The sequence below is a fragment of the Hemiscyllium ocellatum genome, chromosome 5 (genome assembly GCF_020745735.1).
Source record: "Hemiscyllium ocellatum isolate sHemOce1 chromosome 5, sHemOce1.pat.X.cur, whole genome shotgun sequence".
Taxonomy (NCBI): Eukaryota; Metazoa; Chordata; class Chondrichthyes; order Orectolobiformes; family Hemiscylliidae; genus Hemiscyllium; species Hemiscyllium ocellatum.
The window spans coordinates 6,951,668-7,095,846 of record NC_083405.1 but is presented as its reverse complement, the minus strand read 5'-3'; positions in this window follow the sequence as shown (position 1 = coordinate 7,095,846).

The following is a 144,179-nucleotide window of genomic DNA, read 5'->3' as shown; positions in this document are numbered from 1 at the left end:
TCAGGAACGTAGTATTTGTGGATCCTCCTCCTCCAGAGAGTTGTTTGATTGACCTCACAATTCATGCTGACAGCATGTGACAGGATTGCGGAGATTAGGTCTGATTTGTTGGCTAGATCAGTCTGTCACGAGCTGTTTTGGCTATTTGGTGAGTAAGTGGTCCTGTTTGGTAATGTCACCTTATTTTGATTTCTACCCTGTGCTGCCCTTGGCAGGCCCTCCTGTAGTCTACATTGAGCAAGGGCTAATCTCCTGGCCTGATGGTCAGTGTAAAGTGTACCATATGCCAGGCAATGGCAGTGAAAATTGTGCTGGAATACAATTCTGCTGTTGTTGGTAATCACACAGGCCAGTGCGAGAAATACTGTGTGCGGTGTCACCGTTCCAATATGGTCATCAATCGATGTGTGTGCCGCCAGCAGGTTTCTCCCTCTGTTGCCCCCCCATTACCCCACCCCCCTCCTCGCAGACCCAGTGCAGACCCAGTCTCGCAGCTATGTCCTTTTTTTAACCCAACCATCTTTATCAGCAATACTGTTGCTGAACCCGTCTTGGTGGTTGTTATGAAATGGCCTACCCAGTATACATTCTCCAGCTCTGTCAGTCTCTCAGAGCTTCCTCCAAGTGTTGTTTAATGGTGAGGGACACTGATCCATCAGCTGAGGGAGGGGAGTTAGCAGGAGGTTTCTGTGTCAGTGTTTAATCTGACCCCGTGAGGGTGAGGGAGGGGAGTTAGCAGGAGGCTTCTGTGTCAGTGTTTGATCTGAAAGCATGAGGCTGAGGGAGGGGAGTCAGCAGGAGGTTTCTGTGTCATTGTTTGATGTGACACCGTGAGGCTGAGGGAGGGGAGTCAGCAGGAGGTTTCCGTGTCAGTGTTTGATCTGACCCCGTGAGGCTGAGGGAGGGGACTCAGCAGGAGGTTTGTGTGTCAGTGTTTGATCTGACACCGTGACGCTGAGGGAGGGGACTCAGCAGGAGGTTTGTGTGTCAGTGTTTGATCTGACACCGTGAGGCTGAGGAAGGGCGGTCAGCAGGAGGTTTCCGTGTCAGTGTTTGATGTGACACCGTGAGGCTGAGGGAGGGGAGTCAGCAGGAGGTTTCTGTGTCAGTGTTTGATCTGACACTGTCTGGTTTTATTATGTCATATTGTTGCTTGAGCACCTCTCCCAAATCTTGCCCTATCCCCCAGATATTACAAAAGACGGGTTTCCAGTGTCTGCAGGACTTTTGTTTTTGTCACTGTCAATTGAAGGGCCTCTTCTGTCTGTATGACACTCTATAACTCTTGTCATTGGACACTCCAAGGTCTCACTCCTGTTCCTCCCAGTGCCTTGTTTATTCCACAGATTTCTACAATGTTTTCTCTGTTACGTCATTGCACAATACCGTTATTAAACTATCTACGCGTATCTCTGTATCTTTCCATGTCATCTCCACCAGCCGCTGCATCCATCTGTATCTCAGTAACCCTCCGTATCTCCACAATCCTTATCTCATATTGCAGCCCCATCTATCAGTCTAAATTCCGCCAGCCGCTACACCCCTCCCTATCTCTCTAATCTCCAGCGGCTACACCTCTCCCTTTGTCCTGTGAATGATTTTAAAAATATCTCACGAACATCATCTCGCATGCACAAGCCACGCTATCTCTTGTCTACCTCCAGCCCTGCTTTCCCATCTCTGTTATATCTCCAGCCTTGCTTTCCTATCTCTGTAACATCAGCTGCCTTGCTTTCCTCTCTGTAACATCTCCAGCCTTGCTTTCCTATCTCTGCAACAACTCCAGCCTTGCTTTCCTATCTCTGTAACACCTCCAACCTTGCTGTCCTATCGCTGTAACTTATTCAGCCTTGCTTCCCCAACCCTGTAACATTTCAAGCCTTGCTTTCCTATCTCTGTGACATCTTCAGCCTTGCTTTGATATCTCTGTAAGTTTTCCAACCTTGCGTTCCTATCTCTGCAACATCTCCAGCCGTGCTTTCCTATCTCTGTAACATTTCCAACCTTACTGTCCTCTCTCTGTAACTTATTCAGCCTTGCTTTGCTATCTCTGTAACATTTCCAACCTTGCTTTCCTATCTCTGCAACATCTCCAGCCTTGCTTTCCTATCTCTGTAACATCTCCAGCCTTGCTTTCCTATCTCTGAAACATCTCCAGCCTTGCTTTCCTATTTCTGTAACATCTACAGCCTTACTGTCCTCTCTCTGTAACTTATTCATCCTTGCTTTGCTATCTCTGTAACATTTCCAACCTTGCTTTCCTATCTCTGTAGTATGTCCAGCCTTGCTTTCCTCTCTGTAACATCACCAGCCTTGCTTTCCTATCTCTGTAACACCTCCAACCTTGCTGTCCTCTCGCTGTAACTTATTCAGCCTTGCTTCCCCCTCCCTGTAACATTTCCAGCCTTGCTTTCCTATCTCTGTGACAACTTCAGCCTTGCTTTCCTCTCTCTGTCACATCTCCAGCCTTGCTTTCCTATCTCTGTAACATCTACAGCCTTGCTTTCCTCTCTCTGTAATATCTCCAGCCTTGTTTTCCTATCACTGTAACATCTCCAACCTTGCTTTCCTATCTCTGTAACATCTCCAGCCTTGCTTTCTTATTTCTGTAACATCTGCAGCCTTGCTGTCCTCTCTCTGTAACTTATTCATCCTTGCTTTGCTATCTCTGGAACATTTCTAACCTTGCATTTCTATCTCTGTAGTATCTCCAGCCTTGCTTTCCTCTTTGTAACATCACCAGCCTTGCTTTCCTATCTCTGTAACACCTCCAACCTTGCTGTCCTATCGCTGTAACTTATTCAGCCTTTCTTCCCCAACCCTGTAACATTTCCAGCCTTGCTTTCCTATCTCTGTGACATCTTCAGCCTTGCTTTGATATCTCTGTAAGATTTCCAATCTTGCTTTGCTATCTCTGCAACATTTCCAGCCTTGCTTTCCTATCTCTGTAACATCTCCAGACTTGCTTTCCTATCACTGTAACATCTCCAACCTTGCTTTCCTATCTCTGCAACATTTCCAACCTTACTTTCCTATCTCTGTAACATCACCAGCCTTGCTTTCCTATCTCTGTAACATCTCCAGCCTTGCTTTCCTATCACTGTAACTTCTCCAATCTTGCTTTCCTATCTCTGCAACATTTCCAACCTTACTTTCCTATCTCTGTAACATCACCAGCCTTGCTTTCCTATCTCTGTAACGTCTCCAGCCTTGCTTTCCTATCTCTCTAACACATCCAACCTTGCTGTCCTCTCTCTGTAACTTATTCAGCCTTGCTTTGCTATCTCTGTAACATTTCCAACCTTGCTTTCCTATCTCTGCAACATCCCCAGCCTTGCTTTCCTATCTCTGTAACATCTCCAGCCTTGCTTTCCTATTTCTGTAACATCTACAGCCTTGCTGTCCTCTCTCTGTAACTTATTCATCCTTGCTTTGCTATCTCTGTAACATTTCGAACCTTCCTTTCCTATCTCTGTAGTATCTCCAGCCTTGCTTTCCTATCACTGTAACATCTCCAACCTTGCTTTCCTATCTCTGTGACATCTCCAGCCTTGCTTTCTTATTTCTGTAACATCTACAGCCTTGCTGTCCTCTCTCTGTAACTTATTCATCCTTGCTTTGCTATCTCTGGAACATTTCTAACCTTGCATTCCTATCTCTGTAGTATCTCCAGCCTTGCTTTCCTCTTTGTAACATCACCAGCCTTGCTTTCCTATCTCTGTAACACCTCAAACCTTGCTGTCCTATCGCTGTAACTTATTCAGCCTTGCTTCCCCAACCCTGTAACATTTCCAGCCTTGCTTTCCTATCTCTGTGACATCTTCAGCCTTGCTTTGATATCTCTGTAAGATTTCCAATCTTGCTTTGCTATCTCTGCAACATTTCCAGCCTTGCTTTCCTATCTCTGTAACATCTCCAGACTTGCTTTCCTATCACTGTAACATCTCCAACCTTGCTTTCCTATCTCTGCAACATTTCCAACCTTGCTTTCCTATCTCTGTAACATCACCAGCCTTGCTTTCCTATCTCTGTAACATCTCCAGCCTTGCTTTCCTATCACTGTAACTTCTCCAATCTTGCTTTCCTATCTCTGCAACATTTCCAACCTTACTTTCCTATCTCTGTAACATCACCAGCCTTGCTTTCCTATCTCTGTAACATCTCCAGTCTTGCTTTCCTATCTCTGTAACATCTCCAGCCTTTCTTTCTTGTCTCTGTATCACCAGCGTTGCTTTCCTACACATCTCAGTGAATGGGTTATATTTCTGCTCCTGTTTTGTCATCGTTTTGTGGGCAGCATGGTTCCACAGTGGTTAGCATTGCTGCCTCACAGTGCCAGAGGCCCGGGTTCAATTCCCGCTTCAATCAACTCCCTATATGGAGTTTGCACATTATCCTTATGTCTGCATGGGTTTCCTTCGGCTACTCCCATTTCCACCCGCAATCCGAAGGTTAGGTGAATTGGCCATGCTTAATTTCCCGTACTGTTAAATGTAGAATAATGGGTCTGTGTGGGTTGCTCTTCGGAGTGTCGGTGTGCACCTGTTGGGCTGAAAGCCCTGTTTCCACGCTGTAAACAAAAAGCTCTGTGTCTGTCATCGTTTTGATTCGAAACTCGACCCACAAAGCCTCATTTGAAGACCCTTCAAAGATATTGTCCATCCTTTCAGCAATAATTGGCTTGTTAATTAATAATGCAACACCACTTCCTCTTTAACACCCTGCCCTGTCCTGCCTATAGTTCCAATACAACAGAGTATTGAGTTGTTAGCCCTGACCTCCCCCAAATGCGACTCTGTGACGGCAAAAATGTCACAACTCCACATGTCAACTCATTCCCTTATCACATCTGTCAGACTGTCTGATAATACTCCCAGCATTAACGTAAGCTGGAATATAATACCTGGAATACCCTGTACCTCGGAGTTCTTCAGTCATTTCCTGTTTGTTATCAAACCACTCAAACCATGAACCACAACTCTAACTCTGGCTCTGAATGAATATCTGTGGAATTGTAATTTCCTTCTTTTAAAAAAAATGTAGTCATCAAGTGCAACTTTCCAGAACTGAGCAGTCAGCTCCACGTACAATGAGTTTCTGATGGTAAATTCCCCCCTCAGTGTGCAGAGGGGACAGCACTCAGTAATGGAGAAAGTGACGACTGCAGTTGATGGAGATCAAAAAGTGTGGTGCTGGAAAAGCACAGAAGGTCAGGCAGCATCCGAGGGGTAGGAGAGTCGATGTTTCGGCCACAATCTCTTCATCAGGAAGGCATTGGTGCATTCCTTTTTTTTTTTCATTCCATGATTCACAGAATGTTGTGAACTGTACTTACCCAGCAAGGCAGCACTGTATATTGCACTGAAATGGGAAGCAGTCAATCAGTTGGTTGGGCAGGGAGTAGAAAAGTTGAAGCAAGTATACACTAAATGAATGAATTACAAACATAATGATAGGTAAATCCCCTGGTCCAGATGGGGTTACCCTAGGTTACTCCAGGAAGTCACGGGAGAGATTGGCGTGTCTTTGGCGATGATCTTTGCGTTCTCACTGTCCACTGGAGCAGTTGCCAGCCAGATGATTGGAGGGTGACAAATGTTATTCCCTTGTTCGGGAAAGGAAATAGGTACAACTCTGGGAATGACCGAACAGTCAGTCTTACATCAGTGGTGGGCAAAGTATTGCAGCTTTTCTTGAGAGAGCGTATTTACAATTATTTAGAAAACGATAGATAATTACAAATAGTCAGCATGGCTTTGTAAGGAGCAGGCCATCCCTCAGAACCCTTACTGAGTTATTTGAAGATATAAAAAACACGTTGATGATAGTAGACCAGTAGATGTGGTGAACAAGAATTTTAGCAAGGCGTTCCCATTGTAGGCTCATTCAGAAGGTACGGAAGCATGGGAAGCAGATACATTTGGCCATCTGGATACGGGCGTGGCTAGCCCATAGAAGACAGAAGATGGTTGCAGATGGAAAGTATACAGTCTGGAGCTCAGTGACCAGTGGTGTTTCTTAGGGATGAGCTCTGAGACCTGTGCTCTTTGTGATTTATATAAATGACTTTGACGAGGAAGTGAACAAATAGATTAGTAAGTTTGCCGATGGCACGAAGGTTGGTGGGGTTGTGGATAGTGTGGAGGGCATTGTAGGTTGCAACACGATGTTGACAGGATGCAGAGCTGTTCTGATAAGTGACAGAAAGAGTTCAACCTTAAAAGGTGTGAAGCAATTTATTTTGGAAGATTGCATTTGCATGACGAATACAGGGTTAAAAGTAGAATTTTTGGCTGTGTGGAGTGACAGAGGGATCTTGGGGTCATTTTCCATAGATCTCTCAAAGTTCCGACCCAAGTTGATAGAGTTGTTCAGAAGCAATACGCTGTGTTGTCTTTCATTACCAGGGAGATTGAGTTAAAGGGCAGAAAGGTTATTTCTTCACTCTATAAAGCTGTGGTGCAACCACACTTGGAATATTGTGTTCAGTTCTGCTTGCCTCATTATCGGAAACACTTGGAAGCCTCAGAGAGTGTGCAGAGGAGACTTACCAGGGTGCTGCCTGTACTGCAGGGCATGTCTTACAAAGAAAAGTTGAGCGGCTAGGGTTTTCCTCCAGCGGTGGTAGTAGAGTCCGATACATTAGGAATATTTAAGAAGACTCTTGGACAGGCACACAAAAGTTAGTGCATTGAAGTTTATGTAGGCTAGTCTGACCTTAGAGTCGTATAGAAGGCTGGCAAAACATTGAGGGCTGAAGTGTCTGTACTGTGCTATACCGCCCAAAGTTCCAAGTTTCACTCAGCTTGTGGATTCTCATCAGTTGGTGAATTTGTGAGGAAGTGAGGTGTGTGAGGGAGTGAGGCAATGGAGTGTGTGAGGGAGTGAGGTATGTGAGGTCAGGAAGGTGGGAGGGGCGTTAGACCAAGTTTTGATGTAATTGTTGCATTCACCTGAGTGTCAGCACAATATGTATAGTTACCAAGACCAGACAAAATCCAGAAGTTCACTTATTAAAATGATTTTTGGCTTGCCGTTTGCTCCTGGTTTCTTCAGATACATTCTGCTGGGTGACTTATGAATTAGTATCTGAGCATCCACAGACATGTATAATTTTATTTTAATACTGTTGTATGTGAAGGTACATTTATTGGATATAGTTTCAGAGGGTTCACTGTGAGACACAAAATGCTGCAATAGACTGTCAATTGTGAACGTTTTCACCCAGTGTCTGGTCCAGGGGCAGATGTACGGAGTCTGGGGGACATGCCAGATGTCATCACCGTAGGTAACTTGTGCGATGTGAATCTGACACTCCATGTCCATACATCTGCTCCCGGGGCCTGGCTCTGACTGAGGGTAAATTTGAAAGGCATGGTTCCTGGTCAGTCATTAGTATCTAATTTACACAGCATTTATACCTACACTGAGAGTAGTGATAGCCTGTTGGCTAGTTTCGTCTTGCTCAAGGTGTATTCCAAATGATTCTCTGTGAGGGAATGTTTGTATGACTGCCCTGACCCAGTTTGGAAACTCTCTTCACAGATTCAGGACCAGGCCAGTGTCTCTCTGAGTGCTACATGCAGCTGTGAGGTAAAGTAGCACTGTACCCGAATAAACTATTTTGGAATCCACTTTTAATGTTGGTCATGATACAACATGATGGGTTTAGGGACCTCACGATAATCAGGAGTTTGCCATGTTTCTGAATTGCGCAATAATAAGGTAAGAGCTACAGTTATTCAACTGAACAATAACTGCATCATCTCTGAAGTCAATAAAATTGATTCTATATTGATGGAATTAAAATATAAACACCGAACAACCTTTTATGATACAAAAGTAAAGAATGCACATTTTGTTTTGTATTGAGAAAGAACATGTTGTCTGACTATGCTGGTGGTCACAATTACACATTGACTCTCAGTATTCACATGCATACATTGTCGCTCTATCATTTGCAAAACAGTTGACATCTGACAGATTGCATATTCAGAGTGAGCATTTGATTGAACAATCAAATAGAATTATAGCATTTAAATATAATCAATCGATTTAATTTCTCACCTGTAATGTGTGAGCTTCAGTTATTTGCCAACAATTCTATTAGTTTTAAAATAATGATGGAAAAGGACAGACTAGATCTAAATGTTGAAGTTCTAAATTGGAGAAAGGTCAATTTTGACGGTATTTGGCAAGATATTTCAAAAGCTGTTGGCGGCAAATATTCGTAGGTAAGTAAATGGCTCGAAAATGGGAAGCCTTCAGAAGTCAGCCGGAGTCCAAAGACTGTACACCTTTGTTAGGGTGAAAGGAAAGACTGGCAGGGATAGAGAGTGCTGAATGACTAAAGAAGGGCTGATTAAGAAAAAGAAGGAAGGATATGACAGGTACAGACAGGATAGATCGAGTGAATCCTTAGAAGAGTATAAAGGCAAGAGGAGTATACTAAAGAGGGAAATCAGGAAGGTAAAAAGGGGGCATGAGATAGCTTTGGCCAATAAAATTAAGGAGAATCCAAAAGGATTTTACAAATACATTGAGAACAAACTGGTAAACAGGGAGAGAAAAGAGCCCAAAGATCAGCAAGGCGGCCTTTGTGTGGAGCCGCAGGAGACGGGAGAGATACTAGATGAGTATTTTGTATCAGTGTTTATTCAGGAGAAGGACATGGGAGATGTAGATATACAGAGAAATAGATGGTGATACCATGAAAAAAATGTCCATATTCCAGAGGAAGAAGTGCTGGATGTCTTGAAACGCATGAAGGTGCAAAAATCCCCAGGACCTGATCGATCAGGTGAACCTTGAAAGGGTTCAGAAAAGATTTACATGCATGTTGCCAAGGTTGGAGGGTTTGAGCTATAGCTGGAGGTTAAACAAGCTGGGGCTGTTTTCCCTGGAATTTTGGAGATTGAGGGGTGACATTATAGAGTTTTAAATAATCATGAGGGTCATGGATAGGGTAAATAGAGAAGATCTTTTCCCTGGGGTGGGGGAGTCCAGAACTAGAGGGCATAGGTTTCGATTAGGAAGGAAAAAATGTGCAACAGATGTAAGAGGCATTTTTTTAAACTGACCATAGAGTTAGGTACATTACTCAGGAGGCATGGGAATGGGTGGGTTATTCTTCAGAGGGTCGATATGGACTTGTTGGGACGAAGGGCCTGTTTCCATACTGTAGGGAATCTAATCTTATTTAGATTAGATATTATGTGACAAGAATAGATTGGTGGATGTGCTTTGCCTTGGAAGGGGTAACCACAACTTGCTGGAATTTCGCATTCAGATTGAAAGAGTGAAGGCTGAGTCATACATGAGAGTTTTAGTATTAGGCAATGATAATTAATCTGACCTAAGGAAGGATTTGGCCTGGGTGGACTGGGGGAAAAAAAGAACAGTCAAAGGCAGGACAGCTGAAGAAATTGGCAATTATTAGCGAGATATTAAACACTAAAGAGAAATTGCATAACGGAGAAAAATCATTCATATCTTGTTAAGGAAGTCAACGATAACATGAAGGGAAATCCCAGTGCATATCATGCTGCACACGTGAGTCACACTGTGGAGGATTGCACAAGTCAGTGACCTTGTGGTGTTATCATTGAAGTCTCACGTGATAAACCCAGAAAATGTTTGAGTGACCTCGGTTCAAATCCTGCCACAAGTGGTGGAGTTTAAATTCAAATCTGGAAATAAGAGACTGATGGTGGTTATGAATCGATTGCTGAGAAAAACTTACCTGGTTCACTGAAGTCGTTTAGGGAAGGAAACTACCATTCTACCATAGATTCACCACTCTCAGGCTGAAGATGTATCTTCTTATCTCCATTCTAAAGTTTTCTCTTGACTCTCAGGCTATGTCCTTGAATCCTTTGTCTGTGGAAGCACCTTCCCAACATCTACTCTGACCAGGCAACCAGTATTATGTATGCTTCTATTAGAGCCCGCTTAATCCTTATATACTCCAGCGAGTACAGACCCAGAGACTTCATACGTTGAGCTTTTCATTCCTAGGACCATTTCTTATGAAGCTCCTCTGAACACACGCGGGGGTGGTACATCCTTCCTGAGTTATGGTGCCCAAAACGGTATACAATACTCCAATGTGGTCTGACCAGAGTCTTTCAGAGCAGTTGAAATCCATCCATTCAAGTCATCGCAAAAGAAATGTCATCACTGTATTTGCCTTTCTGACCAGACGGGCCACCTGAAATAATAATCTTAAAATGGACTATCGTCAATTGTTAAAAAAATGAACAATGATTGAAGCATGCTGGGAAGTAGAAACCAGCCTTGACCAAACTCTCTGTGCTCATCCACATGCAGCAGAATGCAGCCTGGCTGCAACTACCCACAGATAGTTTGCGAACAAGCCTGACAGCGGCAGACTCGGTAATACATATCTGAAGTTGGACCTGAATGTGACAATGGAATGTCACCTTCGGGCCATAAATGTGACAACCCTAGGTTGGATCTGATTGATCAGGGTAAATGAACCTGATCATTCCTTTGGCTGATCCTCCACACCTTCCCGAAAGATGTGAAGACTTGCAAGGATAAGAATCACCATAAAACCGCTCGGAGAGTGGTAACTCGATAATAACCACTGTAAGAGACGACGCATACAGGACCATCAGAAGAACAAGAGGACTTCATCAGGTGGAAGCCGGTCAACTTCTGGTGGGGTGGCATGTGATCATCCAAAGTTAAGTGAAACCATAAGATATATTATAGTGTTTTTCATTATGTTATAATACATTTTATTGTTCTCAAATTAATTATTTTCAATAAACAAATATCATTGTTTATAAGAGTTGACTCAATTCGTTTGCTGAATATAAGATTTCAAACACACTGTGCGGCACATACAGCACATTCCTAACTACTGTCACAAACCTCGCATTTACCTTGAGACAATCCTGACTGGAACTTGCAACACTCTGTACTTCAGACTTCTGAATTTTCTCCCCAATTTTAAAATAGTCCATGCCTCTCTTCTATCTCCTGAAGTGCATCACCTCGCACTTGCCCAAGTTATACTCTCTCTGCCACGTCTTTACTCACTCTCATACCCTGTCTGAATCCTTCTGCAGCCTCCCTGCCATCTCAATGATACCTGTCTCTATGTCTACCTTTGCGTCATCTAAACACCTCGCTGAATTTCCCTCAATTCCGTCATCTCGATTGTTAATATACAAAGTAAAAAGTTATGGGTCCCTTGCGGAACACGAGTTGTCATTGGCTGCTATCCTGAGAAGGACTCTTTTATTCCCACTCTCTACCTTCTGCCAGACAGTCAAGCTTCTGTACACAATAGTACCTTGTCTCTGACACCATGGGCCCTTATCTTACTCAGCAGCCTCCTGTGAAGCACCTTGTCAACGTCCTTCTAAAAGTCCAGATACATAGTATCCATTAGCTCTCCTTGGTCTAAACTGTTTGTTATATCCTCAAAGCGTTCTAACAGATTCATTAGCATAACCTCCCTAATGAAACCATACTGACTTCGCCCTACTTTACTGTGGACTGCAATTAATCAGAAATCTCATTCTTCAAAATGGATACCATGAACGTTCCCACGACCGGGGTAGGCTAATCAGTTTGTAATTTTCTGTCTTTTGCCTTATTCCCCTTTTAAACAGGGTGTCAGTGAGATCCAAAGTGGCGGCGACCCACTACCCAGTGCAACAGAGATGGGGGCGTGACCTGTTGGGGCGAGCCTCATCTCCGAGCTTGTTAAACTCAGAGAGATGATTGATGCTTCCATTGAAGAGACCAGTCTAGGTCGGAGTCGAACTCGGTCACGCTGAAGAAACATAACGGAGAGATTAAGGAACTCGGGCAGCGTGTCGGGATGGGGTGGGGCAACGGGCCGCGGCCTCCGAGACCACCGCAGAGTCATTCATGGGTCAGGTCTGGGCTCTGGAACATCGACCTGACCTCTGGACATCGACCTCAGCTCTGGAACATATTGACGACCTCGAAAATCGAGGTCATCGGAAAAAATTATTCGGTTGCTGGTTCTTCCCGAACGGGAGGATGAAGGGCAGCTTTTTAGTTTCCTGGAGCAATGGCTCCCACAGCTGCTGAAACTAGAGTCAGAACTGGGCCGGTCGTGGGTTGAACGGGCACATTGGGTTACTGTGCGCCGGCTCGGATTGGACCAGCGACCCCGCCAGGTCCTAGTTCAACTTCAAGATTCGAGGGAAAAACAGATGCTGCTGGAGTTCACCAGAGTGATGGGGACGGATCCCCAATCAAAGATATACAAGGGCTCCAGGATAATATTGTTCTCTGCCTGTGGTCCGCAAGAGGAAGGCATTTGATGAGGCGAAGAAGCGTCTCTGGAATTTAAATATTCAATATTCTATGCGACATCTGACAATGCTATGCTGCAGTCATGGAGGATCTGTATATGACTTCAGCTCACCGGAAAGAAGTAAAACAATTCCTGAATGCTCTCAAATAGACTGCAGGATTTGAACTATATGGATAATGACATTATTTTGCCCCTCTTTTCGTTTCTTTCCTTCTCCTTTCTTCCTTTGTTTCCTCTTCTCTATCTTTCCATGGTGGTGGGGGAGGGGGAGTGTTCATTCCTGATCCTTTCTATGGACTCTTTTCTATAGCTCGTGCAATTTATTTGATCACTGGGAGACGTTTCTGAGTGTTTTTTTTATTTGGTTGCTTATTACTTGCTGGGATTGTAATTTTGTAATTTTGTATATTTTCATCTTGTTGTTTTGCTAAGTGTATCGAGGTGTTGGTGTGGGGTGGTCGCCCACCTTTAACTTCTGTCTTATAAGATGTTGGAATTTATTTATTCTAATTTGTAATGCCTGGGACGAGGGCATGCCTCTGGCTGGGAGATGCTGTAGTAAAATTATTGGAAGGTAGTAGTGTCCCTTGTGAACAATGGGGAAAGTCTCCTTTTAAGTATGTTTTATGTTATTTGCTTTTTGGAACAGTTCTTATTTGTTTTGATTTAGCTATTTTAAAGAGTGTTCTATGTATGAATGATTTTTGGTTTTTATTTAATGTCTTTTCGGTGGGGTTCTTCCTCCTGGGGGGTCTCGGGCTTGATTGGACTATCATGGGTAGTCATTCGTTTAGGTGGTGCACCTGGAATGTCACTCATTAATTGAAAGGAAAACTATATTATCAAGTCTTAAATAAAGAAAGGGTGGATGTAGCCCTCTTCTACAGGAGACACATCTACTTGATAAGAGCATTCAAAGCTGCAACAGGGCAGATTTGGCCAGGTGTTCTTTTCATCTTTCAGCTCAAAAAGTAGGGGAGTTGCCAGTCTTACTGGGAAGAATCTTCCTTTCCAAATGCGAAGTCAGCTAAAAGAAGAGTCTGGATATATATGAATTAAAGCCCTAATATATGGAGAGGAATATGCGATTTTGAATCTCTATTGCCCGCTGGTGCACCATTTAAATTTGTAATGGAAGTGATCACCAAGTTGGTGGCTCTTGGGGTGCGCCACACAACTATAGGGGGAGATTTAATTGTATCATCGACCCACGGGTGGACAGAATACCTAAGATCTCTGCGTGCATATCTTTGAGATCTAGGCAGTTTGCAGATCTGAGTAGGCAGTTGGGGCTGTTAGATGTGTGGAGGCGTCTTCACCCTCAGGGTAGAGACTTTACTTTTTATTCTACCCCACACAAGTGCCATACAAGAAGCAATATGCTTGTGTCCCCTCGACACATTTGAACTCAATATTGTTTTGTAAAGTAGGTAATATAACTATTTCCGAACGTGTCACAGTATATATGGAGGTTAAGAGTAGCGATGACGAGATAGCTTCCCGACATTGGCATATGGACCCTTTTCGACTGAAGGATAGTACGTTCATAAAATATTTCTCGCAGGAATTTAAAACTTTCTGGGATATCGACTCAAACACGGCCAGTAACCGTTTGGTGATGAGGGAGACCGGTAAGGCATACGTGCAAGGCTTAGGTATCTCATATTCTGAGACCCGGAAAAGACAAAGGAGAGGACAGCATCTGCTCGAGGCTCGCCTGAAGGCGGCCGAGACAACGTATGTGGATACACCCTCCATTCCTAAACTACAGCGGATCACAGCCCTTAGGGCAACTTTGAATTCCACGCTTACTCAAATGGCAAAGAGGGAGATACTACTTGTGAAGCAGAGATTATTTGAATACGGTGACACACCTGGCAGGTATCCAGCATACCTTGCCAGGAAGAAAAATGCTCCCCAAGCCATTACGTCTATTAGAAAGAGTGATGGAACCCTGACTTGTGATCGTGAAATGAGCAATGCAGCCTTTAGATAGTTCTGTTTGAAATTGCATAGGTCAAGGGGGTGTGAGGATAGAAAGAGGAAGATAGAGTTTTTTTTTTTAAAAAGCCCGACCCTCCCGGGCCTAACCTTGGAGCAGGTGTTGTTCTTGAATGCACCCCCGGCAACCCAGGAAGTGTAGGAGGAGGTAAGGCACTCTAGGGTGGCAAAGCGCCTGGACCAGATGGATTCCAGGCTGAGTTCTATAAAGAATTTATTGGGGAATTGGCCAGGCCACTTATAAATATGTACAATTATTCACACAGTCAGGGCTGCCTCTCGCCTTCTCTGAGAGAAGCAAATATTTTTCTCATTCTTAAGAAGGGAAAGGACCCAGGTGACTGCTCTTCACATAGACCTATGTCCTTATTGAATGTGGATTTTTAAGTTCTCACAAAAATGTTGGCAGTAAGAATGAAGAGGGTTTTACCATTCGGTATAAAAGAGGACCAGACGGAGTTTATACAGGGTCGCAGATCAACTAATGGCATTAGAAGAGTCTTAAATATGCTATACGCTTACCAGCAGGGAGTGTTACTAGAATTGAAGCAGAGAAGGCATTCGATCGGTTAGAATGGCCATATCTCTTTCATGCACTGGAACAGTTTGGTGTTGGAGAGGTCTTTACTGAATGGGTAACAGTATTAATTAATGATCCCAAAGCAGCGGTTTAAGTTCGGATAGTGTTAGTGTTAGGAGGCGTTGTCGTCAGGGATGCCCTCTCTCACCATTATTATTTACGCCAGTGATTGAGTTGTTCGTGGAAGCTATATGAGCTGACCCTAATATAATGGCTCTCGTGTTTGGATCGGGCAAGCACAAAATTACTCTCTATGCAGATGATGACCTCCTTTTCTTAAATGATCCATTGACATCCCGCTTAATTCAAGTGGTTAACTTATTTGGCATGTTCTCAGGTTATAAAGTCAATTTTATGAAATCAGAGGCCATGCCACTGGGAGGTCTTACCGGTAGATCCAATTTTCCAGATGCATCCTGTTTCCTCTTTCAGTGGTCACTCGGAGGTTTTCTTTACTTAGATATTTTTAATACTCTGGCATTTGGCCAGCTATATAAAGCCAATTATACACATTTATTGGAGAAAATAAGATTGGACCTTCAACGCTTGGAAGATCTCCCCATATCCTGGCTAGATAGAATAGCTTTGGTCAACATGGCTATCCTACCTCGTCTGTTATATGCTGGGAGAATGCTCGTTTTGATGCTGCCGAGACAGGCGCTGCGTTAGCTTTATGGTTGGCTCGGCTCCTTTACTTGGAGTCATAGACGGACCCCTTATTAAATTAGAAAAGCTGCAGCTTCCACAAGTAAAGGGTCGGCTGGATTTTCCGGATTTCAGTAGGTACTAATTGAGATCTCTATTGTCGTATGTAGCTTACTGCGTCCCTTGTGACCCACAAGCAATCTGGTTAGATATGAGGCCCTCCAAGCACAGTATCCCCTCATCAATCTACTATTTATGGACAAGATGACAGTTGTTACGATCATTGTAAAAATCCTACTTTATTAAATATAATCAAAGCCTGGAGGATGGTGGGACAGGATGAGGGCAACCTACAAAAATCCTCCCCCATACCCCGATAGTGGGAACGTTGAAATTCTAGCCAGGGCTGACTGATGCGTATTCAGAACCTGGGAGTCCAAAGGTATCTTCTGTTTGGGAGACCCGTTCGATGGGGAGGTCATAATGTCCTTCAAACAGCTGCGACAGAAATTTGGGTTGTCTAGTAAATATCTTTTTCAATATTTTCAAATAGGACACTTTTTACAAAAGAAGACCATACTGATAATTAATCCATATGAATCAGATAGGCAAAGGAGAGTGCTTCGGCCGATGGGCCCGCCCGTGGTCAGTACTCTCCACCACAAACTATTTAATAAGGTATCAAAGGACATGGAACGGTTTTATAAAACCTACAGTCAAGTATTGGGGATGGAAATCTCCTTAGAGATGTGAGAGGACGTCTGGGAAATCGTCAGGAAGATGTCTATCTGTAACAGAACTCAGGCTATCCAATTCAAGATACTTCATTGGGCTCAAATGGAACCTGAGTGACTTGCAAATTTCAAGGAAGTAGCATCTCCAATGCGTCCTAGATGCAAAATAGAAATTAGTACTCTCACGCATTGTCTGTGGGCTTGCCTTAAGAACCACATGTATTTGGACAGAGTAGCGAATGCCTTGGCAAATATTTTGGGTACAGAGATTAGATGGGACCCAGTGCCTCTACTTTTGGGCTTCCCAAATTTCTCTTCTTTGAATGTATACTGGAGGAAATTATTCATTTTCCTTTCCTTTGTCTGGGGGAAAGCATTTTAGTGAATTGGATATCCGAAGGTCCCCTATGACTTTCCATTTGGCCCAGGATAGTCATGGAATGTATCCCCCTTAACTTCCTGACAAATATGGTGAACCAAAAGACGGAATTATTTTGGACAACATGGCAGACCTTTTTGAACTACATTGACACAGATATATCGGCCACATTGTTCAGGGCCTTTGCTTAGCCATGGGCATGTTTGTAGTGGTTTGGGGACCACAGGGAGGAGGAATCCTGTGTCAATACGGGCTCTGTTATGACTTAATATAATTTTTTAAACATATGTATCTAGTTATTTATTTACTTATTTATTTTCTTTTCTCCTTTTGTTTATTTATAGTATTACAGGATATCCTATTTTATGGTTTGCTAGTTTGGAGAATGGATTAGTAGTTTGTTTTTAAATTCTATATTGGCGTTGTTATTATATCATTAAACGGAATACACTAGTTTGCACTATTTTTACAATTTGGAAATAAAATTCAAAAATATTCTTTTTATTTAAAAAAACAAGCTGTCACTTTCACAGTATTCTCATCTTCTGGGACCCTCCCTGATTCCGAAGATTTCTGGAAGAGCACCATTAATGTCTCCATCCAGCTTATTTACCCATTTAGTTTTTCGAGCAACTTCTCCTAATCAGTTCTGCCTCCTCACTTTCTTAATTCTTGTGATTTCATTCACGTCTTCTGCCGTGAAATCTGACATGAAATAATTATTCCGTTTCTCAGCTATTATTTGTTCCGCACTACTATCTCACCAGCGTCATTTTCCAGTGCCCCAATATCCACTTCTGCTTCTCTTTTTTTGCCCTTAATGTATCTAATGAGACTCTTACAGCTGTCCGTTATATCACTGGACAGCTTATCCTCATATTTAATCTCTGGCCTTATTTCTTATTTTGTTCGTCTTTATAAGCTTCCCAATCCCCTGGTTTCCCATTATCATTTGACATGTTTTCTGCTTTCTCTCTTGCTTTTACCCTAGACATGCATTCCCCAGTTATCCATAGATGCCTCATCCTCCCTGTACAATGCATCTATTACCTTGGGATGAATCTTTGCTGTGACTCCTAAATCGCTCCGAGAACTCCCGCCATTACTCTTCCACTGTCTTTCCTGCTAGGCTCCTCTCCCAGTCAATTCCACCCAGCTCCTCCCTCATGTCTTTGTCGGTGCCTTTATACAGCTGTAATATTAACTCCGATTCTGCTTTCTTGCTCTCAAATTGAAGTTTAGGTTCAATCATATTAGGATCACTGCCTCCAAAGGATTCCTTCACCTTATGCTTCCTGATCAAGCCTGCCTCATTACACAACAGTAAATCCAGAACGGCCCCTTCCTTGGTTGCCTGAAACATAAGCTGCTCCGAAAAGACATCTCGTAGACATTCCACAAATTCCTTTCCTTGCAAACTGCCACCAGTCTGATTTTCTCAATTTACCTGAATATTGAAATCCCCCCACTCACTGTAACGTTGCCTTTCCTGCATATCTTTTCTATCTGCTGGTCTATCATAAGCCCCAGCCCCTGACTATGATTCAAAGGCCTGTGCATTACTCCAACTATGGTTTTACACCTTTGTGGTTCCTCAATTCTGCCCACACACGTTCCATACCATCTGACCCTACTTTGAGTGTTGGGAACTGAGTGATGGGACTGCAAAATACTTTAACTTTGTCTCAAATTTATAGTTTAGACATGGAGTAAAAACATTCCATTTTAAATTACTTTGAAATGACGCCACAGTGCGTTTCTTTGACCAAATAGTCTGTCTGTATTAGGAAATAATACAAACTGTTGAAACTGTTAGAGAAGGAAGATATGAAGAGAACACGAATACATAAAGAGGTATAGGATGGAACGACTGAACAGGCAAGTATTGGTGTATGGAACATAGGAGGAAAAATGTGTCTGTGCTGAAAGACATTGGCGGATTGGAATGGAAACGTAGTGTATTATTTCAGTGGAGAGGTTGGCGTTAGACACAAAGGAACCGGGCACTTTGGGTTACAAAATAAAAACTTTACATGTTCATCAAATTTTTAGGGAGGTAAGATAAATGATGAAACTTTCTGAAACAGAACACATTTAAAAGTAGGGGCGATTTTCTACAGATCTACAAGGTAGTGGTGTAACCACATCGAGAGAGCAATGGCCGCAATGATATGAAATGCAATTCATAGAAGATTCACTCAGCTGACTCCTGGGAGGAGCGTTTATTTATGGGGGAAATCTTGAATTGACTGGCCCTGGATCTGCTGGGCTTTAGGCGAATAACATGTGATCTTGTTTAACCCCAGAATATTCCAAGTTGTCTTTCAAGTTGAATTCTGAAACAATGCTTCAGCTTGTATGAGCGATTATCATGAGTGGATGGATTATAAGACTGAAGAATGTCTCTGTTAAGAAGATGGTGATTTGGTGTAATCATCTCATTATGTTGTGTCTTTGAAATTCTCTTCCCAGATAGCAATGATTGATAAGACATTGAATATTCCTAAGGCAGAGGCAGGCAGAATCTTGAATAAGAATGACGCACTAACGTTGCAAGGGCAAAGGAGGAATGTGTGACTGAGGTCACAATCAGATCATCCACGACCTTATCGCATGATGGAGTTGTTTTAATTCCTTACCCCGATGCCAGTTTCTACATTTCTGTTGTCTTTCGATACTGAAAAGAATATGACACGTTTCTCATGAACATGAAGACTTTTCCTTTCAGATTATTGGGCACAGCTTTTCATATGTGACTTTTAAACGGCACTCAAAAGCACTCAGGAAGGAATCATTATGTTGTAGAGTAGTCAGGAGCATAGGACAAAGGGAAAGCCTCGCTTGAGACTGCTTTAGAAATCAGATTGGGCCGAATGGATAACTTTAACAGTGCAGATTCCTTTCAGTTGTTCTTGTTAGGTGCGTTTCATTCCCAAGGTCAGCATTCTGTTGACTCTGTTTAATTTCTATTCAGAATATGGTGATAGACCCCTGGGATTCTTGTGGTGCAGGAACACTAACAGGTATGTAACAAAGAGAGAAACGGGGTTCTTAACAATTTTATAGTGAAGGGAGAATGATAAAGCTTCATATCCTGTGTGCCCTTGGAGATTGTATTCCTCACTATTTGATGCTCACAATCTGTGGAAATAATGAGACTTCATTCTCTGTTTCCAACAATTAAAGTGGTAGACTCATATAGCATACAAGCTGACCTTTCAGGCCAATACATCTATGCCAGCCTGAAAACACCAAACTACATTATTCCCAGTTACCTGTAGATCTATAGCCTACTATTTCCTGGCATTTTACGGTTAAATGCTGCGTTACCTTGTTTCTGTGACCTGAGCTTTTTCTGTTTCAATATATGCACGAAGTGATTTCACAGAAATAGATCACATAACTTCAATGATAGCGACAAACTCATTGGATTAATAAGCTGTCCTCATTGTTTAATAATTATTAAAACATCGAATTGTCTTTTTAGTTTAGTTGCGATTTTAATGGAGCTAGACCAGCAATAATTGCCCTTGAGACGTTCCAGTCCAGTTGGTGTTGGTGTTGGTCCATCCAAGTGGCTGTTGAAAGGGAGTTCCAGCTGGGCATTTCATGTGCCGGTTTAGCTGGGAGTAAATATTACACGTGGTGGATGGAGTGTTACACAAGCCGCCATGTTGTGAGGAACAGCTCGTAGGGAAAACGAACTCTTTGTCAATGCAAATATATGAGAAGGAATTTATTACTCTTCAGAGAAATAACAACCTTACACGAGAAGCCTATATAATAATGAAGTGATGTCTGTTTCTATGTTATTGGTATCCTTAAAATAATGGTGTCAATCAGTTGAAATAATGCTGATGCTGTCGTAGGGCTGAGCATGTGAATTAACATGGATGTTTTCAGCTGTCCGGTGGTTTGTTTTAAGCCGCGGTATAGTCCAGTTATTATTTTCTTTAATGGCTAAAATTTAAAGATTTTTTTAAGCGCCTAGCGGACCCGGAAGCTGGTGTCACGCTAGCTTACCTGGGAAGGTTTTTTTTTCTTAGAAAAGCGAGCAGCTCCAAGCCTTCGGCCTCACTCTCTCGGAGGAGCAGGTAACGGCTGTCTGGTGGTGTTTTTTTTTAAGTCGCGGTATAGTCCAGTTATTGTTTTTTTTTAACCGCTAAAATTTAAAGTTTTTTTAAGCGCCTAGCGGACCCGGAAGGTTTTTCTTTCTTAGAAATGCGAGCAGGCGAGGAACTCGAGGCACTACAGAGGTAGAGCCTCCCACATGCCCTCCTCCTCTAACCTAATAATAAGACCCGTTGTGGTAACCAGGTAAGTGCTGCATTTTGCTTGTTTGTTTCTTTTGATCTAGTTTTTAAAGTTTAGCTTTTAGAGGGATGGCAGGGAAGGCAGTGCAATGTTCCTCTTGCAACATGTATGAGGTGAAGGAAGCCATCAGCGTCCCTGCTTATTACACTTGCAAGAAGTGCACCCATCTCCAGCTGCTACAAGACCGTGTTAGGGAACTGGAGCTGGAGTTGGTTGAACTGCGGATCATTCGGGATGCAGAGGTGGTCATAGATCAGAGCATTAGGGAAGTAGTTACTCCGTAAGTTATAGAGAGATGGGTGACAGTGAAGGGGAGTGGGAGGAAGCAGCCAGTGCAGGGACCCCCTGCAGTCATTCCCCTCAAGAACAAGTATACCGTTTTGGATACTTGTGGGGGGGAAGACTTACCAGGGGTAAGCAACAAGGTTCAGGCCTCGTTGCTCAGAAGGGAAGGGTGGAAAAAGGTAGAGCGATAGTTATTGGGGACTCAATAGTGAGGGGCACAGATAGGCGGTTTTGCAGGGGCGAGAGAGACTCATGATTGGTATGTTGCCTCCCAGGTGCAAGGGTACGTGATGTCTCTGATCGTGTTTTCCGGGTCCTTAAGGGGGAGGGGGAGCAGCCCCAGATCGTGGTCCCCGTTGGCACCAACCACAAAGGTAGGAAGAGGGATGAGGATGTTAGGCAGGCTTTCAGGGAGCTAGGTTGGAAGCTCCGAGCTAGAACGAACAGAGTTGTTGTCTCTGGTTTGTTACCCGTGCCACGTGACAGAGAGTCGAGGAATCGGGACAGAGAACTGTGAAATGCGTGGCTACAGGGATGGTGCAGGAGGGAGGGATTCCAGTTTCTGGACAACTGGGGTTCTTTCTGGGGAAGGTGGGACCTCTATAAACAAGATGGTCTACACCTGAACCTGAGAGGCACCAGCATCCTTGGGGAGGTTTGCTAGTGCACTTTGGGAGGGTTTAAACTAACTCTGCAGGGGCATGGGAACCTGGACTGTAGCTTTAGGGTACAGGACCTTGAGTGTAGGGAGGTTAGGAATATGGCATCGATCTCGAAGGAGGGTGCCTGTAAACAGGAAGGTGGCTTGAAGTCCCTTGTGGAAGGGAAGAGGGCGGCCTATGTAAAGATGAGTCGTGAAGGTTCAGTCGGGGCGATTGAGAGTCATAAGGTAGCCAGGAAGGATCTAAAGAGAGCTAAGAGCAGCGAGAAGGGGACATGATAAGTTCTTAGTTGGTAGGATTAGGGAAAACCCAAAGCTTTCTATAGGTATGTCAGGAATAAAACGATGACTAGGGTAGGTATCGGTCCAGTCAAGGATAGTAGTGGGAAGTTGTGCGTGGAAGCGGAGGAGATTGGAGAGACATTAAATCAATACTTTTCGTCAGTATTCACTCAGGACCAGGACACTGTTGCTGATGTGAATATTGAGTCACAAGTGATTAGAATGGATGTCCTTGAGATATGTAGGGAAGAGGTCTGGGGAATACTGGAAAGGATGAAAATAGATAAGTCCCCTGGGCCTGATGGCAATTATCCTAGGATCCTCTGGGAAGCTATGGAGGAGATAGCGGAGCCATTGGCCTTGATTTTTATGTCATCGTTGTCTACGGCAATAGTGCCAGAAGACTGGAGGATAGCGATTGTGGTCCCCTTGTTCAAGAAGGGGAGTAAGGATAGCCCTAGTAACTATAGGGCAGTGAGCCTCACTTCTGTTGTGGGCAAAGTCTTCGAGAGAATTGTAAGGGATAGGATTTATGAACATCTGGATAGGAATAATGTGATCGAGGATAGTCAGCATAGTTTTGTGAAGGGCAGGTCGTGCCTCACAAACCTTATTGAGTTCTTTGAGAAGGTGACCAAGGACGTGTACGAGGGTAAAGCAGTAGATGTGGTGTACAAGGATTTTAACAAGGCGTTCGATATGGTACCCCATGGCAGGCTAATGCAAAAACTACGGAGGTATGACATTGAGGGTGCATTAGAGGTTTGGATTAGGAATTGGCTGGCTGGAAGAAGACAGATAGTGATAGTTGATGGTATAGTTTCATCTTGGAGTGCAGTTACTAGCAGTGTTCCACAAGGATCTGTTTTGGGACCATTGCTGTTTTTCATTTTTATAAATGACCTAGAGGAGGGGCTTGAAAGGTGGGTGAGCAAGTTTGCGGATGACACGAAAGTCGGGGGATTGTGGACAGCGAAGAAGGATGTGGCAGGTTACAGCGGGATATAGATAAGTTGCAGAGCAGGGCAGGAAGGTGGCAAATGGAGTTCAATGCAGCTAAGTGTGAAGTCATTCACTTTGGTAGGAGTGACAAAAAGATGGATTGCTGGGCTAATGGTAGGCTACTTGGTAGTGTGGATGAGCAGAGGGATCTTGTTGTCCATGTACACAGATCTCTGAAAGTTGCCACTCAGGTAAATAGTGCTGTGAAGAAGGCATATGGTGTACTGGGCTTTATTGGTAGAGGAATTGAGTTCCGGAGTCCTGAGGTCATGTGTCAGTATTATTAGACTCTGGTGCGGCTACACCTGGAGTATTGTGTGCAGCTTTGGTCTCCATACTATAGGAAGGATGTGGAGGCATTGGAACAAGTGCAGAGGAGGTTTACCAGGATGTTGCCTGGCATGGTAGGAAGATCGTATGAGGAAAGGCTGAGACACTTGGGGCTGTTCTCATTTGAAAAAAGAAGGTTTAGGGGAGATTTGATAGAGGTGTACAAGATGATTAGGGGTTCAGATAGTGTTGACAGTGAGAAACTTTTTCCGCTGATGCAGTCAGCTGTTACTAGGGGACACAGCTTTAAATTAAGGGGTGGTAGGTATAGGACAAATGTTAGAGGCAGATTCTTTAAACAGCGGGTTGTGAGTTCATGGAATGCCGTGCCAGTAGCAGTGCTGGACTCTCCCTCTTTATGGTCATTTAAGCGGGAATTGGATAAGCATATGGAGGTTATTGGGCTAGTGTAGGTTCGGTAGGCTTCGGTCGGCACAACATCGAGTGCCGAAGGGCCTGTACTGCGCTGTATTTTTTCTATATTCTATGTTATATGTGTGTGTGTGTGTATATATATATGTGTGTGTATATATATATATATATATATATATATACACATATATATATATATATAGAGGCTGTCCTACGTTTAGTAAGTATTGATACTCCATGGGATGATGCTGGTTTGTAATCTCGCCACTTGCTGAACACAGTTCGATGGAACGAACCAACAAGTCTCATTGGTTGCTGCTTCAGAATACATCAGAGCTTTCATGGCTGGCACCACATGAAATCATGTAACAAAGACAAGGCCCATCGAGTCTGTACCATTCAATGCTGATACAAGTGCTTCATAAAGTTTGTGAGGTTTCCTTCCTTATCACCCCTCTCAGACGATGCATTCTAAACACAAACCATCGTCTGGGTTCAAATCAGATTCTGCAAATCCTCTCTTCATGTCTTGGCTTTCATTATAAACATACTCCCCCTTGTTTTTGACCCTTTGACTCAGGCAACCACGGCTGTCTGTTCACTCTGTTCATACCTCTCATGCTCTTATACACCTCTGTCAGTTTCACTTTCCTCCCACAGTGTACACAGGTTCAGTAATTGACCATGCTAAATTACCCATCATGTGCAGCTAGGTGTATTATCTATGGGAGATGCAGGGACAGTGTCGGGGGCGGGTTAGCCATGGGAAATGCAGGAATGGGGTATGAGGTGGGTCTGCGTGCAATGCTCTGTAGAGGGTCAGTATGGACTCAATGGGCCAATGTCCCAAACAATAACAAAAATAAAGGTTAAATCAAACAAAGAAAGATACTGAGGTTCTGCATCAAAAGGGAACAGAGTGCTGGGGAAACGGAGCAGGTTTGGCAGCCTCTGTCGAGAGAAAAACAGAGTTAGCATTTTGAGTCCACTCACCATGCATCAGACATGAAAGCAGCTGGGAAATAGTGTAATATGTGTTGATGGATTGTGTTGAATATATGGTGAAATAGAGACATAGAAAAGTATAAGCAAAGGGACTGTGGATAATCGACTGGTATGGAAATAAATTGGGTGATCATTTTCATTTATTTTTCACCTTTTCCCAAATTTCTGTGTATCATGCCCATGTAGATATATAGCCAAGTCCCTGTTTCAAGTGAATTCTGTCCCCTCTATCTCTACATAGTGGGTGTGGTCATCTTCTTGTCTTTATTAATGGGACATGGTTGTTGTAGGCTGGGCCAGCATTTATTTCTCTTTCCGAGTTCATTTCAGAAAGTGCTGAGAACTGCATCTCTGAACCACTGCACATCGACGTGCTGTAGACTGGCCGTGCTCAGGTCAGTCTGGTCTTTGAGACCTTGTAGTGTATAACTGAACATCAGCCTTGGACACTGCAAACAACATTTGAGAGTCTACCACTGCTGATGGTATGGAATCATATGTAGGCCAGACCAGTGAAGATAGCAAATTTCTTTCCATGAAGGACACTAGTGAGCCAGATGTTCTCAATTTTTACAACCATCAATATTTCATTAAATTGCTAATTCCAAAGTTTTTTAATTCAAAATCCAACATCTGATGTGGCAGGATTGTTGTCCGGGTTTGGGTCATTACCTGGGAAAGGTATACCATTGGGAAATATTTGTAGAAATCTCAGAATTTATAGTCTAGAGAAAATACCGCTAGACCATCACCTCCCCAGCATCTCCACCATCAATAGCGGTGTTGCTTTTATCGTGACTGAGGTACAGAAAATTGTGCAGTTATATTGTTAACTATTTCCATGGAGAACCGAAGTATTCATATTTCAGGGACTGCACAGAAATGTAACAGGTTATCAGCCAGGAATAGAAACTGGGGAGAGGTAGGCATTTTATACATTGAGTGGGTGTGCCATATATGTAAGTACTGACTTGCTCCTGACATTAGAAAGTCAGTGTAGATTCTCTGGATGGTTTTCTTGGATTTGTGTTGTCAGCTGCTGCATACATTCAGGAGACAAGGGAACCTGGTGTTCCTACTCTGTGCAAGGTGTGGGGATATATCTTACAGTGTATCTGGGTCTGCAGAGACTGCATAGGGAGGAGCAGGGCACTGCACTGTCCTTACTGGGATTTCTACGAATATGTCCCAATGGTATACCTTTCCCAGATGCAAAGAGTGAAGCCAGTTTATTTCAACAATGAGCTGTGCAGTGTCACACCAGGGAGAGAACTGTACTCAAAATGTCCATCAACCATTTTGATTCTGGAACTTGTCAGATAGGAATGGGGGACATATCCATTATGCCAGAGTCTCACGTATACACAAGGTGACAGAGGCCATCTCTGTCCAGTCAGGTGAACGTATTGGTTCAGTCCAAACAGAAGATGCAACAGAAAATCTTTTTGGAAGTATTGGAGAACACGGTGACTGCGAAAGCGAGGAACTTCAGGAGATTTAGAATTAGTAAAGCTTAAGGACTCGAAAAAACTTAATGAGTTGAAGGTTGGTAAGCTGCTGGACCAGATGAGTGATGAGTTTAGAGGGCTACAAACATAGGGTTGGAGAATTGAGCTTGCTGGATGGCTCTTTTTGGAGCTGGTTCAGACACGATGGAGCAATGGCTTTCTTCTTTCCTGCCTTTTCCTTAATTATATGAGAAAGGTCGAAGCTTTATAGATTCTGTAAATGATCCTGCATACTAGAAAGCAGGTATTACGACCACACATATTTGCAACAGGATGTAGGGTGAAAACAGAAAACCAACTGGGAGATAGGTTTATGTCACGAGGGAGGAAACTATAAGCATTTTTTGTAATTAATCATAAATAGATCATTGGAGAACAATGATATGATTGAGCAGCATCAACCTAGAATCAGGACAGGAAAGATATCTTTGAAAAACGTACTGGGGTTTATGGAGGATATTGGTTGTGACATCGACGAGTGAAAACTAGTGGGAATGGTGTATTTAAATTTTCAGAAGAAGGTTGACACGGTTGCACACAGGTGAGTGAAAAAAAGTTACAGTCCTGGGTAAGGAGGGATATCCTACATGGATTGCGAATTGGATGATGGGGAGAACACAGAGACTTGGGTCCTCCTTTGGACAGAAAGTCACGATTGATTGGGGATCATATGCATCAGTGCTTGGAACACCGCTATTTGTAACACAAAGAAGTGATTTGAACGTGAACAACTCATACAGTCCTTTACAAGTTGTAATTATTAGAAGGTGAGAGGTTGGGAAGTGCTTTTGGCAATAAAGGACCTGGATGTCCTTGGTCATAAGTCACGAACAGGATTCATGCAAATCATTCATTAATCAGGACAAAAAATGAAATGGCAGCCTTAATTGCAAAATGTATCATGTGTAGGAGTTGTGGAGTGTTGTTGAGGCTGTATTTGGGCTATTGTGCACAGACCTTCTCTCCTTAATAAATCAATGATCTCTTTGTCACAGAGGCAGTGCAAAGCTATTTTATTAGAATACTCTCTGGGATGATGGTAGCATGAAGAGAGCGTGAAGGAAATGGATGTTTAATTTGTAGCACGGTGAGAGAATAAGAGTTGACTACATTAAAACTTGAAGATCATGGACGAACACACATTATTTCCATTGAAATACATTGTTGACATGAGAAATTGCATTTTCCCCAGGATACGTGTTTATTGGATGTTTTTGTATCTCTGTGGAGCCCCCATGTTGGTTGAGAGATTGCTTCAGGTGCTGACTGAACGCTTACCACCTCAATTTGCAAATGGCGTGTGACCCTGCACTGAACGTCACATTGTTCACAAACCTGTCAGCAGAGACAATGTATTACTTCTGAAAGACTTAACCATTCCCAATAGCTTCTGCCCTCCGTAGAGAACACGACTCTACCTTCTCAGAGATGAAAGATGCTTCCTTGAGACTTCACATTAAATATTTGTCTTCTCTCATCACCATCAACAAACCACGTTGATGTATCAATTGTGTACAATTAGCAATGGAGCCAGGAGGAACAACATGGAACAGTCTGCCCAGTCTGCTCATTGGTTTGTCATGTTGGGTCATCGATAAAATCCTCCTATTTCTGTCCAAGTGGCACGAGGGGCTGAACGACCGCCTCCTGGTGTCAGGGGAGAAGGTCAAGGGCCTGATTGGGCAATCCCTGGTTCCTGTTTAACAGCTCAATATGTTTGACTGGGCTCCTTCTCTTCCTGTCTAATAGGCAGGAGGGATTGAATCGACTATCCCTATTCTTATCCAATAGTGTTGATGGACTGAATAAGCTCCTCACATTCCTGTGAAGCGAGCTTGAGGTGCTGAATGAGCTCTTTCCTTTACTGTAGTAATGCACATTGTCCAGCAGTACTGTTGCATGAATTTTACCGACTTCTAATAGCACAAGTCTGAATGATGCCCGGGTCGTGCTGCACTTGGACACAGGAGCTGAGGGAGGACACATAATTCTGAACATTGTGTGATCTCCATTGACCTTCCCCACTTCTGAGCTTATGATGTGGGGAACGACAATGAGGAACAATTGAGGAAGCTTGTGCTCTGAATCTCCCGCAGAGATGTCCCGGGACTGAGGTGGTGGATTTCCAAGAATCACAGCCATCTTCTTTGTGCTGAATCACTCCAACTGGTGGGGAGATTCCTCCGAATATCCATTAAGTTCTATTTTCTTCAGGTTCGTTGATACCATCATCAGTCAAATACTGCCTTGTTATCAAGGCCAGTCACTCTGACCTGGTGTTTATATATTTCGTTGATGTCAGTCACAGTGTTTTGTGCAGTATGTTTCCTTCTCACAGAGGGGAGTGACCGTCGGCACGTCTCTACTCCAGAGAGGTAAGGGAAATAGATTACTGGGACACTTGAATGATAGGGATGGATGGATGTTTGACACGTCAGGCACTGCGTGAGTTGGGGCCGAGAGCAGATCAACCATGACCCTATGAAATGGAAAAGCAGGCTGTAGGAGCTGAATAACCTACTCCTGCTTCTTTTGTTCTTGCATTCTGTTATTGGAGGTTTCATCGTTGTTATTTTCCTGGAAGTCCTGTGAAGGAATGTTGTAGTCAACGAGACCAGAGGATTTTGTGATCACTATCTGGGTACAGTATGGGGGCATTATTCACTTTGAATCTATGTCTACAACAAGACCAGGGGAACTTCTGTCAAGAGAGAGGAGGGGACTGTTTCACAGTAACACCCACTCTTTTTGCAAGAACATTTTCCAACCCACGCCAAATCAGGTCTGACTGTATTCAGGTGCTGAATGGCCACCTCGGTTTCTATGCACCAGGCAGTAGGAGCAAGTGGTTTCTAACTGCTATTGAGTTGCAGATTGAGGGGCTGAATGGAATGAATGAACTGAAAAACAGGTCCCTGCCCCACCAGGGACTATGATTGTGACTGATCAGATTGCGGTTCCGATCCCACGTTACAAAATGCAGATCATTGAGTCATTTTCCCGTCAAATATTTAACTAACGCGTCTTTGAGTAAATGCAAACATACAGGTACCACAATCCTGTGGGGCAGAGAATTCCCACTCAAATGGCCTTTTGAGAATTCCTCCTTATCCCTGTTCCTACCAAGGTGAAAGATTCATTGTTTCTGTTTCTAGTCCCATTCCTCCAGATATCACGACAAATTATCAGTGTAACTAAGTGTGTGATACTGTAAATGATATCCGTCTCAGACTGGGTTAGGAACAAGTCAGATAGGTTTCCTCAATTTTTAAAATAATCTAATCTAAAACCAAAGTACCGTTACTCGAATTACGATGGATACATAAATGATATACAATTTGGACATTGACAATATGTACATCAACATTGATTTTGTATAAATCTGAGACGTTGTAGCATGCACACAGACACATACACATACACACACAGACGCACACACACGTCTGAAGGCAGTACGTAAAAAAAATGAAATTGCAGAATATTAGAGCAGAAGGGCTTTGTCCAAATAACAGTTGATTTCATGACAAAAGCAAAATTGTAAATGTTTCAATTGTTATTCTGCCTCTGATGTCATTCAGCATCACAGAAGCTGCTAGCGCTGGGATTTCTCCTGGAACAGTTGGATTTGGCTGGATTCCCTTTGCTGCAGTCAGTGGAGAGATCCCAATGAATCCTCAGCAGGAACCCTTAAAGAATTTAAAGATGGCTGATTGGTTTTCAGCTCTCATATGTTGTTGTAGAGAAGTACAAGTAGAGATGGATCAATGGCTGTTTGCTTCTAGGACAGGTTACATTTTCTTCCTCTCTGATCTGAAACCTGCAATAATGTGACCCGAACACCAACCTGGTCTATATCAGGTCTGGTTAAACATTCCCCTAATTGCATGACTCCATCCCTGTTATCTTCTCCATTTTGAAATGATTTGTAATTTATCATTTGAAGGCATGTTTATATGTGTCTGCATAATTTTTGTACAATAAATGTATGGCTTAATATAACCTGTATTAAAATGAGTATGTTGTTTTCTAAAACTGAATCCTTAGTTTTATTCTCTCATCCATTAGCTACGCCCCAATAAACTCTCCTCACGGGCTTATATGATTCAATATGAACATCTCTTTCTCAGGCGTGAAGTGTTCTGACCTTGTAGAGGCCATGAGGGGCATGGAGGCGGGGAACAGCCAAGATTATTTTCCAAGGCCGGAGGAGTCCAAACCAGAGGGTACAGATTTAAGGTGGGAAGGGCAAGATTATAAAAATACCTGAAGGGTGACATTTTTATGCAGTGGGTAGTGTGTGTATGGAGCGAGCTGGCAGCGAAAGTGGTGGAGGCTGGTACAATAACAACACTTAAGAGACAATGAATGGTGTATGAATAAGAAGGGTTCATAGCACTATGGGTCTTATGTTGGCAAATGGTACTACATCGGATTGGAATATCTTGTCGGTGCAGATGAGCTGGACTGAACGGTCTGTTTCCGTGCTGTATGACACTGTGATTCTATCTGGCCTTCATTTTAGCAAAGAGTCAAGTGAAACATCTGTAAAAAGTTTCGAAAGCAATTGCATATTTTTCTTTCAGTTTAGTGTTTCATTACTACACACAATATATCCGATGTAGTCTCAGCATTGTCTTGTACACATGCAGTCAAACATCCTGATGATTATACCCAATAGCCTTTGCATGAAACAGCATCATTCGCTGTACTTTCCTAATCACTTACTGAATCTGCTGACTAGCTTTATGTGGCTCATGTACCAGGACGTCCAAATCCCACTGTGCCAATGAGCTCATCGATGTTTCCCCATTTAAGTAGGTTACTGTTATTTTATCTTTTCAACACAACACTGACATCCCTTAACCCACATTATACTGTTTTCTGCCAAAGATTTGCTCACTAACGTCCTCTGCCTGTATCCCATTGCAGAGTCTCCACGTCCAGTTAAATGATTATCTTGGTGAATGAGCTAATTGAGGTCCAAGCCAATCAGTCCTCTCATCCAAGTCATTGGTATAGACTGTAAATAGTTGATAATCTCACTCTGATCCCTGAGACACTCCACCAAGTTACAACTTTACAACCTGAAAATAATCATCTATCCCGAATGTTTATGATAGTTAACCAGCTTTCCCCTGTTGCTGGGCAGAAGGCTGGAAATGTTGTATGGCCCCATCTTACATTGTGTAATGTACTTAGCGGGCTGCATGACTTCAATCTATTCCTGCATAACTCCTTCGAGGGCAGAATGGTCTCCTCCTGTCTCATTATCATGATGCTGACTGGCTGAATGAGATTTTTCTTTACCCCTGTAACATTATGGAGTGCTTGAGAGAACAACATATGGGTTAGGAGCAACCGCTGGCCATTCAGCCCCTCGCACCTCCTGCACCATATGCATTGTTGACGTGATTGTAACTAAACATCACTTTCCTGTCTGTTCCTAATAAACATGGTTATCTTGTTCATTAAAGATCTATGGAACTCAACCTTGAGTGTTTTCAGTAACCCAGTCTTCACTGATCCTTGGGCACAAGAACACCACAGATCACACAACTCGAAAGAGAAACAAACATCACTGTCTCAGTCAGAAATGGGAATGTCCTTATTCTAAAAATGTATTTCACTCAAATCAATCACCACTCATTTGATATATAAGGAGTCGACAATCAGAAAGAAGGTATCAACCACCCAGCCCCTCAAACCTGTCCATATTCCCATTAACTCTCCTAAATCAAATACTTAGCCAATTCAGCCTCCACTGGCCTCGTGGAAAGACAATCCCAGGCACCATAAGATCAAATGAGCAATGAACCCTGCAGCAGAATTTGACTATTCAGCCCATCGTGTCTGCCATGGCATTTGATCACGGCTAAAATATTTCTGAATCCCATTCTCCTGCCTTCTCTCATTGACCATTGATAACTTGTAAATTAAAAAAAAGCGTGTATCTCGGTATTCAGGGCAGTGTGTGCCTGTATGTGGGGTAATGTTGGTGTGTTTGTGAGTAAATGTCCATATCTACGTGTGTGTCTCTGTGTGCATGTCTTATGTGTGTTGGTGTCAGTATCTCAGTTTGTGTGTTCATCTGTCTGCATAGCTGTGCAATGTTGTTTTTGAAGTAGATACATTGAAATTGGAATCAAGGTATCCCTCCTCCACTCTCTCTGTCTGTCCCTTTTGTTCATAGAGTTCACAGAATTGCTACATGTGGAAACAGGCCCTTTGACCCAGCGCATCCACACTGACCCTTCGAAGAGTAACCTACCCAGACCCATTTCCCAAGTATCCTATGTTTACCCCTGATTAACGACCCTCACCGACAATCCCTGAGCACTATGGACAATTTATCTTGGCCAATTCGGCTAATATCCATTTCGTTGGACTGCGGGTGAAAACCAGAGCACACAATGGAAACCCTGGCAAACACGATGAGAATGTGAAACTCCACATAGTCAGTCGCCTGAGGATGGAATCGAGCCCGGGTGCCTGGAACCGTGAGGCACCAGTGCAAACCACTAAGTTTTATGATTAAATTCTTACAATGCCTCCCTCTGCTGGCCACCCTGCACAACTGAATCAGTGGCAAAGTTTTTAACTCTCTGAGAAAATAATGAATCCTTTGCTGTGAATCTGTCAAATTGCATGGCTGTTTGGCTTTTTTCCAATAATATCTTTGGAAACACAGAACACTTTCGTCTGATACTAAGCGATGTTGTTCCTGCGTCATTACCAACACCACTGGGCCTTTTTCGGGATTTATCAATACTTTCTCACGTAATTTGTAAGCATTGAAAGTCACAGAATGAGAAATAAATTCATCTCATCTCCTAATAAAATAGTTCACTCAGGGGTGAGCATTTACATTCTGACAGGTCCAAGTATATTTGCAGCACTCCAGCTGCTGGCATTGTGTGTGTTTGTTGGGGTGGGGGTGGTGGTTTGGTGGGGAGGTGTATGTGTTGAAGGTGCTATCAGTTTGGATGGTGATGTGAGATGCTGCCCTCTCTCCCACCCAGACTGAATCTTCAAAGGTTATCACCCTCTGCCGCTGTTACTGCAGTAGGGTGTGGAGGCCAGTTGAGGGAGAGATTGTGTCATTTTAAACACCACAGACACTGTCTGACCTGCACCCATGTATAGATACACACAGAGTCAAATTCAGACACACAGGGAAATTGGGCATGGGGGGTGCGGAGATGGATATCGGGCACTCCACCACCCGGTTTTGCTCTTTCAATCCTATTCCGAGCTGTTTCTCGTGGAATAGAAGAGGTGTAGGTGGGGGGAGGGGGGAGGTGGGAGATGGTGACTTGTCCAGAGGGAGTCAATCAACAGTGTTGTATCGATGCGGCTCTAATAGTGAAGGAGCTATAGTAGAGGGGAAAGAGAGTGAGAGAGAGAGAGAGAGAGAGGAGGGAAGGTGCTGCATGCTGGGTGGTGAGCCCAGACCATGATCGCTGGGTCTGGCGGCGTGGCCTCCTCTGGGAAGAGAATGGTCCCCTTCTGTACTAGACCATCCACTTGGACCTCCGTGTCCCTCTCATGGGCAATTATGTGGTGGAATTGCCCCTTATCTGCCATGCTCAGGGTAAACTGTGCAGGGCAGCTCTAACCTGAGAAAGCTCAACCAAGTGCCGATTGGCCTTTTAAAGGTGGTACCAGTGCCAAGGATCACAGTATACCAAGCGGGTATGTGGGTGATGGTGAGTAACTCCAACCTTGATGGGTGTGAGAATCGGGCTGGTATTGAAGGATAGGGACACCATAGGCTGGGGTGGGTAGCTAATGAGGTGAGTCCGATAAGATAGCAACAGGAAACTAGCTCAGCCTCGTGAATACAATCACTCTGTCACTCTCAAAGAAAATGCCACTGAGACAAATTATTGTTTGGTTCAACCCAATGAGTCGAAGACTCTGCTGACCCCAATCCAAGTGACAACGCTGCAGCTGCTTGACCAGTGCTCTCCATCTCAGAGAAGGAAAGATTCAGTGTCAGTGAACCAGATGGATTTTTCTGACAATCGGAATGGTCATCATTAGCCTCTTTATTCCTGATTTATATTGAATCACTAGAAGATTCTGAAGGCAACAAGAGTATACTTAAGAGGGAAATTAGGAGCATAAAAAGAGGACACGTGATACCTTTGGCAAATAGAGGTAAGGAGAATCCAAAGAATTTCTACAAATACTTCAAGAACAAAAGAGTAACTGGGGAGCGAATAGGAAATCCTTAAAGATCAGCAAGGCTGCCCATGTGCAGAACCACACGAAATGGGGGAGATACTGGACGAATATTTTGTATCAGTACTTACCGTGCAGGAGGATATGGAAGCTAGAGAACTTGGAAATAAGTAGTGACATCACGGAAAGTGTCTGCATTACAGAGGAGCTGCTGGAGGTCTTAAAATGCAAAGGGAGGAAAATGTCCTGGCTTTTATTGGATTACGCTAGAACTCTGTGGGAAGCCATGGAAGTGATTGCTGGGCCCCTTGCTAACATCAATAGCCACAGGTAAAGTTCCGGAAGACTGGAGGTTGGGTATTGTCGTGCTGCTACTTAAAGGATTTATGGAGGGTTATAAGGAAAAGCTAGTGACCCTGACGTCAGTGGTGGGTAAGTTGTTGGAGGGGATTATGGGTCATCGGATTTCCACGCATTTTGAAAGGTACCGACTGATTAGGGATAGCCAACATAACTTTGTGCAAGCAAGATTGCGTCTCACTGACTGGACTGAGATTTTTTTTGAAGAAGCGATTAAAAATATTAATTAAGATAAAGTGGTGTACATTGTCGGTATGGACTTCACTAAGGCGTTGAATAACTTTGTGCATGGTCATCAGTTTAACAAGCACAGCAGGTTAGGCAGCATCCAAGGAACAAGAAATTCGACGTTTCGGGCCAGAGCCCTTCATCAGGAATGTGGTGTAGAGGGAGGAAGAGAGCTTCTTCAAGGAAGGCATCCTTGCAAGAGGATTCGCAGTAGGTTAAAATCTTCGAGTAAAAAGTGAGGTCTGCAGATGCTGGAGATCAGAGCTGAAAATGTGTTGCTGGTTAAAGCACAGCAGGTTAGGCAGCATCCAAGGAACATGAAATTCGACGTTTCGGGCCAGAGCCCTTCATCAGCCCATTCCTGATGAAGGGCTCTGGCCCGAAACGTCGAATTTCCTGTTCCTTGGATGCTGCCTAACCTGCTGTGCTTTAACCAGCAACACATTTTCAGCTCTGATCTCCAGCATCTGCAGACCTCACTTTTTACTCGAAGATTTTAACCTACTGCGAATCCTCTTGCAAGGATGCCTTCCTTGAAGAAGCTCTCTTCCTCCCTCTACACCTCATTCCTGATGAAGGGCTCTGGCCCAAAACGTCGAATTTCCTGTTCCTTGGATTCTGCCTAACATGCTGTGCTTTAAACAGCAACACATTTTCAGTTCTGATCTCCAGCATCTGCAGACCTCACTTTTTACATCAGTTTAACAAGGTTGGTTCATATGAATGTTATTCGGATGCAAAACTGGCTCAAATGTAGGAGGCAGAGGGTGGTGGTAGAGAGTTGCAATGTCTTGGAAAAGGTTTGCAATGTTCCCCATGTTGTGCAGAAAGTCCAGTTTATGGAGTAATCCTCTAGCACGGCCTGCTCAGCTCTCCATCTTAGCCGTTACCTTACCCCAGTTTATGGTGTCTGGGCTGGTTCTCTGAAACAGATTCAGAATTTGAGGCAATGGAACATTCCAGCATATCAGGCAATGTCTTTATTCTTTGTTTGCATTCTTGTGAATTGGCCCACTGTTGTCTCATTTATCCAGTTATTCCAATACCCCCCCACCCCATCTCCTTCTCCATATTTTCAGCAAGTTATCAGTTAATAGGTTTTTTTTATATATCTTTTCCTGACCTTAGTTTTTGACTGCCTCCCGTATCGATTACTGTCATTGTGAAGCTCAGAAACAGTGATATGATGTGTGTCAGGCTGTTGTTCCCTTCCCGATGTGTCCCATGTGGTTCTCCATGGACAGGGGTATTCCAGCCGCTTTGAATCACGTATTTGAAATCTTGGTATGCACCTGCTCGAAGAACGCCTCTGTTTGCCTCTTTCTCAGTTGATCGTGCAGTCAGTAACCCGAGGAAAATCCTGGAGTATAATTGTAAAGAAACTTGAACCTGACTTGGAGCTGAGGGGCTTCTGATTGACACCTGTTATTGAAAAGTTAGTGGAGGTGCTGGGGATGGTTTGCTGGAGGTTGTGTTCAGAGCTGCCTCAGAAATGCAGGGAGACCTGAGGATTTGCTGACCGAACTCTGGATCATGGGGACTGTAATTATTGCATCTGGGTCTGTAACATGAACAACAAATGGAGCAGAGGCTGCAGAGAGGTGAAGCTCTGAAACCACGCAGTGAGTGTATGTGGGGAAAGGGATTTGATGTATCTGTGTGTGTTTTGGCCTGGACAAGCACATACTCTCACTCTCCCCGTCACATATACTGTTGCACACTCTCCATATCTGCTACATACACACTCTCCCTCTCCATCTCTCACATGCACACATGCACACTCCATTCTGTCACACACACGCAAGCACTCTCTCCCTCCCGCATTCACACACACACTCCTCCTCAATCTCTCTCACGTACATAGAGTGTCTTTCTCTGTCCCCCACCCCCTTCACACAGACACGCATCTCTCTCCTGCATACGCACACACATGTATGCACATATAAATCTGCGGGGTGAATTTGCATTTGCCTATTTGTATTTGCAGATGCATTTATTTTGTTCTAAAACATACAGTCAGTCAAGTGATATCTTACAAACGCCTACTTTGTAAATAAAACCAGTCTGACTCCAGATGAAGACACAGATAGCGTCCAAACAAGGTCTCACGCTTAGAATATATTGTCTGACCGCAAGTGTTACTTCATTTACTTGACGGTATTTCCAGGAGTGACTTGAAATAAGTTCTGCGATTTGCATATTAATCAATCAAACTTGCATTTCCATTCTAACTGATTAGGTATTTAAGAGCCATCTTCGGTGTGTACAATTCATGTGCATAAGTTGTACAATCCTTTGATCTTTCCTTATAACTTGTGTGTTTAATGTCTTCCTCTCTCTTACACCTGATGTCGGAGCAGCACAATGACTCTAACCTGGACTCTAACCTGATGTCATTTGATTTTTGACCTTGTCCAAACCAGTCCAAAACCAACGATTCCATATCATGGTTTTTACTGGTTACCTATTCCACTCCCCTGGCAAGTATACTGTTCCTAACCCATGTGTCCTTGTCTTCCAAATTAATATTTTGCGAGGCACGTTATGCACTGATATCTGGAAGTCCAAATATAATACATCTATCTGATCCCCATTATCAACCTTGCTTGTAACGGCTTTTGAAAAGAAAGTTAGTCAAATCATTCAAACATGATGTATCCTTCATAAAATTATGTTGACTGTGCTGGATTTTGGCTTGACTTTGGAAATCTCCTACTATTAAGTCCTTCATAACGGATTGTAAAAAATTGTCTTCAATTCCAATAGTTTGCTCACTACTTTTCATTCCCCAGTGAAGCTGGTTATTCGAAGTCCTACCCTTTCTATAATCTCGATGTTCCCTTTCACAATTCCTGTGTAACAGGCACAAGGCTGTAAAAGATCTGCTCGAATTGCTGTGTAACAGGCTTGAGTAGCTGATTGGACTCATTCTGTTTCTGTTTACACACCCGCTTTGCTGAATGTCCTCCTGCTGTTCCGACATTGTAGTCTGTGTAGACTTGCATGTCCTCCTCCTGTTCCTGACTAAACCGCTCAAGATCTCAATGTCCACGTCCTGTCGCACAATGAGAGGTTTGGGACTTATGGAATCTCCCTGGTCAAATGTCACTTTTCAAGGGCTGAAATATTTAGGAAAGTTGTGTTACCCACATTGGGTAGCTCAGTGGTTAGCGCTGTTGCCTCACTGTACCAGGGATCCCAGTTCAATTTCATTCTCCAGTTTCCTCCCACAGTCCCAAGATGCGCATGTTAGGTGGTTCGGCCACGCTCAATTACCCATATTGTCCGGGGATGTGGAAGGGAGGGGCATCAGCCTTGGAAAATGACAAGTTATAAAGATTGGGTGGATGGGTGGTGGGGATTGGATGGGATGGTTTTTGAAGTATCAGTGTGGAGTCGATGGGTCAAATGGCCTGCTTCCACACTTCAGGGATTTTATGATTAACATCTTTGTTGCAGAAATCAGTTGTGGGAACAATCTTTGAATTCATTCCAATATCCTTTCCTCAGTGAGGAGATTAAATCTGTGTGCACTACTCCAGATGTGATCTCACTAAGACACTGTACAGCAGCAGCAACACTCTACCAGCCTGCTGTAAGGTTCCCACGAAGGTTAGAGCAGGCTCAGCTCTCTGGGAAGTACACAGCATTGTTGAAAGGTCATTGTCCTTCTCTACTCCACCAGCATAACAGGAGATCTGGTGATAACGTCACAATGACAGTTGAGAAGAACAGGTAAGGTGTGGCGAGATGATGTCAATGTTAAAACATGCCTCGCCAAACATCTCACGTGAATCTACCAAGAACATCTCCAGAGCCCATGTCACGCAGATTCCACAGAATCTGGTAAGGGGAGCTCAGAAACAGAAAGGGAAGCAAACATTTATCAGAGTTATATATCAAAATCAAAATTGTGATACAAATGTTGGGTATGGTCCAAAACAGGAAATTAAACATACAACGGTGTGGGTACTGCAGTAATAATGGGCAGCTTCAAGTTAAATCTAAAGACTGTTCACCCAAGTGAATGTTAATGCTGGGCAAATGGATATCACGAGAGTCTCTGAGGTGGGTTGCTTTAACGATAATGTTGAACGCCGAGCTAGAGATCAGGTTGTTCTGGAATTGATGATGTGTGATCAGAACAGCTAATTGAAAACTTTGTTTTAAAGGAGCTTTTGGAAATAGTGACCTTAATATTTTGAATTTAAGTAACATCTGAATATAAAGCAGTTTTTTTTTCCTTTATATTAATGGTATATGCCTGAGTCATTCAAGCCATTAAGATGCGAGGATAGAGTTGGCTTCAGTGAATTTGTAAAGTACATAAAAAATGATCTAATGAAAGACAGGCAATGTCTTTTATTTATACAAACACTGTAAGGTCTGTAAGGACATTCTCGAGATTAATGCCTCAGATGGCAAAATTGTCTGATCAGGGAACACTGTCTGTGTTCCATAGAGGTTCAGAGAATGAGAGGTGATAGAAATGAAACTTTAAAACTCACACAGAGTGGAGTGACGAACATGGGCATTGACAAGTGAGAGCAACATTAGCGAGAATCCCAAGATATTCCATAAGGACATCAAGCAGAGTAGAATATCCAGAGAATAATTAGGGTCCATTATACACTGAGGGAGCAATCTGTGTGTGAAGCTGGAGAAGGTTGCTAGATTGTGACATGAGAGCTTCACATCCATTTTACTTGGGAGAAGAAGGAAGCAGGTACATATTTCAAGAAGACTGGACTGGGAAGGTTTTGAGTAGATTGATATAAGATGCGAGCACGAAATGATAGTTTTGTCTGGTATAAAATTGGGCAAGTCCCCAGGTCTGGAAGAGTTGTATCATAGCTTCAGTCGGAGACAAGGGAGGAAATGCCCTGACTCAAATGTTTAAGCAGAATCTCATAACAAGGGAGTTGCCAGAGTAATAGAGAAAACCCTTTACAGGAAGGGTTGGTGCAAGTAGACCAGGGAACTTTGGATGAGTGAGTTTCAGATCAGTGTCAGGGAAACTATTGGGGAAAACAGGGAAGGAGACATTTGATCTTCATTGAGAGAAGCAATGTTTAATCAGGGATCGTCAGCATGAAGTTATGGGAAGGTGGTCATGCCGAACGAATTTTAATAATTTTTTTCGACGAGGTCGTTTGTATGTTTTCTTTTTGAGCAACATCTTTGACAAAGCCTCACATGCAAAACTGATAAAGAAAGTACAACATCATGGTATCAAGGGTAACTTGATAAATGACATACAAATTGTCTTAGAGGCAGGAGAAAGAGGGTGGTGGGAAAAGGCTGTTCGTGTGACTGGAGACCAGTGACCCCTGATGCACCTCAGGGAACAGTGCTGTATTCCTTATTATTTGCGTTATTCATAAAGGATGTAAATGTGAAAGTGGAGAGGGTGGGTTATGTGTGATAAATCAGTGTATCTTTCACACAAAGATTGACCGGGTAGTTGGCAGTGAGGTGGAAGGCCTTATGCTACAGGAAGATACAAGTGGAATGGTTAGATGGGCAGATCAATGGCAGATGGAATGTAACCCTGATAAATATGAGGTGATGCAATTTGGGAGAAGGAATCAGACAGGGGAGTACTTAATGAATGGCAGCACACTAGGAAAATCTGAGGGTGCTTCTCCACACATCCCTGAATGTAACTGGCCAGGCTAATAGTTGAGTTAAGAAGGCATTGGGAATCCGTAATAGCTTTTACTCATCGGAACATAGATTATGAGAGCTATACAGGACTTTAGTTCGGCCAAGGTAGAATACTGTGTGGAGTTCTGGGAGTCACATTACATGAAGGATGTGGTTCCACTGGAGGGGGTGCAGAGGAGATTCACCAGGTTGGTCCCTGGGTTGGAGCATATCACCTGTGGAGAGAAGCTGGAAAAGCTTGGTTTGTTTACTTTAGAGCAGAGAAGACTGAGGGGTGTGTGTTTCAGAAGTATAAGATTACGAGGGGCATGGATAGAGTGGATAGACAGCAGTTGTTCCTTTTAGTCAAAGGGCAAAACCATGGAAACACATTTTTAAAGTGAAGGGTTTGAGGATTTGAGGATTGTTTTTCATCCAGAGGCTGTTGGTTCTGGGATATACTTCCTGAGAGGGGAGCTGTTATGGTAACCACATAACAGCTAAATAGGACTTGGACGAGCTCTTGAAGTTTCATAACATTCCGGCTACAGGCCTCATGTAGGAGAGCGGGATGAGTGTAGACTGTGCTGTATATCTGACGGTACAAAGACTGTGCCCCTAAGATTGTATGATGTGGAACTGAATTGATGGGTTCCTGAAGAGAATATTAACAAGAATTATAAGGGTGATCTGTCAATGGAAAACGTTAGAGAAATCAAGTGCAGCTTCGTTACAGTCTTAACCCAGAGGAAGGAGAATAGAGTACAGGGCAATAGCAAAACTATGAAGCAACTACTTAAGTTCAGTCTTTACAGAAGGAAACAAACCAAACAAACAAATCAAGTCTTCTCAGCAAGACTGGAAAGCGTACATCTCGAGAGAAAAAAGAATTAAAATAGTAAATGAATGCTTTGGGAGAAATTATTGGGACAGAAAGTATGATTGAATTTAGAATACAGATGGAAGGTGAGAAGATAATGTCCAATACCAGGGTCCTGAGCTGAAAAAAGGAGCCAAAAATAGGATGAGGGAGGAGTTGGCTAAGGTTGGCTGTAAGCAAAGACTTTAAGGTGAAACCATTGATGAACAGTGGCTGGCTTTCAAAGCAGCTTTTTTTTTTGCAAATGGTCAGCAACAGCATGTAACAGTGAAATGGAAGGACTGGAGGAAAAGGGTGATCTGCCATGGATGTCTCCTGAAATGAGGGAGGCTATCAAAATAAAATAAATGCTATAAATAATGACAAAGATCAGTGGGAAACTAGACGATTGGGAAAGCTATAAAGGTTAAAAGAAAACAACAAAAAAAAACTGTGAAGAAACATAAGATAGATAGATTATGAGAGCAAACTACCTCAGAATATAAAGACAGATATTAAATGTCAGACAGATTTTTTTTGGGGGGGGGGCGGTAAAGGAACAAAGGGTTATGGTGAACGGGCAGGTAAGTGGAGCTGAGGCCAAGAAATGATCAGCCATGATCTTATTGATGCTCCTAGTTGTTCTGTAATGGGTCAACATGAAATGGAAATCACATTTGAGAAACTGATAGTTGATACATACAGAGAAGCAATGGCTGCAATGCATTTGGATTTTCAGAAAGAACTTGGTAAAGACCCTGGCCTAGTTTGCAAAGTCACATACTACAGGATTGGGTTTAAAATATCATTATGTTTTTAGAATAGGAGAGCTGACAGGAAACAGTGAATAGGAATAAAACATTCTGTTTTGAAGTACAAGGACCATTGGGTGTCGCAGGGATTGGTGCTTGGACCCCCGCGATTCCCAATGCATGTCAAACGTTTAGTTAAGGGAATCAAATGCAACATTTCCCAACCTGCTGACAGCATTAAACGAGGTTGGACTGTGACTGGGTAAGGAGGATGTAAAAAACTCCAAGGTGTTTGAGACAAGTGGAGTGACTGGGCAAATACGTGGCAGATGGAGAGCAATGGGGTGGGTGTGATGGTATGTACTTTTGTGGGAACAGTAGAACAGCAACCTATCATTTGAAAAGAGATGAGTTGAAACATGTTGATCTTTAAAGAGATTTATGTTCTTACTTTGTTTCTTCTCTGCAGACCTCCAATATCCATGCAAGGCAGTAAGTTCTGAACCTAGAAGTCAATACTGGGAATGGCATTGGCACGCTGCCCACTGTACGCAGACCCACCAAGTGTGGAGCTGTAACATTGAAAAGGATTTGGATCTCCCCTTGTACACCAGTCCCTGAAAGCAATATTGCAGGAGCAGTAAGCAGTTAGGAAGATAAATGATGTATTGCCCTTTATATCAGGGAATTTTGAGTACAGGAGTAAGGGTATCTTACCGCAGCTGTACAGGGGGTTGGTGAGATCCCATCTTGAACTTTGTGCAGTATTGTGTGCAGTTTTGGTTTCCTTACTTAATAAAAGACAAACATGATATTGAGGAAGTACAGTAAAGGATGATCAGACTGATCTCTGGGATGACATACTTGTTGTGGGAGCAGAATTTTGGGTGATTGGACATGTATTCCATAGTCTTTAGGAAAATGAGTGAAGATCTCAGTGACATATATAACTCTCTGACAGGGCGAGACAGATTGGAAGCAGGGATGATAATTTCCCTGGCTGAGACGTCTAAAACAATGGGCAACTGTATTAAGTATGAGCAGGTCACTCTGCATTGAGATGAGGATAAATGTCTGTACTTTGAGACTGGTGAACCTGGGGAGTTCTCTCCCATATAAGGGAGAACGTCCTGAGGATGCGAGGACACTAAATATAAAAAGGATTACCGGACACTAAAGGGATCAGCAGACAGCTGGAGTACAGCTGTCACGTGCTCTCAGATGTTAGGAAGGAGATCTCTGCAGTGTCAACAGGACTGTATTTCCCGTTCCCTTTTCCAATATCGAGTTTTCGAGTTTTCTGTCGGTTTTATCCCTCCAAACCTCGGAGCAGTTTGATATATTTTAGTGCCTTGCTTGACCGTTTCCGAGACCATTGAAGAGTTTATCATATATCACGAGTCACTTTTAGGACAGACCAGGAAAACACGGGAGATTCACTTCCTGAAAGTACATTGGGGAAGGAAATTGGTGTTTACAATCAACATTGGCTTCACTGTGAGTATTACTGGCACCAGATTTTACAACACAATATTTTAAAATTATTTTTAACTTCCCCCAGCAGCCAGTGCATTAACCTGGTCTGGATTAGTAATCCAGTGCCATTTCCACAACAGCACCATCTCCACATGGAGACCTATCGGAAACCACCCTGAACAGTTTATTTCTGTGCTACTTGACAGCTCTGTCAGAAAAACAACCACTAATTTGCCTTTTGTGATGGCACTGAGGGTGTGGTAATTGATCAAATTGCAGCAATTCCTCTCTTTGGGAACTGGAGATAGCTGAGTAATCTTCCGCATTGCCAGGGCGTTGTCAGAGTTGTCAGCTTAGTGGTAGCGCTAGACTGAGGGATTATCAAATTCAGAAAGTTACAGATTGCGGTTGAATATCATGCTGTTTCTGTTGATGTTGCTGCCGTGATCTACAGCACCACATCAATGTCAGGAATTCAATGTTTAAGAAAGTTCAGAGATTTGTATCACTGAAAGTATTTACAGAGGACTTCTTGACTTGGAAATGAATTGAGGGCAATGGAAAACTAATAGACTCTATCCTCATACAATATGAAAACAGAGCCTTTGACCCAACTCATCCATGCTCACCAGGCTTCCTAAACTGAATAAGTTCTGTTCTTCTGTTTTTGGCACATACCCCTCCAAAACGTTCCTATTCATGTACACATAAAATTGCCTTTCAATTGTTGTAATTGCACTCGGCAATACCACTTCCTCCAACAATTCGACACATGTACACACCATTCTCTGTGAGAAACAGCTGCCGTTAGATTTCATTAAAATCTCGTTCCTCTCACCTTAAACCTACCGTCTCTGGCTTTGGGCACCTCCACCCTGGGGACAAGACTTTGGCTATTCATCCTATCAATTCCCATCATGATTTTGTAATCCTCAATTTGGTCACCCCTCAGCCTCCTACGCAAAAGTAATAAAATCACAGCCTATCCTTATACCTCAAAACCTCCAATCTCCGTCACACCATTTAAAATATTTTGTCCCCTTTCCAGTTTATCACATCCTTTATTTAGCACGGCGACAAGAATTGTACTCAGTATCTAAATGTGGCCTTACAATTCTCTTGTACAGCCACCACATGATATCCCAATTCCTATAAACAATGCTCTGACCGATGAAAGTAAGCGTGCCTAATGCCTTCTACACCAACATGTCTACCTGTGACTCCACTTTCAAGGAAATATGTACCTGCACCCTGGATCTCTCTGTTTGACAGCACTCCCCAATGCCCTACTGTTAACTGTATTAGTCCTGTCCTGGCTTCTCTAACAAAATTCAACACCTCACATTTATCCTCATGCAGCTCTATCTGCCAAACATCAGCCCACTTTCCCAGTTGGTCACAAAGTCGTACTAAATATCCCTAATCAGTCCTTGCCTTTCCAAATGCATCGAAATCCTGACTCTCAGGCTCTCCAACAAACACTCAGCCACCCTTGATATCAAACTCACTGGTCTGTAGTTCCCTGGCTTTTCCATGAAGCCAAATTACAAATAATGTAACGACAGTAGCTGTCTTCCTGTCCTCCAGCACCTCAACCGTGGCTGTCAATGATACACATAAGAAAGTCAAGAGAACTGCAGATTTCGTAAACCAGAAACAAAGACAGAACGTGCTGGAAAAGCTAAACAGGTCTGGCAGCATATATGCAGAGAATTCAGACTTAATGTGTTACAACACGGGGTAAATCCCCCCTGCTAATTTAAACCTGCAACACAGAAAAGGTTTAACCTGTGCTGTAATCTGTTAAAATTAAGGAGGCCAAGAACCATCCTAAAGGTCACTATTTAAAATAAAAATTAACATTTTTTTAAAAATACAAATCTAACAGAGAATAATTAACTAACAAGTATTTGCAACTCCTTTCTCTGACCTATCTTTTATTTTCCCTTCTACAATACTGGTCCGATACAAAAACCCAATTAAAATTTCCTAAAACATTCAAATTTCAGAACCAGACCGCTGTCAAATCTTCTCTTTGTATTTTCCTCTATCACCTTTTCTTCTACTTCGGGTTTCTGTTTCACAGGTCATTGACAAATAAAGGGATATTTAGGAGAGCTATTCTCTGAGCAGTCTGCAGATATTGGTGGTTTGGTAGTTCTCCCCCAACTGTTCTTTTTTTTTTGGTTTTATACCCCAAAGAATCGGGTCACTTCATTTTTCTTAACATTGTCAAAATGCAAAATTCAAACTCGATTGGAGTTTAGAATCTTGGGGCATAATGTAAACTGATTGATCGAATTTCCTTTTATTTTTGTCTCATAGCTATCCAGGTACTGCCGGCTTCTGGACCAAGTGTTACATTATAAATTTTCCAGAATTCGCTGTGCTTGTAAATCCTTCAACTCTCTTAAAGGTACAATACCCTTTACACCTTCATAACACCTTACCTTTCAAAAAAGAACCATCATAATGACAACTTGGTCTTATTTCTTTTTGTATTCTTTAAACAGATTACTATAACATACTGATAACTTAATTCCAAGTTCACCTTGACTTCTTCCCATATCCTATATTTAACATTGGATAAATACAAGTCTCATCTAAACTTTATCAGTTAAATCCGTGAGAACGCCTCTGCAATTATATTTTTATGACACGTTGAATATACAATTTTAAAATTAATAGTCTGTAACATAATTCCCAATGAAATAGTCTTTAAAGCGTTCTAATAATGTAAGTAGATTGGGATCCGTGTACACAATTGTCTCCAATTCATTATTCGCGACTTACACATTAAAATGCCATAAGGCTAGTACCAAACTCAACAGTTCTGTCTCAATCATGGAATGTTTCCTCTCGTGGCTGTGAGTTTCTTTGAAAAGTACAGTTCCATCTCATCGTCCTGTAACAATTCAGCTCCGACTCCGATGTCACGAGCATCGATTGCAGCTTTCAAAGGTTTCGTAATGTTTGGTGCATCTAAAACTGGGTTGGTGGTCAATATTTCTTCTTAATGGTCGAGTGCCTCCTGTCATTGTTCTGTCCAACAAAACTTTGTGTTCTTTTTCAGCAAATCGGTTAACGGTGTCACTGCACTGCTGAAGTTTGGAAGAAACCTCTGAATGAATCCGATGAGTCCGAAGAAATGAAGCAATTTTTTCTTTGAGGTTGGTCGTGGAAATTCTTCGGTAGCTTTTGTCTTTGCATTCCGTGGAGTCAAGAACATGTCCCAAGAACATGACGTCTGCTTTCACAAATTCAGTTTTCTTTAATTTTACCACCAGTTTTGTTTCTTGTATTCGTTCAAAGGGCTCTGCCAACTGTACCAAGTGATCTTTCCAGGACTTACTCAAGGACGTCGTCCAAATGGACTGCACAGTTTGTTAACCCAGCCACACATCTGTTCTTGAGTGTTTGGAATTCGTTGGTTGCGTTCTTCATTCCAAAGGGCATTAGTTTTAATTGCTACAGCTGATTTGGCGTTAAAATTCAGAAATACTGCAATAACAAACCTTTCAACTTTGTTCTATGTTCCTGAGACAGACAGTGTACGAACGTTTCCGACTGCTGAAGGACTTCTGCATTTTTAACATATTTTGAGGGACATCAAAATCCACAAAATTTGGATTTTATTCCTCACTCTGCACGGCAGGAACTGACACCTGTTTCTCCAGTTCTTCTTTTCCTCTACTTTTCAGGAGGGGACCTACACAATCATTTATAACCCACATGAAGGGGTCTTTGAATGTGTGAATTGGCAACAGCGGTGTTAGTTTCATGACTGCCTTTGGCCTACCTACCATTTGGCATGTATGACATGTATGTCAAAAGTTAACCAAAAGTTAGTCAATAAAAATGATTTTTTCCTTAACCTGAGTTTTTCATACCCCTCGGTGACCTCCTATAGGTAGTTCATGTGCTACTCAAAACATTTCCTGTATACTATCGGCACCACAATCTGGTGCACTTCGGCACATTTCTCCTCTGCACTAACTTGAAGTTGTCTCCATTTCTGTCGAAAAATTCGATCTGTCAGATAATAACCCTCACGAATTGCCTCTGCCTACTTTTCAGAATACACATCCACATATGAATGTTTTACCATCTTCTCAGTCTGTTGTAAATCCCATCGTCTTTCAGGACTAAACACGTCTGTCTGATCCACTGCCTGTTCAGGTTTTCCTTGCATCATTACGGCAAACAAGGTGTCCGGTAACTGAACCTCAACTTCTTCATCTTTGTCTTTAGCTGTGCCTCGTGCCGTGACTTATGACAGCCTGGGAAAATGCCAGGATATTTCTAATTTACCCTCGCAGTTTCTTGGTCTTTCTTGTGCTTCATCACAACCAGGGGTGTCACTCTCAACTTGGACCCTGCTAAATCATTCTCAAGAACAAACTGGATTGCGGAAACTGAGTCTCTGCAAATCATTCCCACTGTAACTTCCCCAGTCATCAGTAGGCACTCCAATCTGATCTTACAAAGGGGAATGCTAAATTTCTGTCCGTCTATTCCAAAATCACCACACTCTCGGGTAACAGATCAGAAAGATTGCAAATTTTCTCATCCCTTACTCTTACAGACTGGTTAGGTCCTGTATCTCTCAAAATTATAACTTCTTGCCTTTCTCCCCCTGTTATTTCTGAGTAAACATTACTCATAGAGTTGAATTCTTTATAGATATCAGATACTAACTCCACGCCCAGTTCCTGCCAAGGCTGTGCACTTTCCTGCAGCTCCTCAGTTCGTGTTGGCGTCTCCTTTAAAACTTTCACTCATGCCACTGGCTTAGCTTCTTTTACCACATCTTTTCCCACAGTGCCTTTCTTAACGACCAGCACTGTGACCATATATATCCCTTCTTATGGCAGTGAAAACATCATTTTCCTAGTGCCCTTCTGAAATCACCGACACTGTAATTTTCTGTCTCCCACTCCATTACAGTGAAAACACCTGAGACCTTTCACCTCCTTTCCACTCTCTTGGACATCTTCTTTAACCTGTGGTAATCTCTTATTCTCTAGTCGTTCTTTTATAGTGTAGTATCTCCCCTTCTCCTAAATTCTATCCCTCACAGGACGAAATTCTGGCTGGACCCTTGTCTTATGCAGCAACATGTATTCATCTGCTAATTCTCCTGCCCTTCTCAATTCCTGAACTTTCTGTTCCTCCACGTGAATTCTTACCATTTCTGGAAGTGAGTTTTTAAACTCCTCCAGCAGAATAATCTCCCTTAGAACCTCATAGGTCTTAGCTATCTTTAAAGCCCGCGCCAATCTATCAAAATTCTGATGTTTAATTCTTTCGAACTTAACATAAGGCTCACCTAGTTCTTTCCTTAATTTTCTGAACTGTTATCTTTATGCTTCCAGTACCAATCCGCAAGCGCTTAAAATAGCTTGTTTGACGTCTTCATAATCTCCTGAACCCTCATCGGTCAGCGCAGCAAATACCTCACTAGCCCTGCCTACCAACTTAGTCTGAAATAGCATTACCCATAGATCCTTGGACCACTCCACCTGCCTAGCCAAATTTTCAAATGAAATAAAGAAGGCTTCAATACCTTTCTCACCAACACGTGGCAGAGTTTTCACACAGCTGTATATATTACTTACGCCCCTTTTAATCTCCAACCTATTAACTTGACTTTGCTGACTAAATCGCAATTTCTCAAGTTCGAGTTCTCGCTCTCTTTGCTCAGCTAAGAAATTTCCTTCTCTTTTTCTCCCACTGTCTTCTCTGTTTGATCACCTGAGAACCTTCTCCTCTCTTTCTTCTCTCTCTTACTCTCTCCCTTTGTTTATCTTTAAACTGCATTTTCTTCAATTGTAATTTAAGTTTTTGTTTTCTAAATCTCCTGCACTTGTCTGTTTCTCTGACGCACCTTAGTGTCTCAGTAATTTCCTGACAATTTCTGCTTTACTCTTGTTCTTGGTTAAACCCAAATCTAAATTCTTTGCTACTTCTGAAAGTTTGGCCTTTATCTTTCCTTCTAAACACCCTCGGCAAATGTGAGAATCATCTTCAAACCCCAGAACCTCTTTAACATTTTTAAGAGCCATTTCTCTCACTTTTAATTTTGCCAAATACAACTCACCGAAATTAAACAAACTGTCTCACCGACGTTTTATTTAAAGTTCTCGAACAATCATGTGCGAATAATTAAATCTACTGTGTGTTTTTCACAGCCCAAACCTATTTAAATCTGCCCAAATCTCTGACTGGTTCTGTCGAAACCTGTTCAAATCGCAAATGAAAACCCGCAAACCGTTACAACACAGGGTAAACCTTTCTCCTAATTTAAACCAGACACAGAGAAATAGTTCACCTCATGTTGGAATCTGTTACATTTCGAGAGCCAAACATCTATTTACAGAGGTCACTATTTAAAGTAAAACTATTTTTTTTTAGTTAAGTCGAACAGAAAATATTAAAATGAACAACTATTTAGAACTATTTCAGTTAAACCTATCTTATATCTACCACACGACAATACTGGTCTGATGAAACAAAACACCACGATTAAGATTTACAAAAAAAAAACAGTCGGCCTTTCCAATTCTCCTTTGTCGATTTTGCTATGTAGATCTTTTTTCTCTAGGTCGGCTTTGATGATGTTCTGTTGTAGAAAAATCTTATAGACAGGTACCATTTAGAAAGCTCTTCAGCTAGCAGTCTATCTTTGGCAGTTCTCCCCCTAAATGTTCAACATGAGTGGTTTTATACCTCAAAATAGTGGATCATTTAATTGATTTTGAAGTCGTAAAATACATTATATTTCAAATTCGATTGGACTTCAGTGTATTTGGGTATAATTTAAACTGACTGGCCCAATTTGAATTTGATTTTATTCCATGACAACGCATCATCACTGTCAATTTCACAGTCAAATTTTATATTAAACTCCTTTCAGAACAATGTGCACCTCTGCACCTTCATAACAATATTTTTTGTTTTCCGTAAATTTGATAATCTTAGTAAGTTCACATAATAGCATAATCTGTTCCATAAAAAGACCCCTTTACTGTCATCCTTCTTTATCTAAATCTTTTCCAGTTACGATTCCAGTTACTAACAATGTTTCTGGTATTCTTCAACACATCAATACATTGTGTGTGTGTGTTTGTGTGTGTGTGTGTGTGTGTGTGTGTGTGTGTGTGTGTGTGTGTGTGTGTGTGTGGTTTGTGATTAATCTGCTATAATTAAACTGACATGAAAGAACGAGATGGAATCACATTCCCATAAGAAGAAGTAAATGTGCAACGTTTCAGAGCTTTCTGATATTAAAAATCTCATTTATTCAGGATTGGAAAGTGAGCACATGACGTTTATGTACAGAGCAGAGTAATTTAATGAACATTTACTGGAATTATGGAAAAAAGCAGATATTTAGTTTTATCTGGAAAGATGTAATTCAGCGTTTTTCAAGTCTGGGTTGCACATGTTCTTATCAATATGCAATCGTCATCAGTGATAAAATCAAAAGTTGCTGGAAATGCTCAGTAGTTCTGGCAGTATCTGTTGTGAGAAAGCAGATTCAACATAGTGCAGCGAAATAGGCCTGGGATGTTTACTTTTCGCCAATAGTGTTCAGTAATGTGCCGGTTAGATGCATTAGTCAGGGGTAAATGCAGAGTACCAGAGTAGGGGGACGGGTCTGGGTACGTTACTCCTTGGAGGGTCAGCGTGGACATGCTGTGTGAAACGGCCTGCTTCCCCACCATAGGGATTCTTTGATTCTATGAATTTTTCATACAAAGGGTGATTAGTGCCAGGATCAAGAATGTCTCTGAGCATGTTCAGGCATAGTGAACAGCCAGTGGTCATGGTACACATTAGTACCAATGACATAGGTAAGAAGAGTGAAAGTTCCTGTAAAAAAAAGGGCGGGGAGCTCTGAGTGAGTTTAAAAGCAGGATCTCCAGGACTGTAATCTTGAGATTGCTCCCAGTGCCAACTGGAAGTGAGACAAGGAAGAGGAAAATAGTCGAGTTGAGTATGTGGCTAAAGACCTGGTCTGGGAGGAAGCTTTCTGATTTTTTGATGATTCAGATACCTTCTGGGACAGGTGGGAACTGTACGAAAAGTACAGGGTTCACCTTAACTGGAGGGGCCCCAACATCCTGTAACTCGAATAGACTTAAGCTAATAATATAGGAGACTGGAAACCAGAGCAGCGGGTCAGAAACTGAGCAGAAAGTAGAGTATCGTCGAGTAAACAGGCAAAGCCAGTTTAATGATCATGCTGAAGGAAGGAACGATAGCAATTTAAAAATGTGAATCGAAAGCTGGAGTAAATGATAGGCTCACTATTGTTGGGGATCAATAAATAAAGATGGAGAGCCTGTGCACAAAAATATTAAAAGAGAAAAACAAATCAACGGTGGTTGGTGCCCCGATCAAGATGTCTCAGAACATGTTCAGGGCACCCTGAAGGGGGAGGGTGAACAGCCAGTGATCGGGGAACACATTGGTACCAATGACAGAAGTAAGAAGAGTAAAAGGTCCTGCAAAGAATATTCAGGTAGCTCGGAGTGAGTTTAAAAGCAAAATCTACAGCATCGTAATTTTGGGATTTTTCACTGTGCCACCTGGAAGTGAGACAAGGAAGAGGAATATAGCCGAGTTGAATATGTGGAAAATTAACTGTGTGCAGTATTTGGAGTAAAATTAATGAGCTGACAGCTCAAACAGAGATAAATAAGTATGGCATTGTGAGGATTACAGAAACGTGGTTGCAGAAAGGTCAGGACTGGAGTGTTAATTGTCCAAGGGGACTCAGTATTCAGACAAGAAGGAACAGCTGGTAGAGTGTCTATATTGGTTAATGATAATGTCAAGGCTGGATTACGAACTGATATTAGCACGTGAGACGATAATGATTAATCAATCTGGTTCGAATTAATACACATGGAAAGAAACTCATTGGTAGAAGCAATTCCAGCCCACAAGCTCCCACCCCGGCAAACGACTTTCAAAGTAGTGAATAGCTTGAAACAGGGAATATTGATGTCTTGATACAAGGGCACAAGAATAATCAAGGGTAATGTGAACATTCATATTTACTGGACCAATCAATTTGGCAAGGGGAGCCTCAAGGAATGGTTCATCAAATGTATGAAGGATTATTTCTTCAAATAAAATGTCATCTAATCAAACAGAGAACTGGCTTTGGTATTACGTAATGAGGAAGGCGTGATAAATTATATTTTATTTTAGAATATACTGAACTATTTTAGAAGTAGTCAACACAGTATGCTCGGGTTTCACATTCAAATTGAAACAGGAAAGACAGAGCCACATATGAGAGGTTTAGTGTTGGACAATGATAATTTTACTGACCTGAGGAAGGGGTTGGCTCGAGTGGACTTGGCAAAACATTAAAGGGCAGGACAGTTGACGAACAGTGGTAACTACTTAGGGAGATAATCAAAACCTCTCAATTGAAGTGTAATCCTGAGTGGAACAGGAATTGTAAAAAAGGTGAAATGTGATCCATGTCTTAACAAGGAAATTAATAATAACATGAAGGTGATAGCCTTGTATTATCGCCGACTACTAATCCAGATAATGTTCCGGGGACACGGCTTCAAATGCCACCATGGTAGATGGTGGAAGATACATTCAACATAAACCTGGAATTAAGAGTCTATCAACGATAATGAATCCACTGCTCATTGTTGGACACACACATCTGTTTCATGACTCTCATTTCGGGACAGAAACCACAATCCTTACCTGGTCTGACCTACATGTGACGTCAAACCCACACAAAATTGGTTGACGCTTAACTGCTCTCTGGGCAATTAGGGACGGACAATGAGTGCTGTGTAACCCAGCGACACCATCATCCTGTGAATGACTTAAAGAATAACGCTTACATTGTCAGCAAATAGTTACTAAAAAGAAAATCAACATGGCTACGAAAGAAAACGAGCAGAAATCATAAGAATTGATTAATAACACTTCTGCGAGTAGACAAAAAGGAAAAGAATGCTGTACCGAAATGTTGGTATTTTGGAGGATGAAAACGGCAAGGTAAAATGGGAAACTCAGAAGTGGCAGAGGCAAAACCAACATTTCCTATTTTCACTGTGGAATATAATTTCTTCCCAAAATGTACAACAATTGCTAAGGATTTTGATGGAAGTACAATGATGAAGAAGAAGATATTAAATATATTGATGGGATTAAGGTCAGGTCAGGCCCTCGGCCTGCTGTCTGTCATTTCGAGGAAACACAAGCAAAGGTACTGGATGCATTAGTTATGATTTTCAAAACATTCCTGGATTCTAGAACAGTGCCGAAGTATTGGAAAATTAATAATGTGGCACTCGCATTCAAAACAGGAGATAGGCAAACAAATCACAAACTATAGACAAATTAGTTTAACCTCTTTCGTGGGGAAGTTTCTTCAACAACCATAAAGTAGGAACTAACTGAACACTTGGAAACACAAAAAATCAATTTACCAGTGTCAGCAAGGTTGTGCTTGACAAATCTGTTAGAGTTCTTTAAGAATGTAACCAACAATGTGGATTATTGGGATGCAGTAACTGCTTTACATCTAAACTTCAGACGGCATTTGACAAGATGGTGCATAAATGACTGATCTAGAAGGTTAGATTCCAGGGCTTAAGTGTAGAGTTTTGAATTGGGTAGAGAATTGGTTGACTAATAGAAAGCAAAGCATTAGGGTAAATCGCCTTTTCTGGCGAAGTGAAACTACTGAGGTGCTGCAGCGTTCAGTTTTCGGACCTCAATTGTTTGCAATCTGCCCAAATGACCTGGAAGGAGAGACTGAGTGCAGTAACTAAATTCACAGATGGCATAAAACGAGGCAGTAAATCAGGCTGTAATGAGGAGCTAAAGAGTTTACAGATGAATATTGATAGTTTTGTAAAATGAGTCAGATTGATATATCTGTTCGATGGTGTTTAGTGTGGATAAGTGCTTACTTGAATTTCCTACCGCCAGAATTAATGTCTATGTTCTTGTGTTGCTCCATCTACAGTTCTTTGGATTTTATTCATCGTTGGTGGATAAGGTTACAGGAATCGTGGGGTTTGGTTGAGGGAGATGGAGGTTGCTCTGTGTGTGGGGAACATTACATTAATGTGGAGAAAATATCGCAGTCAGGCCTTGTTGATTACCACAGCAGGCCTGGCAACCAGATGGACTATCCTCATTCTTAATAAACCAAATCACACTGTTACAGTCAGACAGACAATCCATAATTAATATGCCCATTTCATAATAAAGGGACAAATGGCCATTTAGATCGCAAGTAAAGATTTGGCAAGTCCTTTTAGATTTAACGGCTACTTGAAACTGCAGTCTGAGAAGTGGGTGACGGGACAACAAAACACTTTAGCATTGTTGCAACTTTATAGTTTAGATATTGAGTAAAAAATATTACATTATCACCATTGTTGGAAAATGTCAATTATCTACGTCTTATGAACAATATTTTGAATGTTTTTGGGAGACTACAAGCATTGAAATGGTTAGAAAAAGTGTGAAGAGGATATAAGCAATTTCAAGAGTTCTGAGCATGTTAAGGGAACGGGTAAATATTGGACTTTGGATCATGGATGGGAAAATGTGCTGTTTTATGAACATTAGCGAGTTGAATGGAAAAACAGTATTTTTCGGGAGGCAATATAAATCTTGAAATATTTTTAAACCAAACACGTATAGAAATAGGCAGTTTTCTCTCCAGTTTACACATTAATGATGAGACCAGTTTCACTTTATAGTTATGGTGTGCCTCCTTATTATTGAGCCTCGGAGTAAGGGGAAAAGCTGTTCTCTCTTCACCCTGTCCATATCCCCACCCATGTTGTTAAACACCTCCATCGGGAGCACACCTGATCCTCCTTTGGTTAAAATTAAAATCAAATAAATCGACCCTCCCTTTAGTTTGAGTACTCTCTTGTATTCTTACTTCTGAAATGTATCACGTTTATCAGTGTAAAATTTCATCAGAGATTGATCTGGCCATCTGAACAGTAGGTTTATACACTCCTGCACCCTCGCACGTTATTTCTGACTGTGAGTCACCATCTCATCCTTGTGTCATCAACAACATTATTTATCATTTCCCCCAAACTCCATTCCTCCAATTCTTACCATCATCTTTTATGAGCCTCACTATATAGCCTTGATTTTCTTCGTGCTCTTCAGATGTAGTTCACAGGAAAAGAATTGAGAATTCCATTCTCTTGTTTTTTGCCTATTTCGATGAATTTACAGCGTGATGCAGTTGAGTTTTTTTTTCTTATTTTGGACAAATTTTATTTTGGACATGGAGCTCAATTCCCGTTTTATACTAAACGCCTCTGTATGTTTATTCATAAGGCTTGCATTTAATTAATATTGGATTAGGTTTAGGTGGTTTTCATTGCAACATTTGTGTTTTATGTGGACCTGGATAATGTTCTTTCTATCCTTCCCTGCAACATTCAGAGCTGAATGAACTTTCCGTCTGTACAATGGACACAGATTTATGATTTTGTTTGAAAGAGCTAGAGAGATGATGATAAAGATTCAATTAAATTCTACATATATAGCCTCACGGCAGGAGATCAAATTATATCGTAAGTTGCCTTGAATTGAAAACAAATTATTAAAACATACGCCCACTTTTCTTCATATTGTAAAAACAGGTCCAAAAAATGTTCTTAGAGCAGCATGGATCTTACAGCTGCTCCTGGGATTTCAGGCAGTCAAATATTTCATGTAGTTTCTTTTTGTAGTTGCTATAGTTATCATAGTAAAAAATGAGGTCTGCAGACGCTTATTCCTGATGAAGGGCTTATGCTCGAAACGTCGAATTCTCTATTCCTGAGATGCTGCCTGACCTGCTGTGCTTTGACCAGCAACACATTTGCAGCTATAGTTATCATAGTTTATTAAGGTAACATTCCAAAGCAAACAAAAAAAGCAAAACAACTCATGACTTTCTTTCAAACGAATATTTTTTAAATATCTTTTTAAGGTTGTTTACGAAAAAAGAAATGACTACTTGTATTTTAAACATTTTTTTATTACACAGCAATAGATGCTTTAGTTTTGAAAAGTTAATATTTTTTTTAAAACAAAGGAGATGTCCCTTCCTTCCAGAGAGTATTACACATGCTCAGGTCCGGAGAAGACTTTTCTTCTCAGAATTTGTTGAAGAGAAATACTTTTAGTGGCTTAATTAGTTGAATGGTTGATTGTATTTAATTTTTGTATGTTTGAAACGTATAAGTATATATTTTTCCATTATCTGTAGGCAATGAAAGGTAACATAATGAGTAGTAAAAGGAAATCCTGCTTTTAAGGTCACATTTAAGGGACAGAGAGGATGGCTGATAGATTTAGGAAAAAAACTCCAGCAATTCTGTCAGATAGATGGATGTCAGTCAGAAAAGATAGGAATATAGTTCAAAATTTTCTTGTGGCTATACCTCTATCAAAATGATTTTCAGTTTTTAGAACTGCTGAGGGGAATTTTGTCTCTGAGGATCTGAGGAAAATGGAACAGCCATCAGTAATTGGACACTTGGAATGATTCTTATGTTCACCAGCGTTTGACAAGGTTCAGTAGAATTATTGCTACAGTGAGCTCTTCTGTCAGGGGCATCAACAGGAGAATCTATAGCAGTGACCATAGATTTAGGATGGTTTGTTGCTTTCCCTGTGCTGGGATTAAGAACGTCTCTAAACTTTTCAAGCGCATTGTTAAAGGTGAAATTCAGTAACCAGACATTACTGTACATAGCGGTAGGAATGATATTTTAGGGAAAGGTTAAAGCATTACAGAATTAATTTAAGAGGGGAAGTCGAAGATTAAAAATAAAACCTGAAAAGTAGTTATTCCTGATTTACTCCCAATGCCAAACCCAACCGGCAAGGAACACAAGGTTAAAGGAGAAAAATCAATGGCTGAAGAACTATTATGTTGTTGCGGGATTTCGATTTTTGGGAAATAGGACTCTATTTTAGAATAGAAAAGACCTGTTCAGAAAAGAATTGTCTAATGTAAACTGGGAAGCAACCAATATCTTAGCAGAGAGATTTGCTCATTCTATGTATGGAGACTTTATATGGATAGAGACAGTAAGGGGGATATTCCAAGTAGCATAACAAATTGTAGGATGAATGTAGAAGTTTATGAATATGAGGATAGCATGTCAATTAGAAAAGAAAGACGAGAGTGTCAAGAGTATACAGCAGTTCTGAAGCACTCAATTGCATTTATTTAAATGTAAGGCGTCTTACAGGGAAGGCTCATGAACTCAGAGCATATTTAAGAACATGGGACTGGGGCATCATATTTATTACAGAAAGTTGGTTGAGAGATGTTCAATTCGAGAGTGTAGTGCTGGGAAAGCATAGCAGGACAGGCAGCATGTGAGAAGCAGGAAAATCAACGTTTTGGCAAAAGCTCCACATCAGGAATGAGCTGATGAAGGATTTTTGCCTGCAACGGCGATTTTTCTGCTCCTCAGATGCTGCCTGACCTGCTTAATTTTCCAGCCCCACATTCTCGACTCCAATCTCCGACATTTGCAGTCCTCACTTTCACCTGAGAGATGTTCAAGACTGACAATTCAACGTTCCAGGTGTTAAGTGTCACAGAAAGGATAGAAAAATCATTCCTTTGGCTTTGAGGGGGTTTTTCGCATTTTGATTAAGGAATAAATTAATGCTGCAACTGAGAAAGATATTTCTGAAAAATCATCCAGTTAAAATATACGGGTAGCATTAAAAATAAGACAGCAACGATCTGTTTGAAGAGATTGCACTAAATGCTCATTTGTGATAAATCGTCCAGTGAAAATATATTGGTAGAACTTAAAAATAAGAAAGGAAAGAGCACGTCAATGGTATTGTACAGAGTGTTCTCCAACAGTAAAAAAGAAATTGAAAAACAAACATGTAGTCAGATCTCGGATATATGTAAGCTTAATAAAGTTGTAATACAGGGGGTTTTGATTTACTAAAAATTGATTGGAACTACCACAGCATTATAGGGGTGGATGGTGCAAAATTTGTCAAACGTGCTCACGAAAATTTTCTTCATCAATATGTAAATGATCCCCAGGAGATGGGGAATAAAATTCCATTCCTGGTTCACTAGACAGCAATAAACAAACAAAATTGAGTGCACCTCATATTTTACTACTTTCTCCTTAATCAATTTTAATGTTTCAAACACTAATTAAAATAGATTGAATTTGCTCTATTAATTTGGTGCATCCTTGATCATAAAAAGCGCAAATGGAGCGTCCTTAACCGAATCATCTGGATAATCCTGATCATAAGCCGTCATCATGATCTATAATGTTTAATGCTATCTTTGTCGTGCTCCCTTTAATTTTGGATGGTACGCAGTAGATTTGAATTGCTTTATCACAAATACATTATCGTTAATAATTTATATATGTTCTTTGTCTGTATGCTTCTGGCACAAGATCATATGCAAATGTCCCCTCCTCATTCACCTCAGATCCCTCCTCTGATAGTGTTGTGAACACCTCATCAGCTCTACCTACAAGTTTTGTTTGGGTCAACAATACCCACATAGTCACTGATCAGTGAAAATGTTTAGCCACTTTCTCTAAGTGTCCATCTCTGAAGCTCAAATGCTCTCCATTTTCCTTTATCACCTGCTAAAGCTATTTGTTATTTTTCTCTTTCCTCTGCTAAACCTATTCGTTATGTTTCTTCCTCTTCTAATGTTAGTCGTAGCTCAAACTGATTTATTTCCGCTTCTAACTCAAGCTGCTTCATTTGCAATTGAAGTTTAGTCATCTCGACAGATCCTGATGGAGTTTCCAGCAAATTGGAATGCTGAGTTACTGCTACAATCATCTCATCTTTCCTCACATTCGGAGGTAGTTACAATTCCCTTCGGCTACTAATTATCGCTGCTTGGACTTATGTGCATTTTGTAAAACGCCCCAGCTCACTTTTTCCAACTTCCAAAGAAGTTTGGTTACTGCAAGAACCATCGTTATCTGAAGCTACGTTTACTCGACAAATAAGAGACACTAACATCTGCCACTCGCTATCTAAATACTGCAAAGGGCCCCCAGTCTGTTATGGGATAAACCGACCCCTCAAAACATTTTAGGCAGGTAGCCCAGACCATAACTTTGCTGCTTGTTGAAGGTTAGTGTGTAGCTGATATTCCCAGAATGAATTAGTTGGTGAGACTGCCGAGTTTTAAACACATAACATTTGTATACCAATTTACCAAATGAAACGCAAGGAACTGAAAATATAATACTTAAATAACATATCATATCTGATACAAGCAGGCTATTCCGGCTTAAGGATGCTGTTCCAGAATACTTGCAACAATCCCAATAAACAAACCCCTTAGCACCAAGTGTAAAACTGACACAACCGCTGACAGGTTATAAAGTCAGAAGCGCAGAAGGAGGCAGAGAGCGTCCAGTGACCCTGACTCAACTAACCCCAGAACTGATTCAACCTGTCCAGCTAGGGAGTTGGCCACGTCCTCTTGATTATACAGGTTTCTTTTTAAAGACATTAAAGGCTTCTAGATGAGGCATTATCTGTTAGGTATAAACAAAAGGACAGCAACGAACCCATCAAAATGCTGACATATTACAATCTTGGGTCATTTAGAGTCTCTTTTAAGAAATCAAGGACAATCAAGGACTGGTTTTGCGACAACATTCCATGTTTGGCTTTGGACTGAATTCCAAATATTTAAGTCTTACTTCCTTGAAGTAAATAAACTGTATTATGTTGTTCGTGAGTTTATAGAAAACAATGCTTAATCGTATTGTGTGTTGAAGATTCAACATTATCATATTAGAGCAATGAGAGGAATGTCCAGACAGATCTGCGCTTCCTGTGCATGTTCAGGGCAAAAATGCCCACCGAACATTTGTTGCTAGGCACCTGTTCAAGTCGAGGCGAAATCAGCATGTTAACAATATCTAGATTGTGTTTATTTTGGGTAGTCATGGTGGAGCGGTCAGGCAGTTATAGTACTGCAAATGGACAACACAGCCGAAGCATCGAGCCTGCGACAAGAAAACATCCATCATTTTCCCTCACAACTAACTTCACGACAGTAATTGCTGATGGAAGATGTGACCATTAGCCAGCGATGTCAGCATTCAATTCAATCCAATTGTTATTGTGAACTGAAGGTAGCATACTGAAAGGAGTTAACTGGATATGTTTGTTCAGTGAATTTGATTAATGTCAGTCTCCATGGATCCTAATTATGTCACTGGATGGCTTTCCTCTTCTATATGTAAAGGGCTTCTTGCAATGATTATCCCATTATAGCTGCGGATCCATCACCTCCAACACTAACAGGGATCAACTGTAGCAGAGACAGGGAGAGGAGAGATCCGAATCCGAGAACCATAGACTGGAATGTTCCAACAATGTATCATAATCTGAGAACAACAGACTGGAATGTTCCAACAATGGATCAGAATCTGAGAACAGTAGACTGGAATGTCGCACCAGCGGTTCAGAATCTCCGAGAAATAGAAAGGAATTCTGGAACAATGGACAGGAGTTTATCTTCCGGTCTTTACCTTGTTTCCTGGTTTTGGCACATATTACCATATCGGATATTAGGTGTACTGCTGATTATTCAGGCTGGTTACTATCCCATGCTCGCTATTGTTGGCGTTCCTGGTAAGTCTCCCCATCTCTATCAATTTATTAATCCCACAAGCCATGGCGAACTTCAATGATATTTCTGTTATCTATATTTAGTAAACATCGAAACTTTTGTCTTCAGTATCTAATGCGAATCCATTCATTCTCCACAAATTTCAGAGCTGCCCACACCCCCGCCCTCACAAACATCTGAGAACAAGACTGTTCACAATCCCGAAGTACCTATTTTCCCCGAATTGATTTATGTCTTGGTATTCTCTCCATCACCAAAGCTACTCACGACCAGATCCATGATATTCCCAGACCCCATCTTGACGTCAGTGCCGGTGATAAATAAAACATTACCTATACCTTGGTTAAATTCAGACTTTATGGTTCCAGTTCTTTCTAATCACTCTTTCCATTACAAATGTTTCCATCACAATCTTGTTCTTGTCTGTAAAGTAAATTCATGACAGGGATACTGAGTCAGAGTAGTAATGTCGCTGGCCACGTAATTCAGTGGCCCAGGGTACTACATTCAAGACACTGTTTCAAATCCTATTTCACAGAATGACAGCACATAAATTCAAATGACAGGAACAGGAAATAAAAGCGAATTTTACTAATATAATCCCATCACTAATTTCTCAATAAGTTTATCTTTCACTGTTGTCCTTTGTTAAAGTTATCCAGCATTATTATCTGGTCTGGATTAAGACTGAATCTGACCAACTGCCTTTAGGAATGGCCTCACAGTAAAAGGCATTTAGTGAGGTGAACAAGTGCTGCCCTTGCCAGTGATGCAGACATCCCATGTAAAAACAACATGAAATGTTGATTAAAAAAACAAAGAATGTTGCTAGAGATCAGAAACAAAAAGAACGAGAAAGTGCCAGAGAAACTGAAGCGATTTGACAACCTCATGTTGACAGAAAAATAGAAGTGACATTTCGAGTTCAACGACATTACATCAAAACTGAACGCAACTGGGAAATAGTGTGACTGGTGTTGGTAACAGGAATGTCTGTTGTGAAAGGGAGAAGGAGGGAGTTGAATAGATGAAGAAAGAGAGAATTAGAGAGGAAAAAACAAATAAAGGGATTGTTGATGATCAGCTGGAATGGAAATAAAAATCCATATTAATCTTATTTATTTTTCTCCTCTTCCCATATTATTGAAATTCATGCCCTTGTAAAGTATACATCAAAGTCCCGGTTTGAATTGAGTTATGTCCCTTTGTCTCTCTTCTGTGAATGTGATCATCTTCCTTTGTTCATAAATAGGATGCTGGGACAGTAATTGATTTCCTTTCCTCAATATCCTCAGAAGGTATTTGTCAGCTGCCTTCCTGATGCACTGCAGTCCATGGGCTGTAAGTAGTCAGTGCTGAGATCCGCCCAGTTTCATTTCATGTTAGACTTTGATGTAACAGAGTGGCTGGCTTGGCCATTTCAAATTGCAATTGTGTGTAAACCACAGTGTTGTGGATCTGGAGTCACATGTAAGACCAACAAGGTGAAGATGGTAGATTTTCGTCCCTGAAGGGCATGAGTGTGCCAGGTCGTACAAATACAGTGGTTTAATTGTTTCATTTGATTTTCAATTCCTGATCCATTACTGAATTCAAATTCCAAAATTTGCCGTGCAGAGATTCAAATCCGGGGTCTGGGTCATCATCTGTGTCCCTGGGTTAATATTCCAGAGATAACACAGCTAGGCCATCACCTCCTCAGCATCTTTACCCATCTCCATGGCAATAGTTTTGTGCTGTCGGCGTGGCTGTGCTTAAAGCATAGCGCTTTGCACGGCAATTAAATGATTTGGCAAAACATTTTGTACTTATGAGAAGGCGATATGATGGGAAGTGCTCTTAGTGAAAAGGAGCTGGATGTCCTTGGTCATGAGCCATTGACAGAAGTCATATGGAGCAGTACGTATTCAGCACAGTAAATGTGAGCTGTCCTTTTTTGAAAAATGATGGAAGTATAAGAGTGAAGACACTTTTTTGAATTTATAGAGAGATATTGATACAGTATTTGGGGCACTGTGAACAGATTTTCTCTCCTTTTTAAGGAATGATCTCCTTGCCACAATGAGACAATGTAACAGTGTTACACAAGACTAATCCACGGTGACTGTACCATGGGGAGATTGTGAAGGAAATGAGTGTTTAACTTGTAATGCGACAAAAGAATAAAATGTGATTGCGATAAAACTTGAGTGTTATTAACCAACATTCATTATTTCCAAAACCAAACATTGGTATCGTGAAATATAACGTGTTTTCTGCAATACATATTTTCACATTTGGACAATTTATGATCGGAAACGTTAAGAACCATAGGGGTCAAATGCAGGAAATGGAGTTAGCATGGATGAACATTTTAGTCAGAATGGGCCAGTTTGGGCTAAAGGGCCTGTTGAACTCTATTACTCTATGATAGTTTACATATCTGTGTGGAGCCCCCATGTTGGTTGGTTGTCAATGCTCTGAACAAACTCTCACCGTCTGAATGTACGTTTGGAGTGAGACCCTGCACTGAGCATCATGTTGGTCACAAACCTGTCAGCAGCCACACAGTGATAGAGTTGGCCATTCTCAAAAACTCTGACATCCGTGCAGAAGACTAGTCTGTCTTCTCAGAGATGGAAGATGCTTTCTTGAGACATCGCACAAACCATCCGGTGTGTCTCCTTACCATCAGGAAACCACGTTAATGTAACGCACGTGAACCATTATCAAGGGAGCTAGGAGGAACAACATGGAGCAGTCTGTCTTTGCAGTCTCTACTTCGTTGGTTTGTCGTTTTGTAGCATCAATGACATCCTCCTATTTCACACTCCATCCACCTGGACACCGCGTACTGGCCTATTACCAGCCCTCGATGTCCTCATATCCAACTGCCGCCAAGACATTAACCACCTCAACCTGTCTACCCCTTCCTCCACTCCAACCTCTCATCCTCACAACGCACAGCCCTCCACACCCCCTGCTCCAATCCAAACCTCACCATCAAGCCAGCACATAAAGGTAGTTTGGTGCATTGACATTTACACTGCTGAAGCCAGACGCAAACTCGAAGACACCTCCTCCTACTGGTCACTCGACCATGTCCGCACGCCCCAAAAAACAAACCATCATCTCCCAGACCACACAGAACCTCATCACCTCAGGAGGAGATCTCCCACCCACAGCTTCCAACCTCATAGTCCGTGAACCCCGCACCGCCCGATTCTACCTCCTTCCCAAGATCCACAAGCCTGATCCCCCTGGCCGACCCATTGTCTCAGCATGCTCCTGCCCCACTGATCACATCTCTACCTACCTCGACACTGTCCTATCCGCCCTAGTCCAGAAACTCCCCACATACGTTCGAGACACCACCCATGCCCTCTAACTTCTCCAAGACTTCCGTTTCCCCAGCACCCAACGCCTCATCTTCATCATGGATATCAAATCACTGTACACCTCTATCCGCCATGACCCGGGCCTCCAAGCCCTCCGTTTTTTCCTCTCCCGAAGTCCCCAACAGTACACTTCCACCGGCACTCTCATTCGTTTGGCTGAACTGGTCCTCACCCTTAACAATTTTTCCTTCGAATCCTCCCACTTCCTCCAGACCAAAGGGGTAGCAATGGGCACCCGTATAGGACCCAGCTATGCCTGTCTCTTTGTTGGCTACGTAGAACAGTCCATCTTCCGTAATTACACCGGCACCACTCCCCACCTCTCCCTCTGCTACATTGATGACTGCATTGGTGCCACCTCATGCTCTCACGAGGAGGTTGAGCAATTCATCAACTTAACCAAAACATTCCACCCCGACCTTAAATTTACCTGGACCATCTCTGACACCTCCCTCCCGTTCCTGGACCTCTCCATCTCCATAAATGACGACTGACTTGACAATGACATTTTTACCAAGTCCCATAGCTACCTGAACATTTCCACAGGACCCCCTTTCCCAACCCAACCTAGTCCCATAGCCCTACCTGCTGCAAAAAATCCACCCCGCATTCCCAATTCCTCTGCCTCCGCCGTATCTGCTCCCAGGAGGACCAGTTTCACCACAGAACACACCAGATGACCTCCTTCTTTAAAGACTGCAATTTTCCTTCCCACGTGGCTAAAGATGCCCTCATACGCATGTCCTCCGCATCCCACACCTCCAGCCTCAAACTCCATCCCTCTGACCGCAACAAGGACAGAACCGCCCGGTGCTCACCTTCCACCCTACCAACCTACACATACACCAAATCATCCGACGACATTTTCGCCACCACCAAACGGACCCCACCACTGGGGATATATTTCCCTCCTCAGCCATTTCCACTTTCCGCAAAGACCGTTCCCTCCGTGGCTACCTGGTCAGGTCTACATCCCCAACAACCACCCTCCCTTCTGGCACACTCCCCTGCCACCTGCGCCCACACTTTCTATCTCATCTCCATCCAAGGACCTAAAAGAACCTTGCATATCCATCAAAGTTTTATCTGCACATCCACATGTATCATTTATTGCATCCGTTGCTCCCGAGGCGATCTCCTCTACATTGGGCAGACAGAAAGCCTCCTAGTAGAGCGCTTTAGGGAACATTCCGGGACACCCGCATCAATCAACCACACCGTCCCGTGGCCCAACATTTTAACTCCCGCTCCCACTCTGCCGAGGACATGCAGGTCCTGGGTGCCGCTCCCTCACCACCAGACGCCTGGTGGAAGAACACCTCATCTTCTGCCTCAGAATACTTCAACCCCAGGGCTTCAATTTGGTCTTCACACGTTTCCTGATTTCCCCTTCCCCTACCGCACCCCAGTGCCAACTTTCCAGCTCAGTACCGTCCCCAAGACCTGGCCTACCTGCCTATCCTCCATTCCACCTAACCACTCCACCCTCTTCTCTGACCTTGAACCTTCATTCCCACCCGCATTCCCCCATTGGACTCTTCGCTATCTTCTCCCACTCTCTTCCCTGACCTATCACCTCCATCCCCACCCCCATTTAACTATTGCACTGTATGCTACCTTCTCCCCACCTCCAGCCCCCTCTCATTTATCTCTGCACTCTGCAGGGACCTCTCTTTTCCTGATGAAGGGCTTTTGCCTGGAACGTCGATTTTCCTGCTCCTTGGATGCTGCCTGAGCTGCCGTGCTTTTCCAGCGCCACTCTAATCTAGGCTCTGCTTTCCAGCTTCAGCAGATTTTGTTTTTACCCCATGAATGCACAAGTTGTGAAGGAGACTGAATAAACTTGAACCTATTGGGAATCAGTTGTAAACTCCCCACTGTGGCTGGTGAAGATCAATACTCCCAGTCCCAGGCTATCTCTGTAGGCGATCTTCCAGGTAGCTTCCTCGGCACGAACACCTTCCGCTGCTTCAGCAATGTCTGATCCTCCATAGATCGATCATAAGTCAGGATGCTCAGAAAAGATCGCATAAAGTATCGAAATCTTGACAACATTCAAGCTCGTTCTCTTAACATGTAACAGTACTACTGGAACCTGAACGTTCCCACAGGACTAAAGACGAGGTACTCATTCGGCATCTAAAGCTGGTTTCACGAAAATACGAGAAAGCCATTCGGCTCATCGCAGCTATTGGATAAGAAGAGGCACAGATCGTTCACTCTCTCTGAACTTTTACACAAGATGAGATTTTGGTTTTAAAATGCAAATGTTGGAATGCAGGAGGTTAAAAGAACACAACAAACCAGGCAGCATCAGGAGAAGAAGTCCACACCTTGGGTATAACCTTTATTCAGGACTGGGGGTGCTTGTACAGATAAAGAGGCGAGGTGGGGGATTCGGAGGAGGCGGCATGCTGAGGTGGGGAACTCAGGTAAAGGATACCACCTAGATGCTCAATGGTAGGAATGAATCCAGTTGACAGCTGGACGCTATGTCCATAACTTTTGCTCATATCAATAGGCCAAGGTATATGTGTGGGTACTGTTTCATTATCTCAGAGGGTAGCGACTGTTGGGGCTTCTCTATCCCAGACATCCACACCTCTGAAATGATTTAGGGAACAGGGAGATGTTAATGGATTTTGACACATCACGGAGTTGAGGGCTACAAAGAATTGGACATGAAAGAGAAATTGCGGTCGAGAGAGATCAGCCCTGACCTTACTGGAGGGAAGGGCAGGCTTGAGGGGCTATTTAGCCTGGTGTTATTCCAGTATACCCCATAGTCCAGTCATTTTGTTGTCTCTTTCCATTTCCTGTATTACTGACTACAAGTAGCTGAATAGTCAGATCTAAACTGGGTCTAGTTCTATTGACTCAAGGAGCTGATTGGTTTCCTCCTGTAACTGTATAACATGCGTCAGGGGCTGAGAAGCTTCATCCTGTTCTGGTGTAACTGAAATACACTTTCTCCAAGGGTCTACCAACCTTCGAGAAAGTGATCACTGCAGATGCTGGAGATCAGAGCCGAAAAGTGCGGCAGTGGAAATGCCCAGCAGGTCAGGCAGCATCCAAGAAGCAGGAGTATCGATGTGTTGTACATTCCTTATGATAGAATTATGCCAGAAATGTCGATTCTCCTGCCCCGTCGAATGCTGCCTTACCTGCTGTGCTTTTCCATCACCAGAAGTTTGGACGTCTACCGGCCTGCCCTACTCGACCTTCCTGGTCACGTCAGCAAAAAGTTTTAGGAAATTCGTCAGGCATGAACTTCCATTCAAAACGCCTTGCCTACTATTTCTAATCAAACCCTGTCTTCCGAATGCATGCACATCTTATCCCTCAGAATCTTCTCAAGTAATAAACCTACCACAGATGTTAAGATGAATGGTCTGTCTTGCCCAGGATTTATTTTTCAGTCCTTCTTTAATAAAGGCACAACATTTGCTATCCTTCAGTCTTCTGGGATCTCAGCTGTGGTAACTGATGATCAAAGTTATCAGCCAGGGCCCCCGCAAATTCTTCTCTAGCCCCTTGCAGTGTTCTTGGATGTATCTGGTGAGGCCCATGAGATTTCTCCAACTTCAAACATTCTAGTACATCCAATATCTCCTCTACTGTGATATGGACTGCCCACAAGTAATCACCACTAATTTCCCCAAATTCCCATTTATTCATGTATTTCTCCACTGTAAATATAGAGGAGAAATATTTGTTGAGGACATCGCCTATCCCTTATGGTACTACACATACATGTCCACTTTGGTCTTTGAGGGGTCCTATTCTCTCTCTAGTTAATGTTTTTCCTTTAATATACTTAAAGCACCTCTTTGGATTCACCCTGATCTTCTCTGGCAAAGTTATCTCATACACCCTATTCGTCCTCCTGATTTCCTTCTTCAGTAAACTCCGATATCCCCTGTACACCTCCAGGGATTTCCTTGATTCCAGCTGCCTCTACCTGAGCCATGCCTCCACATTTTGTTTGGTCAAAGCCTAAACATATCTTGCTATACAGTGTTCCTCATTCCTGTCAACTTTCCTTTCACCCCCACAGGAACATATAGATCTTAAACTCCTACTTGCTGGAGCTCCCTTTTCTTGCAAACAGACTACTCTAATCAACCCCTACAAACTCCTGTCTGAGTTCATCAAAATTAACCTTGTCCCAATTTAGAACTTGAATCTTTGGACCAATTTATTTCTCTCTCCATAACTATTTTAAAATTAATAGAACTATGGTCACTGGTCACAAAGTGCACATCTACTGTCACCTCACTCACCTGTCCTGACCTATTTTTTAAGAGTAGGTCAAATTTTGCCCCTTCCCGATTAAGACCATCTATATACTGCTTGAGTAAAGTTCCCTAACGCACTTAGTTGATTCCATCCCATCGAATGGCTCAATGCTCTGTCAGTTCTAGTCTGTATTATAAAAATTAAAACTCCTATTATGACAACCCGAATGGCCCTGCACGTCTTCCCAATCTCTCGAGATATTTTTATTCCTGTAATTCCTGTTGATTATTTGGGGGCCTATAGTACAAACCCATTAATGTCACCATCCCCTTCTTTTTCTTAGTTCCACCCACAAAGCCTAATTGGATGATTCACCAATTATTTTATCTCTGATCACTGCTGTGGTACACCCCTTAATCAGCAATGCAACCCCATCCCCTCTTGGTACATGGGCGATACCACCTCACTAAAGCTCTTATCTCTGAAGTTCACAGTATTTTGGATGATCCGGAGAGCAGCCAGGTACAGCTCCTGAACACGGTCTCCCAGGAGCAGCAGAATCATGAAGAAGGGCTTATGTCCGAAACGTCGAATCTCCTGTTCCTTGGATGCTGCCTAGCCTGCTGCGCTTTTCCAGCAACGCATTTTCAGCTCTGATCTCCAGCATCTGCAGTCCTCACTTTCTCCTCCTATTCCGCATCATTCCTTGTCTTTCCAAATACATGCACATCCTGTCCCTCAGGATTCCCTCCAACAACTTGCCCACCACAGAGGTCTGGCTCATCCACAACTCTCCCAGGCAGTCCATTCCAAATCCTAACGACTCTTTCAGTAAAGAAGATTTTCCTTATCTCACTCCTGGCTCGCTTGCTGATAATCTTGAAATTAGAACTCCTTGATGCTGAAATGCCAACTAACGGAAACGGAGTACTCCGGTTTTACATCTTGACATACTTTTGAGCACCGCAATAAATTCACATATTTGTCTTTTCTGCTCCAGGAAGAATAAGCCTTGCAAGAACTGTAACAAGCACTACATCGGAAAAACAGGCAGAAAAATAGACATCCGGAGACGTGAACCAGAAAAAAAAGACATAACCTACTATCACTCGTATCCTTACATACAGATGAGAAAGTATACCATTTCGACTGCATCTGCACATCGATCTGGGACAAGCCAAACAGAGACACGCACGAGAATTCCTAGAAGCATAGCATTCCAATCTGAACTCTATCAACGAACACATCAATTTTGATTCCATCTAACACTGTGAGAAAAAGAACCGGACATAAAATCACCAATACTGGAAATTACATCACTGACTAAAGGAAACCTAAATACATAAATGGCAAGTGGGACATAACACCAGCACTTCACCAGAGGCTCACTGATAATGCTCCCTAGTATAGTGATGAACTATCTGTAAATGAACTCTCCAGCACAGCGAGCAAACTGACATCCAGAAGAAACACAATTTCTCTCATCCTCCGAGTAATGTGGAGTCTGTCTGTCTGTCTTCTGAATGTGTGTGTGTGTGGGGGGGGGGGGGGGGGGTGAGAGAGAGAGAGAGTGAGAGAGACAGACAGACAGACAGAACAATCCTCTATAATGTCTGGATTACTCCACGTGCCATGTGGAAAAGAGGGAAGGATGAGGAAGACAGTATAGCTTAATATGTTGTAAACATGCTACTTCACTGGTGAGTGTTTCAGATTGTTGGATCATTGGAATCTCTTCCAACACAGGTGGGGACCTGGTCAAAAAAGACAGTTTGTATCTTAAGTGGACGAGCACCAACATCCTTGTGTGGAGGTTTGCTTTTGCGAGTCATATGGATTTGAATAAACCAGGAGAGTGAGAACCAAAGCAGCAGATCAGGAACTGAGTAGAAGGTCGAGGTGAATAGGACATCAGACACGGCAAGTCTAATGATCATGCCGAGAGAAGGAATCAAATCAGTCCAAAATGTGAGTTGGGAGTTGGAATAAATTATCGAGATGAGGCGCAGGTTTTTCAGAGATTCGTCAGTAAGGATGGAGAGTGTGGGGGATGTGAGGGAGTGAGGTGTGTGAGAACAGGGAGATAGTGCACAAGAAAATGTTAAAGTGGAAAAAGTCTGGGGTGGTGAATTCTGTGAGAAACAACTGGCAAAAAGCACAGGAAAACTTGATGTTTGTCAAAGTGAATACCTGGGAAATAATGTATTATGCTTCAGAGAAATAACACCCTTCTTGCTAGATGTCTGCTTTATAATGGAGGAAAAGCTGTTTTCAAGTTATGGCTGTGACTACAATAATGGTAGCAAACAGCCAGAACAATATCAGTGCTGTTGTTGGACAATGCTTGCAAAGACCATGTGAATTACCCTGGATGTTCCCAGAGATGGCTGGGCTGACTTTGGTTGAGTAAGTGCTGAAGCTGCATGAGATGATGCTGGTTTGTATTATAGCCACTTATGGAGTACAGTCAATGGAACAAAACAGCAACTGCCATTGCTTATTGTTTCAGAATATATCAGAGTGTCCATGGCTGCCACCGCAAAGAATCCTGCAATGAAAAACAGGCCGATCACGTCAGTGCCAGCAAGTGCATATCCAAAGACTTTTTAAACGTTTGTGTGGTTACCTGCCTCAACCACCCTCCTAGACAACGCATTCCAGATTCATACTACCCTCTCAGTTCGAAAGACATTCCACATATCCTCTCTCAATCCCCTGCCTTTCGCTTTAAAAGTGTATCCCTTTGTTTTTGATTCTTTGACTAAGGAAAAAATCTGTTGTCTGTTCATCCTCTCCATACCCTTTATGCTCTTGTATACCTGAACCAGGTTCCCTACTCAACCTTCTCTGCTGCAAAGAAAAAACGAGCAAATTTAGCCCTCCTCTTTCATACACACTTTTGAGTACTCACTTGTCTTGTTACTTCTGACTTGCATCTTCCCAATTTATCGGTGTTAAATTTCATCAGGCCATTGATCTGGATATCTGAATAATCTGTTTCTATTTTCCTATAGCCTAACACTTTCCTCCTGACTGTGATCCACCCAGGTCATCTTTGTATCATCCATAACATTGGTCATCATTCCACTGCTCACCACCTTCCACATTCTCACAATCGTCATTTCTGAATATCACAAACAAACTCTGATTTCCTCCCTGTTCTCCAGATGTTATTCAGAGGGTAATATGACAATTCCAGTCTCTTGCTTTTCCTATTTTGTTCATTTTATGAGTGAGCCACAAGTACCATTTTCGACACAGAGTTGAATTCACCTTTTACACTCTGCCCCTCTGCATGTTTTATTTAGAAACATTGTAAATAATTTAGGATAAACTAGGGATTGGCACCTTGCAATGGAAGGTTAGTATTTTGTGTGGAACTGTTCTTTGTAACATTCCTTGCAATTGCTAGAGCTGAAGAATTTTTTTAATCTGCAGGATGAACATGTACTCGTTCATTGTTTGTTTAAATCAGCGAGTGTGATGAGCATAAATATGCAAATAAATTCTATGTTATGGGCAAACTGCAGAAGATCAAATCATATTCTCATATCCACCATGAATGGAAGCAAATATATACTGCAAATAAAATCAAAAATATTGAAACAGCACCGTAGGGGACAAAGAAAAATGTCGTCTGCACATGATGGAGATATAGAAATATATAGTACATGTCCAACCTGAATCAAGTGGACAAGAATCAAGTGATAGAAGAGAAAGTACAAGGAATCCTTTCTACATTTTGAATGGAAACCAGATCCCGATTTTCTTATACAGTGATGTTTTCTCATCCAATCTCGCTTCCTCAAAAACAGGCTTTTTCCTGTCACTAAAACTTCATCTGCCATTCTTCTTCCTCCGTCCTACTCCTTTCTTACACTCCTACTCCCCTTGCACTACCCCTTCTGCTGCTACATACTCTTCCAACGATGATCTCCCTTCACACACTTCTTCTGCCACTCCCACTGTAAGTTACACCATTTCCCCGATTACTCCCACTTTCTCTGGCCATCCCTTCCCCTTTTTGCTTTCCAACTGTGATAATGGGAGCCGCTGACATCTAGTGCTGCTATTTGTCATCAGTCAATGATGAGATTGAGATGATCAATGTCCAATAGGGACAGACAATAGTGCGTTTCTGTCATTGTCTGATGCACCGTGAACAGGCTGGTTTTGATCCTCATGGTACCGAATGGAGTGTCTTTCTGTCTCTCTGTCACAGCATTTAATCAAACATCCTTATCACAAATAGGACAAACCTCTCCTCAGGATCAGAAATCCGTGCATCAGTTTTCCCTTAAAAAATGTGAGTAGAGTGAGCACATTGTTCAAATAGGCCGTGTACTATGCTTTGTTTTTTTATTCATTTCACTGATTTTCCAATGTCAGTTAATTTGAGGTCAGAGTAACTTGCGTTACATCAAAGTAGTATTTGACTCGTGTGACATCAGGGATCCTGAGTAAATTGTGGTCAATGGGAATCGCAGGAAATTCTGCACTGGTAATTTCCTCACTGAACAACGACACTTTCCCCAGGGCTATTGGGAATGAGAAATAAACTCTGCCCTTGCCAGTGCATTCATAAACCATGGATAAATTTGTCCTGTTAATAACATCAAGATATATTATGTTTTCAGATTGGTCTAAAGTCTACAAAAGTAAGACCTTGCTGTTGCATATCACTCCAGTAAAATCAGGATGTTACAATAAAATTACCTTCCCAATTATTTTCAATCAGTTACTTTCTGAGGACTGATCGTGCGACATCAGTACTACTGAGATCAACATTTTCTCTGTCCACCAGCAACGCATCATATTGTCTCAAGGCTGCACCACTCCACAATTCTAATTTATTCACCGGCTTATTCGTTGTGCTAACCAGATGTACTGGGCACACAATTTGCAACAACGTGGAGATGCCATTGACCCTCTGGAAACTTCCTCCACTCCCATACCCTGTCCTCTGACTCCATGCCCTCTCCCAACTCCACCTACGGTCGTTTATTCACCATACCTCCTGAACTTCCACTCTCTGATGCTGAAGGTTCTGTACTTAGCAAATATCTAAACTTTACCTCTCTGTGCCCCCACTTTAAAGAATTTTAGGTATGACATTAAGTTGAGATCTTCCGCTGTCTTCGCCTCAGAGCCCATTTCTTTTGGCAAGATTCCTCTCCCCGTCCTATATACCCCGTTTCCCAGCTGCAACACTCTCCGGCCACCTGGACACCTCCCTCTGGCCTTTACCTGAACTAAATCGGTTCATTGAGAAATCTCCACATGACATTGGTTGTCTTAATTTCTCTGCACTCCCCTCACCAAATCCAACCTGTCACTGTCCGAACAGCCTACACTCCATGACCTTAGATCCAACCCTGACTGTGTTACTCAGCCTGTCCCTATAAGACAGCTGGACTGATTTCGAAATTGCAGAGGTTGAATGCCCTCTCTCAGATACCTCCTCTAATCTCCCCCTACACAATGACCCTACCACGGCACATCATGGCATTTTATCAACTATGATAACTGACCATATTTCATCTGGAGATTCCTGCCCCACACACTCCTCCCCCTAACTGCCCCAAATTTGATGGTCCTCTGATAGCAGTGCTCGCTTATATCTCCCCGCAAAAATTCACAAACAGAACTGCCTGGGCAGACCCATTGCTTCAGCCTTCTCCTGCCACACAGAGGAAGTGCATGGATACACACGTATGCCTGTTTCTTCTTGGGGTACGTCGACCATTCCCTGTTCCAGTTCTATTTCAGCATCCATCCACAACTCTTTGTCCGATATATCGATGATATCATCGCTGCTGCGTCTCTACCGTGTCCGGAATTGGAAAAGTTCACCAATTTCGCTTGGAATTTGAACCCCTCCATCACTTTCATCTGGTCTATGTCTGACTCCTTCCTTCCTTTCCTCAACATCTCTGCTTCCATTTCTGGGGATAGACAAGCCACTGGTGTCCAGTATTAACCCACCGACTCCCACAGCTTCCTGGATTATATGTCCTCACACCAAGTTTCCTGCGTAGACTCAATTCCATTCCCCCAGTTCCTCCGTCTCCACCACATTGCTTCTGATGATACTAAATTCAACAAGGAGGACTTTGAAATGTCCACCTTGTTCCTCAGTCAAGGGATTCCCCATCGTTGTTGTCAACAGGGTCCTCAACTGAGTCTGACCCAGCTCCTGCACTTCAAGTTTTTCCCTCCCCTTCCCTCTAGCAACGGCGTTTCCCTTGTCCTTACCTACTATCCCAGCAACATTCACATGCAGAGGATCATCAGCCCGCATTTTCCCCACCTCCAGCGAGATGCCCCTACCTGCACATATTCACCTCTCCCCCATTGTCCACCTTCTAGAGGGATCATTCCCCCCAGGACACACTGGTCGACTCTTTATTCATTCTCAACACAGGTCCACTTCACTTCCCCTGCCGGAGGTGTAACACTTTCCCATTTACCTCCCTCCTCATAAGTATCGAAGGGCCCAACTATGCCCTCCAGGGGAAGCAGCACCTTACCAACATTTCCCAGAATCCAGTCTACTACATGCGCTGCTCACAATGTGGTCTCCTCTACATCGGGGAAATGAAGAGTAGACTGGGTGACCGCTTCACAGAACATCCAAGTTGTACCGCTGCAAATGACTATGAGCTTTCAATTGCCTGACAGTTTAACAGCCCATCCTGTTCCCTGGCCAATATCTCTGTGTCTGGCTTGCTGCAGTGTTCCAGAAATCTGCATAGCAAGCTGGAAGAACACCTCATTTTCCATGTGCGGACCCTGCAGCCCTTTAGACTCATAATCAAGTTCAATAATTTTCGAGCCTGAACTCCCCTATGTCCTAGCCCCTTATCCATACACCAGGCTGAGTTGTCATATAGGCAGCATCCAAGGAACAGGAAATTCGACATTTCGGGCATAAGCCCTACTTTGCCCGAAACGTCGAATGTCCTGTTCCTTGAATGCTGCCTGACTTGCTGCGCTTTTCCAGCAACACATTTTCAGCTCTGATCTCCAGCATCTGCAGACCTCACTTTCTCCTCGAGTTGTCATATAGCTTTCCATTACTCACACTCTATTTTTAGCTACTAACAGGCTCCATTAAAAGCTATCCAGTCTCTCCTACATATAAACCAACATTTTCCGTGTTACCATCAGTTCTGAGGAAGGTGCACTGGACCTGAAACGTTAACTCTGATTTCTTTGCACAGCTGCTGCCAGACCTGCTGAGCATCGACAGCAACTCCTGTTTTGTTTCAGCGTTTTCATCGCAAGTTCTCACAATGAAATACGTCATCGATATTTAGAGCCCTGTCAAAAATAGGAACTTTCTAATTTCTCATTTAATGTCCATAACAAATTGGTCGAGATTCAACTGAGATAACAGCTTTGCTGCTATCATTCAGACCAACACTTAGTCACAATTCAGAAACAAGAAAGAAATCAAAAGAGCTGGAGTGAAACTCAGTAGATCTGGCAACATCTGAGCAGAGATGCAAAAAATTTACCTTTGATTCCATCATGACTTTTCAGAACAGTGTCACATCGTATGACATATGTTAATTCTGTTGCTATCTGCAGATACTTCTTCATCTTTTTCGTTTCTTCAGCATTTTCTGTTTGTTTTTCATGTTTCCATTATCTCTATATTTCATGTTTCTTGACAGGTCTACATGTTGACCTTGGTAATATTTGGACAATGTGGCACTTTCTTGTATCTGTTACAGTTGGTGTGTCTGTGACACCTGAATTACAGCCGAAATCTGTTTCTTCTTTAAGATAGAAAGTACAAAAACATTCTGAACATCTTGTAAATTTCTGGAAATCTCTGGAAATCTATTTTGTTTGAAAATGCATTTTAGACGCAGCTGAACTTCATGAAATAATAGGGATAATTTTTGATGATGGAACATTGTGTCCTTCATTAAACTAGTTTGTCTCCCCAATCTCCAAAAGCTTTCAATGCCTAACATAGAATTATTACAGAAAGGTGGTGAAAACTCAGCCATTGTCTCTTCCAGTTTGGAATGAGCGACATTTCTACTATTATTGTCCTGTATTGTCCCTGTAGCCCTGTACATTTTGTTATTAGCATCTGCTTTTAATTGTAAGCATCCTGCCAGATATGAACAATATGATCAATTTCAAACAAAAACAGGCTTTGGAGGGAAAGCTCAGCAGGTCTGACTGTATCTGTGAAGAGACATCAAAGTTAATGTTTCAGGTGCGGTGACCCTACTCAATCTGTATTCCCAATGATTAAATGGTGTGTATATAAAATATAGTTCAGTTTATCGCATTTAAAATGACCCTGTTCAGTTCATATTGTCATTCAGCATTGCATCTCCCAAATGTTGGCTCGTTCCTTGTTGTGAAGTATATTCAATTCTATCTGACGTTAGGAGTGATGATAACTGGGGAATATCATTGTACTTCCCATGCAGTCTCCACAGTCACTGCCCCCATTCCGCCCTAATTCCTAGCTAAACCTGACCTGATAAGTCTTAATGAATAAGTCCACTTCTGGTTTTGGACTGTTTTACAGCAAGTAAAACTGCATTAAGATGTTTGTCAATTTGTATAAATTAATTACTGAAGCACATTATGAATGGAAGATCCAACGTTTCTTTATTAGAGCAGTGAGAGCAACATTCAGAGAAGTCTACACTTCCTGTCTATCTTCAGGGCAACTGTTCCCAGTGACAGTGTGTTGGCTGGTTTGTTCCCGTGGAGGAGAGATCAGCACAGTAACAACATCCTGACTGTGTTTCTTTTTTTAGTGGAGCGGCTTAAATTCTGGGTAAGATGGTTACAGCATTGCAAACGTACAACAGAGCAGAGTCATGCAGCCTGCAATAAGACAATATCCATCATTCTCCCTCACAACTGACTTCACTGGAGCAATTGGTAATGTGAGATGTGATCAAAAGCCAGTAATGTCAACATCCAGTCCAGTCCAGTTATACTGAGAACTGAATGTGCTGTATTGAAAGCTAGAACTGTTTGCTCAGTGACTGTGATTGATGGCAGTCTCCATGCAATGCAACTGTGTCGCTGGAAGGTATCCCTCTCCAATTGGTGATAGTGCGCTATCCCAGTTAGGAGCAGATGCACCAGCTCCAACAGTAACAGAGATCAGCAGCTGCACAGACATGGAGAGGACAGATCTGAATCTGAGAATAATGGACTGGATAATTACACCAATGGATAGGAGGTTTTCCTTGGGTCTTTTCAACATTTCTCTCTATTGGGAATTTCTACCATATCGGATATTAGCGATGCTAAATGTCATTTTGGGCGGGGTGGAGGGTGTGATACAAACCTATTCTCGCTACTGTTGGTGTTCTCTACCTCTGCCCATTCATTAATCCCATAAACAAATTTGAACTTCATTGCCATTTCTGTTATCTATATTTGTCAAAGAAAGAAACTATTATCATCAATTCAAATTGCTGTCTCCATTCATCTGAATTGCAGACCACTTACAAACATCTGAGAACAAAACTGTGAACAACCTCGAGATCCCCTTTTGCCCTGAACTGATGTATGTCTCATGTTCCCTATGTCACCAACCCTGTCCACTACCAGCTCATAATATCCCCAATGACCATCTCTGCGTCCGTGCTGTGGCTGAACAACCCATTGGCTGCACGTTGGTAAAATTCAGACTTTATGTTTCAAGCTCTCTTCTGGCCACTTTTCCAGTTACAAGTATTTCAATCACAAAATTGTTCTTGTCTCGGACGTTACTTCATGATTAGGACAATGTATCAGAGTAGGAATGTCGCTGGATGTAATTCAGGAGCAAAGCTTATTAAACGAAAGACATTGTTTAAAGCGACTTTGATGATTAAACCAAATAAAAGAAGATGCTGGAGATCTGAAATTGCACAATAAATGCAAAGAAAAGAACTGAAAGTGCTGGGGAGCTTTTCTGAAATGAGAACAGTTGGAAAATAGTGTGAATAATGCTGGTTACAGGGAAGTCTGCTTTGAAGGGGAGGGGGAGTGAGTTAAATCGAAAGAGAAAGAAAGAGATAGAAGAAAAAGAACAAACAAATGAAATGATAATCAGCTGGGATGAAAATAAAATGTGAGATGCACCTCATTCATTTTTAACTTTTCCCATCTTCCTGAATATCATGCCCATGCTGGTACATGTATGCCCCGCTTTTCAAAAATTCGCTTTTTGCCACTTCAGTTTCCGAAAAACCTCCACTACGTCCTGTTTTCGCAAAACAAAAGAACTCCGAGTCGGATTTTCACTTTTACCAAGAAAGATGATTTTTTCCCCACATAAATTAATGCTACTTCGCTTTACACCATATCAGCTTATGAAAGGTTTTGTAGGAACACTCTACTTTCAGATACCGCGGGAAACCCGTATATATCTAAGATCACGTTTAAAGCGATTTGATCGCACTTGTCTCTCTTCGCTGAGTGTCGTCATCTTCTTAAATTTATTAATGTGAAATAGGTATCGCTGGCTGGGCCAGCATTAGTTCACTCATTTGCTTGCCCTCGAGAAGACATTGAGCATCAATGGCACTTACACAGAGTGAGGCACTCAAGGTCACAGCTGCACAGGAGGTGTGCAAAGCAAGACTTTCACAAGATTAACATTATTTGAAAAGTTAGAGATTTCAATTCGTCAGTGTAATTAAGGGAAGGAAGAAGGTGTACCGGAGCATGCTGGTCCATGTTTTCAAGCCTCTGTATCTTCTCCCTTTTGGAAGAGGTTATAGGAGATCATTACCGGTTTTGGAGAGATATTTGATGTTTCCAGCCTTTCGCTGACAATGAGAAATATAAATGGATGGAAGGTTGTCTTCCATGATAGTCTGGGCTGTGCACACAACTGTCTGTAGTTTCCTATGGTCCTGAGAAGAGCTGTTACCGTCACACTATTATGCACATGAATAGAATGCTTTCAGTTGCCAGTATGCAGAGCACTGAGAGAAGGCAGTTCCAAAATATTTAGATGTAGCAATTGGCTATTAAATGGATATCCAAGTTCTGGTTGCTGTTTTGACAGTAATTGAAATTTAACCAATATTGCCAACATCCAACCAAAGAGCCATCACATGCGTCAAAACAATAGGGAAGCCATCACCATCACAACGAGGGAGAACTAGACAGACACGAATAAGGAGAGAGCGAACACAGCGCAGGAAACAGAATGACAGTCAGTAAAACAGAGAAAGGAAACAAAACATGAAACAGTCACATGGACAGGGAGAAGGGGAGATAGTAAGTTCAGGGAAAGAAACAGAAGACAGAGAAAAGGAAAATACAAGGAAACAGACAGTGTGAGAGAAGTGGTGAGATACAAAACACACAGTGAGCTGGGGATGGGGAATGGGAGGTGCTGGAGCTGAGGACCAGAGAGAGCTCGGGATGAGCTGGGGGGGAGGGAGATGAGGATTTACACCAAGGTGTTCAGGCTGATCATAGTAAGCAAGGATGTGCAGAACAATGGTTGTAAAACATGTCTGAGAGGCATGCAGGTCATGCTGCATAGAGCGTGCACGAGGCGAGATCAACATGAACAAGATCAGTATTATCTGTATATAAACCTGTCGCCTATTTTCTAAGGATCTGTATCCCTTTGCTCCCTACACGTTCATGTATCTTTTCAGAAACATTTTAAATGGAACCACTGGTCACAGTTCTCCATTTTGAGAAACTCCCTCCCCCTACTATTCTCTGCCTCCTGTTGCCCAGCCAGTTCTTTCTCCACGTAGCTAGCGCACCATGTGACTTTCACTTTCTCCATAACCCGAACGTGGGGAAATACACCAAACACCTTCCTGAAGTCCATGTACATGACATCTACAGTATCTTCCTCATCAATCAACTATGTCACTTCCTCAAAGAATTCTATTGAGTTGTTAAAACATGACCTTCCCTGCACAACACCATGTTGCCCATCACTGATAAGACTATTTTCATCCAAATGAGAGTAGATCGTAACGCTCAGTATATACTCTAGCAGGTTCCCTACCTCTGACATTAGTCTCACTGGTCTATAATTGACTGGATTATCCCTACTGCCTTTCTTAAACAAGGGATTAACAATTTTCCAGTCGTCCGGGACCTCAGCCATGTTCAAGGATGCTACAAAGATATGTGTTAATGCCCCAGCTATTTCCTGTCTCCCTTCCCTCAGTCATCTGGGGTAGATGTTGATAGTCTTTCTGCAGCAACGAGCCATGTGAATGAAATCAATGGTTGGGATGTTAGAGTCCGTGTTGGTCATAGCTGTGCACCCAACCTTCTGTAGTTTCTCACGATCCTGAGTAGAGCAGTTGCCGTACCAGTCTGTTATGCATCGGGACAATAAGCTCTCGATGGTGCATCTGTAGAAGTAGCGCATGCTGACTTTTCTGTATCACCTCAGGAAAGAGAGGCATTGTTGAATATTCCCGACCGTCGGACCTATGTGGGAAGTTCAGGACAGGTGGTGAGTTATCGTCACTCCGAGGGACTTGATGCTCTGCATTCCCTCAAACGGTTGACCTAGATGGAGTATGTTCCCCTCCTTTCTTCATAAAGTCAGTGATCATTCCTTTACATTTGCTGGATTAGAAAGCGAGGTCATTATCAACACACCATGCCACCAAGCTCTCTATTGTTTTTCTACATTCTGACGCGTTGTTGTTTGATATCCGCACTGCTATCGTGATGTCATCAGCAAACTTGTAGCTGGTGTTTTGCGGAATTTGGAAACTCAGCGGTGGTTGAACAGGGAGGACATTAGGGGGCTTAGGACCCAGCCGAGGGAGTACAGGGAGAACAGTAGGGGGCTGATGAAACAACCGTGGGTGTACAGGGAGTACAGTAGTTGGTTGAGGGCACAGCCGTGGGTGTACAGAGAACACACTAAGGGACTGAGGACACAGCCGAAGGTGTACCTGGAGTAACATAAGGGGCTGAGGGCACAGACGTGTGTGCACATGGAATGCGGTAAAGGGCTGAGGGCACAGACACGGGTGTGCATGGAGAACAGTGGGGGGCTGTGGACACAGCCGTGGGTGTACAGGGAACACAGTAGGGGGTTGAGGTCACATCCATGGGTGTGCAGGGCGTACAGTAAGGTGCTGAGGGCACAGCCATGGGTGTATAGGGAGGACAGTAGTGGGCTGAGGGTACAGCTGTGTGTGTACAAGGCGTATTGTCGGGTGTTGAGAACACATCCTTCAGCAGCTTTAGTGTTGATTGTTATTGTGGAGGAGGTGGTTTTAACTTATCTTCACGATTGTGTGTCAGAAATCTGAGGAGCCAGTTGCAGAGGATGGAATCAAGACCAAGGTCGCGGAGTTTTGTGATTAGTCTGTAAGTGATAATTATTTTGAAAATGGAGTTTTAGTCAATGAGCAGGAGTCTGGTGTAGGTGTCCTTGTTGTCCAGATGTTCCAGGGATGCGTGCAGGCTCGGATATTGCATCCGTTGTGAACCCGTTACATCAGTCGGCAAATTATAATGCAACAGGTCAGGCTGGGAGACTGGAGTTGGTGTAGGCAATAAGCAGCCTCTCAAAGTACTTCAGGATTATTGAGGTCGGAGTCACTGGATAGTTGTCTCTAAGGGCGTGTTCCATGTGCTTTCTCACTTACAACGATGATGATGGCGTTCTTGAAATAGTTTGGGACTTCGCTTTCTGGAGGGAGATGCTGAAGTTGTATGTGAATACCTCTGCTAATTGGTACAAACAGGATCCGTGTGCTTAGCCAGAAACACAGTCCAGGCCCATCACTTTCTTTGATTTGACTCATTGAAAAACTGACCTTGCCTGCAGCAGTGAAAACAGACTCAGGTACATCTGGGGCTTTCGCGGCCAGTGTCAGTTACACAGTCATTTATGATCGACATCCCCTCCCCCCACCTCCCTCTGTCGTCTTCAACACAAAATGACATTGGTTGGTGTGAGCACCACACAGTCAGCATTGAGACAGATTGCCATTAATAGACTGGGTTCGTGCGCCATCAAGTTCTGTGTCACCAGAATGCAGTAAATTCATAATAAAATGGTGGGCAGGGTGTCAGTGCCAGTGGTGCAAGGAGTGAAGACATTGCAGGTGTAATTTCAGTCATGCTGCTTTAATCTAAATGGATTTAAGCATCTTGAGCATTGTGCCTTTTCAATGGTGGATAGTCCTTAGGTAGTCAGGAAGTGACATTAACGTGAACCATCTGACCTGACGGCGGTTTTACTAGGTTTGCAGATGATACAATGATATTGGACGGTCAGGTGATATTAAGGAAGTGGGGAGGCGGCAGAAAGACTTGGACAGTTTAGGACACTGAGAAAACACGTGGCTGATGGAACACAATATGGGAACATGTGAGAATTTGCACTTCAGTAAGCGGAATACAGACCGATATTATGTTCTAAAAGCCTTCATGAAATCTGAAGCACAAAAGAGTTTGGAGTCCTCGTCCTCTCTTACGGTTAATGCACAGGTGCAGTTGGCAGTTAGGAAAGCAGATGCAATGCTAACGTTCATTTCAAGAGAGTGTGAATACAAGGGCGGAGACATACTGCTGAGAATCTAATGGGCTATGGTCAGACCGCATTTGGATTATTGTGAGCTGTTCTGGGGAAGGATCTACGGGTTTTGGACATGATCTATCCTGGGAATGATGGCTTGCCATATGAGCAGCAGTTGAGGGCTCGATGTCGGTACTCAATGGAATTTAGAAGAATGGGGGCAGGGGCGCAACTGATTGAAACTGAGTGATTACTGCAAAGATTGATACAGTTAGAGTATAGAACATATTTCCACTAGTTTTAGAGACTATGACAAAATGGCACAGTTTCAGAGTGAAGAGATAGGCTGAATGGCCTAAATCTATTATTCTAACTCTTGCCCTTATGGTCATACATTCTATTATTCAGTGCAGACTTGTAAGACTCAGACCTGCTCTTGTAACGCTTGTATGTTGATTTGACTTCACCTGCTGGTCAATGGTAACCCCTGTAAAATGGACAGTGGGAGGATTCAGTGTCAGCCAGAAGTGCCGTAATATGTTAAATATAAGATGCTATCTGTGAGTCTCATCTGGCGCAAGTACATTGTCTCTACGATGATTGTCATTTTCAGTCTGGTATGTTTGAAGGATCGATCCTGCTACGCTAATATTGTTGAATTTAATAAAAAGGTGAAATTTATTGCAGCGCTCAGTAACAATATTTCATGGACACTGAACACCTTTCTAATAACAGAAATGTCTAAAATGTTCATCATCAGAAACACTGCTTTCTTGTTCATGTTCAAATCAGACAACCTGTCCCATCGAGGTGCACAAATTTGAAGTACTTAAAATTTGTTGTGGTTCTGTTCGACATGCTGGGAATTTGTGTTGCAGACGTTTCGCCCCCTGTCTAGATGACATCCTCAGTGCTTGGGAGCCTCCTGTGAAGCGCTTCTGTGATCTTTCCTCCGCCATTTGTAGTGGTTTGAATCTGCCGCTTCTGGTTGTCAGTTCCAGCTGTCCGCTGTAGTGGTTGGTATATTGGGTCCAGGTCGATTATTTATTGAATCTGTGAATGAGTGCCATGCCTCTAGGAATTCCCTGGCTGTTCTCTGTTTGACTTGTCCTCTAATAGTCGTGTTGTCTCAGTCGAATTCATGTTGCTTGTCATCTGCGTGTGTAGCTACTAAGGACAGCTGGTCGTGTCGTTTCGTGGCTAGTTGATGTTCATGGATGCGGATCGTTAGCTGTCTTCCTGTTTGTCCTATGTAATGTTTTGTGCAGTCCTTGCATGGGATTTTGTGCACTACATTGGTTTTGCTCATGCTGGGTATCGGGTCCTTCGTTCTGGTGAGTTGTTGTCTGCGAGTGGCTGTTGGTTTGTTTGCTGTTATGAGTCCCAGTTGTGGCAGTAGTCTGGCTGTCAGTTCGGAATGCTGCTGATGTATGGTAGTGTGGCTAGTCCTTTGGGTTGCGGCAAGTCCTCATTCCGTTGTGAATGCTTGTGGATGTGGTGCCAATCAAATGGGCTGCTTTGTCTGGATGGTGTCAAGCTTCTTTAGTGTAGTTGTGGCTGCACTCATTCGGGCAATTGGGGAGTATTCCATCTCATTCCTGACTTGTGCCATGTGGTTGGGTGACACGTTTTGGGAAGACCGGAGGTGAATTATTCACGGAGTATTGCTATCCTCTGATCAGCTCTTATATTTATGTGGCGAGTCCAGTTGAATTTCTGGTCAATAGTAACCCCAAGTGTATTGATAGGGGTGGGGTGCGGAATTTAGTGACAAATAAGCCGCTGAATGCCAAGTGCTTATATTATCTCTTACTGGCGATGGTCATTGTCTGGCATTTTTGCTACTTGCCACTTATCAACCCAAATCTGCAGATAGTCCAGATCATGTTGCCTTTAGGCATGGACTGCTTCAGTATCTGAGCATTTGCGAATGGTGCTGGACATGGTGCAGTTATCGTCAAATATCTCTATTCTGACCTTATGATGAAGAGAAAGTCATTGATGAAGCCACTGAAGATGTTTGGAACTAGGTTTCATCCGGAGGGCCACTGAAGATGTTACGTAGTATGGTGATGAAACATCTGTAAATGAACATTCCAGTACATGGAGCAAACCTACATCCACATTATCCAGAGGGACTACTGCAGAGATGTTCTGGAACGGAGATGACTGACCTCCAACAACAATTACCATTTGCCTATCTGTCAGGTATGACACCAATAATGGAGTATTGGCCGTGATACGTTTTTGCTGGTTTTCCTTGATGCCATATTTGAAAGTATGCAGCCTTGATGTCAAAGGCTGGAATTCAGTTCCTTTGTCTATGTTTGAACCAAGGCTGTGACGAGTTCAGGAGCTGAATGACCCTGGCAAAACCCAAACGGGGTGTCCCTGAGAAGGTTATTACTGAGCAGGTGCTGATTGGTCACACTATTGATGACAACTTCCATCATTTTACTGATGAAGGAGAGTGCACTGATGAGGCGGTATTTGGCCAGGTTGAATTTGTTCTGTGTTTTATGTACAGAACATACTTGAGCAGCTTTTCCCATTGTCAGCTTGTAACCGTAGTGGAACAGCTTGGCTAGGGAAGCGGGAAATTCTGGAGTACAAGTCTTCAGGGCTATTGTCGGCATGTTATCAGGGGTTAAAGCCTTTGCAGTATCCAGTACATTCAATCGTTTCTTGATATCAGTCAATCGAACTTGCTGAAGACTGCGATCTGTTTTGATGGGGACCACGGGAGGAGGTCAAAATGGATCATTCACTTGAAACTTCTGACTGAAGAATTATGCGAAAGCTTCAGTCTTATCTTTTGCACTGATGTGCTGGGCTCTTCCATGATTGAGGATGGAGCTATTTGTTGAGAGTTCTACTCTAGTGAGTTGTTTAATCGTCCAACCCCATCCACGATCATATTAGGAGGACTGCCGAGCTTAAATCTGATGCATTCGTTGTGTGGTAGCTCAGTTCAGTCTGTCCCTTGCTGTTTATGTTATTTGGCACGCAAGTATTTCTGTTTGGAAGCTTCAGCAGATTAACATTTCATCTTTGTATATTCCTGGTTCTGCTCCTGGCATGCCCTCCTGCATTCTCCATTGAACCAGAGTTGATTGTCTGGCTTGATGGTAATGGTTGAGTGGGGGATATGATAGGCCATGATATTACAGTTAGTGCTTGAGTACAGTTCTGCTGCTATTGATGATCCACAGTGTATTATGGATGCTCAGTCTTGAGTTGCTAGATCTCTTCAAAGTCTGTGCCATTTAGCATGGCAATAGTACCACAGAACACAATAGAGTTTATTCTGAATGTGACCTTGAGACTTTTACCGATACTGTCATGGGCAGATACATCTGCAGTTGGTAGATTGGTAAGGATGAGGTCATGTATGATCTTTTTCCCTCTTGTTCCTTCCCTCACCAACTGCTGCCGACCGAATCTAGAATCTCTGTCCTTTCGGACCCGACAAGCGTGATCAGTAGTACTGCTGGAAACCATTCTTGGTGGTCAACTTTGAATTCTCCCAGCCAGAATACAACTTTGTGCCCTTTCCACAGTCAGTGCTTTCTCCAAGTGTTGTTTAACATGGAGGAGCACCGATTCAGATGAGTAACGACGTTACGTGGTAATCAATCAGAGACATCTTTGTCCATGTTTAATCTGAAGCCATGGGACTTCATTGGGTCCGGAGTCAATTTTGGGGCCTCCCAGAGCAACTACCTCCCGACTGTATCTCACTGAGCTGCCCATCTGCTGGACCAGTCCTTTCTTTGCGGCAGGATATATCCAGGAATGGTGATGGTGGTGTCTGGGTTATTTCTGTAAGGTATGATACCTTTAGTATGACTATGTCAGGCTATTGCTCGACTAGTCTGTCAGACAGTTGTCACAATTTTGGCACTACCCGTTAGATGATAGTAAGAAAGATTTTGGGGATTCTACAGTGATATTTCTAATGTTGACTTTTCCGATGCAGAGTTTGATGCCAGTTGGTCCAGCCATTTTCATTTCTTTGAAACTTTGTAATAACTGGTACAACTGAATGACTCACTAGACCATTTCAGGGGGCGATTGAGAGTCAATGACATTGCTGTGGGTCTGGAGTTGCATGTCAGCCAGACCGGGTGAGAATGGATGGATATTAGAAATCCAGATTTTCTGAAAATCGGCAATGCTTTCCTTCTCATAGGTAGATTCTTAATCTTAAAAATGTTTGAATTGAATTTCCACCATCTACAGTGGCGGGATTCGAACCAGGGTGCAAAGAACAGGAGCTGATTTTCTGGATTGATATTCTATCGGTAATACCATGAGGCCTGCTTGAAACCACATGTTGTACGCACCTGCCAATTCTTGTGTTGTCCTGTTTTTCATTCACTATGTTATTCTGTAATCTCATCCATCATTAAATCCTGATTCAAATACACAGTCATGAACATCCTCTCGACTGCTTGGATTTCATTCAATCCGTTTCGTTTGAACAGGCATTTCAAGGCAGCTGCCCATCAGAAAAGAACAGGAAGGAAGAATAGCTGACTGTGCACAGTACGTATCACCAGACCAGCATGTCTGTCCAGGCACCTGAAGTATTTGTTGTGGGTCAGAGAACCTCTGAATTATTAGAGCACAGATGGAGGCCATTCAGCCCATCGAGGTGTCACAAGCTCTCCAACAGCACAAACAGATAGAGAGAGTGTGTGGAGATAGATGGTGTGTGATAGAAATAAACAGAGAGAAAGAATTTGAAGGGAGATAAACTGAGAGAGGATAGAAAGGGGAGTGACTAACGAAGTGAGAGAGGTGTTAGATGAGTTTGAAGTTAGACAGATCAGGAGACCGCATTAGAGTATATAAATATGGGCTGGTAGAAATTAGAAGTTTTATTTAGAAATTCCTCTGGACTGTAAGCCCTTTGTCTGGGCGCCATACCCTGTCAGCACTATGCTGATTAGATTAGATTACTTACAGTGTGGAAACAGGCCCTTCGGCCCAACAAGTCCACACCGACCCGCAACCCACCCATACCCCTACATTTACCCCTTACCTAACACTACGGGCAATTTAGCATGGCCAATTCACCTGACCCGCACATCTTTGGACTGTGGGAGGAAACCGGAGCAAACCCACGCAGACACGGGGAGAACGTGCAAACTCCACACAGTCAGTCGCCTGAGTCGGGAATTGAACCCGGGTCTCTGGTGCTGTGAGGCAGCAGTGCTAACCACTGTGCCACCGTGCCGCCCACAAAAACAACAGCAAGCTAGATATTGACTGTCATCCCAGAGTATTTATTTCCAATAATATCACATAATGTAATGACAACTAAACAGAACCTATTCGGCCAATAAATTGGTTCCATGCGGAAAGCAGAGTTTTTAAATAGCCTGTCTTGTCCAATAGAAACATCTTGCCAACATCAACTCTGTCCCTTTAATTCAGCATCCTGCGCTTCCATTACTTTCCTTCTCATCCTTCTAAACTTTACCGAGGATAGATCCAGAGCCCAAAAACATTCCTCATACGATAAACTTTTTTATTCCTATGACCATTCTCGTGAAAATATTCTGCACAAGCTCCATAGCCACTACATCCTTCGTGAGATATGGGGCTCAACATTTCGCACAATACTCCAAACATGGTCTGACCAGAGACGTAAACAACCTGTTTTATATTCAATTTCTCTCATAATAAATGCCATCAATAATAAATCCAATTGTCCTTCTGACTACTGCCTCAACCTGCAAGCTTACCTTGAGAGAACCCTGTACTAAAACTCACAATTCCCTTTGCACTTCAGATTTTTGAATTTTCTCCCCAATTAAAAAAATAGACCATGCCTCTATTTTTCGCGCCAAAGTGAATGACAACACACTTTCCAACGTTGGAATGCATTTGTCAATCTCCTTCTTCAGTCTCTCCGACTCCTCAATACGGCACAGTCCATCTGCCTATCTATGAATCGTCTGCAATCTTAGCCAGAGTACACTCAGTTCCAACATCTAGATTATTAACGTAACAAGTAAAAAGTTACGATTCCAATACTGAGCCTTGTAAATCACCACTTGTCACCTACTGCCATCCTGAAAAGGACTATTCTATCCCCACTCTCTGTTTTCTGGCAGACAGACAAGCTTCCATTCATGCTACTACCTTGCCTCGAACACCACGGACCCGAAACGAACTCAGTCATCTCCTGTGTGACACCTTGTCAAAGGCCTTCTTGAAATCCAGGTAGATAACATCCATTGCCTGTGCTTGATCAAGCCTGCTCATTTCCTCTTCAAATAATTCCAACAGATTTTCAGGCATGATCTTCCAGAGATGAAACCAAAGTGATTTTGCCCTATTTTATCAAACACTTTGAAGTATTCGGAAATCGCATCCTTCACAATGGATTCCAGGATCTCACACACGATCGAAGTTAAGCTATTAATTGTGGATTTCTTTTTGCCTTTTTCCTCACTCCCTTGTTACAATCGGGTGTCACGTTAGTGGGTTTCCAGTGTTCTGGGATCGTTCCTTACTCTAGTGATTCTTGAAAGATCACCACTATCTCTCCACATCCTTATGTATCTGAGATGAAGTCCATCCGGTCCAGGTTATTTAACCACCTACAGGCAATTCAGATTTTTCTCGCATGCTATTCATACTGGTGGCCAGCATACTCAGCTCTGGCCCCTCACTATCTTGAATGTTAAGGTATTACTCATATCTGTTGTGGTTCTGCTTGCCGAGCTGGAAGTTTTTGCTGCAAACGTTTCGTTCCCTGGCTAGGGAACATCATCAGTGCTGTTGGAGCCTCGTGTGAAGCGCTGCTTTGATGTTTCTTACGGTATTTATATTGGTTTGTTCTTGCCGCTTCCGGGTGTCAGTTTCAGCTGCAGTGATTTGTATGTGGGGTCCAGGTCGATGTGTCTGTTGATGGATGTTCTTGCCGTTTCTGGGTGTCAGTTTCAGCTGTACTGGTTTGTATATGGTGTCCAGGTCAATGTGTCTGTTAATGGAGTTTGGGAATGAATGCCATGCTTCTAGGAATTCTCTGGCTGTTCTCTGTCTGGCTTGTCCTATGATAGTGGTGTTTTCCCAGTCAAATTCATGTTGCTGGTTGTCTGAGTGTATGGCTACTAGAGATAGCTGGTCGTGTCGTTTTGTGGCTAGCTGATGTTCATGGATGCGGATTGTTAGCTGTCTTCCTGTTTGTCCTATATAGTGTTTTGTGCAGTCCTTGCATGGTATTTTGTAAACTACGTTAGTTTGGCTCATGCTGGGTATTGGGTCCTTTGTTCTAGTGAGTTGTTGTCTGAGCGTGGATGTTGGCTTGTGTGCTGTTATGAGTCCTAAGGGTCGCAGTAGTCTGACTGTCAGTTCTGAGACGCTCCTGACGTATGGTAGAGTGGCTAGTCCTTTTGGTTGTGGCATGTCCTCGTTCCTCGGTCTATCTCTTAGCCAGAGAAACAATAGCCAACCTACTGGACATACATAACAGAACACAGGAGGCCGAACCTATCAACAAGGACGGCATACTTAAACTACTGGACCTGTGCCTCACCACACACTTTACATTCAACAATCAGATATACGAACAAATCAACGGAACACCCATGGGATCACCAATCTCGGGACTCATAGCAGAGGCAGTTATGTAAAGGTTAGAACATACAGCCATACCACAAATCCAACCCAAACTCTGGATCAGATATGTTGATGACACCTTTGTAATCATCAAAAGCACAGATATAGAAAAAACACACCGAATCATCAACGCCACACTCACAGGAATCCGATTCACACGAGACGAGGAAAAGGATAGCCAACTCCCATTCCTAGACGTGTTAGTAGAGAGAACACCCAACGGAGAATTCACCACAAGGGTACACAGGAAACCAACACACACAGACCAAGTCTTAAACTATGAAATTAACCACCCCAACACACACAAACGAAGCTGCATCAGGACACTATTCAAAAGGGCCACAACACACTGCAGTACACCAGAACTGCGAAAAGAGGAAGAGGAACATCTATACAAGGCATTCGCCAAAAACGGATACCCACGCAACTTTATCACCAGATGCCTAAGCGATAGACCGAGGAACGAGGACATGCCACAACCAAAAGGATTAGCCACTCTACCATACGTCAGGAGCGTCTCAGAACTGACAGCCAGACTACTGCGACCCTTAGGACTCATAACAGCACACAAGCCAACATCCGCGCTCAGACAACAACTCACTAGAACAAAGGACCCAATACCCAGCATGAGCCAAACTAACGTAGTTTACAAAATACCATGCAAGGACTGCATAAAACACTATATAGGACAAACAGGAAGACAGCTAATAATCCGCATCCATGAACATCAGCTAGCCATAAAACGACACGACCAGCTATCTCTAGTAGCCATACACTCAGACAACCAGCAACATGAATTTGACTGGGAAAACACCACTATCATAGGACAAGCCAGACAGAGAACAGCCAGAGAATTCCTAGAAGCATGGCATTCATCCCCAAACTCCATCAACAGACACATTGACCTGGACACCATATACAAACAAGTACAGCTGAAACTGACACCCAGAAACGGCAAGAACATCCATCAACAGACACATCGACCTGGACCCCACATACAAATCACTGCAGCTGAAACTGACACCCGGAAGCGGCAAGAACAAACCAGTATAAATACCGTAAGAAACATCAAAGCAGCGCTTCACACGAGGCTCCAACAGCACTGATGATGTTCCCTAGCCAGGGAACGAAACGTTTGCAGCAAAATCTTCCAGCTCGGCGAGCAGAACCACAACAACGGATACCCGAGCTACAAATCTTCAATCAGATTTTACTCATATCTTCCACAGTTACCTAATTTTTCAGTTCCTCAGCCTTTTCTTATTTACCACTACGACTTCTCCAGTATCATTTGCCAGCAGTCCAATGTCCACTTTTGCCACTCTTTTGTAATTTAAATATTGAAAGAAGCTCTGACAGACTTCCTTTATATTAGTGGGTCGTTTACCCCCATATTTACTAATCTCCCTCCTTATTTTCTTTTGGTTGCCCTCTGTTTTGTCTTTGTAAGCATCTCAATCCTTTGGTTTCCCACTGACCCTCGCCACATTATATGCATTTTCATTTAATTCTATGCTGTCCCTGACTTCCCTAGTCAGCGATGGTTGCCTCATCCTCCCTGCACCATACCTCTTTTTCCTCAGGATAATTCTCTGCTGCATCCTGAATTACCCCAAAAGTCTCCTGTCATTGCTGTTCCACTGTCTTTCCTTCTGGGCCTGTGTCCCAGTTAATTCTACCCAGCTCCTCTCTCATGCTTCTGTAATTGCCTTTATTCAGCTGTAATACCATTACCTCTGATTCTAACTTCTCCATCTGAAATTGCAGAGTAAATTCAATCATATTATGATCACTGCCTCCTATTATTTCCTTCATCTAAAGCTCCCCTCATCTAATCTGCCTGCACAAGCTGCTACAAAAAGCCATCTCATAGACATTCTACAAAATCTTTTTCCTGCAAAGCACTATCAAACTGAATTCCCAGTCCACCTGCATAATGAAATCCCACATGATCATTGTAAAGTTGCCTTTCCTACAGATGTTTCTATCTCCAGGTGTATCGTGCACCCCAGGTCCTGACTACTGTTTGGAGGCCTGTACATAACTTCAATTGCATCTTTTTCACCTTTTTGATTCCCCAATTCTACCGACACAGATTCTACACCACCTGATGTTACTTCATTTCTTCTAATTGATTCAATTCCATTTCATATTAATGAGAACCATCTGTCTTTCTGCCCACCTGCCTATCATTTCGACAGGATTGATATCCTTGAATATTCAGCTCCCAATCCTGATTCTCTTGCAGTGACGTCACTGTGATGCTCACCACGTCATACCTGCCAATTTGTGTATGCGTCACAAGCTTATTTACATTATTCCTTCCACTGCTTGCGTTCCGATATAACAGTTCAGTTCTGTATTTACCGTCCCTCTTCTCATTGTCATTTGTTTGTCCAGCCCGTTGGTACCTACACAAACCCTGGCCACTGAATCATTCCCCTCCCACTCCAAGTTCATCTGCACCCCAGATGACATATCCCAAGCTCAAGCACCAGGTAGGCAACACAACCTTCAGGACTCTCAGTCCTGGACACACAGAATACTATCTATGCCTCTAACTGTACTGTCCGCAATTTCCCATAATTGGGCAACATAGAACATAGAACAATACCGCACAGAACAGGCCCTTCAGCCCACTATGTTGTGCTAAACATTTGTCCTAGCTTAAGCACCTATCCATGTACCTATTCAGTTGCCGCTTAAATCTCACCAATTATCCTGACTCTGCAACTGCCACAGGCAGCGCATTCCATGCCCCCACCACTCTCTGGATAAAGAACCTACCCCTGACATTCTCCCTATACTTCCACCTTTCACTTTAAATTTATGTCCCCTTGTAACACTCTGTTGTACCCGTGGGAAAAAAAGTCTCTGAGTGTCTACTCTATCTATTTCCCTGATCATCTTATAAACCTCTATCAGGTCACCCCTCATCCTTCGCCGTTCCAAGAAGAAAAGGCCTAGCACTCTCCACCGATCCTCATACGACCTATTCTCCATTCCAGGCAACGTCCTTGTTAATCTCCTATGCACCCTCTCCAAAGCTTCCACATCTTTCCTAAAGTGAGGCGACCAGAACTGCACACAGTACTCTAAATGTGGCCTTACCAAGGTCCTGTACAGCTGAAACATCACCTCACGACTCTTGAATTCAATCCCTCTGCGAATGAACGCTAATACACCAAAGGCATTTTTACAAGCTCTATCCACCTGAGTGGCAACTTTCAAAGAGCTATAAACATAGACTCCAAGATCCCTCTGCTCCTCCACCTTACTAAGAACCCTACCGTTAACTCTGTATTCTGCATTCTTATTTGTCATTCCAAAATGGACAACCTCACATTTGACAGAGTTGAACTCCATCTGCCACTCCTCAGCCCAGCTCTGCATCATATCTAAGTCCCTTTGCAGCTGACAACAGCTCTCCTCACTATCCACAACTCCACCAATCGTCACATCGTCTGCAAATTTACTGACCCACCCATCGACTCCCTCTTCCAAGTCATTAATAAAAATTACAAACAGCAGAGGCCCCGGAACTGATCCATGTGGAACTCTACTTGTAACTGGGCTCCAGGCTGAATATTTACAATCTACCACAACTCACTGACTTCAACAAGTGACCCAGTTCTCTATCCAACTAGCCAAATTTCACATTATCCCATGCCTCCTGACTTTCCGCATAAGCCTACCAAGAGGAACCTTATCAAATGCCTTAGTAAAATCCATGTACACTACATTCACTGCTCTACCCTCAAACACATGCTTTGTTACCTTCTCAAAGTATTCAATAAGACTTGTAAGGCAAGATCTACCCCTCACAAATCCGTGCTGGCTGTCCCTAATCAAGCAGTGTCTTTCCAGCTACTCATAAATCCTATCCCTCAGTACCCTTTCCATTGCTTTTCCTACCACCGAGGTAAGACGAACTGGCCTGTAATTCCCGGGGTTATCCGTATTCCCTTTTTTGAATAGGGGCACAACTTTCGCCACTCTCCATTACCCTGGTACCTCCCGTTGACAGTGAAGACGATAAGATCATTGCCAACGGCTCTGCAATTTCCTCTCTTACTTCCCACATAATTCTAGGATATATCTTGTCAGGCCCGGGGGACTTGTCTATCCCCAAATTTTTCAAAATGCCCAACACACCTTTTTACCTAACAAGTATCTCCTCTAGCTTACCAGTCCGTTTCATATGCTCCTCTTCAACAATGCGGTCCCTCTCATTTGTAAATACTGAAGGAAAGTACTCATTCAAGACCTCTCCTATCTCTTCCAACTCAATACACAGCCTCCCACTACCGTCCTCGATCGGACCTACTCTCGTTCTCGTCATTTGCGTGTTTTTCACATTCGCATAAAAGGTCTTGGGGTTATCCTTGATCCTACCCGCCAAAGATTTTTCATGCCCTCTCTTAGCTCTCCTAATCCCTTTCTTCAGCTCCCTCCTGGCTATCTGATATCCCTCCAAAGCTCTGTCTGAACCTTGTTTCCTCATCCTTCTATAAGCCGCCTTCTTCCTATTTACTAGACATTCAACCTTCCTCATCAACCAAGGTTCCCTCACACGGCCACCTCTTTCCTGCCTGACAGGTACAAACATATCAAGGACATGTCGTATTTGTTCCTTGAAAAAGTTCCACATTTCAATGACATCCTTCCCTGACAGCCTATGCTCCCAACTTATGCTCCTCAGATCCTGTCTTGCAGCATCGTATTTACCCTTCCCCCAATTGTAAAACCAACCCTGTTGCACGCACCTACCTCTCTCCAAAACCAAGGTGAAAGTCACAGAATTGTGGTCACCATCACCAAAATGCTCACACACTAACAAGACCATCACTTGTTTGTTACCAAGTACCAAATTCAATATGGCCTCCCGTTAGGTCGGACAATCTACACACTGAATTGGAAAAGCTTCCTGGAGACACTGCACAAATACCGCTCCGTCCAATCAACTTGATCTACAGAACTTCCAAACAATATTTGGGAAGTTGAAATCGCCCATGACGACTATCCTGTGGCTTCTGCACCTTTCCAAATCTGCTTCCTAATCTGTTTCCCAATCTGTTTCTCCACATCTCCGCTGCTATTGGGGGGTCAATAGTAAACACCCAACAAGGTGACTGCTCCTTTCCTATTTCTGACTTCAGCCTATATTACTTCCAAACGCAGATCCCCATCGAACTGCCTTTCTGCAGCCATTATACCATTTCTAAATAGCAACGCCACACCTCCTCCTTTTTCACCTCCCTCCTTAATCTTACTGAAACATCTGTAACCAGGAACATTCAACAACCATTCCTGTCCCTCTTCTATCCACGTTTCCGTGATGGCCACAACACTGTACTCCCAAATACCAATCCATGCCTTACATTCACCCACCTTATTTCTGATACTCCTTGCGTTGAAGAATGCGCACTTGAACCCATCTCTGTGTCTGCAAGTATTCCCTGTCGGTGCTACCTTCTCCACAGCCTCCCTACATTCTTGGACCTCCTGAAAAACAGCTAACCTACTTTATGGACGACACGTCCGGATCCCATCCCTCTGCCAAATAAATTTAACTCCCCCCCACCTCCAGAAGCGTGCTAGCAAACCTACCTCCCAGGATATTGGTGCTTTTCTGGTTTAGGTGCATCTCGTCCTGCTTGTACAGATCCCACCTTTCCCAGAATGAAGTCCAATTGTCCAAACACCTGAATCCCTCCCTGCTACACCATCCTTGCAGCCACGTGTTCAACTTCACTCTCTCCCTATTAATTACCTCACTGTCATGTGGCAACGGCAACAACCCAGAGATGACGGTTGTGTGCACAGCAATGCTGCCTCACAGTGATAACGATTCGGGTTCAATTCCAATCTCTAGAATCTGTCTGTGTGTACGTTGTACATTCTTCCCGTGTCTGCATTGTGAGCATTAACTCCTTTCTCTCTCCACAGGATTTCTCTGTATTTGCTTCAGATTTCTACAATCTACAGTATATTTCCTTATATTTCATGGAGAAATGCAGTTTATGTGGCAGCTTTTGTAAAAGCAGCCATGATTCTCGTGTTCCCTGGGTGTTTAGGAATCTTGCTGAATGCAGTGTCCCTGGATACGCATTCCATCTCTTTCAGTCCCTCAGCCCATCCATACTGCATGCAGCCTTTCCTTTGCCAAACCTGGGACTCCCCACACCCCATCGCCTGGCACTGGATATTCCCTTCGCAGGACTGTGCACACAACGACACTGGGCACTCGCTCACCCGCTGGGGATGCTGGGGTAAAGACCCTGCCATTGAAAGGAACAGAATAATTAAAATCCAATTTAATAGCAAATCAGAGTAAACAGGTTGAATGACATCCATCTGCTCTGTCATTTTGTAGTCTTCTGTTTATCGTCGTCAATCTGCAAATAAATGGTCCATATGTCTACCTTGTCAAACAGGTTTGGTGGAGATGATAGATATCAGATCCTCTGGCCATTGGACTGAGTCAGTAGGCTCTACCTTCCTGGTAAATGAGGTCACACTTACGTTTTTATAATCACGTCTATCCACTTTAAAGAAAAGGCCTTGCTCGAGTTGTGCTGAAAGGATATTTGAATTTTGGAGACGCTAGAATATGTCACATACGAGTGAGATTAGGAATAGGAATGTAGTATAGTTATATACACTGCCAAAAAGCTGGTAGCACTTCTGATATGTGGAGGATTGGGATTGCCGACTCGGTAGGATATAGCCAAGGAGGACGGGATGGACCTGAAGTAGCAGCTAGGTTTGATGTGTAGATCTTTGGGTTTCCCGGGTCAGTAGGATATACACAAGAAGGACGGGATGGACCTGAACAGGCGGCAATCTCCGATATGTGGATCATTGGGATTCCCGGGTGGGTAGGATATACACAAGAAGGACGGGATGGACCTGAACAGGCAGCAATCTCCGATATGTGGATAATTGGGATTCCCCGGTCGGTAGGATTTGCACAAGAAGGACGGAATAGACCTGTACTGGCGGCAAGGTCCTGGTAGGCAGGTTTGCTATTGTCACTCCGGAGGGTTTAAACTAGTGTGGCACTGTGGAGTGGGAACCAGAGCAGTCGGTACACAATACAGTGACTGATGAGGAATTGGAGACTAAAACCAGTGCATCTAAAACCAACAACAAAGAAGGCGAGGACACTGAACACAATGGGACTGGCAACCTGAAGTGTTATTAATTTCATGTGAGGAATCTGGCAGGTAAGTACTTGGAGATTGTATGAGTACATATAACTACAATATAAATATTACCAAGAATTCGTGAGAGAGGGACAAGAGAGCAATCAATCCAGTGGGTCCATAAATACTTGCTGAATGTGCAGTGAGTGGCTGGAGACAGTCGTTTAACGTGAAATAATTATTCAGCACTCTATTGAAATCGGACCATGTGTAATGCAAGTGACAAAGGAGGAAACTGGAATTGTCTGTCTACAATCCTTTCTGCTTTACTGAGGCACAGATATATATATATACACACACACACACACACACACATATATATATATACATATATATATATATATATATATATATATATAGAGAGAGAGAGAGAGAGAGAGAGAGAGAGAGATACATAGAAAGAAAATATGTGAAGGGAAGCCAACAGAGTGGATCGGAAGTGGAGTGATTGACTGAGTGGAAGGAATGAATGGTAGAAGAAAGTGAACCTGGATAGATCAGGAGTCGGCATGAGGAAAATAGACAGAAGATGGAAATTTTATTCAGATATTCCCCTGGACTGCAAGCCCTTTGTCTTGTGCCATACCCTGTGAGCACTTTGCTGATACTAGCTGTCATCCCAGATCATTTATCTCCAAAACCATCACAGAGCTGGCGTTCTGACGGTTAAACGGAATCCAATAGACCAATTGATTGGTTCCAGGGAGAAAGTGGATTAACTTAAACAGACTGGGCGAACAGCAGCAGGAACTGATAAGCCCCCGAAATACTGTGTGTGGGACTGGACCATAGAATCTCAGTGAGGGAGATCACTGTAAAAGGGGAAATCAGCATCTCAGCTGTGGGCCGAATACTGATTGATAACGTTTGCACAGCACTTCCATGGTTTTTATAATTCACATTTCAATTTATACAGCTCAAGGTCATGATTGTATTTTACCAATCTTATCTGTTTGTACTTTCCACATTTTGGAATGCACAAGTCATTTTGTACCTGTATTTTGTGTTGCATATGCATATTGAATTATGGAGGAAGAAGGGACTTGTTCTGATGGTATGGTCTTCATCTGAACAATGCTGGGACCAGAGTCTTAACAAATCACCTAATTAGGGCTGCGGTCAGGTCTTTCAACTAATCTTTAGGTTTGGGTGGGATTTCAGTTATAGGGAAAATTAGAAAACTTGAATTCAAAGAGGAGGTAAGAGTGAAGAACGCTGGAGAATTTAATGAAATCTCGAGCACAGGCACAAATAGGACACAGTGTATTGAAAGTGTAAACAGTCAACCTTCAAGCACACTGGACAGATAAATGAAACTGAGAGGATGGACAGTTAATATAGGACTGTGAGTGTTATGTCTGCATGCATGCTGTATAAGAAATAAGGTGAATGAGCTTGTAGCGCAGATTGAAATTGGCAGAGACGTCCTGCAAGGGAATCAGGATTGACAGCTGATGCATTCACGAGTATGCATCCTATCGAAAAGATAGGTTGAGTCGGGGGGAGTAAGAATGAAAATAAATCAATCGTAAGAATCCTGGTCTCCTTGCTATCGGAAGAATGTTGTGAAACTTGTAAGTATTCTGAAAAATTTTCAAGGATTGGACTATTGGAGCTACATGCAGAAGGTGAATAGGCTGGGGTTGTTTGCCCTGGAGCTTCAGAGGCTGAGGGGTGACCTTATAGCCATTTAGAAAATCACAAGGGGCATGCATGGGATAAATAGACAAATTATTTACCCTGGGGTGGGGGAAACTAGAGGGCATAGATTTAGGTTGAGAAGGGAAAGATTTAAAGGTTACCAAAAGAGCAAATTTTTTTTATCATTCACAGAGTGGTGTATGTATATGGAAACAACTGTGGGCGGAAGTGTTGGACACTAGTCCAATTCCAACGTTTAAAAGGCACTGGATGGGTATGCAAATAGGAGGCGTACAAAGGATATAGGCCAAGTGCTGGCAAATGGGACTAGATTAGGTTGGGTAATCTGATTGGCGTAGACGAGTTGGACCGAAGGATCTGTTTCCATTCTGCTCATCTCTCTGACTGTACAGCTGTCTGACTGTACAGCTCTCTGACTGTATGACATAAAGTAAGATCAGATGGCACAAAATCGGTGTGGGTAGAATTGAGTATCCCCAAAGATTGATAAAAGCAATACAGGTGTTAAAGAAAACCTTTAAAGGGCAGGTGTGCATACTGGAATGTATAGAGATGGAGGAAGCTGATATTCTGAAAATTTTATCAAACATTAAGATTGATAAGTCGCCAGGCCCTGACCAGATTTGTCTTCGGCTGCTTTGGGAAATGAGAAATGAGATTGCTTCGCCACTTGCGAAGATCTTTGCATCCTCACTCTCCACTGAGTCGTACCTGAGGGCTGAAGACAGGCAAATGTAATTCCTCTCTTCAAGGAAGGAAATAGGGAAATTCCCGACAATTACAGACCAGTAGGTTTCACGTCTGTTGTCTGCAAGGTGTTAGAAAGGATTCTGAGAGATAGATTTATGACCATCTGGAAGAGCATGGCTTGATTAAATGCAGTCAACCCGGTTTTGTGTGGGGAAGGTCATGCCTCACGAATCTTACTAAGTTCTTTGAGGATGTGACTAGAAAAGTTGATGAGGGTCGAGCAGTGGATGTGGTGTATATGGACTTCAGCAAGGCATTTGATAAGATTCCCCATGGTAGGCTCATTCAGAAGGTCAGGAGGATGGGATACAGGTGAACTTAGCTGTCTGGATACTGAATTGTCTGGCCAGCAGAATACAGCGAGTGGTAGTAGAAGGAAAATATTCTGCCCGGAAGTCAGTCGTGAGTGGTGTTCCACAAGGCTCTGTCCTAGGGCCTCTACTGTTGGTAATTATTATTAATGACTTGGATGAGGGGATTGAAGGATGGGTCAGCAAGATTACAGAGCAAAGGTTGGAGGTGTCGATGACAGTATAGAGATGGCTGTTTTAGGCTGCAGCGGGACATAGACAGGATGCAGAGATGGGCTGAGAGGTGGCAGATGGAGTTCAACCTGGATAAATGCGAAGTGATGCATTTTGGAAGGTCGAATTTGAAAGCTGAATACAGGATAAAGTATAGGATTCTTGGCAGTGTGGAGGAACAGAGGGATCTTGGTGTGCAGGTACATAGATCCCTTAAAATGGCCACCCAAGTGGACAGGATTGTTACGAAATCATATGGTGTTTTGGCTTTCATTAACAGGGGGATTGAGTTTAAGAATCGTGAGATCTTATTGCAGCTCTATAAAACTTTGGTAAGACCACACTTGGAATATTGCATCCAGTTCTGGTCGCCCTATTACAGGAAAGATGTGGATGCTTTGGAGCGGGTTCAGAAGAGGTTTACCAGGATGCTGCCTGGACTGGAGGGCTTATCTTATGAAGAGAGGTTGACTGAACTCGGACTTTTTTCATTGGATAAAAGGAGGAGGAGAAGGGACCTAATTGAGATATGCAAGATAATGAGAGGCATAGATATAGTCGGTAGCGAGAGACCATTTCCCAGGGCAGAAATGGCTAACACGAGGTGTCATGGTTTTAAGCTGGTTGGGAGAAAAGTATAGAGGGGATGTCAGAGGCGGGTTCTTTCCACAGAGAGTTGTGAGAGCATCGAATGCGTTTCCAGCAGCAGTTTTTGAACCGAGGTCATCAGAGACATTTAAGGACTGATGGACATGCATATGGTCACAGAAATTTGAGGATGCATGCATGAGGATCAATGGTCGGCACAAGATCGTGGGCTGAAGGGCCTGTTCTGTGCTGTAATGTTCTATATTCTATGTTCTATATGGCGTTATGTTCAGGTTTCGAAAAAGTAATCAGGACCTGTATATATACACCAGGAGATAGAAAAGATGCATAGAAAAGGTAAAGTACAGTGGTCATGGAGATTTCCATACACGGGTGGACTGGGAAAATCAGGTTGTTAGTGGTTTGCAGGAGAAATACTGTGCAATATCTTCGATAGGGCTTTTTGGAGCAGCTTGTGGTGGAGCCCACTCGGGAACAGGGCAATAATGGATTTAGTGTTGTGCAATGAGGCACACTGTTTTCGACAACTTAAACTAAGGAACATGAAGGAAGCAGTAATCATTGTATGATTGACTTTATTCTGCAATTTGAGAGGGAAAAGATAGAATGAGTGGTAATGGTATTTCAGCTGTATGAAGTCAACTACAGGGGCACGAGGGAGGACCTTGGTAGAATTGCCTGGGATGGGGCTAACATGAATAACAGTAGAATAACAATGGCAGGAATATCTGCAAGTAATTCAGGATACACAACAGAGATTCTTCCCGAGAGAAAAAGAAGAATGGTGTAGGGGAGGATGAAGCAACCATGGCTGGTTAGGTTACAAATCACACAATACCAGGTTATAGACCAACATGTTTAATTGGAAGCACACTAGCTTTCAGAGTACTGCACCTTCAACAGGCGTTTGTGTAGGAAGTCAGGGCCAGAAGAGCAAGCGTATAATGTGACGAAGGGCAGAGGAAATCCAGACGATTTGGAAGCTCACAAAGACCAACAGAGGACAACAAAATAATAAATATGGAGGGAGGAGATTAAATATGAGGATATGTTTGCCAGTTAAATCAAGGAGAGTTGGAAGATTTTTTTAGGTATAAAAAGGGCAAAGGCGAGACAAAAGTGGAGATTGGGTTGCTGTAACATGGCACAGGACAGACAGTAGTGGAGAACAAAGAAATGGCCGAGGACAAGAATAAATTCCCAATCGTTCAAGAATGTGAAGGGCCAAAGCTCATAATGTCACCCATCGCCAAGGCAAACAGGGCAGAAAAGCTAAATGGGCTGAAGGTGGATAAATCACCTGGACCACATGACTACACCACAGAGTTCAAAGAGAGAAAGCTCAGAGGTAGTGGAGGACTGAAATAACGCTAATGTAAAATCCCTGTTTGCAAAGGGAATAAGGCAGAAGACGGAAAATTACAGACCAAATAGCCTAACCTCAGTCGTGGTTAAGATCCTGGAACCAATTGGGAAGGATAATATTTTTGAATATTTGGAGGTGTATAGAAATATAGGGCAAAGTCAGCATGGTATCATCAAAGGGAGGTCATGCCTGACGCATCTGCTTGAACCTTTTGAGAAAGTAACGAAGAGCTTCGACCCAGGAGCGCCAAAGGATACTCTTACCCGGACCACAAGAAGGCTTTTGGCGAGTGCCACACAGAAGACAGATTAAGATAAGGGTCCATCGTGACAGAGGCAAAGTGCTAGCATGGATTGAAGTTTGGCTGTTTGGCAAAAAGCAGGTAGTGTGGATAAAATGGTCCTTCCCAGGATGGCAAACGGTGGCAAAATGTATTCTGCAAGAGTCAGTGTTCAGACAACTTTTCACTTTGTGCATTAATTATCTAGATATGGAACGGAGGCCATTCTGGCTAGGTTTGCAGACATTATGACGATATCTAGAGAGACAGTTAGCACGCAGGAGGCAAAGAAGCTGCAGAAGGACTTGTACAGGTTAGGAGATGGGCAAAGCAATGGCAGATGGAGTAAAACATGCTCTAGTATGAGGTCATGCACTTTGGTATGTAGAATAGAGGCACGGGCTATTTTCTAAATGGGGAGAAAATTCAGAAGTTTGAAATCCGAAGGGACTTGGGAATCCTAGACCAGGCTTCTCTCACGGTAAACTTGCAAGTTGAGTCAGTCGTTAAGAAGGTAAATACAATGAAGGGATTTATTTCGAGAGGAATTGAAGTTAAAAGCGGGGAGTACTTACAAGGTACTAAAACGCTCTGGTCAGGCCATATTTTGATTTGGGTCCTATATCCCAGCAGATGTGTACTGTCCCTGGAGCGTGTTCAGAGGATATTCACTGGATTGGTCCCAGGAATGAAAAGCTTAACATACGAGGAACATTTGAGGGCCTGGTTCGATACTCGATGGGGTTTAGAAGGATGAGGGGGAATCTAATTCAAACTTATAGAATACCGAATGACCTGGACAGAGTGGATTTTTGGAAAATGTGTCCATTCTTACGTAAGACTAGGATCCGAGGCACAGCCATGGACCACAGCGAAGACCTTTTAGAACAGAGATAACGAGTAACTTCTTCAGACAGACCATTGCGAGTCTATGGAATTCACTGCCTCAGAAGGCTGTGGAGGCCAAGTCATTGAGTATATTTAAGACTGCGTAGGATAGGTTTTCGACTGAAAAGAGGATCAAAGGTTACGGGGAGAATGGGTTTGAGAAATTTATCAGCTTTGACTGATGTTTGAGCAGACTGGATTGGGCTGAATGATTTAATACACAAAGAGAATGACTTACTAGAACACCAACTATAGCGAGGATGGGATAGTAACCACCTTGAGTAATCCAAAGGATATCTGCGATGCGTGATGTTAATGATATCCAAGGCTGAGAAAGATAGTAAAAAACCCTTGGATAAACTCCTGTTCATTGATGGAACATTCCAGTCAAATGTTCTCAGATTCTGATCCATTGTCTTCTGAAACCCCAGTGGAGAGATTGTGGCTGATTCCTATTAAATGTAATTTAGTCAACGTTTCTTGATACCATCCGGAGTCAACTCAGGCCTTGATATCAGGGTCGGTCACTCTTACATGAGCTGCTGTGAGCACCTCTTTTGAACATACAAATAGGTTATTGTGTATGTTTGGGGAGTGTAACCTTCTCACAGAGAATAGTGAATGTCAGAAATTATCTGGTCAAGAGAGTTCCAGGAGCTACATCACTGAAAGTATTTACAGATGAGGTAGGTGGGTTTTTGACCTGCCATAGAATTTAGGGATGTGAAGAATCGGGACATAAAGCAGAGTTGATAACAACAGTGGATCATCCATAATCTTATACAATAGCACGGCAGGCCTGACCATCCGAATTACCATCTGATCCTGATCCTTATGTTCTCATATTCTATAATTAGAAAGTTAATGGTTGCAATTTTCCAGAGCATTCCGTTATTGGATGTTGCAGTTAGAGAGAGCAAAGCAGTTTATGAGTCATCTCTGGTTGAGGTACGGGGACTGTATTCACAGTGAATCTGGGTCTGCACCATGACAACCAAGCGAAGCACAAGTTGCAGAGAAGAGACACTCTTTCAATAGATCAGAGGCATCTTTGGAGTCCAGCCTGGGTTTTGAATAAACATTTTTCAACCCACGCCAAACTGTGTGTGACAATTGTGAGGGACAGAAGAAGATCCCGTCTTACGGTAGATTAGGTATTTCGAGCGAGTGGCCTGCATCTACAACTGTGCAGGAGCTATGAGGGGCTGAATGGAATATAGGAACATCGGACTGAGGAGTGGGAGTGGGCCATTAGGCACTTTGTCTTTGCTCTGTCTCGCACTAAGATCGTAGCTGATCTGATTGTGGTCTCAGCAGTACTTCTTCTGTACGTGCATCATTTTCCTACATTCACTTGCCTCTCAAATATTTAAAAGAAACAACTTTGAATAAATGTAAACATCCAGGCACTACAAACTTCTGGGGAAGGGGACTCCCACTTGAACAGCCCTTTTAGAATTTGTCATTTGTGCTCCAATCAATGTTGCAGGGTCAGTGTTACCTTTTGTAGTCAGACTGCTCCACTGTTTACAACAAATTTCAAAGTTTGTGATATGGCTAATGATATAAATGTCAGCCTGGCTCATCCTCTAGAAAAATGTCAAACACACACACACACACACACACACACACACACACGCACACACACACACACCCACACCCACACACACACACACACACACACACACACTCACATTTCAAGACAAAATCGAAAAATGAAAGTTTTCCAGAGTGTCATAATAGTTGAACTCGTAACAAATGGATAGATGATAGATTGTCCCAAATGTTATTCTGTCCTCTGAAGTTATTAGATTAGATTCACTACAGTGTAGAAACAGGCCCTTCGGCCCAACAAGTCCACACCGACCCTCCGGAAAGTAACCCAACCAGTCCCATTTCCCTCTGGCTAATGCACCTATCACTATGGACAATTTAGCCTGGCGAATTCACCTGACCTACACATTTTTGGACCTGTGGGAGGAAATGCGAGCACTTGGAGGAAACCAACGCAGACACCAGGAGAATATGCAAACTCCACACAGGCAGTCGCCCGAGGCTGGAATCAAACCTGGTACCCTGGTGCAGTGAGGCAGCAGTGCTAACCACTGATCCACTTTGCCGCCCATTCTGCTCAGGCATGCTACTTGTGATGTGATTTCTCCCCAGAATAGTTGGAGTTAGCTGAATTCCCTTTGTTTCAGATGGTAGGGAGATTCCAATGAATCTCTCATCAGGAATTCTCCACGACACATCAGGTAGCAGTGAGTCAGGGTTTACTGTTGTCAGGTGGAACAAAAGAAGACAGAGGGATCAATCAGCTGCTGCTTCTCCGGCAGGGAACATTGTTCTCCCTCTCCGTGTTGAAACAAGCAATCATGTCAACTGAACACCAAACTGGGCCGTGTGCCCTCGTTATGGACATTCTCTGGAATGGATGATAATGGACGATATGTAAGTGCATCATTGCTGTTGTTATACCCAGTGCCTTTCGTTAGCTAAAAAAGAAAATTCCTGCTTTATAATTTGATGATATGTAGGTATGCATATGCTTAATGTTTGAAAATCGTTTGATGTCTTCAAAATATCTGTGCGAAAATCAATACATATTCTTCTTAACATTTATTCCATAGTTTTAGTGTCCCTGAGAAGAGAAAATATGTATCCAGCTGATTTTTCTCGAAATTGTGTATGCTTCAAAAAGATTTCCCATCTAAGACCAAAACTGATAATGTTTCAGAACAAAAGGCCTTCACTCCAGGAAAATTTTAACAAAACATTCTTGATAAGCTTCTAAAACAATTATCTTGTTTTAAGGTTAAGGGATCAAAAGTGCACGTAAAATGTCATATGTGATCTTAGCAATGCCCGTACAGCTGTAGACTCGAAAAATGTGATTCTGGAAAATAACAACAGGTCAGGCAGCACCCAATGAACAGGAGACTCGATGTTTATGGCACATTCCTGATGAAGGACTTATACACGTGACGCCAATTCTCCTGCTCCTTGGATGCTGCCTGATTGGCTGTGCTTTTCCAGCCTCACACTGTTCGACTCTAATCGCCAGCATCTGCACTCCTCACTTTTACCGGTACAGATGTAGTAAAACATTCTTGATTAAACCTGGTACCCTTTGACAGAAACACAATCATTTCACTTAGCTTCAATCACTTACTGCAAGTGCAGACTAACTACATTCGATTCATGTACCAGGATCATGAATACCGTCTGTATCACAGAGTTCTCTATTCTCTCTACACTTAAATTGTTTAACATTGTTTTATCCTTCCATCCAAAATTGACAACTCACATTATGCTATATCTGGTGAAGGTTTGCTCACTAACTTCCCTTTGCCTTTATCACATTGATGACACACGACTTTCATTTGGTAGCATACTGGATGACCAGCTTGGTGTTTAAGCTAATTGGGCATTGATATATGCAGTCCCTTCCTCCAGATCTTTGATACAGATATTGATCATTGATGTTTCCATAGCGAACTCTGAGGCACTCCACCAGTTACAGCTTTGTAATGTGAAAATAAGCATTTACATCTTCTCTCTATTGACTGTTAGCAACCGCTTCCTGTGTAGCAGTTCAGGCAGTTTAAATGGCCTGCTGTGCAGTAAAATGTACTCAATGAGCTAAAATGATTCGTTTCATTTTTGTCTGTAACTCGTTAAAGAGGCAGAATGCTCTCCTCCAGTCTCATGGTAACGATAAAGACTGGCTGAATGAGGTGGTCCCCTATCTCTGTCCCAGCTTCGACGGATGGATGGAGGGCACAATACATGGGGTATTGGCAGCAGTATATCCCTGTAACAGCATCGAGGGTGGTTTGAGGGAACAACACGTGGGGTAGCGGCTGCAGTTGGCTATTCGGCGCCACCAGTCAGAATGCTCATGGCTGATCTGATTGTGTTTGACCATCTATCTCCTATCTGTTCCCAATAAATATTGACTCACCTTTCCAGAAAAGATCCGTCGAGCTCAGTCTTGAATATCTTCAAAAACCGAGTCTTCACTGCTCCCTGAGGATGAGGACCCTACGGATAGTACAGCACTAAAGTGAAAGGGGCGACCTTATTTCAGTGTGGGACCGGTTATATTAAACTGTGTTAACCTAACATGAAATCGCCACCTCTTTTGAAACACAAGGACAGAATAATTAGGCATAGACATAAACCATTCAGCCCTCTAAACCTGTCCAATAGGACCACTGACTCTTTTCAATCAAATATATATTAAACTCATTCTCTGCTCCTGTCCCAGGAAGAGAATAACTGATATCATGACACCACACGAGCATTAAAAACGCAGAATTAGGCCATTCGGCCAATCGACTCTGAATGCCATTTAATACAGGCTTAGAGGTTTCTCAACATCATTCTCCTGACTACTCTCTGTAACTCTTGACATGCTTATTCATCAAAAACCTATCTATCTCTGTCTTATAAGCACTAGTATCTGTGTCTCTGCGTCCATATGTGTACTTGTTTCTGTTTGTTCATGTGTCTGTGTGTTTGTGTATTTATGTGCTGACATTGGTTTATCTGTGTATTAGCCTGTGCGTTTTACTTGTGCTTGTGCCTATTTGTGTGCGACTGTCTATGTCTCCGTATGCCACTACTTGTGTGCGGTTCTATCTCCGTGTAAGTACTATGAGTGTCAGTATATTCGCGTGTTTACATATGTCTCTGAATATTTTTGTGCCTGTATCTCTTTGCAATGAGGTATTTGTTGTTTTGGGAGGGAGAAAATTGTGAGAACAGACAGAGTGGTAAATGTTCGAATTGCCCTTCACTGAATATTGTTTTTTACTCAGTTGGAGGGGCATGGATGTCACGGAATCTCCATACGACACGTCCCGGTCCACTCCGGCTCCTACCAGGGTCCTCCTCACATGGCGGGGGTGGGGTGGAGGATGGGTCAGATATCGGGTGCTCCATCATCTGGCTTGGTCTTTTCTCTCTTATTACAGTCCGTTTCTCCTGGAATGGGAGAACGGCGGGGAGGAGTGATGGTGGGGGTGTGTGGCCCTGCTCTTAGAGCTCGTGTAGGTGGAGGGGGAGGGGGAATGGTGAGGAATCCGGAGGGAGTCAGTCCGCAGTGTTGTATCCATGCAGTGTTATTGGTGTTGGGAGTATAGTGGATGGAGAGAGAGCGCGCGGGTTGGGGGTGGGGTGGGAAAGGTGCTGAATTCAATAGTGAGAGTGGTAGTGCATGAGCCTTATTTGGAGATCGAGTGTGTGCCTTGTTAGTGGTAGGTGCTATAACAGGTAGTGAGTGTGAGGCAGCAGAGAGAGTACGGTAACAGCTAACCTGACAGAGTGGGGAGGATATTGACGCTTGTCCTGTGATGCTGGTCATTTCTTCAGATCATGTCAGTGTCAAGGTGACCCTCCCCGAATGTCTTGTCCAAGTCTATCACTAATAACGCCACAGACCCTGTCCCTCAGATTCCACAGAATCGGTTTGGGTGGATCTTACAAATTGGAAGGAGAAACAAGCATTGGTGTATTATGTATCTAAACCAATGCTCTCGTGCAAATTCTGTGCATTGTATACTGTAGAAATTAGAGATGCAAATATTGTGGGTGCTGCAGTATTATTGAATGATCTTAAATTGCATCTAAATTACGTTAATTAAGTGACTGCTATTGTTGTGAAAAAGGAATTCCATCAGGGTAAAACAGGTTGGTTGAAGAGTATGTTGTGACTCTAACAAGAGAGCAGGTTATTTTCGATTTGGTGTTGTGTGCTCAGAAGGACTCATTAATAACCTTGCTCTGAGGACTAAAGACGTTAATATGTTGTATTTTACATGGCGCTTGCATACAATATCGAATGTTTGAGCGTGAAGTGGTAGACAAGCAATGGTTGTTATAGTCATAGAACCATGGAGCCCGGCAGCTTGGACACAGATCCTTTGGACCAAAGTGTTCCGTGCCGACCAAAATGTCCATCCTGCTCATTCCATTTCCCTGCCCTTGCACCTTATTCTTCTAAAACTTTCCTATCCGCAGATTTGTCTAAAAGTCTTTTGAACGTTGTTAATGTACGTGCCTCAAACAAACCGCTGTCTGCTAATTCCATATGTGTACCAACCTCTGCATAAAAAAGTTGACGCTCAGGATCCTTTTTATTCTTTCACCTCTAACCTGATGTCCTCTAGAACTTGATTCCCAAAACTGGCAAAAAGAATGTGTGTATTCACCTTATCCAAGCATCTCATGATTTTATACTTTTCTATACAATTTCCCCTCAGTTTCTTACACTCAAAGGAAAATATTCTGGCCGGTCCAAACTCTCCCTACAACTCAGACCGTCGTGTACAGGCAACATCCTTGTAAATTTCTTCAGTCCTCTTTCCAGTTTAATCACATCCTTCCTATGGCAAAGTGAACAAAACCGAACACAATATTCGAAGTGCATGCCTCACCAGCGTCCTGTCTAACTGCAATATAACTCGCCAACTTCTATACTCAATGCTCTGACTGATGAAGGCCAGTGTGCCAAAAGCCTTTTTCACTGCCGTGTCTAAGTGGAACTACTTTCAGAGAACTACGGACCTGAGCTCCAAGGTCCTTCTGTTCCCCTACAATCCTTCGGGGTCTAACATTCATCATGAAACTCCAACCTGCATTTGACTTTCCAAAATGCAACACCCCACATATATCTATATTAATTTCTATTTGCCATTTCTCGGCACACTTCTCCAGCTGATAAAGGTCCTGCAGCAATTTCTGATAATCTTTCTCACTGTTCACAGTACTGCCTATTTTATTGTCATCATCCTAATTACTAAACATGCTTTGTACATTCTCATCCAAATCATTGATATAGGTAATAAACAGTAATAGGTCCAGCACCGACCCCTGAGACACTTCACTAGTCACAGGCCTCCAGTCCAATAAGCATCCTTCCAGTATTAGCCTCTGCTTTCTCCCATCAAGCTAATTGAGTGTCCAATTTGCCAGATCCCCCTGAATTCCATGCCATCGAACCTTTCAGAGCAGCCTATCATGTGGAATCTTACCAAAGGCCTTTCTGAAAACTAGATAGACTACGTCTACCAACTACCACCTTTTGAGGTCCCTTCATCAAAAGAACGCAAAAGAAATATGAGCCATGATATCCAGTGCACGAAGCAGTGCTGACTGCTCCTTATGAAACCGTGTCTTTGCAAATGCATGCGTATGTTATCTCTCAGAACCTTCTCAAGGAAATTACATGTCACAGTTGTTAAGCTAACTGGTCTATAGTTCACAGGTTCTTCTTCGCCGCCCTCCTTGAACAAGGGCACAATGTTCACGACCCTCTAGTCTTCTGGGACCTCCCACATGGACAGGGGTGATGGAAGATCAGCCAGGGCCCCCGCAATATCTTCTCTCGCCTCTTGCTGTGTTCTTGGATGCACCTGTTCAGGACCAGGAGATCTAGAGAAATCCTGCAATGTCTGAAAAATATGTCTATTTCTTTCAGGTAGAATCACCAAAGAAAGGGCAAGTGACTTCATGAAGGTTAACATAATAAATTAAAGATTATATTAATCATAGGAAGTGAGCTCAGGAGAATTTTAGACATTGTGGCAACCAGAGAATTCTCAGAAATTTGTTTGTGTGGAGTTTGCATATTCTCCCCATGTCTGCGTGGGTTTCCTCTGGGTGCTCCGGTTTCCTCCCATAGTCCAAAGAATTACAAGTTAAGTGAATTGGCCATGCTTATTTGTGCAAAGTATTCAGGGATGTGTAGATTAGGTCGCAAAATGTAGAATTGGATGGGAATGGGTCTGGGTGGTTACTCTTCGGAGGGGCAGGGTGGACTTGCTAAACCAAAAGGCCTTTTCCACACTGTGGGCTTTTAATGATTCTGTGAAAGAAGAACACAAGGACTACATAAATCTACAATCTGTATTCCAAAGAAAACAAAATAAAAGCAGAGTCAAATGTGGAATTTTGTAATCAGGAGAGGAGAGGTTATTGGGGAGAACAGGGAAATGGCCAAGAAAATAACCAGTTCCTTTGCATCTGTCATCAAGGAGGAAGATCCATAAAATTGCTGAGTAACACCAAATGATCACATGGAACTTGTGGAACTAAAGACATAAAGTCAATTCATATCAGTAACAAGGTAGTAGTTGAAGGCTAGCATAGTAGTATTGTCGCTGGATTGAGAATTGCTCAGTTGATGAGCTAGTTGTACTTCGTATCAAAATATTAGAAATAAATCAGCAATAGACGCATTTGTTGTGCTGTCGATGACTGTTTTATTTTCCTGGACATTCTGCAGAGGCTGGAAGTTAGTAAATGTGTTCCAAGCACTGGAGATAAATGGAAGGGATTCAAGCATCTGCAAAGTGAAGAAGAGATAGTGTGGAGAACTGCAGACCAATTAACTTGGCATCTGTAGGTAAACTGATGGAACCTATTATGTAGGATCTGATATTGGATATTTAGAAACTAACAGCAACATTGGAGAGAATCAGTATGCACTGACAGAGTCTGACAGAGTCTTCATATTTGACAAACTTCAGAATGATTTGAACTTGTTTATTGCAAAGTAGAAATGGCGTACTTCGATTTTCAGAAGGCTTTTTTTATAAGAACTCATGCAGTGAATTCATAAATAAAGTAATGCGAATGGTAATTGGAGGAATATATAAAAGTGAAAAGTTAAAGTCAGGTTCGCCTTCATATAAGAGAATCAGAACATAGTCGGAAGGTCATGCTGAAGCAGTTTCACAGCTTGCTAATGAAACTGTACATAGAGTATTGAGTCCAGTGTTGGTGACCCAATCTGAGAAAGAATATAATCCCCACGGAGGGTGTGCAATGGATATTCTCCAGATTTATCCCTCAGATGGCGATATTGCCTTATGTGGAAACTCGGCCTGTGTTCTTTACAGTTTCAAAGAATGAGAGATTATCATAATGAAATTTAGAGAAGTCACTGAACACATGACAAGGTGGAAATAAACAGGGTTTTTCTCTGGCTGTCTACTCTATATTTAAGGCAAATTATTGCAGGCAAAGGATAGACCATTTCAGACTGCAATTTGAAGGCCATTCTTCATTTGAAGGGGACTGACGAACACAGCGACATGGAAAGCTGCTGGCAGGAAAGATTGAGGAGAATCCCCAAATATACTACAGGTAGGTCAAGTGGAGCAGAATAACCAGGGAAAAGGTAGGACTTATCAATAATTTGCCAAGTTGTATCCAAATCAACTTAGTGGTAGGAGACAGAAGGTCTGCTGGTAGAAATCTGTTTGCTTGACTGGAGACCAGTATCCAATCGTGTACAACAGGGATCAGTGCTGTGTCCCATTTTATTTGTGATTCGGAGATGCCAGTGTTGGACCTGCTTGGGCAAAGTTAAAAATTTACAGAACACTCGATGATAATCCAACTGTTTATTTAAGCACGACATTTCGAAGAGCATAATCACGCGATGAAGAAGCAGCACTGCGAAAGCTAGTGCGTGTGAATAAAACTGTTGGATTATAACCTGGTGTTGTGTGGTTTTTAACCTTATTATTTGTAGCATTCATAAATGATGCAGCTGTGAATTTGGGGGGTGGGGCGGTTAGGGTGAGTGTGATAAATCAGTTTGCGTTTGACACAAAGTTTGGCTGGTTGGTTGGCAGTGAGGAGGAAGGCCTTATATTACAGGAAGATACAGATGGAATGATCAAATTGGTGGATCAATGGCCAATAGAATGTAACCCTGATAAATATGAGGTGATGTACTTTGGAAGAAGGAACCAGACAGGGGAGGATTCAATGAATAGCAGCACACTAGGAAGCTCAGAGGGTGCTGGAAACATCCCTGAATGTGATTAAACAGGTTAATGCACAAGTTGACAAAGCATAGCGACCATAAACATAGCCTTTATTCATGGAGGCACAGATTACAAGAGCTATGTGGAACATTGGTAAGGCCAAATGGAATACTATGTACAGTTCTGGGAGCCACAAAACAGGAGGTATGTGATTGCACTGGAGAGGGTGCAGTAGAGATTCACCAGGATGTTCCCTTGGATGAAGTAGATCTGCTCGGATTGTTTACTTTGAAGCATTGAAGGCTAAGAGGGACGTTCTTCAGAAGGATAAGATTACCAGGGGCATCGCCAGCATGGATAGGCAGCAGCTGTTCCTTTCAGTCAAAGGGCGAAGAACAAGAGAGTATCATGTTAAAGTGAAGGGTTTGAAGTTTAGTGAGGATTTGACGATTGTTTTTCCTCCAGAGCCTGTTGGGGTCATGAATGCACTTCCTGAGAGGGCAGGTACCCTCACAACCGTTAATAAATACGTGGTCGTGCCCTTGAAGTGCCATAATATACATGGCTATGGGCCTCATTTTGGAAAGTGGAACTAATGTAGATCGTACTGTATTTATGACAGTACAGAGCCAGTGCTTCTGTGATTGTATGGGTTGGACGGTCAATCATTGAGCAGCATAAGACATGAATTGATGATCTTCTGAAGAATGTATTAACTAGGGTTATAAAAGTGAACTTGCCTCCATGAGCTAGAACAAGGAATGCTAAAAGTGTCTAATAGCCTGCTTCCTTCCTGATATTTCTGTGCAATCTGTGGGAAAGCTCTGTCATTGTTCTCACAAGCTCTCAAACTTTAAGAAGGCAGCATCTGTCTGGTCGACAGGACTGTGTTTCCCGTTCCCTTTTCAAAAACCAAGCTTGTTGCCTTGTTCTGTCTGGTTTTATCCTTTAAGAACTCAGAACAATTTGATACAATTGAGTGTCTTGCTTGGCTACTTCAGAGACCATTGTAGAGTTTATCAAATGTCTGTGTGTCTGGAGACACTTGTAGGCCAGACCAGGAAGCACGGGAGATTCACTTCCTGAAAGGACATTGGGGAAGGAACAGATGTTTACAATGGACATTAGATTGAAGGCCAATATTACTGGCACCAGATTTTATGTCTCGATATTTTGTGAATTGTTTTTAACTTCCACCAGCTGCCAGAGCATTATCCCGGTCTGGATCAGTAATCCAGTGACATTTGCACAACTGCACCATCTCCACATGGGGCCCTATTGGAAACCAGACTGAGCACATTATTTCTGTGCTGTATGACAGCTCTGTCAAAAAGAACCCCCACCAATGTGATAATCGTGACGGGACTGAAGGCGTGGTAAATGCTCAGACTGTAGTCATTCCCTTGTTGTAGGACTGGATATTGTTGAGGAACTTTCCAGTTGGCCAGGCAGATGTCGGAGTTGGAGCTGGATTGAAAAAACTTCACCAGCGACACGGCTTGTTGTGCAGCACAATCTTCATTCCTATTGCGGGAATGGTGTCCGGGTCCATTGCCTTGTCATATCTACTGTGTTCAGCCGTTTCTTCATGTCACGTGCAGCGAATCGATTTGGTTGAAGACTGGCATCTGTGATTCTGTGGGCATCATGAGGAGGGTGAGGTGGATTATCGACTCAACCCTTCTGGCTCAGGATGGTGCAAATACTACAACCTTGTCTTGTACACTGATGTGCAGGACTAGGGATATTTGTGAAGTTCTCTCCTCCTGTAAGTTGTTTAATAGTCCATCGACATTGATGACTGAATGTGGCTTGACTGCAGAGTTTCCATCATATCAGTTTGTCTTGGGATCATTTCCCCCTCTCCACAAGAAGGTAGTTCTGCTGTTTTTCATGTAACCAGTCAAGTGTGGTAGCTTTAATGGGTTGTCATCAGGTTTAGATACACATGGTTCTGACTCTGGCATGTTCACCCAAACTCGGCACTGAACCATCACACGGGTTGATGATAATGGTAGACTGATGGATTATCCTGGGGTAAAAGTTATGGATTGTGTTTGAATGCAATTCTGTTGCGGCTGCTGCTGAGATCTACAGCATCACATGATAACCCAGTGTGAGCTGCAATATCTGTAAATCAATTCGACTGACTTTCCCCCAGTTCACACCAAGACCCATTCACCCATCAGCCCTGTACTCAGTAACCTAACCTGGTTTCTGATGTGAGAGCACATCCAGTTTCATGATCCCATTCTGCTGAGGATCTCACCCTGATGTCACGCTTCCAATTTGTTGCATTACTCAGATAATTTAACGTATTAATCTGAATCATTTTCTTTCCAGTAATACCATCTTCTATGTTTGACGTAAATGTTTTTTCCTCTGTTTTTCTCCCTGACCATGATTAAGACCTCTGTCGTGTCAGTGATGCCAGCTTTATGTCGTTTCAGAGCCAATGAACCTGTGCACTTTGCGTTTTTGTTCACTTCCCAATGTACAGCGCTCTGTGCTGGACAGGGCTTTTGAGCAGATTTAACACACATCTTTGGATAATGTTGAAAAACACAAATTGTTGAAGAAACTGAGCAGGTCCAGTGGACACGTCTTCATAACTGAAAATAATTGGAAACTGGGCATTTTAGTTCCTTGCCAGAGGTGGGGGCTAGGTGACAGGGAACTGGGGGTGTGACAACAGATGAACAGGCTTTCAGCTGTGGTGAACGAGAACATGATATAAAATGAGGTTAAATTAAGATGAGAATGATGATCGGGGTTCTCTCTATTGAGTGCAAGATAAAGAAAACACAACCACATAAAGTCATATGGAGGCCAGGAGGGAGAATGTTGAAGATGTAGAATTACATCGATCTGGCTTGAGATACATTTTCACTGGAGAAATCATCACAGGAATCAGACAAAGGAATTCAGGTGCTTGCTGGCTTATTGGCACTAGTAAGATTTTCATGCTGCCTTAGTATTGTAACATAAAGAAGAAAGCAAATGACAGTACGAAGTTTGGGCTGAGGGCTGTTTACCCGTCACTTTTAACATTGTTTCAAATTTTCAGTGCTTAACTTGCAATGCTTGTTCTTGAAGTTAGTATCAGATAGAGAATAGGAGGTTGAGGGGTGACATTATAGAAATTTACAAAATCATGGGAGGCATGGTCAGGGTGAAAAGCCAAGATATTTTCCATAGGATAGGAAAATTAAATCATTGAGCCATTGGTTTATGGTGAAAGAGGGAAGATTTGAAAGTGAGGAAGAGGAAAAATTTTTTACACAGAGGGTGATGTGTTTATGGAATGAGCTGCCAGAGGAAGACTGGCAGATGCAGGTAATCTCCAACATTTAAAAGACATTTGGACAAACATATAAATGCGAACCGTTTAGAGGCATATGTGCCAAATGCAAGCTGATGGGACTAGTTTCGTTTGGAAAATCTGGCCGGAGTGGACAAGTTGGATCAAAGATTGTGTTTGCATGCAATATGATTGTATGAATATAGAAAGTGAAGGAAAGGGAAGAAAAGATGTGATGTAAGCAAATAGGCAAGAAATATAAAAACCAGCAGCACGAGCTTTTCCATGTATGCAAGAAGCGTTCAAGAGGTGTGTGTGATCTTTGGTATAAAGGAAGTCAGGAAAGTATATTGAGGACATTTGGAGGGTGTGACTGAGGAACTGGATACAGGGAACAGACAGATAATTTACACCAGTATTTTACATCGTTTCTCACAGGGGAAGGTGCTGTAAATATTTCAATGATATTAACAAAATAATAATAGGAGGGAAGCTGTCTCTAACAGAAGGAACAAGGCATTTCTCAAACAGGTAAGACCAAGGGTAAATCGGTCATCAGCAATTCATAACTGGTTTTATAAGAAGTGGTCTCAGAGTGGCTGGTGGCACTGTGTGAAATATTCCATAACTCTCTGGATTAAAGGAGTGTTCCAGTGAAACTGGAGACCCTCCAATGTGGCGCCTGTCTTCAAGAAACAAGTGAGACTGAAAGAAGGAACCACTTAGCCTAACCATTATTGCTGGGAATCTGTGAGACTCTGTTATTAAGGAAGGGACTGGAGAACATTTAGAAAAGCTTCACACAGAGTCAGCATGGTCTTGTTTAAGGCGAACTACATTTTGCCTGTAAAGTCATGCAAAGTTTTTCTGGAAATCCATGAAAATGTAACAAGTGGCCTTGATAAAGGGGGACTGGTAGACATGAGGCTTTCCAGAGATTTTCCACAAGATATCACTAAATAAAGGTTCTTCGCAAGACAGAAGCTCATAGTATGGTGGATAATGCATTAGCATGGGATGACACTTGGTAAACACTTAGAAATCGGAGAGTCACGCCTCATCGAACTTTATGAAAAAAAGTATCTACTGGAGTACCACAAATATCAGTCCGATGACAAGAGATGCTTGCAAGAGCTGCACTCAGCTCCTGACGGCGGGAGTTGAGTGCAATATACATATGAATTTGACGATGACACTGACAACCATAAGGCAGGCTGTTATTAAATGGAGAGAACTCCCAAAAAATGAACAGTACAACGGAGTGGTGTGTTTCTGTGTATAAAACAAAACGTCGGCATGTTGATGCGGAAATGTTGGTTCATTAGACTGGTCCCTGGAATGAAAGGATTGAACTATTCAATACATCAAAAGTGCTGAAGCAATTATTCATTGTGGTTTAAATGAATAAGGGTGTCATTACTGAAACGGACAAGATACAGAGGGGGCTTGACAAGGTCGATATTGAGAATGTGATTCCACACCATGGCAGAGTCTCGAAGTCAGGGATGTAGATACAGAATAAGGAATATCGATTTCAAACTGAGATGTAAAGAAATGTTTTCTTTCAGAAGGTAGTGAATGGCTGGAATTTCCTAACCCCGAGAGTTGTGAAGGTTGGGTCACTGATTGTATTTATAGATGGGTGGATTGGTTTGTGACATTTCAGCGAGTTGAGGGATGCAAGGGGTTAGCAGGAAAGTGGAGTTGAGCAGTGGAGTAGATCCACCATGTTCTTCTTGAATGACAGCGCAGGTTCCTATTTCTTACGTACTTATTTATGTTTTTGGAAAATAATTGACTATTTTCCTGGAAGTCATGATGCAAAATGTTGCATTCACAGACAGCAGAGGATTTGTCTGAGTTGACCTTGGGTGGGGCATGGGGGCTGTATTCAATGCGAATCTGGGCCTGGAACATGACCGACATCAGGAGCAGAAGTTACAGAGAGGAGAAGCCTGAATAGAGGGATTGGGGGAAGGGGGTCATTGACTGACCAGCCTGGATGTTCCAATACATTTGCCAAACTACACCAAACCATCGAAGTGTCCTCAATCTGCTCCTGCACAGCAGGACCGAAGAGCTGAATGGAACATCAGCACATAGGGCTGACAGACACAACTGGGCCATTCGGCCCTTTGACATTATTCCCCCAGTCAATAAGGTTATGATTCATCTCATTGTGTTCCTAGCTGCACTTTTCTCTGATTTCACAATGATCCCTGATTCACCTGTCTATGGAAAATCAGACAAAGTCAGCCACGATATAATATGAAGATTCAGCCCTCCCAATCTTCTCGGTGAGAGAATTCCCACTTGAATGAATTCCCACTTCATGAATTTCTCCTCGTTCCGGTTCTGACTGAGGTTGGAGGGTGTCACTGTTTTCATTTCTAGTCCCATTCCTCCACTGCTCACCACAAATTTTGAATGTAACCAGGTTGGCAATATGGCTGATGATAAAGGTCTAAGACTGGGTCAGGTTCAGTTATCAGAACAAGCCAGTTGGATTTCTTCAGTCCGCTACAAGTAATTAACAGAATTAACTGAGGAGTATGAGGGATATGTAGTTAGCACTGTCGCCGCTCATCACCAAGGAGCTCGGTTCAATTCCAGCCTTAGGTGAGTTTGAACATTCTTCACATATCTGTGTGGATTCCCTCCTACTTCTCCAGTTTGCTCCCAGAGTACAGAGATGTGCAGTTTAGAGTGGATTGGCCATGCTAGATTGTCCTTTGTTGAGAGAGCATCTCCTTCATGGTAACCCCTGTCAGTGTGGGGGAGTTGAACCTGCGCTGCTGGCCTTCTCTGCATCACAAACCAGCCGTCCAGCCAACTGAGTGGGAGACAGTGTAACTGTTACAGACAGAAACAGGCATATGCAAAGGGCAAGAGAAACTTTCATAACAAGGAAAATGGTGCAATTCAGATAACGGTCAAGGTAACAGCTGAGGATAAAAAGTTCTCTGCTCAAAATTCTATTTCATAACAGGACAAGTGTTTAGAAGCAGTGTTTGGCTGAATACAATAAAGTGAGACAAAGTGAAATAGCCAGAATTACTAATTGTGATTGGATATAAAATAAGTGCATATTTTTGCAGGACCAAGGAGATTGAATGGCTGAAAGTTCCTGTACCTGAAAATGGGAATTCTTTGGAACACTACGTGGAATTCATATTAAAGTGTGTGCGTGTGTGTGAGGGAGAGAGAGAGAGACCGCACGGAGCTGGGTGGTGAGCTCAGACCATGCTCAGGCCTCCTCTGGGAAGAATACTAGCCCATCCACGAGGACCTCTGTGCCCCTGTTGAAAAATCGTGGTTTTAGTTCCCCTTATCGGCCATGCTCGGGGTCACCTGTGCAGGGTGGCTCCAAACTGTGGAAGTACAACAATGTGCCCATTGGCCTTTGAAAGATGACACAAGTGTCAGTGATTATAGAATAGCCAAAGGTATCAGTCCGATGGTGAGTCCCTCCAGCCATGTTGGTTTGGAGAATTGGGGTGGCATTGAATGCGAGGACAACTATGAGATTGAGTGAGTAGTTAATGTGGTGAGTTCGATAAGATAGCACCATGAAGCTAGTTCAGTCTGGTACAGACAATCCCTCAGTCACACTCAATAAACATGTCACTGAGACAAACCATTGTTAGATTCAGCCCAATGAATTGAAGACTCTGATGAACCCACACCCAGTTACAAAGTTGCAGAACAAATGTTCATCTAAAACTCTCCGTCATCTTTATTGACGCCAATATCCCCTTCACCTATCTTTCCTAGGAATACTGGCTCATGTTGAAGGATGTTATCGAAATGTCTTCATGTCAGCATTCTGAAACCTGTGATCTTACATGAAATTGTCTCTCAATCTCTCTTTTGCTTTTTTCCCCAAAATCCATTTGATTGTTGGTAGTTAAACTGATATCCCCGCCATCTCTCTCTGGCAGGGACTAAGGAATACGGACTAGGCAATAAAGACTCTGTATCAGAGTGATCATGTAACTAGACCGGTAATTCAGAGGCACGAGCTGTGAGTCCAAGGCAGTGTTTAAAATCCTACCACAGCCGATGACAGAGCTTAAATTCGAATGACAAAAATTGGAATGAAACCTAATTTCACTCATGGCAACCAAAAACCGTTAAGATTTATTTTCATTATTTCACTGATAGTCTTTGCTAAAGAAACTTAACATTATTACCCAATCTGAACTCAATGTGACTTCAGACCCACAACAACATTGTTGGCTCCATTTTGTCTTGACAAATGGCTGTGTAGTCAAGGACAATTAGTGATGGACAACAAATGCTGCCCTTGCCCGTGATGCTGGCATTCCGAGAAACAACAGCATTAAAGGTGAAAATAAACCAAGGTGCGAGAGATTGAAAATAAAATTCTCCAGCGTCTGAAAGTGTTGGAGAATCTCAGCAGGTATGGCAGCCTCTGTCAGGAGATAACGGTTTGAGTCCAGTGACCCTGTTTCACAACTGAAAGCAAACTGGGAAATATTATTATTTATCCTGGTATCATGGATGGTTAGGTTGGAGAGAGAGGTGGGGGCCAGGTTTAAATTGAATGGATGGAAAAATGGCCAGAAAAAGAGAGGAAAAGAAATAAAAAATAAGCAAAGGGATTGCTGATGATGAACTGAAAGGAAAACAAAATAGGAAGTTATTCTCACATTTCCTCGTTTTCCCATATTCCTGAATATTGCATCCATTTAGATTTGTCCCTTTTTAAAGTGAGTTAGGTTCCCTGTACCTCTCTCCTCTGAGTGTGATGATCAAATCCATTAGCAATACTGGTGCTGTCCTTGTAGTTGCTGAGATGCAGCGAAAGGTAAAGTTACACGGTCAACTACTTCTTTGGAGAGAGAAACTGTTAGTGTGGGATTGTGCAGAGATGCAACGGCTTTCTCAGCCAGGAAGAGAAACTCAGGAGTAGAAATAGTTTTCAACACTGAGCGCGTGCACGTTCCGTGTGGGGAATTGACTTGTTCCTGTCATTGCAAAATCAATGAATTTTCTGGGGATGCTTATCTCGGGTTTGTATTATCAGCTGCTGGGTCTGGTGACCCCACTCTCTACTCTGCATTTACTGAGTGTCGGGTCCATGGTAAACAAATGGAGATGAGGCTCCACAGAAGGGAAGCTCTATAAATAGGGAGGTGCAGGACAGTGCATTATCTTTCCTTCGATTTCCCGGGACATTTCTCTAAGTTGGACCAGGTGTCAGGTATGAAACCAAAACTGAGGTGTCACTGAGCTGTGTCCCCTCCTTCACAATACTGTGTAGCCTCACATCAGTAACAGGACTGTGCTGATGTTCACCATGAATTAAACTGGATTAATTCTGGAACTTTCCAGGCAGGAGTGAGTAGCATATCCATCATCACTGGAGTGCAGTCCTCCGATATATTCACTGGCTGACAGAAAGCATCCGTCTGCTGAGAGTAATATATTGTGTCCATCTCCCTGAGGAAAATACAGAAAGAAACTTCCAGAATTACAGGGGAACAGAGTGACTGGTGAAAATGGGAACAGCAGGAAATTAGAATTAATAAAAGGTACGTCTTTCAAAACCTAACTGAATTTAAGGCTGGTGTATTGCTGCACCTGATGAGCTACATCCCAGAGTATTGAGGAGGTGGCAGTAGAGATGGTGAAAGAATTACTGATTATTCTTCAAAGCTGGTTAGATTCTGGAAAGGATCCTCCAGACTGGAAAGCAGCGATTGTAAACCTAAATATTTAAAACAGGACTGAGAGAGCAAACAACAAACTAAACAGTGGTTAGCTTGATGTAAGCTGTAAGAAAAAACATTGGAACCTTTTGTAAGGAATGTGACAACTAGACACTTGGAAAATAATGTCATGATTCGAAAGAGTCAATCTAGATTCAGGAAGGGGAAGTGATCTTGATCTTTGATAAACCTGCTGGATATTGTGGAGGTCGTCCGTTGTGACATCGACAATTGAGAACCAGTGGAAATGAAGTATTTGAATTTTCAAAAGACGGTTGACATGGTTGAATAGAGGTGAATAGAAAATGTTAGAGCCCATGGGTAGGTAGGGGTGGAATACACCGAATGTATTAAACGTTGGATAATCGAGGGAATGAAGAGAGTAGTATAATTATCTGGAGTGAAGGCTTTGGGGTATCAGAAGGATGAGTGTTTGGCCAATAGCTCTTTGCAAGATATTTCAGACATGAACAACAAATATCATCATTCACGTTTATGTTCAGTAAATAGTGAGAGGTTTGGAAATGCTGTTGTTGAAACAGACCTGGATGTGCTTGATCATAAGTTACAAATAGATTCTTTACACAGCAGGAAGTAAATGATATGTGGCTGGTCATGCAAAATGATTAAAGTACCAAAGTAAATGTATCTTTCCCAATGATAGTGTTTTGTTGAGAGACTGTTAGATGTATTGTGGACAGGTTTAATCAGCAAAGGGGTTTCACCAGACTAAACCCTGGCATGATGTTACCATGAGGAGAATGTGAAGAAACTTGTACATAGTAAAGTGTGTTAAGGTGTTTGTGAGTTTATATTTAAAAAAAGTGCTGAAGCACATTGAATGTTGAAGATACAAAATTGCCTTATTAGACCAATTAAAGGAATGCCCAGGCAAATTCACATTTCCTATGTATTGCAGTGCAAATATATCCATTGCAAGCATATTGGCTGGTGCCTGTTCTAGTCGAGGAGAGATCTGCACGGTAACAGCATGTAGATTGTGGTTGTCGAGGGTGGTGGTGGTGCGAGGTTCAGCCAGTTACAGTATTGCAAATGGACAACGCAGCAGAATCATCTAGCCTGCGATAAGAAAACATGCATCATTCTCCCTCACTTCTAACTTCACGAGAGCAATGGGTGATGGGAAATGTGATCAATAGCCAACGGTGCCAACATTCAATCCAGTCCAGTATTTTTTGTGAACTGAAGGAACCTTACTGAAAGGGGTTAAATAGAGCTGTTTGTTCAGTGACTGTGAGTGATGCTAGTCTCCATGGATCCTAGCTATGTCACTGGATGCTTTCTATCTCCTATTAGTAAGGGGTCTCTTGCAATGGTTTATGCCCTTATAGCAGCAGATGCATTAACTCCAGCGCTCAAAGGGATCAGCAGCTGCAGAGACAGAAGAAGGAGATTTAAACATCTGAGAATAGTGTGGAATGATCCATTCATGGATCAGAATCTGAGAACATGCGACTGGAATGATGCAACAATGGACAGGAGTTTATCCGATGGTCTTTTCTATTTTTCCTTGTCTTGGTCAACATTACCAGATCGGATATGGGGTGCACTGCTGATTATCCAGGCAGGTTACTATCCTATCCTCGCTATTGTTGGTGTTCCTGGTAAGTTTCTTCATCTCTATTCATTTATTAATCTCTTCAACCATGGTGAACCTCTTCGCTATTTCTGTTATCTATATTTGACAAAGACAGAAATTATTGCCTTCAGTTTCAAACGCAAATTCCATTGATTACCCACAAATTTCAGAACCGCCCACACCCCTGGCCTCACAAACACCTGAGAACAAGACTGTTCACAATACCGAATTTAAATAAATAAAATTCATTTGTGTCTCAGTATTCTGTCCATCTCAAAACCTATCCACTACCATCTCGATTATATGCCCAGTCACCATCTTGGCTTCAATGCTGACGCTTAATAAACCAATCTATGCTTTGGTAAAATTCAGACATTATGATTCCACCTCCCCTTTAAGCACTCTTTCCGTTGCAAATATTTCGATCGCAACTTTGTTCTTGTCTATAAAATAACTTCATGACAGAAACACTCTCTGAGCGCAGTAATGTTGGAAGAAATGTAATTCTGATGCACAGGCTATTACACAGAAAGATGCTATTCCACATCCTACCGCAGACATTGTCAGAAAGTAAATACAAAAGACAGGAATGGGAAATAACAACCATAACATTTCCAGCATTTTGTTCATACGTTTAGCTATTTCACTGATATCCTTTGATAAATAGAACTTGCGTTATTATCTGGTCTGGCTTAAGATTTATGTGAGACCCACAGCAATGTGCTTGGTTCTGTATTGCCTGAAAGAATGACCTCACAGTAAATGACATTTGGTTAGGTCAAAAAATGCTGCCCGTGTCAGTGATGCAGACATTCCAAGTAATAACAAAATTAAAGTTTAAATAAAGGAAAGAATAATGCAACAGATCAGAAACAATAAAGAACGAGAAAGTGCCAGACAAACTGAGCAGATTTGGCAGCCCCCTCGGGTCGAGAGAAAAATAGAATTGGCAATTCGATTCTAATGACTATACATGAGAACTGAATACAGTTGGGAAATAGCGTGATCGATGTTGGTGACACCGACATTTGTTATGAAAGGGAGAAGGACTGAGTTGAATAGATGGAGAAACAGAGAGATAGAGAGAAAGAAGCAAAGAGATTGTTGATGATCAGCTGGGATGGAAATAAAAAATGAAATTAAATCTTACTTATGTTTTTCCTGTTCCCATATTACTGATAATCATGACCATGTAAGGTATATGCTGAAAATGTGTTACTGGTTAAAGCACAGCAGGTCCTTCATCAGGCTCTGGCCCGAAACGTCGAATTTCCTTTTCCTTGGATGCTTCCTGACCTGCTGCGCTTTAACCAGCAACACATTTTCAGCTCTGATCTCCAGCATCTGCAGACCTCACTTTTTACATGTAAGGTATATGTCAAAGTCCCTGAATAAAGTTATTTATGTCTGTTTTTCTCTCTTCCCTGAGTGGGAATATCTTCCTTTATTCATTCATGGGATGCTGGGCCAGTATTTAATTTCCTTCCCTCACTGTCCTTGAGATGGTTTTGGTTATCTGCCTTCCTGACCCACTGCAGTCCGTGGGCTGTAAGTAGTCAGTGCTGAGGTCCATGCGGTTTCATTTCTTTGAGGCTTTGAAGTGAGTGATATAACTGAGTGGCTGGCTTGGCCATTTCAAACTGCAACTGAGAGTTAACCACATTACTGTGGGTCTGGAGTTACATGTAAGCCCGACCAGGTGAAGAAGGTAGATTTCCTTTCCTGAAGGGTATGAGGGTGCCAGGTAGGACAATCGACAATGGTTTCATTGTTTCATTTGATTTTTAATTGCTGATATTTTATTGAATTCAATTCCCAACATTTGCTGTTGTGGGATTCGGATCCGGTGTCTGGGTCATGACCTGATTCCCTGGATTCATACTCAGAGATAATACAGCTGGATCATCGCCTCCTCAGTATCTCCAGTCAACTCCAATGGCAACAGTGATGTTGTTGTTGGTGTGACTTTGCTTCATAACGCAAATAAATGATTGGCAAAAAAATGCAATCCTTCTCATTTTGTATTTATGAGAAGGCGAGATGATGGGAAGTGTTCTTGGTGAAGAGGAGCTGGATGTCCTTGATCATGAGGCACTAACAGAATCCCTACAGAGCAGTCGGGTACTGGCAGGTGGGACTAGATTGGATTGGGATATCTGCACGGCATGGACGGGTCGGTCCGAAGGATCTGTTTCCATGCTGTGCATCTCTATGACTCTATGACTCAGCAAGTAATCAGCACAGTAATGAGTAGTATCGTTCATTACAAAATGATTAAAGTATAAGAGTGAAGACACCGTCCTGCAGTTGTGAAGTGTACTTGAGACATTATTTTCTTTCATTTATAATCAATGATCTCCTTGCTACAGAGTGACGGTGTAATGGAGTTTCACCAGACAATTCCCTGCAGTGATGGTGCCATGAGGAGAGTGTGCAGGAAATGAGAGTTTAATCTGTAACGCTTCAAAAACAATAAAAACGTGATTGCATTAACACTGGAGTGCTATCAATCAACACTCATTATTTTCAAAACAAAACACGTATAGCATTAGATATAACATGTTTTCCATGATATGCGTCTTCACATTTGGACAAATATATAGATAGAAAAGGTTTAGAAGGATATGGACCAAGCGCAGGGAAATGGGGTTAACATGGATGGACATTTTGATCAGCATGAACCATTTTGTGCTAGTGGCCTGTCTCCATGCTATAGGATTCTATGACTCTGTGATAATTTACAGAGCTCTATGGAGCCCACATATTGGTTGAGAGAGAGAGCTCCAGGTTCTGAATGAACTCTCACTGTCTGGATGTACAGTTGTTGTGTGACCTTACATTGAACGTCATGTTGTTCACAAATCTGTCATCAGCCACACTCTGACAGTATTAGCCATTCCCACCAGCTTCTGACCTCCATACAGAACACTAGCCTGTCTTCTCTGTCACAAACCAATCCTTTTTTGCTAAAAGCTGTTCATTGGCTCAAGTAGACTCTGTCCTTGATGTTTTTCAGGGCATCAATAAAACGGGGCCAGGCTATGATCAGTCTGGTTCGGTACAGACATGAAAGGGATTTTCAGAGGCCTTTTATTTATATGTAAACAGATGAAACTACAGGCCAAAGTGGTCATGCTTTCGAAGTGACTTGCACAATGAACGGGGAGTTATCAGCTCTTTTAGCGGAGCGAGCTGAGTTGAGCTGAGCTGAGCAGTTTTCAGTTGAGTCTTGAACTGGGAATTTCAATTGGGAGCTGTGTGGAAACTGTCTCTCTCTTTTCTGCCATTTAGCTTCAACCTGGAAACATGCATTCCATTATGACGTTATTTCATGCGAGTTTGATTATTGGGACTATTGTGTGTATTTGGAATAGCATAATTTAGTCTAGCTGGAGAGGTTGAATTCTGCAGGCGTTCTTTATTCTGTTCATTGTGTTTCATTGTGTAATTTTGTGAATAACGTTTTTCTCTGATTTAAAATCCAGTAGTCACCCTAGCTAAATTACTCCGGGTAATTTTCATTGGATAATTACCAAAACAAACGGCAAAGTTATGCTGTTGGCTGCTTGGTTAAGAATGTTTTGAGTGGTCTAGCCTCGTCCATAACAGACTGGGGGCTCATTGCTGGATTTTTAACAGCGAGTGAGATATGCTAGTGTCTTTGTTTCGGGTATTAGTTTGATTGGGTTGACAAAGCTTAGAATAGTAATGGCTATTTCAGTCGCCAAGCGTTTCCTGGTTATGCATGCAGTGACTTTGGATATTTTACGAAAAGTGAATAAGACCAATTTGCAAGAATTAGCAGGGAAGCTGGAAATGGAACTGACTGCTTCTGTGAGGAAAGGAGAGGTAATTACAGCAGTAGCTCGTCAATTAAACTTGCTGGAGAAACCATCAGAATCTATAGCGATGGGACGAATTCGGTTGCAAATGAAACATCTTGAGTTAACGTCGAGACGTAAGGAAAGGGCAGCTAAAATGAAACATTTGACTTTTAAAAAAATGCAGAAGACGGGGGAAAAGAGAGAGCAGCAGAACAGAGAGTAAAAGGAAAGAATGGCAAAAGTGAAAGCAGCAGGGGAGAGAGAAAGAGAGAGCTTTTCAATAGCAAAAACTGACACTTAAAAAGGGAAGTCAGTGTTAAACACTGGAGATAACGGCTGAGGATGGGCTTAGTAAGGAAGAGAGTGCGGATGAGCAACTCCTGGTAGTCAGAAGCCTAGTGAGAATTTGTTTGCTTATGTTCAAGCATTGCCTCAACTTGATGAGAAGAATGTGATGACCTTTTCGTCCTATTTGAAAAATTGGCTACACAAATGCAGTGGCCAGAGGCAATGTGGGTTTTGTTGATCCAACGAAACTTGTAGGTAGGACTGGTGAGGTATTCATATCCCTATCAGAGGAGGGATCTGGGGAGTCTGAAGAGATTAAAATAAACATTAAGTCAACATAGGCAACCTTTCAGGAACCTAATGAGGATCCTGGTCAAACCAATGAGTTTCTAAGGATCAAACAGACTAACGCCGATAGTTGGATAAGAGCTTTAAAATTCAGGCAAAGCTATAATGCCCCTAGAGAGGTTAGTATTTGGAGGAATTCAAAAAATCACTACCTGAAGTAGTGCAAACTCAGGTGGAAGAGCAGAGAGTGGAAACAGCAAGGTTAGCTGCTGAAATGGCTGATGATTATGAACTGGTCCATAAACTTGATTTGCTTTCCAGAACCAGTTCTGGTCTCTGAGGGACAGAAATTGGAGCAAGGAGATATCCTCACGTGCAAAGGGAAAGGTAGATCACAGTGTAGAATGTAAGGATAATTTACCACGGTAATAAAGAAAACCTTGAGGGGGACGAAGAAGTTTAAATATTATGGTGTTTTCATTGTAATAAAATGGCCCACACAAATTCACAGTGTTGGTGAGCTGGGAGAAAACCAGCTGTAGGATAACAAGACAAGCCTGGAAGTTACGTTGAATTAGTAACAGAAAGCATAGGGGGAGTTAGGCAACTGGCTCAGAGTGTACACGATGATCAGTGGACATGCTAAATCTGCGTAAAAAAAAGTTTATTCACATAGGCTAGGAGTAATTGGTAAGGAGGTTCCAATATTAATTAAAACAGGATATTTTCAGTCTGTAATGCTGAGGGGTGAGGCTTTATGAACTCTTCAGAGACTATTGCCAGAAAATGTGCTGGAAACAGGAATTCATAGTGAGGCAAAAAGTGCTCAGTTATGTAAAGTGAGGCGATGGAGTCCTGAGAAGAGCGGAGAATGTGTGGTCGGATTACTGGACCCCTAACTCTCAGCTCCAGGAATAAAAATTGTCCTTGCAAATAATATAGCTGATTAACTGGTAGGCGTGCTGCCTGCTCTAGTTGAAAAGCCAGTGGAGATGCAGGCAACTGAAGACCTGGAGAATGTTTATCCAGGAATTTTCCCTGATTACGTCATCAGAAGATCACAAATGCACTGGTTTAAGCAGGATAAAGGCACAGATAAGGAAGCTGACATAGAGGTATCTGAACGTTTCTTTTTGACCAGGTGAGTGGAACAGAAGGAGCAAGCCTGAAAACATTAAATTATTTTAGCTCTGCTAAGGTCATTAAATTACAGCAGAAAGATGAGGAGTTACAAAAGTTATATCAAAAAACATTTAGCAAAAAAGAGAATGAATGCATTCCTGTATGTTATTACTTAACAAATTATGTCTTAATGTGGATATGGAGATCAGCGCACATTGAAGCAGATCAGGCGTGGACAGAAATTCTTCAAATTGTTTTTCCTGTTGGGTATAGAAAGGAGGCGCTGCGAGTGGCACATGAGCTACCACTTGGAGATCATTTCGGGGTGAGGACATTACAGGCTGGAATACAAAGATACTTTCACTGGCCTGGACTACACAAAGATGTAGTTGAATTTTGCCAGATGTCTCAAACATGTCACACAGACAGTAATAAACCTGCAACTTTAACACCTATTCCAACATTTGAGGAACCTTTCACAAGAGTCTTGATAGATTGTGTAGGCCCCTACCTCAAACAAAAAGTGGAAATAAGTATTTATTAACAATAATGAATGTGTCGACTAGATTTCCAGGGGCAAACCCATTATACAGCATCACAGCTAAAAGAGTTGTAGAAAAATGCTTATTTTTTTAACTAGGTACGGACTACCAATAAAGATCCAGACAGATCAAACCTCAGATCCGAACTATTCAAGGAGATGATGGATAACTTGGGAATAAAGCAATTCAAATTTAATGCGTACTATTTAGAATCGCAGGGAGCATGAGAGAGATGGCATCAAACACTGAAGACCATTTCGAGTTTTTATGGTCAGGATTATCCAGATGATTGCGATAAGGAACTTACTTTTGAACTATTTGTGATCACAGATGCACAGAATGAATTGACCAAATTCAGTCTATTTAAATTAATTTGTGGGCATAAAGTGAAAGGACCATTAACATTGGTTAAGGAGAAATTAGAATTCAGAGACCATCCATTTGGATGATGTGTCAAATGTTAGGGAACGATTAAATACAGCTGGAGAGTTGGGTAGACAGCATTTCAAAGTATTGCAGCATACAATGAAACAGGAAGTGAATGAGAAATCATAAATTGGCAATTTTGCAATTGGGAGTAAAGTATTGGTGCTACTTCCAGTAACAGTTGAACCTTGAAAAGCAAGTTTTGGCGTACCTTATCAAATTGGGAACAAATTGAATGAGGTGAACTATTTGATACGGACTCCAGACAGGATAAGATCTCACGGAGTGTGTCATGTGAATACGCTCAAAAGGTATGTTGATTGGGAAGGAAAGCAAGAGGAGAAGGTGTTAATGATTCCAGCACAGAAGGAAGAACCAAGTACAGAGGATTCTGAATTGGATATTCCTCAAATCAAACTGGAGAATGAGGAAGTTGTCAAAAATTGGGATAAATTATTGAGTTACCTTACACAAGAAAAGAAAAGTGACCTGAAAGCGTTTTCACTATCTTGTGGAGAGATATGCGGAAATAAACTGGGAAGTACGAATATAATTGTGCATGATGTAGACACAGGAGATGCTGTTCTGATTAAGCAACATCCTTATGGGCATGACTCTCCAAAATTGGCACAGGTTCAGAAGGAGATAGAACGCACACTCCAATATGTCATAATCGAAGTGAGTTACAGTGACTGGAGTTCACATATAGTCATGGTACCAAAGCCAGATGGTACCCATCGGACAAGTGTGGACTATCACAAAGTCAATGCCGTTACAAAGACTGATGCAGATCCAATTCCATGTTTGGAGAACTGTGTCGAAAAAGTGGGAGAAGCTACTTACATTTCTAAGTTGGATTTGCCCAGAGGCTACTGGCACGGACCTCTGTTCAAAATCGTGGCATTTAGTATGAAAAACGATCCAACCACATTTCAGAGACTGATAATAAGGTCATTGCCTAATTACCCAACTGTGTGGTCGACGTTGATGACCTGATGATCTTTAGTCACTCATGGAAGGAACATTTAGAGCAGTTATCAGACTTGTGCGATCAACTTCAGAAGGCAGGTTTGGTGGTAAACCTAGCTACAAGTGAATTTGAGAAAGCCCAAGTCACGTCCCTGGGTCACGTTATTGGACATGGACAAAAGGCCCCATGAGATTCGAAAACGAAAGTAGTTAGGGAATGTTTCACACGGTCGACAAAAAGAAATATGCAGTACTACGGTTCATGGGATTGACTGGATTTTACCGAAAGTTTGTGCCAAACTTTAAGCAGTGCGGCAGCTCCACTCGCAAAATTGTCAAGGGCAAAAACTCTCAGTGGACAGAGGACTGTCAAAAGGCATTTTACAGCCTAAAGACTGTGTTAACACTGCTCCCAGAATGAGCTACACTAGATCACATGAAACCTTTCAAGGTGGCTATCGTTGCTAGTGATGTGGGTATTGTTCCAGTGTTCCTGCAGTAGGATGATGGGGGAATAGAAAAACCCAGTATTTTTCTGGGAAGTCGAAAGTTCGTCAACAGAAATGTTCAACGGTGGAGAAAAAGACTTTAAAGTTAGTGTTGGCATTACACCATAACTGTGTTTATATTACCAGAAATGCATCTGAGACAATCACATACACTGATCACAACACTTTTCTGGGAAAAACTATGGACAAAAATGCCAGATTGTTTAGATGGAGCTTCTTGTTGCAGCCATTCAATCTGACAATTGTGCATGTGGAAGGTCGCGAAAGCGTGAAAGCTGATGAGTTACTGAGACTCGAATGAGATACGGAGTTGTTCGGTGGTGGGTATACCGCGGCCTGAATTTGAAAGGGTTTGTGCATGTTTGAATGTTTACAGTTAGCATAATGTATCTGTCTGTTTTGAGACTACTAACTGGGTTTGAAGGGTTAAAAATGCAGCTATCTTTTAGCATTGATGGTTCTTTTTTATTTTGTGGGGTGTGACATGTCACAAAGCAAGTCCCTTATTTGTCAAAAAGCTGTTCCTTGGCTCAAGGAGACCCTATCCTTGGTTTTTTTTTCTCAGGGACAATAAAACGGGGCCAAGCTCCGATCAGTCTGGTTTGGCACGGAGATGAAAAGGATTTTTAGAGGCCTTTTGTCGATATGGAAACAGATGAGACTTCAGGCCGAAGTGGTCATGCTTTATAAGTGACCAGTACAATAAACGGAGAGTGGTGAGCTCTTTTAGCTGAACTAGCTGAGCTGAATTGAGCTGAGCAGTTTTCAGTTAAGTTTTGAACTGGGAAGTTCATCTGGGAGCTGTGTGGAAACTCTCTCTCTTTTCTGACCTTCAGTTTCAACCTGGAAGTATATGTTCCGTTTGTACTGGTTTTTATTGGGAGTTTGCTTATTGGGACAGTTGTGTATGCTCGGAACAGCATAATTAAGTCTAGTTGAATAGGTTGAATTCTGTCGTGATTCTTTATTCTGTTCTTTGTGTTTCATTGTGTAATTTTATGAATAAAGTTTTTGTCTGTTTTAAAATGTAGTAGTCATCCTAGCTAAATTACTCCTATTTCAATTCTCTTTCTCAGTCATTTTCCAACATGGCCATCCTTGGCGTCCTCCATTGCCACAACGAACCAAACCATGATTTGGAAGAACAAGATCTCATCTGTCTCCTGTGTAGCCTACACCACGAGGAATCAACATTGAATTCTCCAATTACAAATAACCTCATTTCCAATCCCCCGACTCGCTCCCCAGACCCTCCCCTCCCTTCCATTCCTCTGAGCAAGCTTTTGTCCAGCTACCTACAACTGGACTCAGCCATCCCATCACCAACCCGCTGATACGCTTGATCTGTGTTCACTTATCCCCCACCTCGTCATTCTGCCTCCTCCTCCCTCACCGGCCACTTTATCTATAGACCCCCTTACTCCCATCCACAGTCCTGACGAATGGTTATATCCAAGGCGTTCACCTCTCAAAGTCTTGATGCTGCCTTGCTTATTCTTTTCTTCCAGCTTCCTGCATGTGTATTTTGGATTCCAACATCTACTGCTTTTTTTAAAAATTGTCTTCTTGTGTAATAGGCAGGAGTGAGTGAACGCATTGCGCCTCTTGTTATCCAACAGATCAGATGGGTGGAATGGCTTTCTTATATTACTGTGAAACCAGCTAGAGTTGCTGAAGGAGTTCCTCTTTCTTTTAACCATGGAAATGTTTAGTGCCCAGCACTGCTTTTGATCAATGTTACCTTGACATTAGCAGCACAAGCTTGAATGTTGTTCTGATTTGATACCTGAGTACCTCAGGAAGTGACTCATTGTTCTGAACATTGTATAATCTTCACAGAACATCCCAACCCCTGATCGTATGACAGAGGGAAAGACATTGATGATGCAGCTGAAGATGTTTTTGCCGAAGACGCTCCCCTGAGGATTGCCCAAAGGGATATCCAGGGACTGGGAGGATTGATGTCCACCAACCCCATTAATCAGAAGTGCAACGCCCCCTCCCCTCTTTCCACCATCTCTGTCTCACCTAAAGCACCTGTTCCCTAGCTCATTAAGCTGTCAGTCCTTTCCATCACTTAACCGTATTTATGTAATGGCTATAATATTCCAGTCCCACCTACACATCCACACCCTGAGTTCATTGGCCTTACCTGTCAGCCCTCGTGCATTGAAACAGATGCAATTTAATCCAAAATGCATTACTTTCTCTCTGCCGTTTTCCAGCCTAACCTTACTATTTCTGATTACTGTATCTCCTTCCACTTGCCTCCTGCTCTTGAGGATATGACCACTTGCCAATCTAGTTTGAACCCTCCCTTGTAACCCGAGCAAAACTGGCCGCCAAAATATTGGAATCCCCTTCAGTGCAAGTCTCTGACGTTAACCTCCCTCTCAGGAGGTTATCACTGTCAAGATATTTTTAAAAATGATTCTCCTAGCTCTCTGTAATTACGCTGCAGGACCTCATCCCTTTTTCTACGGATATCATTTGTGCCAACGTGCATAATGATTTCTTCTGCTCACCTTCCCCCTTGAGAATGTTCTGCAGTCACTTGGAGACATCCTGGACCCTAGCACCTGGGAGGTAACGCACCATCTTGGATTCCCGTTTGCGACCACAGAATTTTTGATCTGTCCTATTAACAATCGACCCTCTTATCTTTAACGCCCTTTCCCGCTGTGCCCCAGAGCCAGTGGGAGTACCACCAACCTGGCAACTGTTGCTTTCCCCTGAACGGACATCGCCCCCAACATTCCAAAATGGTCTACTTGTTTTCGAGGGTAATAGCCACAGGGGATTCATGCAATCCCTGCCTACTCCCTTTGCCATTCCTGGTGGTCGCCGATCTACTCTCTGCCTGGAACATGACAGGAAGCAAGGAACGCCTGTTCGATTAAATTGTGTTCATTTAAATACAACAGGACTGACAGGTAAGGCTAATGAACTCAGGACTAAACGTTGGACTGGAATATTACAGTCATTAAAGAAACATAGCTAGGGCGTGTCTATGAATTTGTCAGTATCTCGGATGACATTGAGTGCATCCTAGATTAGATTACCTACAGTGTGTTAACAGACCCTTTGGCCAAACAAGTTCACACCGACCCAAAGAAGAGCAGCCCACCCAGACCCACTCCGCTACACGCAACACTACGGGTAATTAAGCATGACCAATTCACCTACCCTGCACATCTTTGGGCTGTGGGAGGAAACCGCAGCACCCAGAAGAAACCAATGCAGACACGGGGAGAATGTGCAAACTCCACACAGACAGTTGCCCGTGGCAGGATTTGAACCCTGGACCCTGATGCTCTGAGGTAGCTGTGCTAACCCATGACCCACCTTGCCGCCCAACGTCGTTCCCTAACACGGTCTCCCAGGAGCTGAAGCTGGGTACAGTGCCCACAGGGACGGTAGAATTCTCCCTGAGCTACCACATCTCACAAGATGGAGCGTGCAACTGCCCTAAATGCCATCTCGACTGCTGTAACAATAAAGTTAAAAGGACTTTATTTGAGTTTACCTGTACATTTTGCTGAGCTGAGCTGTCCGAAGCCTCTCATGTCAAAGCGTTCCTGCTTACTCTGCGACCAACGGCATGTCTCTCTAGCCCTCCAAATTTAATTTTGGTCAGGGATGGAAGGAGACACGAAAGTGATGTAGTGTTTACGCTTTCAGCACTCCTTGACATCTGGCCCCAGACTACCTGCTCCCCAGTGCAGGTCTGCTCTTGGCCTTGGAGGGTGTCTTGCTGAGGTCTTTCTTCTGGTAGTGATGATTGTGTCGATGCAAATCCTCACCCTGATAGGCAATCCGTGTTATTGCAGTCCTCTCGAACTTTCTGTCCATTTGTATTGCGTTTATGAATTCCTTGCATTCCAAACTGTGTCTCTCTCTCCATAGTTAGACAGTTTGATGTTCTTGTGAATACAAGGTTATTGGAAAAGGACACCATTAGACGTAGGGACAACAATATGTCTGTCCGCTCAGTGAGTCTGCTTTTCCTTCGATAAGGTTATATTTATTTTGTGAATACTCCATTCCACTTTCCTGTGATTTCCCCGTTACGCTTGTATAAAAATCTGTCTCAGCCTTGAAGATATTTAATGATCCAGCCTCAACAGTCCTCTGAATTTTCTACAATTGTTTCCGTCTCACTGATGTGAGACTTGGTGGTCTTTAATCTGGTGACTTACCCACTCCATCTTGCATAAAATTCCCAATTCTTCCTCAGCTCCTGTGTCAATTTGCTCAAGGGTCAAACGGTCACTCTCCCTGAATCCAGGAACTGCTTCTCCAAACTGAAGAGCGATTCGTAGGGTGTGTTTAACATATTCTCTGGCACTGTGAACAGGCTGTCCCCTTAGTTTCTAATACTCCCATTCTTTCCCGCGTTATCCTCTTCCCCTTAATAAACCAAAACAAAATGACTGTGGATTCTTGCTAATCTAATCGGCTAAAGTTTTATCAACCCTCCTTCTGCTCTTCCACTGATTGTTTAAGTTTAGCCCTCCACTTGCTATATTATTTTAGGACCTTCATTGACCTGCTCACTTGGTACCCGCTTTAAGCTTCTCTTTCCCTTTTCATCCTGTTCGGAATTTGTGTCGACATCTGAGGTTCACTGGGTTTGTTTTCCAAAATTTTATCTTCGGTGTAACATGCTGGGCCGACACTGTCATCAATGCAATTTTAATCAAATGATTCCCTCAAACCCCGCCCCACCTTGTTCTGCTACAGATTTACCCAGAAGCAACTGCACTTTGGCCAGATCCTGTCATTGTTTTCCATAAAATCTGTCTCCCCAGTGCAAAAAGGTCTTATTTACATTTTGGGGTCTTTTCCTTCGCAAAGTCAAAATGTGTGATATCACGGTCACTGGTCCTACAATGCTCTCCCACTTCTGCCTGGAACAGCTGACTGACTTCGTTCCCCACAGTGCGGCCCAGCACTGCACTGCCCATTGTTGTATCTGAACTGTATTGATATAAGAAGCTCTCTGGAATACATTTCAAAACACCTGCCCCTCTTAAAAATTTATCACTGATCGAATGAATGTTTGGAATTGAAATGCTTGAATGTAACTATCCTATTATTGTTTTACACACCTCAATAACTTGGCCATGTACTTGCACCCGTACTTTCCTTTATCTGGGGGTCTATAATATATCCCTAGCAGTGTTTCTGTCATGGTTTTGCTCCTGAGCTCTAACCACTAAGCCTCTTTAGAAGATCCTTTCAAGATATTGTCCCTTCTTAAGCCAGTAACTGACTCCATAATTAATAAGGCAACATCACCTCCTCTTTTACCCCTCTCTTCTGTCCTGACTCTTGTTCTGGTACCACAGAATATTGAGTTGTTAGCCCCGACTTCCCTTAAACACATCTGTGTAATGGGAAAAATGTCACACTTCCACGTGTCACCTCGTTTCCTTGTCATATCTGTCTGTCTGATAATAATACCAGCAACAAGGTAAAGCACATACCACCTGGAATATATCGCCTGGAATACTCTGCACCTCGGAGTTCTTCAGTCATTCACTGTTCGTTATCAACCTGTCCAATTCATGAACCAAAACTGTAACTCTGGGACTGAATGAATATTGTTGAATTTGAAATTCCTTTTTAGTAAATGTGTTCATCAAATGCAACTTTCCAGAACTGAACAGTCAGCTCCAAATACCACGAGTTTCGGTTGATTAGTTTCTGCTCAGTGTGCAGAAGGGACAGCCCTCAGTAATGGAGAAAGTGAGGACTGGTGATTAGAGTTGAAAATTGTGGCGCTGGAAAAGCACAGCAGTCAGGCTGCATCTGAGCAGCAGCAGAGTCAAAGCTTCTCATGTTTTCCATTCCATAATACACAGGATATTGGGAACCATACTTGCTCAGGAAGGCAGCACTGTACAGAGTCCTGAAATGGAAAGCAGTCAATCAGTTGGTTGGACAGGGAGTAAAATGTTGTGGCGAAATACAGACTGTTTGAAGTACAAACATAAGGATAGATAAATCTCTCGGCCAGACAGGAAACACTCTAGGTTACTACAAGAAGAGAGGAAAGAGATTTCTGTGCCTTTGTCAATGGTCTTTGCGCCTTCACTCTCCATTGGAGTAGCGTCGGTTGATTGGAGGGTGGTAAATGTAATCCTTTGTTCAGGCAAAGAAACAGGGATTTTCCTGAGAATGACAGACCAGTCAGTCTTACATCAGTATTGGGCAAACTATTGGAGAGGATTCTGGAAAAACAAGGTTTGATTAGAAACAGTCAGCATGGATTTATGAGGGGCAGGTCATACCTCACAGCTCTTATTGGATTATTTGACGATGGGATTAAACACACTGAAGAAGGTTGAGCAGTGAATGCGGAGTGCATGGATTTTAACAAGGTGTTTGATAAACTTCCCCATGGTAGTTTCATTCAGAATGTAAGGAGGCATGGTATACAGGGAGACCTACCTGTCTGGATACAGAATTAGCTAACACATAGAATACAGAGGGTGGTGGTAAATTGGAAGTATTCAGTGTGGAGTAGGTGAGCAGTGGTGTTCCGTAAGGATCGGTTCTAGGATCTCTGCTGTTTGTGATTTTGATAAATGACTTGGATGACGAAGTGAAAGGATAGGTTCGTAAGTTTGATGATGTAACACAGATTGGTGGAACTGTGGATAGAGTGGAGGGCTGTTGTAGTTTGCAACAGGAACATTGACAGATGCAGTACCCAGCTGCGAAGTGGCAGATGGTGTTCAATATGAAAAGTGGGATACGATTCATTTTGGAAGGTTGAAGTTGAATGCAGAATACAGGGTTAAAAGCAGGATTCTTACATTGTGGAGGAACAGGGGGGTCATATGGTTCATGACATAGCTCCCACAAAGTTGCTACCCAGGTTTATAAGGTTGTTAAGGATGTGTTTGATGTGTTCATTATCCCAGGGATTGAGTTTAACAGCTGCGAGGTTATGCTGCTACTCTATGGAGCCCTGGTGAGACCACACTTAGAATATTGTGATCAGCTCTGGTTGCCTCATTATAGGAAAGATGTGGAAGCTTTGGTGAGATTGCTGAGGAGATTTATCAAGATGCTGCCTCGACTGGAGCGCATGTCTACAAAGAAAATTTGAGGGAGCTAGGGTGTTTTCCTCATTGGAACGAAGAAGAATGGAAAGTGACTTGACAGGGGTGTTCAAGATGATGAGACACATAGATAGAGTGGATAGCCATTTACTTTCTGCCAGGGTGGAAATGACTCTCGACGGGGTATGATTTTCAGGTAATTGGAGGAAGGTTTAGGGGTGATGTCAGAGGTACGCTCTTTCACAGAGGGGTGGGTGTGTACAGCCAGCAGTTGGAGTAATGTCAACTATATTCGGTATATATAATTGAATAGGCACATGAATGACAGTATAATGAAAGGTATGTAGGTTAGTTTGATCTTAGAGTAGGATCAAAGGTCGACAGAAAGTCAAAGACCGAAGGGTCTGTACAGTGCTGCACTGTTCTGCACTGTTCTGTGTTTCCAGTTTCACTCAGCTTGTGGATTGTCATCAATTGTTGAATGTGTGAGGGAGTGATGTGCGTGAGATCAGGAAGCTTTGGAGGGGGGTAAGGCCAATACCTCCAGTTGTGGTGTGTATTGTTACAGTCACCTGAAAGCCAGTATAATATGTGTGGTTACTTAGACCAGACAGAATCCGCCAAGTTCAGTTATTAATGTGATTTTGGATTGCCGTTTGCTGCTGGTTACTTCACATACATTCTACTGTATGATCCATGTAGTAATCTCTGACAATTCACAGAGATGTACAAATTTATTTTGATGCTGGAGAATGTGAAGGTGCCATTTATTGGATATGGATTTAGAGGCACAAGGCACTGCAATAGATTGTCAACTTGTTGATGTCTTCACCCGGGGTGCAGGTGTATGGAATCTTGGAGGCAGGTCAGATTTCATCACTATGGGTAACTTGCATGGTGTGATTCTGGCTCTCCATGTCAACACGTCTGCTCTCTGGGCCAGGCTCTGACTGAAGATGAATTTTTAAAACTTGGTTGCTGGTCAGCCATTAGTAATTAACCTGAACAACATTTGTACCTACACTGAGACCAGTGATAGTCTGTTGACGGGTTCTCCCTCTGCCCAAGGTGGATTCCAAATTATTTGTTTTGAAGTAATGTTTGGCTGACTGCCCCGAACCAGGTTAGAAACTCAATGTACAGATTTTGGAAAAGGCAACTGAGTCTGTGTATCTCAGGCAGCTGTGAGTTCCAATAACAGTGTAAATGATTTCAGATCTATTGGAAGCAATTTTCAGCAGAGCTCGTTGCACGGTGGTGACTTTACTGAGCCGAACAATAGTCGGATGTTTCCTATATTTCATGAATTGGGCAAAAATAAGATGTGAACGATAATCATTCAACTGAACTATAATCACTTCGATCAATTGTGTTGATTCTATATTTATGGGATTAAAATATAAACTCCTGTCAAGATTTTCTAACACAGAAATAAAGTATGTACATTTTATTTTATCGGAGAAAGACCATAACTCTTGTGCTGATCAGAATTAGATATTTAATGTCAGGATTCAAAGCAATGTTTTGCTACTCCCATATTTTTAAAGTGGTTGGCTTCTGAATGATTTGATGTTCAGAGTGAGGAAACGATTGAACATACAAGTAGAATTAGCGTTCTTTTACATTTATATATATTTATATATAAACAATCAGTTTAATTTCTCACTGAAATGTACGATCTTCAGGAATGTATTTGGGTGGATTACCTTTTGAAGGATCAGTGTGGACATTTTGGACTGAAGCGTCTGTTTCCACACATAGGAACTTTATATTCTATGTCTGTGCCACCCTCTCAGTTCAATACAGACTCCAGAAATCCCCTCTCAATCCCCTGCCTTTCACTTTAAGTATGTTTCCTATTGTTTTTGACCGTTAGAGTAAGGGAAACAGCTGCTGTCGGTTCATCCTTTCCATATACCTTATGCTCTTGTATACCTGTACCAGGTTCCCTCCTCAACCTTCCCTGCTGCAAAGAAAAATGGAGCAAGTTTAGCCCACACCCTTCAAAGTTTGAATTCTCACTTGTCTTGTTAATTCAGATGTGCATCCTCTCACATTTATCAGTGTTAAACTTCATTGGCCATAAATCTGGATATTGAAATCATCTGTTTATATCGTCCTGTAGCCTAACCCTGTCCTCCTGACTGTGAAGCACCCAGCTAATGTTTGTGTCATCCCCAACATTAGTTATCATTCCACTTCCATCCATCTTCCACATTCTCACCATCATCATTTTTGAATATCACAAACAAACCTTGATTTCCTCCCTGTTCTCCACATGTTATTTACAAAGGAATAATTAAGAATTCCAGTCTCTTGTTGTTCTTATTTTGGGGAATTTACAGAGTGATGTAGTTAACACCTATTATGAGGGTGCTGCAAATTCCATTTTCGATACAAAGTTAAATTCACCTTTTACATCTGTCCCTCAGCATGTCTTATTCATAAAGTGTGTACCTAATTTAGGGTGAACTTCGGTTTGGCACCTTGCACTGGAACATTAGCCTGTTGTGTGGCACTGTCCTTTGTAACAATAGTGAAAACTGAAGAAATTTTTCATCTGCAGGATGGACACTGGTTCATTGCTTGAATCAGTTAATGTGATGAGGATAAATATTCAATTAAATTCCATGTTATGGACAAAGCGCAGGAGATCAAATCATATTCTCATGTCTACCCTTGAATTGGAAGCGAATACATACTGTTAAAAACATTCAAAAATGTTGAGACACAACAGCAGGGGAGAAAGAAAAACGTCACCTGCATTTGATGGAGATACGAAACTACAGAGTGAATGTACAATCTGTTAAAGAGTCAAGTGATTGAAAAAGAAGTGCATCAAATCTTAGTTTTCAATGGAATCAGATCCCAAATTTCCTGAACATTGGTGGTTTTCACCCAACCTCACTTTTTCGAAAGCAACCTTTTCCCAGTCACTCAAACTTCATTAACCATTCTTCCTCCCCGTCCTACTCTTTCTTTACACTCCTACTTCCCTTGCACTACACCTTCTGCTGCCACATACTCTTCCACTGATGATATCTCTTCACACCCTTCTTCTGCCACTCCCACTGTAAGTTACACCAATTCCTTAGTTACTCCCACTTCCACTGGCCATCCCTTACCCATTTTAGCTTTCCACTGGAGTGATGGGAGCTGCTAGATTCTGTGCTGCTATTGGTCATCAGTGAATGATGAGAGTGAGATGTTGAATGCCCAATAGGAACAGACAATAGTGTATGTCTGTCACTGTGTAATGTACCGGTAATAGGGTGTTTTTTTTCCCCATATAGAGTGGAACTTTTTTCTGTCTCTCTGTCATAGCGCTTCAACAAACAGCTTCATCCCAAATAGGAAAGACCTCTCCTCAGAATCAGAAGTCCATGCATTTGCTTGTCCTTAAACGTTGCGAGGACAGTGACTACATTGTTCAAGTATGCCGTGTTCTACCCCTTTTTCTCTTGAGTATTTTAACTGATTTTCCAATGTCAGTTGAGGTGCCATCAAAGTAGTATTTGACTCATGTAGCATCATTTACTCTCAGGAAACTGTGGTCAATGGGAATTGGAGGAAATTCTGTGCTGATAATTCCCTCATTGAATAATGACACCTTCCCAAGAGCCTATTGGGAATGACAAATAAACTCCGCCCTTGCTAGTGCCTTCCAAAGCCATGGATGGATTTGTCTTATTAATAACATCAAGATGCATTCAGTTTTCACAGTTTGGTCTAAAATCTCAGAAAAGTAAGACCTTGCTGGTTGAGTGTCACCCCAATGAAATCAGACCATTACAATAAGATAATGATTCCGATTATTTTCAATCATTTACTTCCTGAGGACTGGTCGTGCGGTGTCGTTGCCACTGAGATCAACATTTTTTTTTCTGTTCAACAGCATCATATCACATTGGCTAAAGGCTGCACCATTCCCCAATTCTACTTAATTCTCCAGTTCATTCGCCATGCTTGCCAGATATATAAGGCCCACAAGATGGAATAACTTAGAGATGCCTATAAGCCTTTGGAAGATGCCACCCCACCCATGTCCTTCAATCTGAGTCCATCCCCTCC